A 144,179-nucleotide genomic window follows, 5' to 3' on the forward strand; every position below is an offset into this window, starting at 1 on the left:
TTGTAAGAGCTAGTTTTCTAGCTAGAGTGAAAATTGTGTTACACAGGTAGAGTATAATTACTTCCTTAGTAAACAGGTTAATGGTGTGCACAACCTTGGTATTGGAATAATAGCATCCATATTGGAGGTGTAACCGTCAGAGGAGGAGCCTTCATAGCTTCTACTAGGACACCATTTTTATGTAGACAAGGCTTTAAACAGGGTTTCATCAGGTGCTTTTCTAAAAAAAAACAACAATAAAAAAAAAATCACAATTGGCACCAAACAAATAACCAACCCACCAAAAAGCTCCCCCAGGAAAAAAAAAAAGCAACAACCAAACCCAAAAGCAAATGTCAAATCTCATGCATGAAAAATAGAAGATATAGGCTCTTTTTGCCATATAAGCACGTAACTAGCATCAGCTGGCTGAATGTGGCTATTCAGCTATACTGCCTGCAGGCCCTGCAGCTTTGCTGTAATTCAGCCTCTCTGTTCTCCTAACAGGGACTCAGTGGGAGAGGGAGAGAGATGCCAGATCAGCTCCAGCCTGGCATCGGGAAATCCTGCAATGCATTATTGCAACAGTGGCATTTCAAGCTGGAAATCATGAATAGTCCTCAAAAAGAGTTACCCTGGCATATCCCCCTTACTCATGGGAAAATGGGTATTTTTCATAGAAGATAATGAGGCTCATAAGATAGAAATTAGGTCACCGATTACTGTTGGTTTAGTATTAGCTGAGCTTACTTCTCAGTTAACCGTTACGTTAATTACAGTTCCATGAATTAAATCCCCTGAAATGTCATTATTATTGACTCCCCAAACCTACAAAACTCCATAATATTGGGATCTAATCAAACATGTTACCTAGATACAGATTGCCCCAGATCAGCGGTCTATACTGGGAAAAAGCAGGGCAGCTTCCAGTACACCTTCCACAGCCTGTTGGATTGTGGATGCCTGAACTCGCTCAGGGTTCAGGGTCTCAAGCATATTGGAGAGTTCATTATGGGCTATGTACTAAGCCTAGTTCTCCTGCAGCTATCTCAAAAAGCCGAGGTGATTCCCTCTCTCCTTGACCCTTTAACATTGTTCCTTTTTTGGTTTTTTTTTTTTTTTGCGCTCTGCAGACAATCTTAAAAACATCCACTTTTGCTCTGTAAAGCAAAAGTGAGTATTATCTGATGTGGGCCATGGCAGCTTTCTCTGGGACAGCTCTTCTAGTCTTGAAGAGCACAGCTGTACTTCATGTTCTTTGGGTAAAATTGCATGCCAGGAGATGACTTGGCACAGGGTCTAACTTTCAGATAGCCAGAGACTTTTGCAACATCAAACAGCATTGGGTACCAGGATCAGTGATGCAGGGAGCACACCAGGCACCTGACAACTGAGTGAACCTGGGCCTGTGGAGGTAACTGCTGATTTGCAGGTGTTCTGCAGTATGTACCTGATCTCTTGGGAATCCTGGAGTGTGGGGAAAGAGGTGGGTGACCATGCAGTTTTCAGGACGCATACATTTTGCTATCCAGACACGGATGTCTGTAGAGGCAACAGGACGGAGGATGCGTTGCAGAACAGCCTATGCTCACAGCCACTCTGCAGGTACTTTTGCGTGACCAGGTACGGTGGCACAGCCACTGAGCTCAAACAGGTCCTTTCCATAGACCTTGAGAGCAAGGCCGTAATTCTCTTAGTGGGGAAAAGGAGTCAGCAATAATAATCCTTAGCTTGATTTTCACTCTGTCTAAATTTCTTCACAAGTTAGCTAAAAGAGGGCCATGATTGAAAAAATACTCAAGAGAGTCCTCCCTAAGACCTTCTTAAATATTTGTATTTAAAAAACATCAAACGAAGTAGTGAACAGACCATTGTCTTTCTGGTGAGAGACACAGAAACTTAGCATAAAACGTACAATACCTAAAGAATAACATGAATTTATATTAGGCTATAAAGATAATAATGTTGAGGCGTTTGCAATGCCTCAATCTCCCAATTATTTCTGGTAATAATGTGATCATTTCGCAATGCCTTCTATTTTCATTACTTCCATTGTCACATAAATAAGGCGTCAAAGTTTTAATACTTTGTGAACAGTATTCTCTAAATTACAGTAATGTAGTGTACTACTTTGACCTTTTCAATATTGTGTGATTTGGTTGGCTGGTCTTTCTATTTATAGCTGTGCTGAGTGGTATGGCATGAGTGAGTGGTTATCAGCTAATGAAAATACAGAACACTGGAAAAGTCAAGTGAAGGTACTGTGTTAGAGCATAACATAATAATTCACAAAATGTATAGCATTAAGTATAGACATTCTGATAAGTCATTCTTGTGACAAAAGGTATAATGAGATTAGAAAATGCAACAAAAAAATTAATCCTTTCTAATGACATAGATTGTGCCTAGGCGGGGAAATGGTGTGAATTTAACTTGATCTCATTATACTCCTAAATTTGTAATCTCATTTTCCTCCTCAGATGCTTCACTTAAGAAGGCAGCAGTGTGTGTGTGTGTGATTGGGTATGATACATTCTATATTTGGGAAAAGTTACTTAATCCTTCAACTTCAGTGCACCAGGAAGTGAGTAATCCTTGAAGCAGAGGGAAACTTCCCTCCTCTAAGATTCGGAAGAGTCTTTTGGTTCTTATGCAAGGTTCTGCAGAATGCAACCAGCGTTGACTGGCTCCATAAATCTTCCTTGTTCCAGTGGTCTCAGCCTTTAGAAAGCCTGTTCCAGGCTGTGAGAAGAGACACATGCAGAATAATTAGAGCAGAGAACTCCACAGCCAGGACATATTTTACAAAGATGAGGTTTCGGTCGTCAGCGCTGAGCAAGAGCTATGGTTTGAACCATAGCATGCCTGCAGCGGACCTAGGAGCCTCTCTTAGCCAGCCATTACCCTCTGGATCATCATTTTTTACTTACTTGCTCCATGAAGTGGATGGCTGAGGGAGAGGTGGGAGGGAAATGAAGAATGTTATTTCTTTGGAGCAAGTAATGTCTTTTCTCTTTCCCTATTTACCATATTCTTTCAGATATGCTGTCTAAGTACTAAATGATTGCACTCGAGGCTCTGACAGTTTTTAGCTGTGCTCTTTTGTCCAGAGAGGATAACAACGTAAAGAGAACCTGCTTACTCCTGTGCATCCATAACCAAAAAACGTGAGCACATGCAGGAGCATCTTTCCCAATGTGTGCGTGTATAGTTCAAGTCACAGCCGAAGTAACAGAGCCCCAACTTAAAAATCTCGTATGATCTGCCTCCTCACTGAGAAGGAAAGAAATAATGAAGAATCCAGGTTTTAAGTTGCTGTCAGGGCTGGATATGCAGTGATTTCTTTCTCAACCTTGGACTAGGAATATGCATGAGCAAGTAATGAGACATTTAGGAACTCAAATTAGTCTCTTCTCTTAGCAACTTCCTTCTTCCCACACCTCAAGAGATTCTAACTAGTCCTTCCCTCTTTATAATCCACCTCCAGCATTTGAGCAACACAGAAGCCTCCAAAATGCAAGTGCTTTCAACAGGAATCCATCTAACGTAAGTGTCTGGCCACATGTGGGGAGAACTGGGTGGCAAAACCAAGCTTCCGCCCCTCTATCTCAGACACCAGGGCCAGGAAGCAGCTACTACCAAGAAGCTGTGTGCATTGTACCCCAGCTCCAGCCTCTTGGCCGTATCACCTTCTGTGTAACCAATAGCTGTAGTGTAATTGTAATGCACAATTCAATCCTATTTTTTTTTCTAGTTTTGTCTCTGTCCGTTCGTGGCTTGCACGCAGCTCATTAGAGGATGTCTGTGCTGTGGGAGACCCATCTGAAACTTACTGCAAGTGTGCCCACACCTTCATTCTCAGTCCTACCAAGCAGACCCTCTCTCCTGGGCTCCCTCTTTTTCCTCACTTCCATTTATCCGCCACTCATTTGCTTCCAGCTATCCTGCTCATTCCTGTTTTCCATCTTTCCCAGTTTGTCTCGACGGCCACTTAACAACTTGTTGCACCCCTCCTCCACTCTCCTGGTTTCTCTCTCTTCCCAGTTGTCAGTCGTAAGGCTTCACTTCCCAAACCGTTCCCCGTGTCCCCAGTATCAGCCCCTGCCCATCTATTTTATTACTGCTGACACTGGGATTTCCCTGTTGTCCTCCACTGCCCCAGTCCAGCAAAAATCCAAGCAGAAGAGCACAAGACAAAATCTCCCCTGCCAAATGAGTGCATGCAGGCTAAGTTGCAGTAGCCCTTTTCTGGGACTTGAGGTGCTAAACTGTAAGTATAGTTATTATACTTACAGTTTATATTATTAATATTATATATATATTTTATATATATAAAATATAATAAAAATATTATAATAATAATTTTCCTAAGAATAAGTGTGTTCATAGTATGGTAAGGGAAAACGTACAAAAGCTCTTAAGATGGTTGATGTGGTACAGATTTTTGCAACAACGCAATGAGTACATCTTTAACATGATAACTACCACCTGCCATATTTCAGATGCCCGCATCAAAGCATGACATGGAAAACCGGAATTTTTTCAATTCATCATTTGCAATTTCTTCTAATCTGGGCACAACTCTGTGGGTGCATGGTGTGTCATGTTTATATTCTGTATTCTACAGAGCCAATGAACTTGACGCAGACAATAGCGTAGAACACGGAAGTTTGGCAAAGCCATTAGCAGCTGAAAACGTGTTTAAAATGGAATGTGTCGGGCAAGCTTAGTACCAAGCAGAATTAAGTCAGGCCTGTAGTAAATAGTTTGTTAATAGACAGGGTGGCTGGAAACAGCATTCAAGAAGGTGTATGACTGAGTTATGCAGAGTCAGCAAACTTTTTGCTCACTGAAAATTGCTACCTTGTGCAGTTCTGTGTGTCTGGAAGGTTACCAAATATGGGAGGACTATGTTCTGCTGTTTTAATTACAGGTGCCTTGAAGGTCGATTTTCTTCTTATAGAAAATATTGCAGATTTCCCCTTTCCCCCCAGTTTCTGGAAACTTTGTGATTTTTAGCTGCCAACGAGAAGGAAGTCAGTAACAAAATATTTTTTGGTTACAGCTATATTTGGGTTAAAAAAAAAAGTTGCCACAGTGTCTTGTTATCTCCTTTTCCATGAAGGTAAGGAGAAGAAGTTGCATCATAGGAATCTGCATGCATCAGGGGAAAAAAAGAAACCTCTAGTTTTTTGACTAGCCGCTGGGGAGATAAAGAAGCAAGTGACTCCTGTGAGGAAACTGGAGAAATTAGGGTTTTCTCCCCTTCTCCTTTTGCTACACTTTTGCAAAGCCATTGGGCATGTGTGCTGTCCTTCATGACTGTCTTCCTCTGGAGATGGGTACACATGTTATGCATAAATCTGTTGACAAGTTTGTGTGTTTCACGTCAAGCTCTGCAACACAGAGGAGAGGTCAGTCTTTCTAATACTAGTTTATATTTTTGGTAGAAAAGTTCATAAAACCCAAATGTATTTTTTGTCTTGCCTCTTGTCTGCCAGACAGAAAGCCTGACTGGTTCCCTGGAGCTGTCTGGCCAGTCCCTCATGGCCTTGTTGGGTCTAGGTCTTGGGGGCATCCCACACTGGACACGAGGCCTGGGGACACTGTGAGCTCTCAGCTCTCACCTGGCCCCTCCTTCAGGCTTTATTCAGTTTCCCAAAACAATTTTCTCTCTGGGCTGCCCAGCTCCTACTGCTGACTGAGACAGAAGACTTAAGGTGCCAGCAGAGAGGGATCCTGAGCCAGGGACAGTCCTGAACAGCCAGGGCATTGGGACAGACCTTCTGTTGCCAAAGCATTTTCCCTTCAAGCAAGCATGCTGGAAGCATTTGCATTTCTCAGGTTTTGTATTAGACAAGGCCAAAGGAGAACAAAGCAACTTTAAAAGCAGAGATATTACTTCTGAGAACAGATCTCCTTTTATGTTGCCTTTTATTTTGCTTTTTACGCCACTTCTTGCAAGGTGAATCGTTTTTGCCCATTTTGTAATAAAGTTGGTTGAACAGAGCGCACCTCAGAAAGTCACTGTGACCTGGCACAGGCTATCCAAGTCCTTCGCAGAAGGTACCTCTTTTTTACCTGTGAGAGCTTATCTTTGCAAGAGGCTGTGGCTGAAACAACGAGCCCTGCTTGCCGTGTTCGCAACCTTCGTATCCTCCGTGTTCATTACCTTCTGTATCCTTGAACTCCAGTAATTATCCCTCTGCCAAACCTACCCTTTTCTATCAATCACAGGTGTCAGAAAGTCACCTTTCGGGAAGGGTTTGTGAAGCAACCACATGTATAGCCTGTGTGCGGTCTTCCACCTCTTATCATCACTGCTTATACATGAGGAAATACTGTATACTGTATCTACCATTCTTGATTATAGTATCTTGCCCTTCAGGTGGAGATAACAAGAAGATATCCAGAAAATCCGCAATTACCATGCAGGTGTATCTCACATATTGTGTTACAGGAAGATAAAACTTAAATGTATCTGAAAAAAAAATCGAGTTTCTGTATTGAGGAAAACTGGTGGTGATGGGGGGAACAGGGTTGGTTTTAGTTTGAATTGAATGGAAACTGAATTATACTGTGCTGAAAGTCCACCTCCAGCCGGAAGCATGGCCTCAGTATACCCAGTGTGCATTCACAGTTTTCCCTGAGTTCAAAGAGGAGAAACTTGCTTTCGCAGCAAAATTATCATTTAACATTAAAAAAAATAGAAACATTATGAGTTTTAAGTTAATATCATGCTTGTTATCTTTACTTTTTCTGCATTTATGGGATTGGTGATGCTTTGTGTGACTTTTCTTACTTGCTGCCCAATTTCCCCACCCTCCATTAGACCCATTATGGCAATGTTCATACCTAACAGGATAAATGTACTCACAGCTTTTGTTTCAAACGTACATTTGCCGATTAATTATTTTTCTGGCAGCATTATGTCAGGTTAAATATGTATATTTCTAAATTTACTTCACCAAAATAGAATGCAATTAACGGTGCAAAAAATGACTTTGAACAATTATAATTGTATAAAAATACTAAAGTACAGTTTTGAACTGTCGGCAAAATCCTTAGGAGATGTAAAGGTGTGTTGCTTTGGAGGACTTCTGAAATATTAGACCAAATTCAATACCTGCACTGGTATGCAACAATGATCTGGTGGCCTAAAAGCAATGAGCCTGCTCTGCTCTGAAAACTTGTGCAACAGGAAATTTGTAAATCCCTTTCTTTTGTCATATTGTTTTATTGTCTAAATGATGCTTGAATGTAGCATATACTTAGTGCATTTTTTTTTTTTTTAAAAAGTAGACAAGCTCCTGAACTGAAGTCCTTCCTAATTTGTCGCATGCCCGAGCAATCAAAATGAATGCAGTGACCCAACTCGTTTTGTGGCAGTGACGTCCCAACTTGAGCTGTTGGGAGAAGTCTGAAAGCATCAGTTGATACTCCTCACCCCCAAGACCCATTAAAACAGTGCCCCTCAAACCTTTACCATGTCGTGAAGTTTTTATACAACTTAAGTCAGACATGTTCGCCTCACTTAGTCTGGACAGCTTAGTCCTTCAGCCTCCATTTCAGAAGCGACGATGACCTGCTCAGTTATCCAAGTTCATATTCAATTAGTGGTTAAGAATTCCTAATTTAAATACCTCTAGGGAAAACATAAGCTCTTTACAAGAGATACTTAGACAAGTTAAGCGTGATTCATATTAACAGCAATTTGTAAAAGCTTGGTTTCACTGAAGATTACATCTGTTGTTAAGAAGTGTTAACTTGAATAGGCAGAGACTGCGGTGATTACGCGTATTATCTACACCCTGGGGGAGCTGCTCTGTATTATAATTGGAGGCAAGTTCTTGCTGTACTACTGAATTTGGATGAAAAACTTCCAAAAAATGTGGCAGTGTTTAGATGGAGTGGCAGAGTTGCGACAGTTGCCAAATCGTGTTGGAAGTGGTTTGTATAAAATGCAACGGGACCATTTGTCCACCCTCTTATAGCGGGAGGGTTTATGAGCAATTCAAATAAAAATTGCAAACATACCCTAAATTAAACTTGGTAGCTTCTAGGATTTTCTACGGTGAGGCAAGACAGGGCTTTTTCAAAACGTCTTTTTTTGCAGCTATGTTTGAAAAAGCACATCTTTCAAAACCTGGGAATTGATGTTGATGTAGACCTTTAGGATCTGAGCCAAAGCCAGCTGTCTGTGTAGGTGCCAGGAAGGCAATCCTGCTGCCACAATGCTTCACCTGCCTCAGCGTTCATCTTCCTCCTGGAAACAGATACTGCGGCAGTTGCAGCTGAGTGGACAGGTAAACATTGGGAAACTGCTGATCCGTAACAGATTGGTCTGTGGCAGGCTTTAAGTTTGTAAATTTGTGCATCTTTTCCAGGTACAGATCCTAGCTCCACATCTGTAGTGCAGGGAGCCACACTACCGAAGCAGTAGTAACAGGAAAAAGAAATGACCGGAGATGACTCAGGCTCGGTAAGCCTGGTATGGTGAGAAAATGCTTCTTTTTGTCATTGATCTCTTCTATTTTGGGGGAGGGGGGAGGAGTAAAAAAAAAAAAAAAAAAAAAAGTAGAATTAAGCAAAACTTGAGCCTGAAAAACAGTTATTTCAATCAAAATGTTTTCCATCGTACCCTTGTTTTCACTAGGGATGACATGACTCTGACTGGATCTCCTGCAGCCCAGGGAGCTGCCACAGACTCCCCTGTGCCGTGGGATATAGTGTTCAACTGGGAAGCTCACTGCAGGGGTGTAGGTGGAAAAGGAATATGAGCTATCTGAAATACAACTTTTATGAGGTGTTGCAATAACTTCAATTTTAAAAATCCTTTTTGGTTTTGACTTAATCTTTTTCCATCTCCACACTTTTATATTTTCCAGTTTAAAAAAAGAAAAGGCTCTTTTCCATGGAATGCAAACACTTCTAAGAGAAAGGGTGAGTTTGAAAGTTAATTTTCTTGTGAAGTTTCACAAGAAACTTTTTAAGCATTCACAGTGTTAAAATTTCAAAATTATTTTTTTCTTTTCCTCCCTCTCAAAAAACCTGATTTACCATTTGTTAATAAATAAAAAGGATCAGTGTGGGCAACAAAGTAGTAATAAAATGAAACTAGTTAAAAAGAAAGAAAACTACTTTCCTATTTTTCAATTATTTCCCTTGTTATGTTTATGTTATTCTGTGCTATCTTTTTATCAATGTGGGCCTGTGCTATGAAATTAAATCAATAACCACTGTGCCTACATTGAACTCTGAGGGGTAGAAAAACCTCACCTCACACTATTATTATTTTTCATTTCATTTCTTATTTATTTTGCCTTGTCTTTGTGTTGCAATCTGTGCCTCTTCTGAGTGAGCACCATTGGATATACCACACTATCACCTAATTTATATGATGCTTTACAGCTACTTTGCACTCAGATGATACTGTTGGAAAAGTTGAAACAATTCAAGTGATTGGAAATTTTCAACTTTTTTAACGGAAAACAACTAACTTTGTAACATGACTTGCTGCAAGAAAAAAAGGTGTGGTTGCAGTGAGGTTTAAGAAAAACACATCAGATTTTACTTACTTGTGTCCTATCTTATTTTCCAGCACATGGAAAATTGTTCAAATTTGAAAATAAAAAAAAATAATAATATTGAGACAGAGGACGTTCACACAGCTGGGGCATCACAAGCGAGGTCTGAGGTGAGCAAGCTCTTGTGTGAACATTGTCAACGTAGCAGTTTTGCCCGCAGATTGATGACATGCAGCTGGAATTTGCCAAGGGGTTTCCTGTGCCCTGGGTTTGAAGTCCCCATTTCAGTGCCCAGTCTCAGCAGGCATGAATGCCCAGCAGATTGGATGTGTCCTGACTACAGTATGTCCTGCACATGCCAACTGCCTTGCTCTGCAGTCACATTGTCCTCTTTTGCTACCATGAGGTTTTTGTCTCTCAAAAACTTGAGGCTTGCTTTGACAAAAATTCAGTTGGACAGGAACACATGTTAAATAAAACCAAAGTATGAAAAACCTCATAAAACACCGTGTCTGCTGTATATCATGTTCCAAAACATTAAAGACTCCACAGGAGCGGGAGTTCACAGCACACACGGTGGTGTTCTGGGTTTTGTTTTTTCATGATCTTTTGTTATTTTTTCTGTTGGAAGTTACTCTGAGTAAAATGAATTATTAAGCAACCTTGAGTAACTGCTGTTCATTCGCTGAACTTATATTTTGATCATTGTATTTACTCACATTGTTTATTAACATAGTAAATAAGATAATAATAATAAAAATAGTTATGACTATGAGTTTACACTGTGCAGAAGCTGACTTTTTTCTTTTTTCCTCCTCCACTTTTTGCTTGCATTCCTGACCTGAACTTTATTCCCATGATGTTTTGTTTAAAAGCACTGAAGAATTAGCTGGATGGAAGGGATGGTGCTGTTCCTTTACCCAGCTGCCCCAGCCTAGGATCATGTTGCAGGTGGGACACTGTGCAGACTTCAACGTGCTAGTGCATGTTGCATGGGCCTCCTCGTCTGCTCGCGTGATGACGCTTATCTCTGAATTCTGTCCTTGTTCCACGTGTAGGCACCTGCATATCAGGGCATTTTCATATTGATGTTGTGCTCCCTCTGTGCTAACTGGTGCATGGTGGGTATGGAAGGAGTAAGCAGGTAAGGCTCTTCTCTTGCCTTTAGTGAAGTGAGCTCCTGTTCTGTCTATCTGAAACTATACCTTTTGGGGGGTTTATTTATTGCTAATTGGAAAGAACAATAACAAGATATTAACTACAGCAATGCCTGTCTGTCTCCCTGAATCTAGTTGTTCCCAGACCAGTGTTCGTGCCCTGGAGGTCAGGCATATGATATCATCTTAACCAGGGTGTTAGAAATGTACTTTCCCCAACTTTGTGTTACCCTTTCAACATACACTGAAACATAAAATAGAATAAAACGTGCAAACATTTAACTCAGGTAGCTGGGTTGAGGCTGCGTTTGCAGTTATGCTGATACATCCATGGCACCCTGAAGTGCAGTGAGAAAGAGCAGGGAAGGATAGGGGACAAAAATGTCAGTGGCAGCAGAAAAAAGACACGTCTGCAGCCTTCCTCTGTAAATCATCTCAACTTCAATTTGAGTTTTTAGTTTGACTTATGAGCCTCACAATGGAATAAAAGTTAAGTTTTTTTTAAAATCTCCAAGGACAGAGATCCCCTGGCTTCTCAGGGCAGTGCTCTGGGGGTGGACCACCTGCACAGTGAAGAATTTTTTTTTTGCATCCACTTATAATTGCCCTTACTGAGATGCAGTCATTGCTTCTCATCCTTCAGTGAGAGATACTGAGAAGTCTGGCTCTGTCTTATCTTCAACTCCCTTAAGGCAGCTGAAGACAGCAATTAGGGTCCCTTCAGCCTTTGCTTCTTCAGGCTCAAAAACGCAGCTCCTCCTACGTCACGTTCACATTTAATAAATATGCTCTCAGATCTGGAAAACTATTTTCCTGTAATGTCTCATGTTGAATAATTGGTAAGCGTTTAAAATGCTTTTCTTACTGGATTTGATCACTTCCTTAAGTCCTTTTCTTTCTGAGGCTGAAGAATGGCTTCACCCAGTCAAGCCTATCCTTGTGTCTCTCTGTCTAAGCAAACCTGAAATGTAACCAGCAGAAGAAATGAAAAAGCCCTTTTTCTGTGATTACTTATGTCCTCCTGCTGAGTCTAAGCTCAAAGAGGCTGAGGTTAATGGGCAGAAGTCACAGGCTCCAAGAGCTTCCTTTTTCTCCCCTTTTCCATCTTTTGACAGGCTTTCAAAGAAGACCATTGCTGCCAGCCCCGCTCCCTGCAGCCCTGCCCAGGAGGACTGCCGCCTGGCCGTGAAGAGCTAGGAGCTTTGCTAATGCATCTGCTGCTTCTTGAGGAGCCTGACCTCAGGCCTTGGAGGATGCTCTCCTGGTGAGTCAATGGACAGATTTTAGCTATCCTGCCCTTCTCCTGTTCAGGGTGCACGTTGGCCATAGACATATCAAGCACTGCTCGCAGCTTTCCTTTCCTCCTTGCCGTAATGACAAGATAGGGTTTTACTTTCTCCGTTAGATAAAGGTACTTGAGATCTTTTTGAGGTTGATACCTGTATTTATTATCTTTCGTAACTGGCAGCCTTATGTAGGGACTCAGCTCAAGTAACTCACCTGATCTTACAGTCTAAGTAAAGATGAGTATTTTATTTTCCATGTTGTTATCGCTGTTCAGTGTGATATTCATGGCCACCGTGAGTTGTGAACATGGCTGAACTTCATGGGTGTGCTTTCTGTCATTTCTTCAGGCTAAGTGACAATAAAAAAGGCAGTGTAGACAGTGAGAACTGAAAGAGAAGCTGCTGTACAAGACAGTAATTAGTAGTTAGTCTGGCAACCTTTAGCAACAATTGAATCTTTATGGCCCAGTGATCTCTTTTAGTGACTCAGTGCAAACACAAGAACTAGGTCACAGACTTGATACTGCTGTGTGGGCTTCAGGGGCAGAAAGCAGTCAGGAAGTTGAGAGAGGCAGCAGACCGAGACAGGGCTGGGAGAGCTCAGCTTGGAGAGGAAGCAGCGGCAGCATACCTCCAGAGACGAGGCTCACTAGAAGCGGGTCTGAAAATTGTTGTCATACAACTTGCTTCTGTATTTTTCTCTCAGACAACACGATTTTGTGTACACTTTTTATAAATAAATGTGGTTGTACCAAAGGAATGCTGAACTTCATTAATTTGTTAATAGAATATTCTGGCAATGCATGTAATACTTGCTGTATTTTCCAGACTGAGCCAAACACATCTGTCTTTCTGCAATAATCTTTCAATGTAACTTCCCTGTGAATTGAGCCAAAACTTTACCACAAGTCTCATTACAACCATATAAGAGCCTGGACAACAGAGCTAATTACTTGGCTGCTTTATATGGAGAAGCTGTCAACAGTGGGGCCATGAAGGGCTGAATGCTGCCACGTGGGGCTCCAGCTGGTCCCCAGGATGGATAAGCACTCCTAGAGAGAAAACCTGTGACCTGGTGCTTCATAACCATGCAGCCTGTTGATCGAAGCGGTCAAGTAGGGAGATTTCCAGGGCTCCATTTCTGCTCATAATGCAGTTGTGAGGTGAATCGGGGCTTGAAGTCTGCCCGTAGTGTGTATTGTGAATGTACTCAGGTTTTGTGCTCTGTTGAGCAAAAAATTCCCAGTTTTAGGCATGAAATCGCATCTTTTCCTATTGGTTTTTTTCCAATACAAAGGTATTTATCGCCACTTTTGTCCACTTCTGAAACCTGTCACTTCATTTGGTTATTGTCTTTGATCTGGAGTGTGCACAGTGCCTCTTCTGTGCTTTTCCTGTTTCTTTCTTTCAAGAGGTATTGTGGCTTCAATTGTGTTCACATCAAAGTCTTAGAAGTGTTTCCTCAGTGGGAATTACAAGTCAACAGGACAGCAGTAGCTGGTCTAAGTGTATTATTATTTATTATTTATATCTTGTATAGTGCCAGGAGTATAGAAGATACTCTGAGTCTGGTCTGTAGTGCAGTGAAATCAATAGGAAATGATCCTTAATTAATTGGGCTTCTGTTCCTAAAGTAATTTAGCACTTCCACTGAGAATTAAGTCATCAGCTTCTCTTACTAAGTAAACATCACAATAAATAATATAAACCGCTGCTTTCAGAATGTTTTGTTTTCCTGCAACTCAAAAGAAGCTTTTGTTTAAAGTTTAAAACTTTTATGGAGCTATGCCTCTGGGCATTTTAGACATAAGATGAATAAAAAATGATCTAGGGTTTTATTTAGAAAACCATTCCTGTGCATAGATGGGGTTGTCATTTTGAAATGAAATTTTCATACAAACTTTCAGCCCAAGGGACAAAGTGGGATCTTCAGATTTAAGAATTAATAAGTATTCTGCCACTCAATGGATCCCTGAGCAGTATGTCCACACCAAAATCTATCTTTGTCTACCATCCCTGCGCACTTTGAGTTTTTTGTATTTACTGGGAGTTAGCGCAATGTGTCTTTACATGGTACTATCTGCAGTATGCAATTAATCCAACAAAACTAGGCAACTTCACAGACCGCTAAAAGCTACTAATTAATTCTAACCTCAAACATCCATGAAGACACACTCCATCTGATCGTGATGAAGCTTACATCTAGGATTGTTATTTGTCACAGGAAAAACAACTTCCAACTTGTCAGGTCTCTCCAATAACATGGTTCTTTCCTAAGTTGTCAGTACTGTGCTCTCTCTTCAGGCTGCCGGGTAGAAGAGAACGAGCTGGCTCGCGTACAAGAAAACCGGCCCCAGCTTCATACTTGCATCCCAGCCTTTGAAAGCCAGCGTGGTTGTGTAAGGGTCTGTGCTCATACACTACCTGAGAAGTAATTTCACTTCACCTACCGCCTTCCTCCCCTTCCTCCCGGTCCTGGTTTTTCATCTGTGACAACTTGCTTAGATGGGGTGGGATGCCGGAGGCGGGGGAAGAGGCCCGGAGCGAAATCCCAGTGCTAACTTTGCACATCGGCTGCCACCCCATGAGCACCATCTAGCTGACTCCTGACACAACAGCATGGGAGGCTGAGCGGGTGCAGCCACTGAAATTCAATGAAACAAGCTTTCCGTGCTCCAGCTCGGTGATGTAAGCTAGAAAAATACTGTGAAGCGCCTGGGAGCCTGATACCCATATAAACTGCTTGCCACAAATGCACGTTTGGTTGTCTCAGGGTGCAACGACGTGGCGAAAGTATCTTCTGCTACAGGCTGTCTGCACGAAGCAAGTTCCACAGTCTGAGGATCAGGGTTTTTTACCGTTTGTACTGTATAAAGAGCAAGAGTATTGCATCCCATTTGTTTTCAGATGATCAATTCTCTGTAAAGACAGCACTGTGCTTAGGGAGAAGCACTGAACTGGAGCCTGAAAACCTCCTTTTGCCTGAATACGTTGTGTGATTCCTCATCTGAGAAACGGGATTGAGAATTTATTTATATCATTTTTCTTCAAAAGCATTCTGTAAAGATGACTTAATTACTTCTTGCATAATAGTTTGAAAATGAAAAATTCTGTCATGTTCAGAATTAGAAAGGGTTTTTACTCCTTTTTGAAGGAGAACTATAGTTCCCTGGGTTGAGTTTTTTTAGGTTTCGTGCTTTATTTTTTTTTTTTTTTTTTTTTGTTCTTATGGATTTTACATTTCCAATCCTGATGTATAAAGTCTTGCTGAAGAATTTCCTTGGAATGGTGACAGCCTACCATTATAGAAGCACTGCTTGTTGTTAGTTTAGCATTGCACTGATACATAGGGGGGATGATTTGCATAGTAGGAATGGAGAGACCAGGGATCCACTGTACTGAGCGCAACTGTGAACTATGAAATCGTATCTTCCATATGTCTTCCAGTTTAAGTAGGCATCTGTTCATTCTTTTCTTTATACCCGTAGTTCATGGGTTCATCTTTTCTCAGGCAAAGGCAAAATACTGTCTTTCCTTACACATGTCCCACTTGGCTATATTCAGTGCAGAATGGTGTTGTAAGGAAAGATGCTGGGTGGGAATTGGGGGAACATTGCGAGGCGGTGTGAAAGGATTGTATTTGTTATTTAAAAGATGAAGAGCAGCTTCCAGTCCGACTGCTATTCAGAAAAATTCAGATCCCATTATGCATCTCCCTGTGAAAGCTCATATTCCAAATGAACAAAAAATATTGGGCAGTGTAGCAGACAGTCATAGGGATGTTTGGTGCATAAAATTAAAGAGTTACTTATATGATCTACATTGATGGGCTCTGTGGACAGTGCAGCTTGAAAATGTTTTTGGTTGTTAAACCCAGGAGGTGCTGGAACCACCTGGAGAAGTACACAGTATCAGCTCACACATCCCTCAGGTGCACAAATGTCAGTCTCCAAAGCTAGTTGGGAGCCGAGTGTAAGGAGACAGTGATTGACTACACCACCAGCAGTTAAATTCAGGTCTGTGGTTTTTTTAGGCTGTCTCAATGTTTTCAAAGGAAGGATGATAAAATACCTGAGAAAAATTGATAGCTTTTCAAATGATAAGACCAACTTTCACCTCACAAGGAAGCATGATTGCATCTTCTAGAGCGCAGTGGAAGGTGCTTTGTGCATGATGTTGGCTGTCTCTACAAGCTGCGCTTTGGGTGCCACTGTTTAGGTCACTGATCTGTGCACAGTGCTGATGGTGAATTTACAGCTTGTCTACTGCCTGCAGTCTCCCTAAACTGTTACTGTATTCTCTGCCCTATCAAAATCAATTTGGCTAGTAGTGCTTCATTTGGGGTTTGCTCTAGTTCGTGTAGTAGTGGCTCTCTACCTGCTGATTTGAAATGATTTTGGCAATTGTCTCCTTGCACTGGCTGGTATCATTGAAGCAGTAAGAGTTGGGTGTGAGTCAGTAGACTCATCCACTATGCTAGAGTCCAGCAGACCCTTTATACTGCTGTTGTTTAATTTCATCCAGGCAGAGATTCTTCAGAGATAAGTAGCATGAGGGTTGGCAGCACCAGCAAATACATATAATTTATATTATTTTCACTATCCCAAGAACATGTTAGCAAAGCTTCCTTCTTGACAACTGGCTAGCTCCTGCCATTAGTAAGAACATAGTTCTACAGCCTGCAGGAGAACTGCTACAAGGGTTGCCAAGGCAGGCTAGAAATGAAATATGTATTATTTTTTTAAAGATAATAAATGGTAATTTATAGATATATTCATTGTGGAATTGATGTCTTGTTTCTTTGAGAAAAATGAATTGTTTCCTCCTTCACCACGTTTTCTGAATGCCTAGTTTAAAAATTATTTCCTTCATCTCCAGCCACCCCTTAAGGTTTCTTTTAAACAGGATTGGTTTAAGCATAAAAATTGTGTGGAAGCCTGCAGGTGATCCTCATATCAGAAGACTGATGTGATTTTTATTTTCTGGAATGCACTCCCCAAACACCTCACCTGCAGTGTTGAATTTTTCCATGCAGGGGAAAGAAGCGGTGGTCCTTAATAAATTGTTCTGCTTTCAGTGACTTGAAACAAACCACGAGAAGCCGTGTACACTCAGGTACTGGCGCACCTAAAGATGTAAATGAATGCCTACGTGCTTAAGAGACAACAGCTACTCTGACTTAATTTTTGTGTGTGTTGATCTGGGAGTTAGCATAGACATCTTTCAGCGATCTCCCTATCCTTGCATGATGTTACAGCTCCTAAGAAGTGCTCAGGTTCCACTAAAGGGTGGTGCAGGAGAACCGCGTTTCTCTCCCTGTCTACATCTCACACTCTCGGTCTGGCCTTTGGCCAACCTCATGATTTCTCCTGACTCTGTGTTTGATTAGTGGTTTAGCGGTAATGCTGTCTCTTTTCTTCCCTCAGCTGTTGTGAGGAGAAATTTATTGATGTTTGTAAGGTAGTCAAATACGATGACTGGGGCATCCATATTCTTTGTTCCTAGGGGAGCAGTCAGTTAAATGCACATGGGGCACAAAGACTTTATAAAATATGAGACCTCTGTGAATTTATTCCTTTTAATTGTATTCCATATTGTATTTTTGAGTACCTTCTTGTAAAATGGTGCATAATCTTTAATGAATACAAGACTATAAGGTCTCCTTTGGATTTAAATTCTAAGTATTTGCATAAATCTGGCTCCATAAAATTATTTTATTGGCAAATCAAAATGCACACACAGATGTACCTTTCAGAGCTTAATTTTGTAAACAAGGCAACATATTCGGCTCTCAGCGAAGCTGGCATAACTCTACGGTACCATCAATAGATTTACTTGAGATTTATATTTGGGTAACCGAGAGCAGCATTTGGCCTAAAGACTCCGGAGTGAGAAGCATATAATTAGTCATCTGCCCAGCAAGTGCAATCTACTCAGAAAATTTACAACTAGAGTAAAAATTTTGCACCGATCAATTTTTAGTCTGCTTTAACATCCACATTTTTCATCCCTATCTCATTCTTTTGTTAGTTAAATAAGATATTTTTTTTCTCCTGGTTTGCACATCAGGGAGCTGAGAGTCCTGCTTTTTTCCAGATACAAAGTCTCAGCGCTATTTTTACATGGATAAAGCACCATCAATTTAGTTTAGTTAAGAGATTATGTACAGACCGAGCGACCATCTAATCAGGGTCTCAAGAGCTTTGAAATATTAAGCTTGGTTTTCTGTAGCAAGTTATTCCGGTTATCTACTTTTCTGATGAAAACATGTCCAGCAAAAGGAATACTTTATAAATGGCTTCACTGCTTTAAGATCACTCCAAAAATGCCCAGCTGGTGTATTGTGACTGTCAGTAAACTGCGAGTATATACACATATCCTACCTTACTCTAACCTTAATATATGATGAGTAGTTATTTTCCTTTGTGCATTGCAGAGAGATTTCTGTTCAAGCAGCAGCATGCAGTCACATGTCACAGTCTGGAGCTAGGTTGCCTACCACTCTTTAATCATTTGGTAGCTCTGGCTGTCCAACGTTACCAGACCTTCAATTTTTCTTCCATCAGCGTATGCTGGGACTTATATTTTTAATTTCTTTTAGTCACTAAAACAAATATACTGTCGGGGCCCAAAATGTTAAATTAATCTATAATATATAATAAATATATTAATTTAAAAATGTTTAAGTTAAATTTGTAATAATAATATATATAATTTATTTTTTTATATATATATATAGGCTAAAGGTAAAATCATAAAATAAAACCACCTTGAAAATTCCGAGATTAAATCCTTTGAGCATTCTTAAAAATATATACTGTCTACTATAGGCTAATGAAAACATACTTCAAAAGCCTGCTAAGAATCCTAGGCAGAATAAATATAATGGCCTCATCTTCTGAAATATAATGTTGATACAGAACTATTATAAGTACGGTGCATTAGCACATCCAGAACTAATGGTGACCTTTGCTTTAAGCAACACTTGCTGAATTTGAAATAGCATTTTGCTCTGGAAACAGATTGTGTTTTGCCAAGGAGGAAGCGCATTCAGGCAGAAGAAGGCAGGAGCCAACCTTTGCCATGCCAGGGCAGGTTGTAGAAAAGGCAACAGATCCTGAGGGAATCCAGGGTCATACCTGGAACAGTTGTTCCGTCATGATTTTTTTAGTATTTTTCATCAATCGGGCATTATAAAAGACATTTTAAAAAACCCAAACAACAAAACAACAAACAAACAAACAGGATGGAAGGAGAAAAGTGCTATGCATGGTCAGGCACTCCCTGAATTTAGAGTTGCTATCTTTGACACATTTTGGATTCAATGTTCTTCACAATCCTGTATGAGATCGGGTGGAGGGATTTGAACCTGCGTCGCAGAGTTAGCCTCAAGCATTTCCCATCCTGAGCACTGAGGGTGCACGCTGGAGAATGTTGGTACTAAAAACAGTTTCTCTATGGATTTTTTTTTTTCTTTTTTTTTTTTTAACTTTGCTATGACACCACAGTTCAGGCACCTCCAGGAAAATGCAGCACAGTGAGAGTTTTGGGGTCTGCTGGGATCTCACAGCAAGTCAGAGATTGCTGCCGGGACAAAGAGAAATTGTTGAGGATGAACACTTTGGCACATGAACCGCGTTGTCTCAAAGTAAGCTTCTCTTACCAATCCTTCCAGCTGTCCTGATCTGCGGGCTCCTCGCTTGTCTTAGTCACAGAGCTCTTACCTGGCGCCAAAACTGAACGGCAGACACTGTCTTATTTATGCAGGGGCTGACTCCTTCCCTGCGTCAATTAACCTGTGGCATCAGCAGAGGTCCATGGCAGGGGCTGACTGCTGTGCTGGGGGCTGGCTGAAGCCTGAAAGGGCCACACAGGTTGTGACCTGAGAGCAGAGCAGTACATGCTGTGCTGGGATTAGGCTAAATTTCTTGAGGGATAATATACTTTGGTCACCATTAGTGTCCTGCACACCTTTGGTTTAAAAAAAAAAAAAAAGCGGGGGGCAGGGAGAGGCAGAGAAAAAGGAACATTTTACTGCTACATTTAAGCTCTGGTATGATGGCTCACCTTTCAATCTCTTCTGTGATAATAACCTCAGAAAGAGAGAAAAACACTGTAAAAATGAATTGGACAGTGTGTGTATTACCTGTTACACAAAGGGCTATTATTTCTCACTGCATGTGTACTTACCATTAGAAAAGTTTTAAGGATAATACAAAACCTGAGATGACAGCTGCCAAAGGCATTTTAAGATTAACTAGCATAATTGCACTTCCAGATGGAGGGAAGTTCAGAAACAACTTGATATTTTCTGACCTTAGGGTGGTGAAGGCGATGTGTTCAGTCTCTGGAAGAAGCATTTACTTCTTCGTTCAGTAACTGTACCTTTATTCCTTCCCCGCTTGCCAGTTTATTGCCGCAGCAGTGGCATTGGCACAGCGTCTGGAGGGAGCTGTTTGTCTGTTTTGCAAAGATAAGGTTGCATTGTGGAGGATGCCGAGGAAGGGCAGGGGAATTGCGACAAGGCAATGGGGCAGCAGGCAGCAGGTACAAATGAAGTGAGATGAGGACAAGCACCTGCTTCTCAAATGAATCCCCCTGTTTGCAAACTGATTAAAAGCTGAGCTCTTTTCTTTATTGAGGTGAGGAACAGGGCAAAGTGGGACCCCACTAAAGGTGATAAGGAGAACTGCCTTTTTGGATAGCTAAGAGTTTAGATATGATTATTCTTTTGGGACAAGCTTTTTTTGGTCACTGTGGCAAGGTGAAGGCTGGTTCTCAAAAAACCCTTCTGTATTGCCTGTTTTTTCTTTCAGATAAAAAGCTCCTCTTCGTTTCCAAAGAAAGCCCATCTGCCCCCTTGACATATAGTTACACTTCGTGCTTACAAGTGGCCTGCTTTTAAGGACACAGTACACCAAACTCTTTGACCAGTTCTGTGTCATCAACCCCGAAATTAAATTCTTTCATTGCCACTTAGCATCAGATATTAAGTCATTTTACAAAAGAAGTGGTTACTCTCTGTTGTTCCATGATCATGTCAATGTACACGAGAGAAGCGCAGAGGTGAAGCAGCTCCGGTACCTCGATGTCCTTCCTGCATTTATTTCACCTGGCCTTTTCCCTCCCACTGAGCATGATACTAGCTTCTGTCTTGCAGTTGTTCACCAGCATCATGCATCAGGTACCGTGGGCCAACAGATACAGGCACAAGGAGCGGTGTGAGCTCAGGGCTACTCGTCCAGCAGGAAGGGTCAGGCTGTGCCACCGCTCCCCCAAGGGCCGTGCTTCCCTCAGGATGAGTTGCCAGTGCAGAGCATGTGCTCGCCTAGGAGATGCTGCAGTCCCTCCTTTCAGGTCAGGGCTGCAGCAATCCCTGGCTGTTGCATTTAAAGGTAAACCAGTATTTACCTCCCAGTTATGGTGTACATAACTCCTGCTGAGACCAATATTTCTTCTGCAGTTATAGGTTTAGAAAGAAGTATGATTTGTGGAAATCCTGTTGCATTTTTTAAAAGTTATAATTGGCATATATCAGTGCCCCAGTTCTCTTCAAATATAATTAGTTAGGATTTAAAGGGTTCTGCACTCATTAGGCCTGGACCTCTGGCAGTCAGAGAAATACTGTAGAGAATATACATTCATGTACGTGGCTCCTAAATGGTATACATTTGTCATCAGTAAGAGTACTGTGGAAGCTGCTCTGCTGACAAGACTTCCTGGTCTGTTCTCTGTATCTCACGGTCAAAAGGGAGTGTGTCTTTGGATGTTTTCAGATAACTAGGGAGCAGAAACAGAAAGATCTAATTAGACTACAATAATTAATGATCAAAAATAGAAGACTCCTTAGTATAGCATTGGAAAATTATAAATTTAAAGAATGAAGACAACCCCTCTATCCCTCCATTTTTTGAGTATTGGTTTTGTTTTGTTTTTAAACTATTACGACTGATTATACAGCATTAAGCAATGCTCAAAGCAAAAGGCTTTGACAAAACGCAGGAACTCTTTGAGACTTTGAGCTTCCTGCAGTTGTTGCAGGATATTAGGCTGTAGAAGCATAATGGCAGCCTTTTGAAGGGGTACAAATTTATAAATATTACATTTTTGAATAATATCCTGGTTAAAATTTTAAAGTTTATTGATCATTAATTTAGACTTTGTACGAACATCAATACAATGCAATCACGTTTTGTTCTAATACTTAGGCACCCTGAATATTAAAACACGTAACAGAAACAAACGTTATGAAGGTATAATTTTGAGCTGATACTAACCTCTTCTACTAAGGCAAATCCATTTTGTTCTGAGTTGCATGGTCTTTTTGTGACCTTGCAATTGCAAGGTTTTTGATGAAAGAGGCACGGGCACCCTTGGATTGAAACTTAAACTACAAAATTTTGGGGTGAGTTAGATTCCAGCATCACCTCTGGCTGCTGTAAAGCGTACCACTCCTAAAGACTGTCATTCTGTAAGAAATTTAACAGTATTAGGTGATCTGGTCATCTGAAGGATAGTGCGTAAAGCACTAGTAACAATGGAAATTGTCAATTTAAGAAAAACCTTTGCACTGATCTTGTGCTATATTCCAATTTTGATTTTATGATGCAGATGCGTATCTTTATAGTTATGCTGTGGAGATATTTAATCACAAGCTACAATGTTATTTTCAAAGATTAAAGAGGTTTCTAAATCCTTTACAAAGCACCTTTGAAAAAAGGCATCAATGAATGTTATGAATAGCAATGTGAATCTATAACGCATTTCTAAAAATTACAATACCATTACAGTATTGGTATCTTTTAACAAAGCACAGGAGAAATCTGAAGGCTATTTTAACGTAATTTTATTCTTCAATTAAAATATTCATGATTACCTCTCATTATTTCAACTCCCTGATCATTATGAAAAATGCAAATTATTTCAATTCACTTATTCAAATTTCACATAGAAAGGAAAAAGTATTAAATCCTACTGAGTACCAAGTGACCACAGACAATTTTCATAGGAGTGTAGCCCCAGCCAGGATTCTAAATTTGGCTTCAGCATTTTAATTAAAATGTGCAGACTTTCCTCCACAACAAACTGACAGGGGCCAGAATCCTAGTGTATGGCTCATCATGAAAATGAGAATTGTTATGATGGTGATCCACGTTTTATAGGGCGTGTATTTATTCCATTATTATGCAACCCTCACAAATCTACACCTCATCTTTATGAAGTTTTATGTACTATATCATGTAGGTGAAAAAAAGGAAGACCTTAGATTTCATTCCCTAGGTGTTCTCCTTGCTTTTAGAGAAATGCTAGTAAACGACACTCAAGTATCTCATTAGTAAGTAGGACTGTTAGAGGTTTTTTTTGGACTGCTGATACTCACAGGGCTTGCACACTGCAAATAGCTTCTGCTTTCTGCAGTTGTGACCATTGCTCAGTCACTTATTTTCAATTTTCATTCTTTCCAGCTCTCTTCTACCCAACCCTTTCCTCTACTGCTAAGATTATTCTTTTCCTCTGCCTTTCGAAGAGTTCTCCTTACTAGCACAGTCCTGGCCTTTCTACCTTCCAGACAGACACTCCTGACTCCACGGATCTGCTTCTTCCGGCTTGTTTCTCTTCCTGTGCTTTCTTTTTCTTCTGCAGGAGAAGCAGAATCGTTCCCTGCCTACCCACGGTGCAGCCCTTGGACACCACCAGGAGCTGAGCCTGTGCTGAGCGCTTACTCATGTCCTCAACAGAGCAGTTTGATGAGGTCTTCTGAGGAGGAGAAAGCTTTCAGAGGTGTATCTGCAGGTTTTCTCTCCTACCACTATCTCTCACCACTTATAGTATCTGGACATCTTTAAGTGTTTGCTACACTTGTTTTGTTGGATTTTTTTTTCTTTTTTTTTACTTCTTTGTACAGTCTATTATTTATTTACTGAAAAATTAAGGGGGAAAAACAGTAACAGACTTCAGGTAACATGCTCATCAGTAGGACAAGATTCACAATCTGTTCTCTAATGACCTGCAGTCAGTAAGAGTTTCACATTACAGCCCAGCATGACAGCATGGCATATCACCATATGACTGGCAGTGTCTGCTTTGGGCACCACTGGGCAACATGAATGAATCAGAGGAGCACACCATATACCCTGCAAACTGTTGTGCAAAAATTCAGGGTTTACAGTTTCCTCTCCTGAGAAGAGATGGTTTACTGGCTGAAGCTGTGCTAAATTATGGAAGGGAAAATCAAGTGCTATAATTGTGGGTGTTTATCACAGTTACAGTTTTTTTCTATTCATAGAAATTTGATCTGAACAGGGTAAATCTGTGCCCGCAATACAAATGAGATCATCTGCAAACAAAGTAAGTGGAAGAGACACTTTTTATGGCTTTGTTTTAGAACTCTTCTGTTTGAGGAACTTATCTATAGTTTATGTTTTCTCTCATATACATTTGTGTTAAAGTAAACACAGTGTATAATAGCTCTTCAATTAAAACAGGTTTTGTTTGAGTAGGAAATTAAGATAGCAAAATTTGATTGACCCCTAGTCATGGCAGTAGATTTGTAGAACAGATAGTAAAACCACTAAAGGACGGTGTAACTCCAATTAATGTCTGTGATGGAATTCTGTCAATGATAGCATGAGGAGTTGCTGCAGTTTGTTCAATGTTTTGTCACACTAGAACAACAAAACTTCTTCCCAGCAAGTCCCAACACCTTTACACCACCTGAACAGCATCCCTTTCAAAGAGCTGGACCTTTCCATCAGTATGTTCCCCAGGGAGGGAAGCTCTTAAGTGGCAGAGAGCTGATGCTCAGCCAGCTGTGTACTGATCCATGAAGGAATAAGCGTATATCAAAACCACGAATATTTGGGAAAGAACTATACTAGAGCGTGATGTTCATAAGCTATATGTCACTGAAAGATGAGGCAAGGGTCAGTCAGATGTTTCTGGGAATGGGGAATCTTTAACAAGAGCAACTGAATATTATTAGAGCCCTTGCTCTCTTCCTCAGGTCCTTGGTAGGCAATGGCAACTGGAAAAAGCTGGTGGAAGGCATGTAGAGTCATTTCCTCACCTCTCCAAGCCCCTTACTCTCTCCCATCTTTTCCCCTACCTAGAATGTAAAGTAACATCATTTATAAAGTAATATAATTTATAAAGTAACCCTTACTCTTTCCCCTCTTTTCCCCTACCTAGAATGAAAAGTGACATCATTTATAACCATTTATGCAATCTAGGTCTTCATGGATTGGGAAAACAGATCACAGCTGAGTAGAAACTTGCTAAGCCTTCAAGTGGAATTGCAGCATGTACTCAGTTTTTTAACAAAGCCAATTTCATCAGTTTAGGGTAAAATGAAAGCAAGCAAGAGACTCTTTCAAAACTTTCGTTGTGCGGTAGCCTGAAACCCAAAAGTTGTTGCTGGACTGCCTACGGTTTATTTGTCTGGTCCCTGAACTGGAGCTTGCTAGCCACAATTAACCTACACTAAGGAGGGATAGGTGTTTCACCATGATGCCCAAAACAGTGAGGATGCTGGGAATCAGCAAGAAACTGGGATGGCATCACAAGTCCCATCAGTGCCTGCGGCACGGCTCAATCAAAGCCCTGTGTTCGGTCAAGGCCCTTGAATCCCCTCACAGAGAATCAGCACTTACAAAAACTCTTTGAAACAGCCCAGCAGCACAATTCTCTTTTTAAGAAGATGACTACTCAGAAGAGCAGGAGGTGATGATAGCTGGGCCACAGAGGAGAAAGCAATAAAAGTTTCATGGGACCAGAGACAGATGAAAACAGAGTGTGACTGATCACTAGGCAGCATTGTGAATGGGAGATGGCAGCCCGTGATTTTCTGAACCTTGCTCTCTACCCTGGTTTTGTATGTATGTTGGTAAAGAAATTAGGCGCCATTATCATTTGGGTATGTCACTATTTTGCTGCAGCCTGTAAAACTGACTACACTGTATGTGAAGACAGGTTTATCTGCTGGATTTCACTTGTCTCTGAGATTTCCAAACGAGGCGGTTGCCTGGTTCCTCTCAGTCCATCACAAAAAATTATGCAGCAGTTTGTGCCTTAGGTTTAGGAGAGCAGTCACGGGAAGAGTGCACATGTGCCTCCTCTCTGCCCTTTCCCACCCAAGGAGCTGCTGTCTGGTCTGCTTGGGCTGATTCTCATTGGCATGACTTTAACCTAAGATGACCTCTGCTGTCTATGGGAAACTCCAGTGTTGTGCGTGGTTGGTTTGTTTTCACAGATGGCAAACATCTAAAGTGTTTCATTCTATAATTTTCAAATAACTTGTATCCTTGGTTGTGGGTTAGTCAGTCATATTTTCTTTTTCTCACTTCTGTATTATCTGACACAATGCCTTGTTTAAGAATGTTATAGGAGGAACTGATTAGCAGAAACTGCATTGTAAAATGAGGAAGACTTGCTGCTTAGTCTAGTAGAATGTGAGTTTAAAACACTTTTTAAGTATAAAGAAAAATGCCTTTCATACACATAAGGAAATTTTAACTTATTCAGTTTTCTTTGCTGCAGAACATCCCTCACTGATTGACCCATGCTGCTATGCTTTTGTTATAAATTATAGCCAGAGTGGGAACATCGAACTGTGATATACAGCTCTATTCAAATCACACTCTCTTTTCTACCTCTGAGGAGCTTGCTTGTTATGGAGACTTGCGAGTTATAAATAGGACAACATATAACAAGCTTCATTGCAAAGATATGCCAGAAAATATTTTCTCTGTGGGGAGAGAATCTTTTAAAAGAGCCTTTCAATTTTCCTGCTTCAGTACATCCGTTATTCCCTGTCCTGAATATCCAAAGACTTAACCAGGGTGGTAGGACTCGACTCTTCAGAACTTACTGCTTCTTTCCCCTGCTTTGCCACAGACTTTAATTCAGCATTCCAGTTTGTTCACCTGCAGAATAAGGAATTTCTATTAACCTAGATTATAATTTGAGGACCTGTGCAGAGCCAGCATGAGATAGCATTATGACACAGGATAATGGCTGTCTCTGTCAGTGTAAAACATCTCTGAAGGTGTTTGAAGCTTCATCACGTCAGAAGTACAGGAGAAAACTAGTTGTGACTTGGAGTTAGATTCCTTAACCTATTTTCTCTTTCTTCTTTCTCCAGACATCCCGTGTGAGGATTATGGAAAGCAAAAGCTTCCCCCTGTTTTGCAGTCCTCGTTTTTCCTGCTGCGACTGGTACTGCGATCTGAGCCGCAGAGAGACAGCAGGGAAGGGAAAGATGGTCTTAGTGTCCCTGTGAGGATGAAGGCTGGTTAGGGCTCAGCGATGGAGTATGCGTGCAGTAGTTAATCTGAGATAGTTTAACAGTTACGGTGAACTCGGACACAAACCAGCTCCCCTGCGTATGTAGCCCACCCTAAGGTATGTGGCAATCGTACTGCACAAGAACATCGCGATTAGCTCTCTGGACTGCTTTAATTGTTGATGGATAGTGAGAGGGGCACCGGAGACCTGCATTCTGGCCCTGATGTTGCCAATGCCTGGATGAGCGACCCTGAACTTGTCACTTCATCTCTCTGGGGCAGTTTCCCCCTCACTCTGTGGTCTTTTTATCACTGTGAATCTTCTTGACAGGAAGGACAGCCTCCTGCTGTGTATTGGCACCATGTCAGTCTTAACTCCTGTCTTACCTGTGGTCTCCCAGTGCTGCTATAATCTCATAATTCCTCAGATTTGTAGCAATAGTTCTACTGTTGAATGCAAATCTGTATCATTATATTACCACTAATAGATCATTCACACCACTGTTTTTCCAAGTTCCTGATAATTTTTGTGTGAAGCAGTAAATAGGAGCGGGGAAGTACTGAAAGTACTCTAGATTGTCTGAAGATGTGAAGTAAGTAAACATAAATCATGGAACAAATAAAATCTTAATTTTTAATGCTTTTCCTTTTCCTGCTTTTGTGATGGATTTTATTCCTTCCCCTTAAAGTTCTAGCAGCGGTTGGCTGTTACACGCAGCCTCCATTAGGAGAACATACTTTGTTGCTATAGCAATTCTTTCTCACTCTGATATTTTATTGCACTTACATGCTGCTGGGGAAAAAAAAAAAAAAGCGAAAGCAAAGCTCAACAAAAAAAAAGCATCACTGACCTCCTCACAAATGGTCAGCCTCCCTGATCTCTTATTTCTGAGCAACTTTTAACTATATCTCACAGCAATCTATATTCTGGTAAACACTTTGCACTAGGCACTATCTAGAAAGGTTTATCATTGCTCTATTAAGTGGCACACTGCACACAGCAGGACATGCTGCAGCACAGTGTCTGACATAGCACATATAGATTACTGTTAAGATAAATTCATCCTTTTTGATCTGAACATTTCACCAGCTCCAATTTGAAGTCTTGATATCACCCTGTCAACCAAAGGGGATGTTTTTAAGCAAGGGAAGAGTTATCAAAGGTTTCCTCAAAGTTCCTTTTAGAATGGTTTTCTACAAGAGCAAAGACATATATTTATTGGGGGTGAATGCAGTGCTCATCAAAAGTGCTAGACTAAAATCCCTGTAGACATAAGGCCTCTGTTCAGCATCAGATACTGAACCGAAGCTTCAGGTTTTTTCTACTTTGTCAAAACCAGATGCCTAAACCTTCAACTAATTAGGCAAGAAAAGGTCATTAATTCTGTCTTCTGCTGACTGCAGGCAGCTGTGCTCTCCCACTCAGGATGCCAGCAGCATCTTCCTGGGAGTAACCGTTTGTACGAGGCCAGGGCCTCCTGCGCTCCCCTGGCCGTGTCACCCAGTCTGGGAACCAGCGAGAGGGCAGCTCCGCGGGAGGGAAACGGAGAGAAGCTACATACAGCTCTCCCACCTCCCCGGCTCATGAAGGTAGCATCATTCTCATGGGGAAGGCGCTGCCTAGAAATAGTTGTTTCCATCGTGTTGTGGGGCACATTACCAGCACACCCCCTCTCCCAAGGGAAGGGGTGAACACAAGGTGAGCAGCGGTGGGAGAGATCCTTCCCCTGTCCTTAGCTTCCCAGGTGGGCAAAGCTGGTGGGGGTGAGAGGGAGCAGGAGAGCTGACATGGCGAGCACTGTCCTCAGCCTTGCCAGGTCGTGGGGACTCCTGCCTCCAGGTAGCGGTGTTCAGAGCACCACAAAAGGGTGGCTGCACCCAGCAGTACCTGCATGCCTGTTCCTGGGCCGGGCATGTGGGAGCATGCAGCTTTCTCCTTCTTTCGTGACACACTGTGTTACTCTGAGGCTTGAGCGGGGCTGGCCGCGGCCTGCTCCTTCTGACCCTCTGCGTTGATGCTGGGAAACATTTCCATCAGCAAGGCCGGGAGAGCAAGGGTAGCTCTCACCAACACTGGCGCAGCCCCTCACCTCCTTCTCTGTGCCTGCATCACAGCTCATCAAGGAGACACAAATGAAAAAAGAGCTATTTCACAGTCCAGTGACTGTGAAACTTTGTGTAGCCGGAGGGCAAGGCATGAGGGCATGATGGAGGAAAGCAGCATGGAAGGTCGACTGCTGCAAGACTGAAAGACAAGGAGGAAAGCCCGGAGGGGCAGGCTTTGCTGCCTACCTTGCACCGTGCTCTCGCTGCGCGCAGTTTTGCCTCACCAGGGACCTGCTGTGCATCCCACAGCAGAGTCTGGGTGCAGGCTGACGTGTTTGTGGGGGATCAGGGGCAAAAGCAGTAGGTGTGCACGACAATCAGCGTAGATGGAATTCAGGGGGCTTTGAAATGGAGCCCTTGGTGTTGGCGTTGCCGCTTCAATGGCAGGCATCATCGTGCTTTTGGAAATGGGCTAGGACCTACTGATTTATTGCATGGGGAGCAACTTGTAAACATCAGGCAGCAAACCAAAACTAAACACATGGCTTGCAGCTTGGGTAGATTTGAATCATCTGTCTGCACATGACCAGTTGTCATTAGACAGGTCCATTAAATCAAACTGTTCAAATTCCACATTCCATTTTCAGCCTGAGGTTATAATTGTCTTCATTTTGTCAAATGTACCTGTATATACAAGACTCTCTGTGAACAGTTAGGACTATTTATTTATGAATAGTCCTAACTCAGTTTACTTGCTGTTTACAGCACGGATAGGTGTGTGTTGCATCTTTATCACAACAAAGCCCTTATTATTTAGGTGCTTACAATTTTGGCAGACACATACAGGCTGAAATTTTGCATGCTTGGACTCAGTCCATGGGCAGAGCTTTTGGAAGCTGAAAAGTAAAACGCATTCAATGATCTTTGAATTGTGTGTGGTTCAATGACATATATTCCCCCCAAAACACAGCATGTTGTTGTTTATCCTTGTAGTAACATAAAAATGGGTGAGCTGAGTCATTTAAACTGTCTTGTTTTGGAAATCTTGCGAAGATTTACAAATAGAACTAAAAAAGATGCAATTTTGAAATAAACTGCTTGTCGCACTAAAACAACGCATCTTTTCCCGCTTTTTTCCACCACGCATACACAGGAGTCTGAAGCGTTTGACTCAATGGTTTAAAATATCTGTGTTTTTGTAAGATTCTATAAATTGATTTGAAATTGCAAGAATTATTGCTGTTCCCTTGCTAGAAGCCATACAGCTCGTAAGGACACACTTTCCCCAAGAAAACAACTGTCTTTGGTGTTGAGTTCCCTGTTGTAGGATCTTTTCTTTCCCAGCAGGGTTGTCTGGCATTTACTGTTCAACAGAGGCTGGTTGTTAAAGCCTTGAGGCGAGGGTTTTTTACTAAGCTGTGGCTTGCTCAATCTTTTCCAGCTGGTAAAAGATTTTAACTCCCGTTACTTTATATTATTCATAGGGGTGGAAGATAACGCTCTCCCATCAAACAAGCCCTACTGAAGCTTGGAAACCAGCAGCCAAGGGTGCGCTTTCTGCTCACCAGGACATGGTCGAAGGGAAGGGCAAGTGAGCGGAGCTCTGGAGCAGAGGTCGGCTCCCACCTCCCCCTCCGGTTGGCTTTCACAAACATTTCTGCTTGCATAGCATGGTTCCCCTTGAGCGTTATCCAGTTCCTCATGCAAAGTAAGTAAATATAATTACTCCTGCTTTACAGAGAGGGACTGCAGCTTGCCCAAGATTAAAGAGGAAGGGGGAATGTGAAGAATCAGGACTGAGATTTCAGCCCTCATTCAGGCTATTTGATTTCACAGCAGTAGTGCTGTTTTCCTGATACAAAGAATTGCTGGTATTTTTTGGCTTTATTTTTTGGCAGGCAAATTCTAACTGAAATCTGTAGGGAACATTACCCCTCACCACCACTTTAGATTGTGGCATATTAAATAAGGACACTGTCTATTAGGAAGGGCTGTCTACTATGATCTACTGTGTAAGGATCATGAGAGTTGCATTTCTGTGAGCAGCTGGGAAGTATAGACTTTTAAATTCAATTTTTTTCATTTCCAAGTTTATTTACATACCTCCTTAGAATTGCTGAAAACTTTCTTGTCGTGAATTTCCATGGGGGATTTCACTAAAAAAAAACCCATCAGCATTTGCAAGACCAACCAAAAAGCTCTGCTATTTTCATTTCCTACATTTATTGTCCAGCAGGGCAAGTTTTTTTTCTTCATATGTGCAATCTCATAAAAAACAATGCGACAGCATTTATGGGGCTGATTACAGAATTTTTCACAATAATAAATGGAATCAATCAAAATCTGAAGAAGTAATAAAAATGTCACGATTCAGGACATAACACCTGTAGTTAATAGCTGCCCCAGTGACTATATGTGTGGCTACCTGCCAAAGTGGCTATACAACTTAGTGACGTAAATATCATGGAGTCTATCAGAAACATGTCATTTTGACAAGATCACATTGCTTTCAGTAATTATGCCCAAAATTGAGAACGTAAATAAATCTCATTTTGGTCAAATATAAGGAGCCCTTCTGCCTGAAACTGGGTGTCCAGCCAGCACTGTGGATGTGGATGCCGAACCCATGCAATGAGGCATTTCAGTACGGTGTCCAGTGCAGCTGTGAACAAAATGTCAGCACAAGCTGCCACCATCTGCCTTGCAGAGGGACGCTGCTGTGTCCACAGCTGGGAGTCCTAGCTGCTGTCCCCTGCTTTGCCAACAGCCGCCCAGGTTGACTTTAGACAAGCAATGATATCTCTCTGCTTTAGTTCACAACTTGTAAAATGAATAATTGCCCACCTCCAGATGTGTTAACATCTATGGTGTTTAAGTTCTCTGGTGAGGACCACATGCATCGCTCATCTAACTGGGTTTATTCACTGCTGCGTTCAGAGCAGGGAACCTCTCTAAAGTACACCCTTGCCTCAAGGTCTTTTCACTCTGATTCTGTCAAGTGCAAGGATTTGTTAACAGTCAGGGATGTTATCCCACACGCAAGTCCCCTGGCTTTGTTCACACCAAGAGAAAGTAGGAAACTTTCTGCTCGCAATCTGTCATCAGGTATGCCGTGGAAGGGGACGAAACGCAGTCCAGTGACCTTTGCATGAAAAATACAACTGAAACGAAGTTTACCATTAGTTGGCTAAAAGGGAGAAGTAAGAGTGTTCAAAGGAGCCATATAACTTGCAACAAGCACTAAGACAGAGCTCCTTAATAAATGCCGTGCCACAGCTGCAAAATAGCAACAGCAAGTGCCCAGCTGCCAATGGGTTTCCTGCTAGATAATGTAGAGGTGATAAGCCAATTTTAATGCCTAAGTAATTAACAGTGAAGTATTTTTAACATGACAACTAACATTGAGCTATGGCTACTGCTGTAGCGCTAACAGCTGAGCAGCTATATCATTATCTGCGTCTTTTTCGGTGTAATCTTTTTAGTGTGAAGTGTCTTTAATTTTAGTTTGCTGGAAGAGCTGTGAAGGGGCAAAAGAGCCAGCGGATATAAAATATCCACTAGCTTACAGAAATGCGTGCTTCCATTTATACGTGGTAGTGCAGTATGAACGATGGCCTGATGTCAATTGCTTGAAGTAACTTATATGCTGCAGTTTTTTGTGCTCTATTCCAGAAACAATAACTATATATCTCCAAACCCTAGTGTATCCCTTTGTGGGAAAAGCAAGAAGAAATAACAGAAAGTGTTTCTTCTTATAGCATAGAACAGCCTGGTATAACAGACATGTTGAGAGTGCTTTGAAATGATGCTTACATAATATGAGGCTATGTTTACATCTTAGTACAGTCCCATCAAAAAAAATCTGTCTCTCTGTTCTGAACAGACTATTTTAGCGGGATATTTGGAAGGTAGCTCCTTGAAACCGCATTTGCATTTTTAAGTCGTGTGAAGCAGCAAAGGCAAGTGGAAGGTGTAGTTTCAAGTTTTGAAAGGGTATATTAATTTAAACTGGACCCGCTGCACTCAAATCATTGCGTGTTAAACCTTCAGATGCATCAACATGGGGAAATTCCGTAAATATCAGGCAGTAACACACAGTGAGGCAGTTACTCTAGGCTGCCGTTCATGTTGTTGGGGAGTTGTGTCTATCACACGCTGACATTATGAACCATCAGTTTCCATCAGAACATAAATACTTGGTGCTGCAGTAACACAGGATCCAAATGGATTACGTTTCTCTGTTCCAAAATTTTTCTTGTTTTCTGGGGATTTGGAGCACAGTTTGTCTTACTTTAATTTCTGAGAGAGCTTTGGGGCTTTTGTCTCACTTGGCATACTCGGGTATAGCAAGACTTCATTGATGATTATATACCCTATCTTTTTCCAGAAAATATTGTAGAAATAAAACTATTATTTTACAAAGGACTCCCTTTCTGCAGGTGTGGTGCATAAACTGGGGTTCCCTGGACCCCATGCTCAGGGGCTCAGCTCAATCCCTGTTTGTTCTCTGGAAGCAGCAAAAACTGATGGCCAGTAAATCTGTGATTTGTCTTCTTTGGGACCCTGAATTACTTACCTGCATAGTCACGACTGTGCATGCATAGATATAGGTGTGGGAGGACTCAAATTTCCCATATTCACCAAACGTAAGAGAGTAGGAGCTGGGTGAGATTCTGGGTAGCTGAAAGAAGCTCCAACATGTGAGACTTTTAGAGCCACTGATACAGGACAGTAGGACCTTTGCATCCCCATCCCCCGCAGTTTATCTATGACAGATGCCTGACCCCTCAATATTTTTTAAAACAAAATTACCTCCTTTGTTCTGGCCTGCTAGAAAAACCCCTTTTCCAGTGATACTCACGTGCTCGGTCATTATAATCTTCCCTAGCTTTTGGCCTAAAGAATATGTAAAAGGTGGAAGCAAAAAGGGCTCATCTTCCCTTTACACCTTTTCATACCATGGGACTGAGATGAACATAAAATATATTCTGAATTGGCTCTAACATCTGCTGTGATGTTTTCTCCTATAATAAACTTTTGAGAATTCCTTGTTCTAAACATGCTGCTTAGTTGTACAAAATACATCTTCAAATATAGATGATAAAATCCAGAAGTAATACTAGCGGTACTGAGATTCCTGAAGGCAAAAATAGGAGACAGTGAGAGAAGTGAGAAAGAAAATTCAGAGACGTGATGCCTGTGAACATTTAGCTGGTCTGTAGCTGGGCCATGTATTGGAAAATATGTGGTTTGAGCAATCAGTATTCTACTTCAGGGGATGAAATGAAACTTTTGCTCCAAAACTAATGTGTGAAATTGTTTCCTTATGTCAAATCCCACTTAGCATGTAAATTAAAAAAAAATAAAAATATTAGATCTGCTTGCAGTGGTTTTCCTAGACTCTTGCTGTGATCGCCCCTCATTGCTACCACCAATGGAGAATTATTGTTGTGTCTCTGCTCTAGTTGCCTGTTTTCTCATCCTGAAGACAAGAGGTAGAATATGGCCTTGTACAAATAAACTCGCCTCTGCCCTTCCCTGGATGAGGACTTTCCATAACCGTCTGGGGACAGTCTCTCCCATAGACCAGGTGCAAACTAGCTGACCCCAGATGAAGCTGCCAGGGACGGTGCTCAGAAACGACTGGGTGAAGCCAAGTCTATGGGTGAAGCACTGCTGGTGCATGCCTCTCGGTAGCCCAGCACCAGTCCTGACGGGGCTGCCATGTCCCAGCAAGCCATTTCAGTGCACTTCACCCAGCATAACCCAAAGGGTGCTCTTGGTTGTGCTACTGGCTGCTTGCATCCACCTCAAGAAAGCAAGGTGAGAAAGTAGAGAAGGAAGGTGGCTTTCTGCCACCTTTGTCTCCCTAAATCTTTTATTGATTGACAAACAGATGATTTTTAGGTCAGAGAAGCTAAATTTTCAACAGCAGCAACCCAATTTGGCTACCACAGTTTTCAGGCACTGCCTTGAGATATCAAAGGCTTCATTTCAGTGGGCAGTTGCTGATCGTTGTTGTTGTGATGAAGGTGATCAGTGCTTAGGAATATCAGGGCTAAGCTGTCTCAGATGTGACACCAAAGAGCTGAGACAACAGAATTGAAAAGTAATACTCGAAATCTGGGTCTAATTAATGTTCATGAAAGCAAAGCTTATTGTAGAGGTACAATATACTCTGCATACTCTTGATAATATTTTTGAATGTGACCTACATTTTCTGTTAAGTTTTTGTACCTGGTGCTTCCTCTTTGTTTTGCATTATGAATATGTGCCTGAGAAAAATGTTCCTTATCTTTGTAATTCCTATAGCAGCATGATATGTACAGAGACGGAAGCTGGTTTTAAAAAGGCTAGCCTTGCAGTTAGTCACTGCCAAACAAATCCTGTCTAGAATTGCTGTCTCACATCCTTTGTGTCCGTTGTTTGCAATTCACATGTCACTTTTGTGAAAGCCAGTCCTGCAGTAGAGGACAGCGCTGACAGGTAGGGCTCCTGTCCTGGTAATTTGTTGTCTTGATGCACCGCATGACTAGCTGGAAACAATATCCAATATTCAGTACTAAGATGGGCTCTTGCTGAGCTCACTGCAAACTGCGGGAACTTGAGGGGAAGCTCACCAGGATCACTTAGCTGCTTGCTGGTTCGCAATTTGGGTGGTTTTTTGCTTAAAAGCAAAACAAAAAACACAGGAATCCCAATGACAAATGTTTCCCTAGATTCAGCAGGTTTGCCAGTGCGATGAGCTTAATTAAAATTAACAGAGCATTTTAATTATGTTGTAGTCTTTCTCTCTAATGGGTTGCCCTTGCCACCTGCCTTAAATGAAGCCATGTGGTGCATTTTGGAGACCAATTTGTGCTGGCCTGCAGACGATGGTGCATGTCCATCAAACGTGTGTTTGACCCACTGCTGCGAGCCAGAGAAGGGGGAGAGCTATTGCCTGCTGTTGTTGCCCTTGTAGAGGGTAAGCCATCTCCTAGGAGCAATGCAATACCATCCCTGTACGGGCTCAGCAGAAAGCTGGAGGTACTATTGTGTCTGCCTGCCTTGACCAAGCTGGTGAAGAACCCCAAGCTTCCCTTCTCCATTACTGTGCTCTCCAGGGAGGAACTGCTTTGGTCTTCAGGGGCTGCAGGTTATTGCTCTTCCTTGCAAATGCTCTGTTTAATTCTGGCTCTGTGAAAGGGTTTTGTTTGCGTCTCTGAACACTTTGCTCAGTAAACAACAGGGCTCTTGGTTTTTCCTGCTGGCAGTCAGGACTTGTCACCATGGCTGGGCTGTTTTCTGAGCAGTGTGTGAACACAACAGTGCCCAGATGCCTTTCATCCAGAGCTGCCGTACAGACTTTGAACTGGATGTGCTCACTCTCATTGCCTCACAGTGGTATGTGTTAGCCTAACAACATGGCCATGACAGTGATATATTTATTCCACTTCATGAGCAAGCCAATCACCAAGCCAGTGATGAACCTGATATCCTGGGATGCACCCTGGCTTCTTCATCTCATCTTCTTGAGCATCCCAGCAGGTTCAGCTTTCCATCCTTTCTTTTTCTTGCTTATAGCTTGGCACATGTCTCTAAGTCAGGCTGACTCCCGTGACTGACAAAGAGTTGCAGATGCTTGTTGACATTAGGTGTCATGCTGTGACTGGAGCTGTACAAAATAGGTCCTGCTACAGTCATTTGACAGCCACAGTGAATCTTGCTGTCAGTTTGCTGGGTTGTGTGCCGTGTCCTAGCGTAGGCCTTGGTGCCGAGAAGAGTCCCCTTGCTCTTGATAATCCTGTCACCAGATTTGCAGAGTGTGTGGGTAGATGCCATCGGAGCTGTTATTCAGCTCCCTGGTGAACTAAGGAGTTAATCTGAGGTTTCTGAGGGCAGACTCTACCTCCTGAATGGAGGAAGAGAGTTATTTTATTGACCAGATAAAAAAACTCAAATGATTTGAACTGGTTTCTCACGCCTGCCTTTCACTCAGCCTCCTCCTGTGGCACTGAGAGAGGTGAGCGGTGCCATCGCCAAGGGCTGGAAGTCCTGCCTGGATAACAGCCGTCCTATACCCAGCTCCTGGCATGGGCAGCTGTAGCTTTTCCCCAGGGAGGGGGATACCAAGCTTTTCAAAGAGAAGTGCAAGGTTGTAATCAACCTAACCCCATTAAACAAAGCATTTGTAGAACTGGAGATGTTGTTGATTGCCACCACCTGCGGGATGGCCTTCCCAGGAGGCACCTGGGGGCTCTTTAAATTCTTTGGGGGAGGGCAGGGGGCTGGTTTTCTGGACAAAGGCGTCTTTTCTCTTCGTGTGAATGTTTCCTGGTGCCTGCAGGCTGTTGTGCTTCTGAGGTAGGTGCAAAGTCATAGCTAGTTCTCCTGTTACCAAAATGCAGAGTATTTCTTTGGTGTCCTGGGAGCTGCGATCTGGCAGTTTGCTTAGTAGACTGCAAGCCTGCTGTGTGCTACCGTAGGAGTTACTGTGATTTGTAAGTTCACTTTCAAAGTGTGGTTTCTTTTGTTGTGTTTGACCCCAAGATGCTAATTTACAGTGAAAAGACTTAATTGTGTGTCTGGAGACTGTGTACTTGCTCTTAACAAAAATGCATCGCTGTAACTTTCTACTGCTCCATCCTTAAGGAGCTCAGATTTGTGAGATACTGCTGTGCTTGTCCCAGCATTTCTTCGTGCTTTACCTGCCCTGTTACACTTGTTTTGTGCCTGTGATGGGTTATTAGATACTAGAGACCATAAACACTGTGGGGAAAGTATGGCCTTTTTAAAGGCTATCTGTAGAGCCTCAGCTGTGTACCCCAAAGCCTCAGCTGAAGTACTTATGTTCTCCTAAAATGATAAAATGAGAGGCCAAATGTGTTTGTTGTTTTTTTTTTTTTTTTTTTTTTGGTGAATGGGTTATTGGATTGAGTCTAAAGAGCAGCTTGTTAGCAATCTGTGATGAATGCCGGGCAGAGGGGATTGAAGGCAAGATGTGGAAAAAGGTATGGTGTTGTGGTGGCTTCTCCTGGCAGGAGGTGAGGGGGCGGGGGTTCCTCCTCCCTCCTTCCTTAGTCCCTGCGTTTGTGCTCCTGGGTCTGCACCCAAGTTAGTGGGGATGGGGCCCATCCTGGGAACAGTATCACTGTCCTGGATTAAAAAGGGATGATGTTTGTATTTTAGGGTTTTTTTTTTTTTCCTTTTTCCCCAAGTGAACAGGGTTCTCCTCTGAACCTGCTGCAGTGGCACAGCTGAAGGAATCATATAAACCAGAGGGGGAGGGGAGTGGGGATGTCTTATGTTGTCTCTGCTGCTAGGGAAAAGGTAAAGTTGTGATGTACAGTGAGTGACTTACCAAAGTGGAAATAATATATTGGATTGAGACTCTCCGCAATAGTAGAAGATTGTTTTTTTGGTGGTTGGTTGGTGGGTTTTTTGGCCAGAAAATTGCCCTGATAGGCACTTTATTACAACTACAGTGTAATATGTGTCCCACAGTTAAAATATTGTGGTGTTTACAGCACAGAAAGGTTGACTACAATAATATTATTGCCTGACATAAACCTACAGGAGAACTTCAGGAGACCTATTGAACACGAGGAGGTTGCAGAGCGGGTCACCAGCAATTAATTTTATTCTGCTAGCAAATAACTCTCTTTTCCTAACGAAATGAAGAAAGCTGGTATTATTTAGGATCTGCATAACTTTAATATTAAGGTGTATACCTTACTGAGTAGGAGTTTGAAGAAAAAGTTAATGTCAGCTTCAACTGGCTGTCTGTGCTGCTATTTTGACTTTCTGTGTTCAAAATTAACTCTTACTTATATTCATTAATTTGCAGATAGAACTGTGCTTAAATAGCTCTAATTACGTGATTTTTGAATGAAATTAAGCCCTCAGCAACAGGATATTTTTTTTTTCCTGCCCTTCCCCTGTTTCTTGTTTGTCATTTATTACAAAATTCCCAAAAAGTCTTCAGTAGGTTAGTGAAGCAAAATGGGACAGTAAATTTGGTCTTAAACTACACTGGTAAGAGAATTTCCCTGGAAAAGACTATTATGGGACCTCTTGCTGAAGGCTAGATAGAGGATGGAATTTGAATCTGAAATCTAGATTTCTCCAAAGTCCTATATCCAAAACACAGCTCTGTGATTTGATTTGGATAGTAAGGCATTTGTACGTGCATTGTTTTGGCTGGCGGGTACCTGGTTCGAAGCCTAGTTTATATCACAAAGGTTTCTCAGTATAGTTTTTCTAGCAAGCCCTCCCCCAGTAAACAAAGCCTATACTAATACAAGATTCTTTTTGTTGGGAAAACTTGAAAATGCCGTTGTAAAAATAAATGTCATCTTTGAGTATTATTTTCCTGTTGCTTTTGTGTATATGTACGTGACTATTGTTGAATAGACAACTGACCTTCGAGTTTCAAAGCGGATGCACGGGTAATAGAGTACACGCTTCCACTGGGCAGGTATCCGTAAAAGAAACAGCTTTATGGCAGTGTCTGAGCAGTGTCTACTAAACCCAAGCCTCCACCCTGAGTTTTGGCTTGGAAGTCAGTGAGCAGCTGCTGGTGAGCCAGCAGGCAGATGTGAGTCGCATCTGGAAGCGTCTCTGTGGGGCACAGGGGCTTCACTGCAAAATTGCCCCTCCTGTCCCTGTTTGGCAGAAGCTGCTCGCCCCAGGTGATACTGCAATGTGCCTGCAACAAGCAGAGATGAGGAAAAGGCGACAGGCGCTGGTGCCAGTGGTGGTTTGGGAGCAGTTATTTGATCTCGTGCAATCTTCACAGCAGAGAGCAGGAGAGAGGCTTGGTTTGTTCCCCTTCTAGGGTTTCACTGGGTGTTTTATATCCTGAGCTAAGGGGCCCTACCATACAAAATGAAGATGTATAAAAATGTGGGTGGGGGTGCAAGCAAGATCCTCTGCTTGGGTTTACTCTACATGGTAAACCTAATCTTATTTCTCTTTCATCCAATCTTATCCCTGCTAGCCAGCCAGGCAGCTACCTGCTGCTGCTTCTAGTCAGCTCATGCTGGGATGATTGTTGGTTTAGCAGGATGCACATTAAGTGGCACTAAAAATAAATAGGAAATTGGGTTTTCTGGCTCTCGTTTTGTTTTGTGGTTTGTTTTTTTTTTTTTTCCTCCCTTTAAACGAAAGAATAGATAAGCTCTTAGAATTGTTAAAACCGACAAAACCATGGACCCCCTAGATTGCAGATACCTTCTGAAAGCAGTGTTGCATGAGGAGGAGATGCCATCCTTGGTGGGTGATGCAGTATAGGTGTCTCCCAGATGAGCCATTACGCTCCCAGAAGGAGCTCTGTAGAGTGATTCTGCTTCTGGATGCAGAACCCGCGATGAAGTCACTCTGAACCATTGCATAAGTGCTTTCAGAAATAACGTCTTTTGACTAAGGCTCCCCAAAGCCTAGGGTGGGGTTAACGCAGAATTTAATTTTAAATGACCCATTTGCAGGAGACAAATGAGACCATCCTGACTCCCTCTTTTTTTTTTTCCCCCCCCCAAATGTTGTAGCTGTATAGCAGTTGTGCCAGGCTGAATGTTGACAGTCTTTAACATAATTTGTCTGTACTAAAATTAATACTGTACTTTATGCGCTATATTTATATCTATCTATCCCCTTTCATGTCAGATAAGTTCTAGTGTGTGGGATGCATAACAAGATTGTCTGAAAAATAATATTTAACTCTGTGAAGTCTAGTGCTTCCTGCAGGTAGAGATTTAGGTTGTTTAGATACCAGCCTGTTGTTATGTGGTTTACTTTTTTGCCTGGCTTTTTATTGGGTTGCCTTATTCTAAAACTATAGCGTGGAAGTTGACAAAAACCTACACTGTGAGGTTTATAAGCAGTGCAGCAATGCAAAGCTTGTAATATTGTGAGGGCTGTCTAGAGCTTTGCTTAAGAAGTGTCTCTGGAAACAAGCTCAGCTGTAATTATAATCCTTAGAAGAAAACTAAAAATATAAAAGCAATATTTTGAGAGTTGGAACTATTCTTCTGTTATTAATTAATGGACCCATGGAAACCTGTGGAAAAAATGTTGAGTCTGTTTCATACCTTTCAGCAATTACTTGCTAATTGGTATAGAGGGAAGGATAAAGAAAGATTTCAAAGGGACACAGGGGAATGTATCCAGATTAAACTTTTTAAGTACCAGTTATCAAAGGCACCTGTAGCATGTCTGCAGTCAAGAAGGTGGGTCAGGGGTTAACGGGATGGTTAATGTCCCTCTTGTGCACCTGCACCCATCACCCAGCTGTGCAGGAGGTTGACCCTTGGTCTGCAGCACTCAGCTTAGCTGTGGTTCTCCTCCTCATATTAAACCTTTCCTGAGGGGAGGAAAGAAGAGGCCTGGAGTCTCATTGTGGTTACAGTCCAGGAGGTATTCCTGTCATTCTTGGGAGGCAGGAGCTGGCTGAAGTTTCCCCCCTCAGGTAGGGTGAGTTACAGAGTGGAGGTGCCTCTTCAGTGCTCTCTTTCCTGACTGCGTAGGGAAGCTGGTGAAATGATTCAGCATTGTCCTAGCTGCTCCTGCTAAAAAGTGGTTGTCATCTTCTCTTTCAGGATGGCAAGACAAACGGTAAACACCTTTAAAGATATTTATTTATATGTGTGCGTATGTATTCATGTTATTGTCAGAGATGTTTCTTTAGGTTTGTGCTGGGTAAGGTAAAGGGCAGAAAGAGTGGTGGGCAGGAGAGGGTCAAGGCTAACTGTTTGATATCTAGGGATCTACTCTTGGAAAGTTCGAACAGATAAGGGCTAGATTTGAGTGACTGTCTGGCTTTACTTTCTCAAGACCAAGTTCTGCTTTAAAGTTGTCTTAAATGTAAAGCAACACCGCGTCTCATTTGCTTACCTTTGTAAGTGCTGAGCACAGCAGGAAGGATGCTCAAGTGCTGTAAATAATCTTGGCTCTGACGTCAAGGCTGCTACAACAATTGACATCAGCTGAAGACATGTCTGTAGCTAAGTATAACCCATAGGTATTACAGCATGATTTACAAAGGCTCTTAGCATCATAAACTCCATATGTTTTATAGCTGTTGAAAAGGAGAGGAAACTGACAACAAGCAGAGGCATATTTAGTAGTGTTTTTATATGGATAAAATTGCCCAGTTAGAGGTTTTAGGAAATAGATTTGCTGTGATACACACCACCACATAGTTCAAGCACGTAGTACTCCAAGCATTCGATTTATCACAATCTATCATGTTAACTTGGCTAATTTGACACTAACTGTTTCCTGCCAACATGCTTTCAGACAATTCTGCATTGTTTGCTAGTCTCGGCAATGTGCGAGCCTGTGGGAAGGACTCTAAAGAAAAGCAGCTCTCAGTGCGATGGATTTGAGGGAAGGGGAGGTGGTGGGAAAGAAGACCAGAACTCAGTTACATTAGTGTTTCTTGTAATTCACTTAATTTTTGAAAGCGGCAGTAGTGAAATACTGTTGTTCCCATGGTGTGATTAAATGACAGCAAATTTCTACTAAATATGCCTTGAAGGAAGGGTGATTCTCCAATGTCTCGCTGTTGAAGTGCTGGGTAATGAGCTGAAATGCGAGTGAAGAGGCAGCAAGGACATGGAGCGTGTTTCTCCTGGAGAGGTAGGATTTTGCTTAAAGGTCCTGTAGCCATCTGAAGCCTCCCTCCAGGCAGTTCCTTGCTGAGCAGAAACAGGCAGCTGAAGAGATACTGCCGAGTCTCTTGCAGCGCTTCAGCGTTTCCCGGCGTCAGTACTTGAGAGCTGATATGGAGACTGTTACTGCAAGAGCTGCTAGGAAGGTGGTAATGGTGATAGCCCAGGGAAAACACTGCCTGCCCAAACTGCTAACCCTGCGTGCTCACCAGGCTGACCTCAGGTGCACCATCTGGATTCCTCCATCACCTCGAGCTGCAGTTCCTCACAGTTTGGGTAAGAGGTAGTGCTACGCAGGCCTGACCGTGCAGAACAGGGGTAGAAGGGAAAAGAGAAAACAAGAAAATAGAGAGAGGTGCCTTGAGAGCTGGTGGCATTTCTGTGGTGCCGCAGCCACAAGTCGATGTATAGATGCTGATCGAGAAGCAGCAAATCACCCCTTTAGCACCATGAGGGCTGCATGTCCTCGTCACCCCCTGAACTGGAGATGGCTTTGCCATTTGTTAGACAGTGACAACATATTGTGACAGTGCGGAAGTGAAGGGGAAGGTGTAGTTAGGTTGTACCTTTGTAGGTATAAATATTTAATCTATCTATATAATCTAAATATTTAAGAACAGAAAGGTACATGAGGAGAAGTTGTTCCTTTAATTAAGCTCATTTAACTTGGATGTTTTCATCGTTAAACACTTGTAAAGACAGCTGAAGAGCCAAAGGTGATTATTTTGTCTATTATTAGCTAGTTGCTGAACACTTCCTAATTGATGCTGTATTGTCTCTTCCTTTAATGAACATTTCTAGTGTTTATGCAAAATTAGGACTTGCAGATATTACCTGTTTAAATGTACCCTAGTAAGTTTTTAGTGTTCCCAGATTCCTAAGTACAGAGTAGTGCCAATTTGCTTTTGTAAGTTTAAGAAAAATACCAAAGTACTGAACTTGGAGTGTGTTGCAGCCACTGACTCCTCCTGGCAGACACTGATGCTGCCACCAGCTGGCTTATCTGCAACAAAATCCAACCTTTGTGCGATATGGAAGGGTGTCCATTCCGTATATTAAAACATCAGTGGGTGTACAGAGAAAATGAAAACTGCTGACAGCATCGGGGGTGTAGCATCCAGATCTCTGCTTTGATGGGCGTCTTTGAGGCAAAGTTTATGGTACCTTTTAGTCCTGAATTTTTGATTGTAAATGTGCACAAAGCTCCACCAATAACTGAGCTGGAAAAAAAATAAAATCATCTTTTTAATTATAAAAGAGCCGGTATTTCGTGGCTGGGTGTGGGCTCTGAGCAGAGGGGAGTGAAAGGAGCCAGGGGAAGACTGTTAGCACTGAAGCAGTAATTCCGGAGGCACGTGTCCCTGTAAAGCAATCCTTCTCTGCACTGGACATATGTGAGGAAGTTGTGTGGTGCCCTGGATTTATATTGCCTGCAATAATGGAGCAAACGAGATTTCTGTCATAAACAGCAGGTAACTCATACTTGTTGTTTTCGTATCGGCTTGCTCACAATTTACCTTGTCAAAAGCAGAGGTTCACTGACTCATCCCTTCTTTCTATTTTTAGAGTCAGACTAAAAAGTCCAGGGTCCACAGCCTGTGGTTTAGGGCAGTTTCTGTCCCTGCTTCTGGTGGTGTCAGTGAGGAAAGGAGAACAAGCACTCGGAGCACAGCAGAACTGCTCCTCTGTTGACAGTAGAGCAAGTTACTTGGCTGGGGGTCTGTTCACAGAGCCTCGAGTGAGGGGCAGTGCCAAGAAAATCAGCGTGTGCCTTCTGGAATATATTTTCAGTCTGTAAAGTAGTGGGTTTGCTTACATAGTTGAAATACAAGGTTCTCAAATACGCATCTTCTGGCATATAGGTGCACAATTTGTAGTATGTATACATCGTAGAAAGGCTGCATGCCATTGTGTGTTTAAAAAACAAACAAAAAAAACCCCACAAAACCAACAACAATGAAAAAACCACAACCCGAACCCACCAAAACAGATTCCAGATGCATGTCATAACTTTAGGTATTTTAATAATATGTGTTTAATGTTTTCTCCTATATTTAAAGAGAATGTATATATCATGACAAAAGGAGACCAAATTAAGGTTGTACTGATGGAGTAAATTCTGGCATTTCCTTGCTTCTGAGACTTCTGGCTGCATGTAGGTTGGGGAGTGTGTTTTGTGGTTGTGGGGTTTTTTTATTTTGCAAGGTTTCAGAGGTTTTTGAAGACACAAACACCATCTTGTAGAAACTGTTCTGCTTCCTGTAGGGTTCATTAGTGTGGAAGATTTACAGCATGAAACTGTTGAGTGAGCTACCAAAGTAGAAGGCACCTGTGGCAGGATGCTGTAGATGTCAGCCGGCCCCTGGATCAGGATGATGCATTGACTTTACTATTTCTCTGTTGACAGAAAATAACAGTCCCTGTTGTGAGCTCAGGCTCCTGTTGTACTCTACAGCTGTAGACTTTTCTGCTTTCACCTGTCTGCTTATTCTTGTTCTTTCTGTATCTGCAGTCAGCTCCTGGTACCTGCCGAAGTCCCTGAAGACACTTATTTCCTGTTTCTAACTTTCCCAAATCTGTATGGACACCACTGGGGGATGCACATAGAATATTGTCCCTGCTCTGCATCATGACCACCACCACCTCCCAACAGGTGGGAGCAGCGTTGGGAGTGTACGTTGTGCTTGTCCTGCAGGCTGGTCTCAGGGAAGGTGGTGCGTACACAGCAGGGTTACCACAGGGGAGCAACGATCAAGGGGAGCAGGGTCAGTACAGCCGGCGGATCCCTTCCACGGCTGAACTCCTTCGTCAGACTTCAAGCTCTCACCCAAAGCCTACCAGTTTCTCAGTAGATAACTTAAATTCACTTTGTTTTTCTTTGTGTGGGTAACACATGCTTTCTATAAACTCACATTAAAGAATCATTGTGTGATTTTTTTTTTTTCTTTTTCATGAAGTCTTCAAGAAAGAAATTCAGAGCAAGCCAGAATAGCTGACAATATTCTTTCACACTGCTAGGCAGTCTGACCAGACCCAACTTGAATCCTGTGTCCCATCATCTCGCTACGCACTCAGTCAGCTTTCTCTCACCCTTGAAGTAACTTCAAATTGGGAAGTGGCATCTGAGTTCCTTCCACTTCAGAGGGTGGGCAGCATTTAATTTTGAAGCAAGACAGTTAAGGGGTATTACATAGTCGGTTAGGATGAAACTAGCTGAGAAAGAAAGGAGGCAAAAGAAGCGTTAAGAAGCGGGGAGAGTTGTGCAGGCTTTCTCAAGGGCCAGTAGCTAATTGGAGTGGCTTTTGTATTTAAGATATCGTCTGGCAGTTGTAGTTTGGCCTTACAACTGATAAAGCATTATTTATTTTTTTTTTTAGTATCACAAATAAAGGTAAAACCTATATGGAAACCTTGTAAATATAAATTTGGAATAAAGCACTTCTGTTTTAGCGCCAAATGAAATCTTTTGTGGATTGAATTTCTTCTTTGCAGAATGCATTTCTCCATGGTAATTTGAGTCTGTTAGCAGCCAATTTTGGCAGCTGTTATCTAATAAGTAAATTTATTGGCTGTTGTTCTATTTTGAGGCTTATTAATTTAAAAATGTGGAAAAGAAAGATGTGGGGGATGCTCTTTTCCTCTAAGACACAAATACACATGGCTAAATTGAAGACAAGGAGTTCATGTGAAATGCCTCTGTTATCCAAATGCCGCTTTTTAGGTTGTTATACTTTTACAAATATGGCAGTGGCAGAACAGATGCAAGAAAGGTGATAGAGGCAGAATGCTAAAGAAGAGAAATTACGCCTGTACTCTGCAGCTGCTGCATGTTGGGAAGGGGCTGGGTATGTGGCGGGGGAGTACCCAGGAGCTGGGGGTAGCTTGGAGGAAAGGCTGGCCCAATGGAGAGACCAAATTTACTGGTGGGTGTTATAGTTCCTGTGAGGACTTTGGAGATTTCTTAAATGTATATTGCAGGTACGGGTAAAATCTAGACTCCACGCAGTTCAGCTGTGGAGCTCGCGTTAGCATCAGTGGCACCAAAAAGGAAAGGAAGTAGGTTCTTCCTCGGCTTGACTCTGCCAGCGGTAGCCTGATAGGATTTTAAAATAGAAATAAAGGAATTAAAGGTGCGCTTTCAAGGATCAAGGGAGCTCTCCGGTTTGCAAATAGTAGCTGCTGGAGGAACAGGAGCAGGAATCAATAGAAGAAAAGAGCAGAGCAGCTTCATTAGCATCAGTGAGAAAATAACAGCTTCTGAATTCAAGCCCTGAGGACTGAAGATCAAAGTCCTGGGGTTCGTCCCCTTGGCCAGACAATGTATTGAAATAAAATAATAGCTCTGACTGCAGATGCTACAAGTTAAGCAACGTTTCTGTGCCAGCAATCTATGTAAAGAGCGGGAGAAGAGTGAAAAGAAAATTAAATAGTGGGAGATTGAGTATTCAGAGAGTACCAAGGATGCAGAACAGCTAAAGATAATTAAATTACATACAAATAAATTAGATGCCGTAATGGTCAGATTAGGAAATAAAACACAGAAGTATAATCCTGCCAAATATTTGAGTAGAGCAGCAGAACTGGAACTTAACTGAACTGACAAATGAGAGAAAGAGATTTATAGCTCTTGCCTAAATTTACAAACAGCTATGAGTATTTAAATTTTGCTGTCATGTCTGAAAACAAACACAACTCATCCTGCCTGAACCGTGTTAAAATCCTAAATTTAGCTCTTTTCTGTAAAGTTTTGAGGCAATCTTAGTTGATGGCTTTGACTGAAATTGTTAGACCTGATGGTTTCCGAGTCCACTTTGCATCTGGGGTAAATTTACACTCAAAAAAGTTAGTGACAGGAATGTATGAGAAATAAAACCTTGCTTAGCGAGTCACCCATTCTGGTTCACAGGTGTCACTTGCATGGCTTGAGTAATAACAAACTCATACAACGTGTGCCATGGCGGTGACCTAGTTTGACTGCTTTGTGCTTGAAAACAAACAGTGAACAAAGAGAAACTGCAGAGAGATTATCTTCTTTTAGCACTTACAGAAATCAGTAGGATGAATTAGCTGCTGCAATTTCATCTGCCCGTAGTGATTTGTCAGTGCCCCTGGACTGGGGGAGTTTTTAACGTGTTCGGAGGGAATGGCTGTGTCTACTGAAGGGCAGCTAGGCTGCGAGCGGGGCTGAAGCCAGCTAGCAGGTGGCCAGACCTCCTCTGTGAACACTGTACGTTGCTGCTACCAAGGCTTGGACCAGCAGCCAAAGGCAGCGGCTGTACAGTCTTGGTTCCTCATCCCGTGGTGCTGGGGAGAGGCAAGGTTCTCTGTTTGGTGGAGCAAGCAACGTGCCCTTGTTGCCAAGAAGGCCAATGGAATTCTGGTCTGCACAGGGAAGAGTGTGGCCGGCAGGTCAAGGGAGGTCATTCTCCCCCTCTACTCTGCCCTGGTGAGGCCACAACTGGAGTACTGTGTCCAGTTCCGGGCTCCCCAGTTCAAGAGGGACAGGGAACTGCTGGAGAAAGTCCAGCGTAGGGCAACAAAGATGTCTGAGGGACTGGAGCATCTCCCTTATGAGGAAAGGCTGAGAGAGCTGGGACTCTTTAGCCTGGAGAAGAGAAGGCTGAGGGGAGACCTTATTAATGTTTACAAGTATCTAAAGGGTGGGTTTAGGGAGGACGGAGCCAGACTCTTTTCAGTGGTTCCCAGTCACAGGATGAGGGTTAATGGGCACAAGCTGGAACATAGGAAGTTCCGATCAAACATGAGAAAAAACTTCTTTACGGTGGGGGTGACGGAGCACTGGAACAGGTTGCCCAGGGAGGTTGTGGAGTGCCCTTCTCTGGAGACTTTCAAGACCCCTCTGGATGCAGCCCTGAGTAATGTGCTCTAGGCAATCTTGCTTTAGCAGGGGAGTTGGACTAGATGATCTCTAGACGTCCCTTCCAACTCTGAAAATTCCATGATTCTGTGAGTCCGTGGAGCTGGAGGGATCCCTGTTTCCCAGGCATAGCCCTGGGGAGGCGGGGTGAGGGCTGGGACCGCCCTTCTTGCTTTGGGTTGAGGATAAGCTATGGTGATCCCAGGCTTTGCTTAGCCTGGAGCGCTACCCTAGGCTGTCCTCACAGGGAGCGAGTGGCTCTGGGAGAGCTCCCATGGTGTGGCCTGCAGTGGAGCTATTGGCATCTCCAGCCTTTCGTAGATAGCAGTACTGACTTGCTTGCAAGACAAACTTACAGGGGGCTGAGTTACCAGGGTGCACAGCAGGAGGGGAATAGGGTCCTGAGGTACCCTGCCCACCTCCTGCAGCAGCATCCCAGGCTAGGACGTGCCACGTGGCCCAGGAGCTGCAGAGCAGCGCACCTATTGCGGGTGTGTGGGTATCACTGCTGAGCTGCGGCTGCGCTCCTCACGCAAACGTGAGCATCCAAGAAAGGGCAGAGCAGGTTCTGATTGATTATTATTTTTTTTTTTTAAGATTTAATTTCAAAACCGTGTTGACCTTTCAGCGTGGCTCTGTTAGCATCCCTGCTCTTACCATTTGGAGCCCCTTCTAGGTTGCTATGTGTGCGCATAGGTCTGTCATTCACGGTGACTTTGAGCTGACTGGGAAACACAGCTTTTTGGTTTTTTATTTTTTATGCTAAGTCTCCATGGGCTAAATTTTGCCCTTGTAGGGGAGAAAGTATGAAATAGTAGTAGCAATTGATGTATGGGAAAAATCCAGATATTAATAAACACAGCGATCCCAATGAGGCTAGGGCAACGTAAAAGAGATTGATGTTTTTTCTTAGGTCACAGTTTTGCCTCTGGCAGTATCAGCATGGATGCCATTTAATCATCAGTGTGATTTGTTTACAAAGGCAGATGCATTCCTACCTTCGTTATTATGTTTTGAGCTTTTTTTTTGTTAGCTTAGAACTTGAGGGCTGATAATCATGTGCTGAGGCTGTTGGTACTTTATTTTTCAGGGATGATCAAGAAACGAAAAACCAGGTGTGCCTTTGATTCATGGAGTAACTAAGTAGGATGGTCCAAAATGGTGGAGATACAGAAGTGATTATCTTGGCCTTTCTGGCCATTCGTACTCTGTGTGCATCACAGAAACGCTGCACTACCATTCATGATTTCCTGCCTGCTTTGTATTTTCCTGTTCTCTTGTAATGAATTGAATGAGAACGCATGTGCTGCCCTGCATTCGCTATGAAAATAATTTTGATGACTAGGGTAATAGGGATGCTTAATGTTATGGGGGAACAGTATTTTTAAGAATACTTTAAATAACATATTCGAGCAAACCGTTGGACAGTCGGTGCCTCCCACAGATATGAAATTATCTACAGCTTCCAAGAGGGGAGAAAGTTTAATTTTTCACTTCTTTCATGGTTTGTATCTATTCAAGTAGTTAACGCTCCTCTTCTCATTAAAATTGCGAAGTTGTTAAAGGCTCTGGCTTTAAAAAAAGAATTAAAGGAAAAAAAAAAACCAACAAGCAAACTCTGAAATATGTTCTGCTGACAGAAAAACAGTGTGAAAATAAATCTTTTAAATTACATCTCAATAAATGCAAAATAAAGGCAAATATTACCATGATTTTACTACGCTAGGAAATAAATGGCAACTTAAGCAAGCTGAGAAATTGGCTGTAATGGCATCTACGCTGCAGCTGGCCCGTCACCACAAATGGTTTTAGCGGGTTGTGTGTGCAGCCTCGGGGCTCTGAATTCAGCCAAGCTGATGCTGCCTGCAAGCATGTTAAGGAGACGGGGTGGTGTTTTAGTACACACCCTTCAGAAAGGCTTGTTGTTATCCAACTCTGCAAGAGGCTGGTCCTTTCTAAGCAGCTTCCAGGTCCTCCTCTCGTGTGCGCGCTGCTTCCAGGTTAGTTTTGCAGCCTCTGCCTCTGTGGTGGTGTTCTCCTCTCCCGGCCGTGCCGTCCTCGGGTGATAAGAGGCAGGATGCACCCACTGCCCCGCTCTGTGCCGCAGCGGTGCGGCTGCCGGGAGCGGGAGCAGGAGGCGTCCCGGCAGATGGGTTGCATCGAGTGAGTCAGAGCTGTTGCATAAGCTGCAAGGTGGTAAACTTTGCCTACCAGAATTGTTCCCAAATCAGAAGTCTTCCCCTCTTCCCCTCCCCAAAAGTCATGAGCAGCATGTGAAAAGATCCCAAGATTACATGCATCTTGGGTTGGTTTTGATATTTTAGGATGCACGTAGTTCCAGGCCAATCCGTAATCTCTAGGGCTAGAAATGTAATTAAAAGGAAAGACGTGTTTGTATGTGTGGGTGGGCGTGTAATATTCTCAAGCTTACAGCCTTAAAGAGGAAACAGTAAATAGCATATGAAACTCCATAAAATGGGAAGCCTTGGCAGTTTTGTTCCTTGAGGTTTATGTACCAGCCTAAAGAAGTAAAACTGTGTTACTTAATAGGATAGACAGTATCTTGGCAAAAGTGAGACTGGTAGGTATTACGTATGGGCCAAGTATGGTCAACCTTGTGTTCAGTATGGTTAAAGTTTTTTTTGCTAGAAAATGTGTGAAGAGAAATTTTCAGCAGTGAATTCTGTTTGTTATTTGCAGAGGTCATAAAAACAGAAGGTTTTTCCAAAACGAGCAAGGAGCAAATACTACTTTTCTTCAATTGCACGAGCTATGTCCCCTTACCCCTCCCGCAGGGCATTAGATAAATTGGAGTTGAATATACATGTGGCTGAACTACTCTATTTAAGAACCTGCTATGCCAATAAATCAATATTTACTTGCTATGTATGTAATATATAAATGGCACATTCACAGATGTTGAATAAGTTTCCCTGACTAAGAAACTGCTCAATACACTTAAGATCTTAGTAGCAATGATTAAAGTACAACCCTAATAGCATCGGTTGAGTAAAAGAGTTTAACAGAATAGCTGATATTTTTAGTCTTCAGACTTCAGTTACTCCTGCTGAATTAACAGAATCTTCCAGAACATCTATTTTATTTGAAACGTACAAGCTTGACATTAGCTCTTCAGCTAGTCCTCTGCCCTATTGCAAACCTTACCTGTTTCCTTCATCCGGTAAATATAGAAGGAAGATAAAGCATACAGGATTTGGCCACGCTCTCGTAAATTTATGGAATATGGGATTTCTTGCTGTGAGAAAAACAGCTAAATGATTGCTGCTTTATCTAGTAAAACAAATGTGTCCTTCCCAACAGAGATGATAATTCTTACTGAACTGAATGCTTATAGATTTTGCCACTAAATATTTGATTTTTCAAAAAAAGCTCAGATCATCCTTCAGCATCTAAATGAAGCTCTCGTAATACTTGGCTTCCAGCTGCTCTTCCCAAGGACTAGATGCTCAAATGAGAACTCTTCCCCCTGCCTTGGTGTCAAAATTGGGGTCTTTAGGTGCTGGGCTCATTCAAAGTTTGAAGATATTTGAGAGAATAATGGTAAGTTGCACTTGGAGAATTGCTAAAAACCTGGTGCTAATTACAATGTGAAACAGCAGATTTTTAATGCTGCCATTTTAGAACATAAGTATCCACAATTAGTCCCCTAAATCCTTATTTAGACACCCTTCTTTAAATCACATGCATATAGATGCAGATGGAGATACAGCACTCATACCGTACCCATTTTAGATTATCATTGCATAAAAGCTAACATGACTAATACCAGCTATCACTCAGTAATAAGCTATTTCCACTAAATTGCTGCAAAACTGCTGCATTGAGAGGTGGACGTTAGGAGAAGCACTGGGAGCCTGTGCACTGATTCTCTTGCACTATTAAGTAAATGACAAAGAAATAATTTGAAAAACTAAACGCTAGTACACTAGCTTTTTGGTGCAGAGAGTCTTCTCTTTACAAAAATGACTATACCTTCCTGAGCGGTAAAGACAGCCAGTGATCAAATCTGGGCTAGCAAAAGGGACCAGAGATGAAGGGTTGCAGCAGAAACTGAGGATGTGCCAAGGCAGACGACAAGGATATTTGGTCTTGTGGAAAATCTCTTGTGTGTATAATTGGGACTCTTTACTGAAGAGGAAAAGGTGAAAATGAGAGGACATTAGGTTAGCACACGGCCGTTCTCCCTGATGTTTTTGGTGCTGTTTTGTTTACTGTCTTCCACGGTACAGAAACAAGAGGGAAATCTGTGAAACTAAAATAATATGAGTAAAAAGGGGTCTGGGGGAAAGCGTGCACAGCCTGTGGAGCTTATCCCACTGGTGTTTCGAGAGGAGAAACCACACCTGCGTAGTTCAGGGCAGCAAGGATTTCCTAACTGAAAACTAGCAGGCAGTAGAAGTAAGCGGCGAGGACAGGGATGTACATCTTCTGACCTGGGACCTTTTGGCATAAATGGGGAGATCTTAAGAGACCTCATGTTCTTGTGTAGCTGCCTCACCAGGGATTTTTCTCTGAAGAAGCCCGTTTTGGTCAGCGTTGAGGACAAGGTGGCTGACTGCATGGATCACTGCTCCCAGCTGCGTTGGCAGCTTGTGCGTTCGTTCTGTGGCACTGACTCTTGAGAGCTTTGCCATTAGTTTTATTTCTTTGTTCTTTCCAGGATAAATATAGTAAGGAGCACTGAGTTTCTTTTAGGACCCTCCCAATCTACAGCAGGGTTCTGCCGTGCTCTGATAAATTTCCCCCTGTGTGCGTTGTGACTTGTGATTGCTGGGGGCAGGAGAGGTTACTAACGGCATTGAGGATAAAAAAATAATAATAAATTCATTAATTTTTTGAAGTCTTTGATATAATCTGTGACCTCATCTGAGCATCCTGGGCTGCATCCTGCAGTAGATTAGAGATGGAGAGAGCCATGCTTGGAGCCAGGCAGGCTCCCAAGAGCTTGTGTTATCCATGCTGCTCCCACCGCCCTGTGTTTGATTTAGAAGGGACCTCTAGGACCTGTAAGGTTTGTCCATTTTAAAGCAAACGTTTGCAACAATATGTGAAAATGCCTTGAGAGGCCCATCCTATTTAAGTCAAATAATCGGTACTCGCGTTGACATCTCTTCAGCTTAGCCCTCCTCTTCTGCTTCTCTGAAAAGAGCTGAGCTCCAGGACAGCACTGCAAAAAGTCTGAAGTAGATGAAAGTTGGAGAGAAGGAGGAGGAAAAAAGAAAGAGAAAACGGCTATTTAAAATCGCCTAATAGCCTGGTTGATTTCTGGGGTATTCCCATGGTATTTAGTGACAGGAGATGTGCTTAGCTTGGAGAAGGGGCCAATTACATCAGGAGAAAAACTCACCAGAGCATATATGTCTGGTATGATCTGCATAATAACATAAATCTGGTGTATGCGAAGACGATTTCAGCTGTGTCTCATACAGAAAGGCAGCTGGATTTTGGGACTAGGCCACCCACTGCCAGGAGAAAAATGCTTGAATCTTCAATACCTTTGATTCACGGGCTTTAGGAGGTGAGAATCGTACTGTCACAGCATGTGCCTGGGAAGCATGTTAAATTTCCTACGTCTCGTCCTCTCCCCCTCTCCCACAGCCTGCTGCTAAATGTAAGTCTCTACAGATGAAACTTTGTTTCTGATACCTCTGCATAAATCGCCTGTTTTCCCTTTTGATAGGAGTTTCACTGGGGGGAGAAAAAAAAAAAGTTCTTTTTTCCCCTTGTCTCTGCAGCGCCGATGATTTTGCACTTGTCCTTTCCTGAAATATCTAAGTTAATTTTGTAGTTATCGAAGAGCGCTGTGTAAATGCAGCTTTATAACCTTTAACCACAACGCAGCACCCTCCTCTCTGTAATCCCCGCCTCCTGTACTTATTCTTGAAAACTGCCGGGAGCAATGTTTCTGCCTCATAAATCTGAGCCTTTAAGATAGGTAGTGTTCTGTGCTGTTATAGCTGAAGTAGTCTGTCTGTCTGACTGATTTTTCTGATAATGCCTTTTTGACGCGTTGCTGGTAAATAGCTATTTGTAAGAGACTACGGTCATAGTAAAAATCCGAATAGTGACAAAATAACTATTATGGGCGATGCTGGAGTTCCACTCATTTGGAGTTTACCTTTAACCTTCAGTTAAGCTTGCCACCAATTATTTTTCTCTACCTCCTACATACGGACCGCGAAGAGTTTTGCTCTTGATCCATCTAAAGTCCCACACCATCAATTAGTACAGGAAGATGGGTTCCTTGGCGGTATTTGAGCCCAAGCAAACCTAAAACGAGCAATGTTTTGCTCGTGTTCACATGTGAATTCTCTGCCTGCGGAGAAACCAAGTCTGCACCTGTGTGGAAAACAACCAGTGGCTTTTCATGTGGGAAACTCGTAAATGTAGCAATTACATAAGCCGAATTGTGAGGGGGTGTGGTTTATTGGTGGCCGCGTTTATTGTACCTTATCATCTGCGGAAAATGAATCATCTGATACAAAAATGGCTCTTCAGGGACCAACATGCAGCTGAGCTCAGATTTGCAGAAGAGAGCGCTGATCATCTGAAAGATAGGGAAGAGTTCCCTTAGAACGTAGCTGGAGCAGATACACATTATTTTCTGGCGGGTGATTAAGACAAAAATATTCATATTTAGACACTTAGATGTTAGGCATCTAGGAAGAGTCCTGATTTTTCCATACGGTAACTCTGAGAGCTGTATGTTTTTTAACACATCCAAAAATCAGGCCCCTCAGATTGATGCCTACGTTTATTTCCAGAGTGAACGTGTAGTTGGCTGAATCGTAGGATAGTGGTGGAAGCCCCCTCTCTTTCGAGAATGAAGCAGGGCAGCTGTAATGATAATGTCCATTTTATTTCTTATTGGGAAAAATTGGATTTGTTTTTCTAAACAGTACCTTTAGAAGGAATATTGACATTGCTGTCAGCTTATTTCTCCCTTTTCAAGCTTTGTATCCTGGTTCAGGTGGTTCATAACTCTTTTTGTCCTTTAGCTCACCATGGGCCTGAATAACTTGCTGCTCATAATCATAACATGTCCTTCCCTAAATGCCAGATGCTCTGCCTTGGGTCAGTCTGGGCACAGTGCAGACGCTTTCAGTGCAAGTGTAGCTCTGCAGTTAGCTCAGAAGTTTCAGCAATGGATTCTAACAAGCAGCACGATGCTCACAACAAAAGGGATGTTGTTTACCTTGGATATCTGCAGCTCATTTTGAAGCAAGAAAGGTGGCTATCTGCCCACATAGAGCTGACCAAGTTGCTGATGACACCCTTGAATGCCAGGGTGAGGGCCTATTCTGTGTTGTTTGAACAACTAGAAGGCACCACTTGGAGAGTGCTTTGCTGAAATGTTTTCACCTGGTTCAGTCAAGGTTCTCATTTGTTAAGTTTTGCAACATTGATCTATACCTGCTCTGTTAACTCTCATACAGTTTCCCTTCATTGCAGTGAATGTAGTTGTGAACTCACACGTTGACCTTCATCCCCAACCAAGTCAAACAGAAAGAACAGGACTTGAAAATGCTTTATGCCCGTGCCACCAGACTTTATTAAGAGAATGAGGTTAGGATAAGTTTCTGCTCCATTCTTGGCCACCTGTCTCCTTAAGATATCTCTAGACTTCCAACTGAGGTGTATGTTTTCATTTCATTTCTTCTTACTCTGTGTTGTGCTTTATCTCCATGATTAATGGCTCCATTCCTGCTGCATTTCACAGTGTTTGAACAGAGGTGGCATACAAGCTTCTTACTCCCATGTTTGCTAGAAGATGACAGGAGATTTCCGGTAAACTTGTGATGTGAGATGAGAAAGAAGTGTAGTTAAGGGCGGGTGGGGGGGAGATCCCAAATGACACTCCCGTTCATAGCGTACTGGAGTGCGAGAAGGAAAGGCAGAGAATTCAGCACAGCGATCTACAAATCATTTTGTCACTTAGACAATGAATTACTTAATGACAAAGTTCTTCCTGCCAAATTCTGATGGCTTTTTGCCTTCACAATGTCTGTACTAATCAGCAACTTCACTTGGAAGTCGCTTACGCAAAGCATTGTTCTCGTGTCACTCCTCAGGCAGCGATACCTTGCTAGATGAGAGAGAAAGAGCCGCCTCTTACGCAGTTTGTTCAGTGATCTAGTTAAATGTGCGTCTATGGTACTTAAACGTCACTGGAACCGAGGGCACGTGTGTCCGTTACGAGTCCATTAGGTGGTCACAGGATCATCAGTGATCATACACTAAAAACACTTAGCAAGAGCAAAAAGGATGAATGTGATTGGAAGATGTGTCAGGAGAAAGATTTCCAGCTTGGAGAAATTTCAGTATCTGGAGTATCCTGTGAAGCTTGTCATGAGCGTTCATTAGAGATGCATTCACGAGGAGAAGTGCGTGTAGGAACAGAGGACCTACATTAGGAGAGGGAAAGTGCTTTCCTTGTTTCGCCCAGCAAAACAATACCTGGGAGGGGCACGAATGGGAGAAAGGTGAATTATTTAAGGAAAACCATGCTGGACAGCCTGCAGCTGGAGTAGTAGAGCCAAGAAAAAGCTGAACTATCTGTGAGAAGATCAGTGAATTCATCCAAGTGTTTGTTTGACATGGTGCCTGCAATGATATAAGCTTGATCTCAGTAACCCGGGAGACTCTTTCCAGTACCATCTTCTTCTGACTGTCCACAAGGAAGCGGAGCGGTCACTGGTGCGATGGTATAATCCGATACTTTTTTCCAACTAACATCTAGATGAAAAAAGAGAGGTGTTACTTAAGTGTTTTGTTTGAGGGTTGTTTTTTCTTCCCCCCCCCCCCCCCCCCCTTCTGTCCTTCATAACTTCCCTGTTCACTGCTGTTGTTTGTCCTCGCTTACCTTTTATGGTCTGGACTAGCCATAACATCTTGCTGGACTACTTTCGCCATCCAAAATTTTGAACAGCTGTTGTACCATGTTATAGGTTGTCTTAAATTGTCATTGCTGCCTGATTTGATAATTCTGATTAGTTGTTTTTTTTTCTCACCGCTGCTTCTATACTTTCTTGGGACATTTAAAACGAACAAAACAACAATCCCCCAAAAATGCCACCAACCCTTTTCCCCCAAAAGTACACATCTTAAAAACACAAAGAGGGTAATCATTGTTCGTTTTTTCTTCTTTTCATTGTTTTATTGTTCTGCTTTAAAAAGCAATTATGATAAAGAAAAGTATGAGAGGAAAAGAAACAATCTGGCCCCATTTTAAACTTAATCGTGCCTGTTAGTTTCCTGTGACAAAATGCAGTTTGTGGCAGCCTTCCTCCTGTTAGCGTTACTGCACTTGGGCAACCATGGGGGTGTTCCCGGGAAATTAGACGCGGTCATGGAGCTGCTAAATAGAAAAGAAACTGGCATCCAGCAAAGGAAGTCCCCTGAGGGGGAGCTGGGGCGAGTGTTCCAGGGAAGAATCACACATCGGTACACTGAAGCATTGCTCTGACTCCTAGGCACCCGTTTATGGCTGCAGCTGGACGCAAGGCATTGAGCTAGACGGGACGTGTGTCCGCCCCAGCGTGGCGGCTCCCCTGCAGGCCGGGCAGGAGGCTGTCTCTGTAGTGAGCTGGGTCACAGAACACGTTCAGCCAGCAGCGGCTGGTGAGTTGGAAACTGGCCTGGTTCTGTTATAAAGCAAAAAAAAAAAAAATCAGGAAGGGCTATACTATTGGTGATGGAATAGGCACTTGGGGGGGGCGGCGGGGATCAAAACCAAAAAACCCCAACCACAGAAAACCCTGCCTTTTTGGTTTTAATTCTAGTATTTGGTTTCTGATCTACTTAGATTCCAGTATTGATCACAAGAACCTATGTTTTCACCTGTAAACTGAGCGTTGTGCTTCAAAGTGAGATAGAATAATTCCAAAGTCTTCCTTTTAGAGTCACATTTCCATCACATAACTTGCAGAATGATACCCAGGAATGATATTTACATTTTACTGTAAAATATGTAAATTTCTTGCTGTGCTTTCCTTTCACATCTTCCTGTTCTGAACGTAACTTGTTCGCATGTCTTCTCTAGAGTTTCCACAACCACCTTCTTTCTGCAAAGTGATCAGTGGTGATGAAATATCTTATGACAACTTGCCTAATTTATCCAAGTTCAGAGTTCTTTTAGAAATTCACCAGAATTTGTGGGTGAGGGGGTAAAGAAAGAAGAAAATCTGGCAAAGGAGTCTAATTGAATGAGCCTGGGCATCAGGGACGTTCCAGTCTGGTTTTACTCTGTTGTCCTTCACCTGTTTGGTCAGCTTAGGGAAGCTGAGAACTGATTTAGAGCACGTAGTGTGTCGAAGGTAAGGTTCTGCTGAAGGTTATCAGTACATCATTGCAGACAAATTTTGGGTTGAAGGGGACAAATCTCTTTACCGATTAGTGTGAAACCAAAGACTTAGTTGCCGCCTACCAGCTGAGTGCTGTCTTTGTTAATATTGACAATGTCTTCGACGCCGACTTTCTTAGGACACTCTTTTCTTATTTAATGTATTTGTAAATTCTAGAATATTTACTCAGGTCTGGATACTGTCTAATATTTAGATAACCAAGTGAACTAAAGCAGCTCATGTCACTGACTAATCCAGATGCTCTGTGTCTAAGATTTTTTTGGTAACAATTATCTTGGAGTCTATATTCTCATTTTCTCCTTTAATTTTATGCTCTCTGAACCTCATTTTTTACTATTTTGTCATGTGTCGCTAATTCTAGCATATAATTCACAAATCCTTTTTTAATAAAAGAATACTAATGATCAGCTAATAGATCAAAGAACGCTGATATAAATATTTTTTCCATAATTGCCACCATACCACTGGCAAGTGTGGTGAATCAACTATTTTGTTTCTTCCTCTTTAATATTATACATAGTGAATTTTATAGGCAAACTGAAACAAAAGTAAATGACAAGGAAAACCCCTCTATGTCACTGAAAATGTGTACTGAGTGGATTTCAGAAGTTTATGTGTTAATTCACGACTTCATGTGCAGAGCAGCAAAGTAATGGTGCATTGCAAGTAGAGGGAAAGGAATGATTCCAATGATATTCAAAAATCATAGTTGATCTTGGTTATATACCTATAACAGTAATTCTCGGGGACTTACAATTAAGCACAAAACTTCAGATTCAGGCCTTGGTCTTTATTTTCTTATATAGAGTTATCTCATGTAGAGTGAGCTGAGTAATTCACAGCATAATTTGAGGAGAAATTCAGTTTTTGCAGGAAGTATATACAGTGTTGTCAACACGTGTAGTAGTTACATGTGTGTATGTATGTGAAGACCCAATATAGCAAAGAAATTGAGTTTGCCATGTTATCAGTATTTTATCAGAATTCTTATATACTCCATGAAATAAGTTGCTTTTTTGCGTTCCAATTGTACACAGTTTAACTAAATTTACCTACTGAAATATTTTACTTAAAGAGAGATTGCCAGATTGTGTTCACACATCAGTTGCCTAACACGTGGGGTTTACAGTTCAATAGCTTTGAAAACAATGACAGTGAAATTGCATTAGTGGACCTTTTTCTTTTATACGTGTTTAAAGATCCTTCAGAGAGCTTAAGCAGGGTATTTCTGGAGAAGGAAAAACATTATGGACCCAGGCTGTAACAAAAGACTCAGAGGCAAGAACTACAGTAAATGTATTTTTAATGTGTTGATAAGCTGTCGAATGCTCTCATGTTTGAGCATCGGTCGATGAGCAAGGCTCGGTTATTCCCGCAAAACCTACCCAGACCCTTTCTTTCGCTTGCGCTTAATTTTTTTTTATTCTCTCATGCTTTAGTTACAAGTATCCCAGATGGACAGAAAAGAGGGAAGTGAGTGCTCAAAAGTGACAGTTGAAAGTATTTGCACGGAATGAAGAAAGGGAACTAAAATACGTGGACTGGTTATTTTGGAGCGCAACCAATACACTGATTTTACTGTTACCCTTTGACAAGCTGTGCCCACTAATTTTCCGCTCCTCAAAGTGAGGGTGAATATGACATTAAAATAATAGAGTTGTGACTTCAGTCTGCTTCATGCTGTTTATATTCCAGACATCGCTATCTTCTTCCTTGTCCAAGCTTCCTTTTGTAGTTTTTAAGCCTTTCTGTTAGATGGAGTCCTCCAGCTGGTCAGAAGACCAGACTTTCTGAATACTGGTGAGCTAAAACCAAGTTCTACTCCTCCTTTGAGATCAAACCCAAATATTGGTCAGGCCTTCCCTTTTCCTTTTGTAATACCAGCAGAATGATCTCCTTTTTCTCAGGAGAAGGTCACGCAGATGCCTTTCTGTGCATGTGTTGTGCATGTCAAGAAAATGCAGAGCTATACCCCCGACTTGACCAACCTTTCCAGAACAACTATGGGCTTGAGTCCCTCTTGTCTTTCTGCTGCTCTTGGTGGTCTTGGGTAACATTCCATGGAGACGCAGTTTGTCCAGCGCAAAATTCAGGGACTGTACTTCAAGTCACTTAGGCAGCTTATGCTGTGAAAAGATGCTGATACGAGTGAGGCAGACTGCCAGAAATATTTTTTCAAAAATAATATGTGTTGCTGGGGTTGAGTCTTAGATTATTAAAGTGTCTTGCAAGTGGCATAAATGAGAGAATCTGAGTGAGAATACTTGAGCACTGCTGCACAGGACTCGCTTCTAAAGATACATATTAATGTTGAACAACATTTCGTTAATTTTAGGCATGGTTAGTAATCTCTGCATTGCCTCTTGCTTGTCTCTACATTTTAAAAAAGACAGGAACAACACGGCTGTCACAATGGGATATTTCTCAGCAAGAAAACTAATCTCCTGGTAGCCAAACTCCCTCAGCAACTTGAGAGCTATACAAGGCCACTTCTTAGTGACAAAAGGGACGTTTTTGTCCTTGGATGTGTACAGATGGTATTGAGTGAAGTGCACGGAAGCCAAGGCACATCTTAGTAGCAGGAATAGTTGAGATTTGTGAAAGATTAGGGTTAGAGAAGAAAAAGCAGTCTCTTTCTTTCATCCCTTGATAATTGGTGTGACTGTTGGGCAGTGGGGAAGCACAAGTAAATACACAACTTACACTATGCAGGAGGATTACAATTGAAAAAGGAGATGAGGAAGCAGAGGGAGGGAGAGCTAGGTGTTGTTTGCCTGCTTGGTTAAGAAAAGACCAAGCCCTTCCCTCCCCTTAAAAAGTAGTCCTGCTTCTATCAGCACATTGCTTTCTGGGTGGTAGCATAGGGAGGAGAAGGGGAAGAGGAATTTCCCTCTGCTGTGTCAGACCGTCCTGATTTTTCCGCATTGCTGAAGCCATCTATTTTTGTAAATGAAATCCAAAAAAGATGCCGTCTCTCTGAGAAAGAGCCGGGTCTCCGAGTTCCCTCTGGAGCAAGCAGCACTAAGCTAAACCCCGAATGGCTGGTGCCCCTGCCACCATTGACGGCACTGCTCGGTCGTTAAGAAAACAGTGTGCACAGACCAAAACCATGGCACTTGTGGAGCTGACCACTTTCTATGGATAACTATCACCTGGAATATTTAATGTTTCCTCCCGAGGGGAAAAAAATGGGATTTTTGTGAGATTTAGCATGACGGTTTGTACCCTAAATAAGACATCTGTGTATTTCTAGGTGCTTGTCATAAACTGACCTGTAGGACTAAAGGAAATTTTTTTTTCCTCAATTAAGAAAGAAATAAAATGATGTTAGTTGAAAATGGGGTGTTTGCAAGAATGCATTACTTAGGATAATGGTTTTGTGCACGTGTATGTATGTCCTAAGTAGTCAGAGCTGCAGTTTTCTAAAGAGCCTTGAACACTAATATCTTACAGCATGACAGTGTGTCTTACTGGTTACCAAGGGTAACGTGAAGTGTGCGTTTAAAGGTATTTCTGTTGGTATTGCATACACTTTACATTTTCTTTCAGTTGATAGTAGATGGCATAATGTTTACACTACCTCAGTTTTTGAGACGTTCCCTTTAAAGGGGTGAATGAGTTAATTGGGCATCTTTGAAAATCAGGAACTGTTCATAAGAAATTTATACCCGCATGTTTCCTGTGCTCTCCTAATGTTAAGATAAGTTTAAAATAAATATAAAGTAAGCCTATATTAAGGCCAATAGCTTCTGATATGCTTGTACCTGTGTTAATATGATAACTGCAGAGCTTGAATTAGGATGTCTCTAAGGAAAAGCTAAAAGATTGCCTAATCTTAATATTGCTGAAAGCAAGTCACTGATGTTTCTAAAGCTTTGTGTTGAGAGCTGCCTGTATCCCAGTGCAGGGCAATATCTTTATTCCAGCTTTAGCACATTCAGGATGAATTTTTATGTAGATGGTATATTATGGCTATTATATATAAATTACTGTGTACAAAACTGGTTATACGTATTTGTGTAACGTAGGTACCACTGGTGCAAGCTGTTCTTTATGGAATATTACTACTTTGGGTGAATTGAGGTTATCTTCTGTGGAAAGTCAGTGATTTCACTGTCTTTCTCGGAATAGGAGCTAGACAGTATTATCAGTAGCTTTTAATGAGCTCACCATGGCAAGGTGTAAGGATAGCAGGAATTTAATTTGGCACGTGATCCTACACAGTCAATGGCCTTTTAAATGTTTTTCTCTGAAAACTAGAATTTGTGACATATGAAGTATACGTTTTAAATACATACAATAGTGGTATGATCATCAGCATTTACTGAGTATCTCATTTACTCCATGGAGTTCCTGACCACTTGCATTTTTTTAAATTTTTTTTTTTTAGCCTTCAGTCCTCATAGATGATGTTTGCACTTGAGTGACTTATCCTGTCTACCTAGATGTTTTCCTACAGTTTTGACTGGATACTGTAATTTTCAGTTCACAAATTAAACTGCTGCACCACATAACATGTTGCAGTTGATTCCACTGTAGGTAGCTGAAGTTTTGTTAGGTGAAGTCTGAGCTTTTTTAATTTTTTGTTTGTTTTTGGAAGGTTGCAAAGTGCACGTACATTTGCTTAACTTCAGATGCTGGGTTTACAAGGCAGAGAAGGCTGCTCAACTAAATGTAGTTTAAAACCATTTTTTAGTTTAAAGCCATTACCCTTTGTCCTATTGCAACAGGCCCTGCTAAAAAGTTTGTCCTCATCTTTCTTTTAAGCCCTCCTGTAAGTACCGAAAAACTGCAATAAAGTATCCCCGGAGTCCTCTCTTCTCCAGGTCTAACAATCGCAGGTCTCTCAGCCTGTCCTCATGAGAGAGGTGTTCTAGCTTTCTGATCATTTCTGTGGCCCTCCTCTGGACACACTCCAACAGGTCCATGTCTTTCCTGTGTTGAGGGCTGGACGCAGTACTCCAGGTGGGGTCTCACCAGAGTGCAGTAGAGGGGTACAGCTACCTCCCTTGGCCTGCTGGCCACTCTTTTGATGCAGCCCAGGATACAGTTGTCCTTCTGAGCTGCGAGGACACACTGCTAGGTTATGTCCAGCTTTTCATCTACCAGTATGCCAAGCCCTTCTCAGGGCTGCTCTCAATCCCTTCATCCCCAGCCTGTATTGATACCAGGGGTTGCCCCAACCCAGGCGCAGGTCCCTGCACTTGGCCTTGTTGAACCTCATGAGGTTGACACCGGTCCACTTCTTGAGCTTGTCTCACTCCCTGAGGCCTGGGCTGTCAGCTGTGTCACCTCCTTAATTCCTTTGAGGTATTTCCCTGTTGGGTCCTAATAGCTCAAGAGCCCCTGGCCTGTGTCTGTAAGACTTCAAGTGTGCCGCAGTGTAGCCAGCATGTCTCAGAGCGACAGGCTGTGGGCCCTCATAGCACCCTGTCCCTCTAACCTTGGTGTGTCATCCCACAGCTTGTCATGAGCAAACCTGATATTGCCCCCTCTTCCCCCTTCAAGCCTAGTTTAAAGGGCTGTCAGTGACCCCACTAGCTTGTGAGCAAAGACTCTCTTCTCCCTTTCAGAGAGGCGAATCCCATCTGATGCCAGCAAGCCTGGTGGATGTTTCTGTGTACTTCCCTGTGTGGTGCAAAAGGATTTTTTGGATTTGCCACCTGCTGAGGTTCTGACTTTATTTCCTATATTTGCAGTCATTCAATATCTGCCTCAGGGTTGTGATATTGGAGCCAAGTATCATCATAAAGCATCCAGGCCAAAGATGCATCCTTGGAACTGAAGTGAGATAACTATAAGAAATTAAAGTCCTCTTCTACCTACTATATAAAACTCGAGCGTTTGACTGTGTCTGCCAGTATGCAATCTGGTGAAAGCTTTCATGAGTCTAAACCAGAGATTTTTACGCAGAACAAAGTGGCAGATACAGTGCACACATCTTGGGGCATCAAGAATGAGAACTTTGCCACTCCCCCTGTGAACACTGATGTCCCCAAAATGCAAGAGAGTAGGGTATCTCAGAGGCTATCAGTAAGAAGAAAGTCACCTGAGCACTTCTATTATATTTACTGTAGCTCCGGCTGGGTCCTGTGACTGTTCATAAATACCAAGTGAGCTTTAATGCTGCCTGTTTATCAACTGCAGATGGCAATCATTGTTCTATTCCTTCATTAGTTCATAGAAAGCCAGTTAGTCAAATTATAAGAGTTTTCAACAACAAGGTGAGCATTGCTTGTGACCTCTCTTGCCTCTTGGACTATGCTGCAAAACCTGGATCCACAGCGATGTGGGCTTCTGACGCTGTCATCTGCACTCATTGTCAGTGAACACAGGAGCAGAAAGTAAGAGAAAAATGAATGTTCAGAGAGCAGAGTGTCAGTGTGGGATCAAATGCAAGAAATAATGCATGGGCAGCAAGACAAGCTTGCTGTGGCTTCTGGTAGGAAAAAAAAAAAGTTCTTCAGCTGTAATGAAGGTCCACAGGCCAGCAAGTAAAGGGCACGTCACCAGTGTTAATTTCCTTGAATGTCCCAGCAGAAGACCAATACGAAATACTAATCCCTGTGAGAGAGAAATGACTGATGTGACCTTCGACCATGTCAGAAGTGTGTCCACATGTACAATTTCTCTGATGGTTTGTTGACAATTTGCAGTAAGGGCAGTACAGTTCCTATGACTGTGAAGTCAGTCTGCATCTTTGTCAGAGAAGCTCACTTCTCTTTTTTTTTTTTTTTTCCTCCCCCACAATGGTATTATTGCTCTGGGGCTTTTTTCAGTTTCACAATGGTAGCTGGTCAGGCAGAGAGCATGCAGGAGAGCTACATTTTGAACTAGGCGAGTTCAGAAGTTTGCTGTAAATGTGATTTGTATCAATGAATATATGGAGAGAAAGGACGAACAAAGAGAGGCCGCTGACGCGCAAGCGGGATGTAGTGTTCCTGACAAAGTCCGATATGCGGGAGGAATGACATAAAGGCAACAAACGGCAATGCTTAGGAACTATCATTCACCTGTTCGGGGTGCCGTATGATTTATATGACACCCAAGACAACAAGCAGCGTGGATAATTAATGGTTTGCCAATGATTTATGGATCAAGGACTACTTGCCATAAGCGTAGCCTCATAATTCTAAATAATGAATAAACCAATAACTTATTTGTTTTGGGAGCAATTCTTCATCAGAAAAAAAGGGAAGAGAATTCTTCTCCTTGGTTATTTCATGCAAATTCCTCACTCGGTTGTGTTTTGTTGCTTATACACTAGCCTGGCAAGGGGAAGAAGAGACCTGGTGTATGTGTCAGCGAAAATAACATTTCTGTTGGTCGGTCTGAACACTTCAAGATTAATGAAGTCTTTCATGTGCATTAATGCAGCTATGGGTGTTCCTGCAACCACTGTTTCCCTGGCTAGTTTCCAAAACATGGAGTTTAAGATGAGTAAGAAGTAGAAGAAAAATCCTGTCACATTTTACACAGATTTCCTGGTCAAAGTAGGTGCAATCCCGTTGCTGACTATGCAACTAGCACCAGGTCACTTCACCATGTCCCAGAAATCTGAGGCAAAGCCAAGGGAGGGGAAAAAAAAAAAAACAAACCCCAACGACAGATGCTACCTTCATTGTCCTTTTAATCACTGCCGAATTTGCTACTTGTGGGCTTCAGTTGCACCATGGGCTCTATGAATTGGCGTGACTGAAAGATAAAAGTTTTCATAAATTGTAGATAACCAGGAATATGGCAGCAACTGCTGCTTGCATCGCCGCCACCTGAACCCCTCTGCAAGTCTGTAAGCTCTGGGAGGGCAGAGGCTGCCAAGTATTGTGCTCGCCTGTACAGTTCCTGGTACAATGGGACTTTGACCCCAGACTGGGATTTTGAAGTGTGACTAAATACTACATAAAAATTAATACCAAGGCTTAAAATATGCAAATGTACGCATCTGTGGAGTGTGCTTTCATGTTAGTCAAGCGAATTAGGAGAGGCCGATGCGGCAGGAGCGGAGTGGTGCAGTTCATCCAACCGTTGCCCAAACAAGGAAGCTGCAGGTTTTCTTTTCTTTTCTAGATTTTTTTTTTTTAATTCTTGCTTATGCTTCTCTGTCATTATCTGTTAGCGTTGCTGAATGCAGATGGTCCACTTGTATAGTCCGCTCTTCACCTGCGCTTCTCTGGGTAGTACAGATGGTGGTCAAGCTGCACCTTCCTTCCCATCACCTGTGGGTATTTTAGGTCCTTGATAAATGGTGTTTTTACTGTCGTCCATCTGCAACAGACACTAAAAATATTTCGGGAGTTAGATCCCTTTAGTGGTGACATCATGCCAGCACTGTCACCTAGGTAATGGAACTAATTGCCATAGCAACAAGGCTTTATCATTCAGCAGCCCGAACATTTTTGACAGATGGGAGAGCCTAAAGATTTGAAGTAGGACACAAATGAAACATATCTGATTGGGCTAAGTCATATTAATAGTTCATGAATAGGAATCTTCTGTGCAGGGTAAATCAAATCAGGGTAAATGATATATCTTTTAGGGGCCCATTTACTTCATATTAAACAGTTTAACGTTAAAAATTTTTCTTCCTCTAGGGAAAAAATAGCAGCATTTAATTAAAACAAGCAGATAATAAACCTGATTGTTTAAATATTATTGTACACCCTCTGGGTATTGCTCCTGTTCTCGGCGTCATATGAGACTAACTAAATGACACAGTACTTCTAAAAATTTTATCTGAGCATTAGCTCACTTCAGGACGAGTAATTTACCTTGCCAAAATGTGATTTTTGCGGGAGTGCTGGTGTTGAGGGTGCCTCGAGCCCTGCCTTGGGGAGCTCTGGCAAGGTTGCCTATTTCCAGGGGTGCTGGCTGTGCCTCAGCCTTTTTTGGGAAGGGCGTAACCTCAGGCTACACCTAGCAGAGTCAAAGCCAATGGGGATTAGGCCCAAAAACTACAAACGGTTCGGGTGAAGTTTTCCCTTGCTCTAATCAATGCAATTTTTGCTATTCATTCAGTAGACCCATATTTCACCCTGCTTGTACTGCTCTCAGCTTCGTTGGACGTGAAAAGATGAAAGTACCTTTTTATTTTAAGTGCTCCGGTCTTTGGGCTATTATCCGGTCACCCATGGGCAGCAATGATGCTGCTGTTGGTGGTGTGGAATAAGCCCAGAATGACTGCAAAGCTTTAGGGACAAAAGTGAAGGCCATGGTTAGCCCTCCTTGATCCAACAGCTGAGGGGAAAAGTTTGGATAGGAGCGGACATGTCCTGCAAGGTAACAACTGGCTGCATAGTCAGCTGAGGTGGGTAAAAAGACATCTTTACCAGCAGGCTTGGCAGTCTGGTGAGGAGGGCTTTAAACTAAATGCGTGAGGTTTGGTGATCGCAGCTTGCAATTAAATGAAGAAACAAGTTGGGATGGCAAGTATACAGGGCAGGATGAAGTCCTCTTTGAGCACTCTGAGGAATTCTGCAGATCACAGACCCTGGTGTTTACGGGAAACTTTAACCTCCTTGCCTGGAAGGGCAGCACGTTGGGAGGCAAGCAATGTGAGGAGTGTCTGGAGCGTGTTGGGTAATTTCTTAAGGCAGATGCTACCTAAGATAGCTAGATGTGATGTTGTTCCGGTTCTGCTGCTCACAAACCGGATCTGGTTGAGGATGTGGCAATCAATGGCAGCCTTGACTGCGGTGGTTGTAAAATGGTGGAGATCAAGATGCTGACAAGAGTGAGGAAGGCAAGTAGCAGTGTAGACCCTGGAGCTGAGGGGAGCAGGCTTTAATATATTTAGGAAACTGGTTGGTAAGACACAGTGGGAGACAGCTATGTCTCACCAGTTTTTAAAAATGGCAAGAAGGATGATCAGGGAAACTACAGATCGATTGGCCTTCCTTTGTTTCTAGGAACAAATGCTCTCAGAAGACGTTTTTGGACATATGAAGGAGAAAGTGGTTGGAAGTAACCACTCATTAGACACCATCTAGAGTACCCCATCCGAGTTGGGGACCCCCAGTACAAGAAAGGCATCAGTGAAGTGGAGGGAGTTCAGGGGAGGTCACTGAGATGGTTGTGGCAGGATCACTTGCCCTGTAAAGGCAGGCAAATGCTGCAAGAGGCTGCGCAGAGAGGTCATGGTGTCTTCATCCTTGGAGGTTTTCAAGCCCTGCCTGGACAAAGCCCTGAGCAACCTGGTCTGAATTCAGTGTTGATCCTGCTTTGAGCAAGAGGTTGGACTAGAAACCTTTCCAGGTCCCTTCCACTTGGAATTATTCTGTGACTTTGTGATTTATTTTTTTTTTTTTTTTACTGGAAGATACAATTCCTCTTTATTCCTCCTAATCTTCCTACCTATATCTAATCTCTTAAAGCTGCATCCCTACGGTGTCTTGTGAAGAAACAACAACAAAGATATTAGACTTTCTTTTCTATAATAAAGGGGAATGTATCATATTTAGATGGAATGTAACTGATCACAGAACATAGTGTTTAAACTTAAAGTGCATGTTATACTTGCCAGTACTGAGGTATGCATTACCATTTTAATCAAAATGGCTTATATTGGTTCAGGCAGCATCAGCGAACAAAGTCACAGATAAAGAACAGTGGCTCACTCTTTCTTTCTGTCTTCAACATAAATATCAGCTGCCCCCTAGTAAATGCAATCATCTGTGCTTAGAAATGCAGTACACAGCAGATAAAATGCCATTTCTTCCAATTACTTACCCATATTATACAGGCTCAGTATTAACCTAAGCTTTTCACTCTGATGGAATGAGACGTAATAATTATTTTTAACATATTGTCTGATTGCTTTCCTTATCAGGAGGTCAGGTTTGCATTCCCACCTTTAGTATCAACCCCTTTCTAATGGAAGGAGAGACTTTGGGCAATGAGGCTTGAGGGTTAAAATAATCCTGGCAATTACTTTTCATTCTAATTGAGGTTGTGAAGACATAACACTAAGAATTTCTCTATGCTTCTTGTAAGTTTTTCTCATCATCACCCTTCTAGGCAAACACAGAAATAGACACTTTGTGGTTTATGTTCTATAACCTCAATGGCTTTGGGTCTTGAAAGCCAATTTTAAAGGTTCTGAAAAATCACAGCAAAACAGCTGCTTGGTTTTATGAAATATAAATGATATAGTTGAAAATGCACAGATGGCTTCTCGGTGATGCGTTTCACAAACATGCTTAGATGTTGTTCAAAATACGAATTTGAATAAATCTGTGATTGATTAATAATTTTCTAGTTGGTGACAGCAGCTATTAGTAGGAATATCATGGTCTTATTTTTCAAAATTGCATGTAACTCCCTGTTTTTTGTAGGGGTTTTTTAGGGGTTTGGTGGTGGGGTTTTTTTGGGTTGTGTGTTTTGTGTGTGGGTTTTAGGTTTTTTTACATTTGGTGAGATTAAAACCACTTTTTAGCTTTTATTTGAAATTCAGTTTCAGCCATGGCTTTGCTATGGCTTTGAATAGTCATAGAATGAGTTGTAGAATGACTTGTGTTAGAAGGGACCTTAAAGATCTAGTTCCCACCCCCCTGCCCTGGGCAGGGACACCTCCCACTAGACCAGGTTGCCCAAAGCCCCATCCAGCCTGGCCTTGAACACCTCCAGGGATGGGGCAGCCACAGCTTCTCTGGGCAACCTGGGCCAGTGTCTCACCACCCTCACAGTAAAGAATTTCTTCCTAAAATCTAATCTAAATCTACCCTCTTTCAATTTAAAGCCATTGCCCCTCATCCTGTTGCTATGCTCCCTGATAAAGAGTCCCTCCCCATCTCTCCTGCAGGCCCCCTTCAGGTGCTGGAAGGCTGCTATAAGGTCACCCCTGAGCTTTCTCTTTTCTAGGCTGAACAACCCCAACTCTCTCAGCCTGTCCCCATAGGGAGAGGTGCTCCAGCCCTCTGATCATCTTCTTGACTCTCCTCTGGACTTGTTCCAACAGTGTGGTAACATAAGATGGAGAATTACTAATGCTAGAAGAAAAAAAGGTCTAGACTCATTTCAGCTTGAACCACTGCTTTCTTTTTCTGAAGAGTATGGGTCTCTTGTCTCGCTGCACTGTACCGCACTCATGTGAAAGCAATATAGAGGAAGGGATGCTACCACCTTCACAACATGTGCAGAATAATTTTGAGTCACGGACATATGAGTGAAAAATACCCAGTATTTCATAAAATGCTTCAACAATTATTGCTTTAAGGGGGGGGGGGGGGGGGGGGGAAAGACCCTTCATTTAGAGCTGGTAGGGATTTCTTCCATAATTTAAGCAGTCACCGAAAGGAGGTTGTTTATTTTGGTTACACTCCATGATAAGAACGGTTTGAAAGAAGCAATCGAAGGCTTTTCCTTGCATACTGATCATTCATTATATAGCTATCGATAACTGCCTAATAAAACTAGTCCAAAATAAATCATGCTTTCTTAACTACTTGGTAAAGATTGGATGACACTTCAGTATACTTCTCAATACAGTAGCACTTTACAAAAGCAATCTATACTCTAAGCGTCCATTACTGTTACCAATTCATTAAAATGTTAAATTAATGTATTCAGGTTCCTTATTGGAAAGTGAAAGCCAGTAACAAAGCCAACAAAGATGCATGTGTCTGATTATACCGCGCTAGAAGTAAATAATAGAGCATTATGCAATTCATGGCACAAGTAATGGATTTCGGATAGCAGCATACATCCAATTGAAAAATGATGGACACGTCAAAATGAAGTATGCCATAGTCAAAAAGTACAAGCTTCTAAAATAGATGGTGATAAGTTCAAGACCTGTGCCTGTAATTTTCAGGCTCAAATAAGACTTATTGGTTCCTTTTAAGAAAAATATTGACTTGGCAATCACACTTTATTTAATTAAAATGTACAGCTTCAGTGAAATGTTCACAGGGTTTTCCAGCATGTGCCTTATATTTGCAAAGGTTGGAGTAACTGGAAGCATGTATTGGATGTGAGGCAGTACTAATATGCATTTTAAATATTTCATATTAATCATAAGTGATCGACTTGTCACTGAAGCTTCAGACACGTTTGGGATGATTTCATTGAAAATGACTCATAGTTACTAAAATCCAGTGCTTCTAAAAATTGAGGCCTGGCAATTCTGGTGCAGACACCTGAAATCAATGAGTGAAAACTCTGTATGGAAATGTTGGTCCTCAAATCCAACATAGCAGTCCGTATTCACTTAATAGCAGTTTAGCTGTAGTAAAACCTGTACGTTAAGCCTGCCATACATTAGCTGGCTAATTTGCTTGGTGAAGAAGGTGTATTGAGTCTGTCCTGTTCATTTGCAGGAACAAGGATAGGATAAATCTGCATTTGAGTATCACAAGCAGGTCTGGCCATTTGCTCATCGGAGGACCTGCATTTATCAGGCTGGTCCACAATAGCTTCAGCCGGTGCTGGAGAGTTAAAGGCTTTTGCTGTTCCTTTTATGGGTAGTAATGGACTTCGCTTTGCAAAGGATGTTTTCTCATGATTTGGTCAAGCAAGCCTGCTCTAACTCATTTGCCTGCTGCCTCACCACCAGGTCTACCCTATTCCTCTTCACCAAGATTGCAGAAGGAAAAGAAAGTGGGATTGGATCTACTGGAATAGAGTTTTGCCTGCATGAAAGGAAGCCACGTGAAGTAGTGACAGGAAGCTCAGGAAGTCAGGTAGTCCATCTCCTTAGCAGCCAGGGCCAATCACACCTCTGTTACTTAGAGTAGGTCTTCTAATCTAGCCTGTGGGGAATTTTCTGTGGACTGCTGACAATTCAGAGATGCCACGTGTTGCTTGGCTTGGCTGGAGGAATACATACGTGCCTGTCTCCCACCAGAAAGGTGAGGAAACAGTGCATCAAGCTATGGCTTTTAACTGGCAGGAGGAACGCATGTTCCAGTTAGTCAAACATGTGTCCCAGTGACTGTATCATCCCTTGCCAAGTAGATGACAAGCACATACAGCTTTCATCCCAGAAGGATGAAAGAAGAGGTGAAGGCCTGCTAAGGTAAGGGGGTTAACATGGCAGAAGGAAAAATGTGATATGTTAAATATCTGATGAAGGGGATAGAATAGAAGGAGGAAGGAGGGGATGCTGATGTGAATTGCTGTGGGAAGGAGCTACGGAAGCATGGCAGAACCTTGGTCAGGGGAGATGAACTGCAGATTGGGGAATGTAACAGGTACTGAGGGAAGAGGAGGAGTCTGGAGTTAGAAAGGACAAGAAGAGGAAAAGTGTTTTTCACCTTTTAAGGGTAAATTTGAGTTTTTTAACAGACTACTTACCTGAATTTGTTATTAAAGATCTTCAGAGATGGGATTCCTGCAAATTCCAGAGGTAATTAACTATCATTACTGCTGAAATTTTTGAATACCCAACTATCCTCCATTTTTTTCAGAAAACTGAGACCTTTTTTGTCACTCCCTTGAGTGGTCCATATCTGCTGAGAAGCATGCTGGCCAAAACTGAAACATTGTTCTCACAGAGGCCTTACCAGCCCTGAGGAGAAGGGAAGGATGACTTCGTGTTCCTCTTTCTTTCTTGGCGTGATGACTGCCTTTTTGGTAGGAGCATAGCCCTTTCAGCTCTTGTTCACCTTGTATTTCTTCGCAGCCTCCTGGCTGGTGCTCTGTGAGACTACTGGCAAGCCAGTACCACGTCCTCTAGCTGTGGAGCCTGTGGTTCTAACCTAAATGTAAAACATTCCGTTTGTCTCTTACCTAATGTGTTTGCAGACCTGCCAATTTAACACACGTATTTAATCATCTGGGTCATAAATGAAACACTGAGAGGATATAACTCTGTGGAGGTGTATATTGCATGGGATTGCACTCTGGCAGCATGCACTCTCTGGATGCGTAGACTCTCTGGATATGTCTTTCTGGACATCTTGTTTTCCATCCTCTGGCCTCATTTAGACTGTGTTTATTAGGTTGCTTGTGAGGATGTTGTAGGAAATAAGGTCTGAAATCTTACTAAAGTCAATATATGGTATCTACTGCAACTTCTCACTAAATATAAGCCTTTTACACTGCCAAGGAAAGAAACTAGATTGGTTTTATATCATTTGTTCCTAATGAATCCTTGTTGACTATTTCTGATCTTCCTTCTTATTCTTTTAATTGCTTATACATTCTTTCCTTATTTCACTATTTCTCCAAGAGCTGAAATTGTGTGGTCTATAATATTCTATTTTCTGCCTTATATGCAGTCTTTTGGGTCTCCACGCATTTTCCTGAAATTCTCACAGGTAACTGCGAGGCAGTCTGAGACTGCTTCAGCCAGTTCTGTAAAGGTATTTTAGGACAAATTTAATTAGACCCCGCTATTTGGGAAAACATCTAGCTTATCTTTATCTAAGTATTCATGGTGCTTCTCTGTGAGATCATTTGTCCTTATCTACAGGTGTTTAAATAAGTAAGCACCTTAATTACAGCTGACCTTTTTAATAAAGAATGAAATGAAAAAGGCATTGATATTGAGATTAAGTTTGCAATCTGAGCTTTCTCTGTTTCTTGTCGTATTAGAGCCTACATTATGCGACTAACTGCATAATCCATAAAACAAAAAGAGGAATAAAGGACCTCAGAAACTTTTCAGACTCTGAAAATCCATCCTATCAACATTTGGATCAAATTTTGCTGGAAGCATAACAAGTGTAGCTGGGATGTGTTCAGGGACTTTGTATTACTTTGAGTCATCCTAGCCAGGAAGGGTAAAAGGGGAACATGGAGATATGGAACAGGAAAATATTGTTGTTTGTAGTTTGTAAGAAGTTTGGGGTTTTTTTTGCCACTTACTGGCAAAATGTCGGTTGTGTCCCTAGTGGTACAGGTAAAATGAGATTGTCCCCAGTCACGTCTCAACTGTAATGGCTGCAAAGGAGCTGATAGTCTACCTTGAACAAAAACACTATTTTTTTTATGCTGTCTTTTCAAAATTTTTCCATGTTATGCATAAGAGAACGTCAGCTGCAATAAAGAGTACCAGTAAGCTTGAGTCATAGATGGGTGTATGATAGAAGCATAAAACGAGACTCCATAAATTCTAAATGTTTTGACAAATGAAAATTAGCAGTCACATACTCTCTAGTTCCCTGGATGTGCAATACACAACAAGGGCTTACTCTGTTGCATTTGCATACAACAAACCCATTCTCTTTCCCTTGAACATCCACATTACTCTCCCAATATAGATTTTGATAAAAAGCTTAAATGAGCGTGCACTCCACCATTAAGAGAAAGGCCAAGAAATACAACAGTTATGTTTCTGACTCATGCACAGATGTGCCTTTTATTGCCGGGGTAAGGTGCCTGGTCATCAGGTCTAATAAGAAAATCTCACAGATTTGTGTAATACCAGAGGAAAACATCACAAAGGGCAGGTCTTAGCTGTGACATTTCTTTAAAAAAAAAAAAAAGAAAAAAAGCTTTGCAAAGGCTTTTAATATCACTTGAATAACTCCTACAGTCTTAAAATAGGCTAGAACATAAGTTTGAACTTCTTGGGAGGCTGCAAGAAAGCTGACAAGCACCGGAGGAACTGACAGCAATGCAGCACCTGGGACTTTATTTACTGCATTAGCACCGAATGAACAATTTTCAAGAATGATGTTTCAGGAAGCACTACTGTGCACAAGAAGAAAGATGCTTTAAAAACACATATATGTGTATGCATGGGAAGAAATCTTGTTCCGGCTGAACTCCCTTAATCTCTTGCCCTTTCTGGACAAATTGATTTTTAGGGACGAAATATTCAAAGGCATCTTCTTGTAGAGATGTCTGTTGTCATCCCATCAGGGAGGAGGAAAAAAGGACAAGCCTTCCCTCCCAACCTCACGGTGTAGGATGCTGAGAAGGCTGAATTACGAACCTGGTTGATGCCCTGAGCCTGCTGAGAGGCAGAGCCGATGGCAGGGAGGGCAATGATGTTTTGGTCTTCTCAGCTCCCTGCCCTCTGAGCGGCTGCATCTTTCTGGTAGCATAGCTCCAACACATCTGTAGCATTGCAGGCTACTCAGACCTGGCTCAGTCCTCCCTGTTTCTAACGTATGGAAAAGCTGAGGGGGGAAAAAAAGTACATGTATAAGCAGTATTCTAGGCTTCTGTAAAATATCTACTGTTGTGCCAGATGGGAAAATATTAGTTAAACTTATAGTAACTTAATTAAGTTAAGATGGAAATTGATGTGTAAGAATTATAAAGTGATGGTGGAAGGTGGCCCAGAGGAAGCTGGCAAAAAAACATGCTGAAAGGGTAACTGTTAAAAAGTGTCTAGCAAAGTACAATTATCGGATTAGGGCATAATCTGATTTAATATTTTCATTAACGACCTAAAAACCAAAAGTAGGGGTGAATTAATGATTTTTTTTTTTCTGGTGGTGTAAATGTGGGACATATTAGCAATAAAAATGTGAATTACCATATTATATAGAAATAATTAGATGACCTTGAGATCAGGAATGATATAAATGTGATGGTACTTTATAGTACAAAATGTAAAGTGATGCACTTTGGGACCATGAACAAGAATTTTGGGCATTAACTGGTGCTTGAGCTGGGAGCAGAGGAGAAGCCAGGTCGTGTGTTCTAGTTGGCTACAGGCGTAGCTGCAAAAAAGCTCACAGGGGTCGTAAGCTATTATGTTCTAGTTTTAGTGGAGTGATTTCTATGCTGTGCACAAGGCTCAAGTATGACCTTATCTGAAATACTGCGTGGATCTCTGTGTATAATCTCTCAAAAATTAATTTAAGATCGAATGAGTGAGAAGAAGGGTGCAATGGTCTTAGCAGCCTACCTTATAAAAGGAAATTGAAAGTGCAGCTGCTTTGGGCAAGAAAAAACAAAGGTTGGGAGAGGATATGACTGTCATCTATAGATTTACCAGAGGAGAAGACTCTAAGGAAGGTGGGAAGAGGGGAGAAGAGCTCTTTGAGCAGAAATGGCAGGGTTGATACAACAGCATTTTCATATTAGAAAAGAGGCAGAGCGTTTATGAGAGATTTCCTGTAGTAAAGGTAGCATAACTGCTGTAACTTGTTTTTAGGATAGGAATTGATGTGTTAATGAAGAATTTATTAAGCCTTATTGCCTAGGACAGCACGAGGCTGCAGGCAGAGGATTGCAGATGTCCCTCTTGCTCCTGTGCTCCAAGCTTCGTTCTGGAGATCCTCATTCCTTCCACTCCACTACTCCCCTTCTCTGCTTGCTTCCTCCCATCTTCAGAGCTGCACAGAGATATTTTATTTATTTGCATCACTTATTCTGCACATGATTGGGCTGAGTGTTTTTCTGGGCTAAACTTGCCTCAGAAAGGGGATGAAGATTCCTGCACTTCACTCAGCCCTGTAGAGTCACGCACAGGAGCTATACTCGCCTCCTGCTATGTCACCTCCTTTTCTAATAGAAAAGAAATTTTACTTCACGCTGGGTCTGGCTTTTCAGTTCACGGACAGGAGGAGGGAGATTCACTGAAGCTTTGAAGCAGAATTTAGAAATCATACTATTCAGTAACTAGAAACTCTGATGTTCTTGTGTAATATCAGAGAAAAGCTCCTTGCATTAACATTCAAATAGGTGCATAAAGTAGTTATTGTTTTCCTGGCCATACAGAGTATGCTGCCATATGCTCACAGTCAGAAATGGCATGAGGTACTATTCATAATGGCTTTTATTTATGACAGTTTCTGGGATCTGGGGTTCTAGCTATGATGGCTCAGCAGGTTTCCTCAGCTCAGCTGTGACTAGACCTAATTCTGATTCATTCAGGCTGCTTCTGCAGTTGAGAGCAGTAGCAAACAGAAAAGATACTGCTGACAAATTGCAGATAGAAAAATATAAAATCAATATAACAATTATAGCTGATCCAATCAGAAACACAAAGAGAAATTAAGGGAAGTTCACAATAGAACAAGGGAATAAAATCCACTGTGATTAGTACGAAGTGTGTAGTGCTTATTGCAAAAGAGTCAGGTACTTAGATATGACTCAGTAGGACAAAAGAATGCAGAAAAAATGCTGCTGGGGAAGAAACTATGCACACGTAAGGCAAAGTGTCTGGCAGGGGCAGGAGTGGCTTACAAATATACCACCTATGGCATCACACTCAGCTCTGTCTTGCACCTCTTTTCCCTTCTCTGCTTTTGCTCCTGTGTTTCTTCCAGTCAGTTGTCATCTCAGTAGTCAAAAAGGTAGACACTACAAGAGGTTTTGCTCTTCCCAGGCAGTGTCTGCTGTATGCTTGCTAGGTTACAGAATGCAAAGTGATCTGTTCAGGGCTGTGTTTGAATGGACGTCAGCACTTACTACTTTGCAGGAGAACTGCAGCTTCTGAAGAGTTTTAGCCAGGGGAAAGGAGGAGCTCTGTTGCCCCAAGCGATGGCATCCCTGTCAGCAGGACAAAGACTAAGGCATACAGGGAGAAAATTATGCTAAAGGAAAGCATACGTTACCTCTTGAATACTTTCTTGGCTCTTTTGAAAGATTTAAAAAAAAAAAAAAAACCAAAACCACCCCAACTTTGCATTGGTAATGTGTTTAGCATGATCTTACCTATGCTCAACTATGGCTGTATGGTTGTGTTTAGTTGAGTAATTACTTATTTGAGGGATGAGGAATCACAGTTCATCAGTAGCAACTTGCTCAGAAGCCTCCTGAGCTTGCTTGGTTCTACAGGAAATGAGAAGTTTAAACTATTCCCCAAAATGTCTGTCCCTCCACTTTCCCTGCATGGCCGGTTCCTGCCTGTCAGAAGGAAGGACAAGTCCCTGCCCAGCACTAGCCTGAGGCCTTTCAGGAAAATCACAGGTTACTTCTGGGCTGAACCCCAAATGCCCATGGTTTGTTATAAACTACTCTTTAGTTCCCTAGGTTCCCTTATCTAAGGAGGTGAAGCCATGGTGTGTGTTTCACTCAGAGCAGCTAAACTCAAATAGCAATGGTGTTATCTTAGCATTCAAGTGGACACCGACCTTTCTCCTCCCACTTCAGCCTAAAGGAAAACACTAAGTGTTTGACGTGTTCTCCATCATGGCAGGACTCAGACCCAGAGGAAATCATGGACCTAGTGTAAGTCACAGGATCTCACTTGCTCGCTACATTGGATATACATAAACTGGGATCCAAATGCCTGCCCCGGCTGTAGCTTGGCTCCATGCTGGGGTGTACAATATGCCTTCCCCACAGTGACTTCCAAGGACCGGGGGAAAAAAAACCCTATGTACAAGTGCAGTAAGAGAGTCTCTGTGCACCCTACAGGTCCAAAAGATCTCCCTGTGGGTTAGGGGTGGCTGTTGACAGCCCTTGGCTATTGGACACTGGTCATCAATACTGTGAGCGTTTGTTTGCGGCAGGGGGTAAACTGAAAGTAGGTCTTCACTTCCATTCTCAGGTAGATATTTGAGCAGAAGTAGGAAGCAGGTAGACGTTTGTCCCTCTTTTCTCCCTCACATGTGTAACATAGGTGGTTTGGTACTGACGTTTTTTTCTGCTGTCACCCTTGAAGCTGTAGGGTAATTAATAACCGTGATCTCAGTTTGACTCCTGATCTACTGCAGTACTTGCTTTAATAATAAGTTATTGCTTCCTTGGAGCTTGTAATAATAAGTCCGGAATTTAACAGTTGCTCTTGAAAGGTGAAATACTGCATCTTTTCAATGGACACTTGAATGTAGCTGAGCTCAGCCTGATATGGCACTTCTCTGCAATACAATCATGATAGCCAAGAATTACATTTTTATTTTATTTTTTTTTTTAAATCTGTGTGGCCTGCCATGAAAAGTAAACTTTGACAAGTGACAGGTGCCTCATTCCATAAATTCATCACTGAATTTGTGGGCAACCTGAAGTGATGGAAAAAAATTAGAAACGTTTATGGGTGTCTGGAATCTGCATGATCGACTGTGATCTGCAGAGTCATCACTTCACCTGCAGTAAATGTCCTGTTCCTGATATCGACAACCAAGTGCAGTTGAACGTGATTTGTAGAATGAAAGCACACATGAGAGAATGAAAGAATTTGTAGAATGAAAGCATGTAGAATGTAGCACACATGCAGATATTTTGGCTCAACTCTGAGGAAATGTCACTTTTTTTTTTTTTCCCGCGGGGGTGCTGCAAAGAGGCTTATACCCCCTGATTTTATGAGCGGAACTAGGTCTCTTGGGGGCTTGCAGATTTATTGCCACATAACTCATTGTTGTGGGATCTCCTGCCAGAGTCAGTCTACCAACACAAAAAATAAGATTATCAAATGTAGTGTGTGTTTTGCTGCTGCTTGAAAATAGTTGAAATAAAGGATAGCATTATTAGCTCGCTCTTTTGCTATTGGGTTTGCATGGCAAGGTTTTGGTATCAGGGGAGCTACAGGGGTGGCTGCTGTGAGAAGCTGCTAGAAGCTTCCCCTATGTCTGATAGAGCCAATGCTATCTGGCTGCAAGACTGACCCACCGCCAGCCAAGGCCAAGCTCATCAACAATGGTGGTAGCACCTCTGTGATAACATATTTAAGAACGGGGGGGAAAAGCCTGTATAGCACTGGCAGCAGCCAGAAGAGAGGAGTTGAGAATATGTGAGAGCAGCAACCCTGCAGACACCAAGGTGATTGAAGAAGGAGGAGGCGCTCCAGGTGCCGCAGCAGATTCCCCTGCAGCCCGTGGTGAAGACCATGGTGAGGCCGGATCCCTGCAGCACATGGGGGTTCATGGTGGAGCAGATATCCACCTGCAGCCCGTGGAGGACCCCACGCTGAAGCAGGCGGATGTGCCCAAAGAAGGCTGTGACCCCACGGGAAGCCCATACTGGAGCAGGCCCCTGGCAGGACCTGTGGCCCCATGGAGAGAGGAGACCACACTGGAGCAGGTTTGCCATCAGGACTCGTGACCCCATGGGGGACCCACGTTGAAGCAATCTGTTCCTGAAGGACTGCGCCCCATGGAAGGGACCCCCACTGGAGGAATTTGTGAAGAACTGAAGCCCCTGGGAGGGAGTCATGTTGGAGAAATTCACGGAGAACTGTCTCCTTTGGGAGGAACCCCACACTGGAGCAGGGGAAGAGTGTGAGGAGTCTACCCCCTGAGGAGGAAGGAGTGGCAGAGACAACATGTGATGAACTGACCACGACCCCCGTTCCCGGTCCCTCTGTGCTGCTGCAGGGGAGGAGGTAGAGAAGTTGGGAGTGAAGTTGAGCCCCGGAGGGTGGGTTAGGGGTGGGAGGAAGTTGTTTTAAGACTTAGTTTTTATGTTTCCTTACCTTATGCCAATTGGATTGGTAATAAATTAAACTGATTTCCCCAAGTTGAGTCTGTTTTGCCCATGATGATAATTGGTGAGCGATGCCTGCCTGTCCTTATCTCAACCCATGAGCTTTTCGTTAGATTTTCTCTCCCCTGTCCAGCTGGGGAGGGGAAAGATAAAGCGGCTTTGGTGGGCGCCTGGTACCCAGCCAGGGTCAACCCACCACACTGGTAAAATGGAGGAAAAAAGTGACTAATAGCTAAAACTCTAGTAGTCCATAGTTGGTGCCCAAATTCACAGAACTAAGTGACAAAGTCCCTGGACTAGATTCTTCCTCACATGAAGGCAGCAGGTGCCATTTCCATATACTCCTCTGGAGACAACACTCCTTGAATTTTGGATGAGTCAAACAACAGATTCCTCTTCACCTGCCTCCAAGTGTCAGCTCCTCTGACAGGGAAGAAGTAGAAAAGCAGCTGTGGGGCCACCCTGCATCCTTCACCTTGGCTCCTGATGCTTGCCAAGCACAGAGAAATGAAATCTGGGTGTTCCCCCTTTGCTTCAGACAAACCTGGCTAGCAGGGCTGCCTTCAGACAAGAGTTGTGCCAGGACTCCCCCAGGACCAGAGTGAATTTTTTTTTTTTGTCCCAAACTGCATACTAGAAGTTATACCCTGGGCTCAATCTGCATACTTCAAACATCCAATATCCCCACTGCTTTGCCAGGGAGGATTATACATTTTTCACGAAGTGAGCAAGTATGCTTTCAGAGAAAAAAATATTTCCATGGCTACAGATCCTTCTCACGCAGTGGAATGGCTTATGCAACTCAGCTAGCAGAGAGCTAATAAAATGAGAGGAGGTAATTAGATGAAAGGATGGCTGGGTGTTTGATGTCAAATTTGTTTTTCACCTGAGACCCTTGGGAACCGTCTCAGGTGGCCAGAGATGCTGTCAAAGTTTGTATTTTGCATGAAGATGACACTCTATTTTTGGTCCTGTAGGTTTTTGCTGCTGCATTGTGCACAGAAAGCGGTCCTTGTGCAGTTTTATAATTGCAGTTAGTCCATATGCTGTTGTGCGTTCATACCTCACATGTGAGAAATCATACCTGTTATGCAAACAAAAGTTTGACTTACATTGCTGGTATGGGCATGAAACTATAAAATCGCGGAGAATCTGAGCAGCACTAAATACCAAAAGATGTTTATCTCCATGTGTGATGCTTTTGCAATGTGAAGTACTGGAGTTAAGATCTCCCTGATATTAAACAGAAGATGATGGTGCAGGGAATATCTGGCAGATAGCTTTTGTCTGTAGGGCGCATCCTCTTGATGCCTAGACTTTCATATTTTTTCTGAGATCATGAGTGTGACATAAAATTTTCTCTTCTCTACCTAAGCTAAAATGTACTTTATTGTAGTTTCTTGGCTGCCCATGGCTTGGACGGGAGTACTCTTTGCTGGGTAAAAAAACTGGCTGGAGGGCTGGGCCTAGGGAGTGGCAGTGAATGGAGTTAAATCCAGTTGGTGGCCGGTTACAAGTGGTGTTCCCCAGGGCTTGGTATTTGGGCCAGTTCTCTTTAATATCTTTATCGATGATCTCAATGGAGGCGATTGAGTGCACCCTCAGATGACACCAAGTTGGGTGGCAGTGTTGACCTGCTTGAGGGTAGGAAGGCTTTGCAGAGGGAATCTGGACAGGCTGGATCAATGGCCTGAGGCCAATGGTATGAAGTTCAACAAGGCCAAGTGCCATGTCCTGCACTTGAGTCACAACAGCCCCATGCAGCGCTACAGGCTTGGGAAAGAGTGGCTGGAGAGCCGCCTGGCAGAAAAGGACCTGGGGGTGTTGGTCGACTGACAACTGAATATGAGCCAGCAGTGTGGCCAAGAAGGCAACAGCATCCTGGCCTATATCAGGAATAGTGTGGCCAGCAGGACTAGGGAAGTGATTGTCCCCCTATACTCTTGTCCTGGTTCCGGCGGAGACAGGGTTAACTTTCCCCAGGCTCCAGCAGGGACAAAGGTATTCTGTCCCTTGGGAGCCATGCCCACTGGGAGCTGCCGCTTGGAGTGCGTGGGGGCGCCCCGGGTCCGGTTGGTGAGCAGTGGTTCTGTAACCGCGTTTGTATATTCCTCTGTCCGTGTTACTGTTGTTTTCTTGTTCCCTTTGCTGTACTGTTAAACTGCCTTTGTCTCAACCCACAAGTTTTTTGCCTTTTTTTCCTTCCAATTCTTCCTGTATTGGGCAATCCTGAGAGAGTGGCACCTGGTTCTTTGTTGCCATCTGAGGCCAAACCGCGACAACTCGGCGCTGGTGAGGCCCCGCCTCGAGTGCTGTGTCCAGTTTTGGGCACTTCACTACAAAAAAAGACATTGAGGTGCTGGAGCGGGTCCAGAGAAGGGCAATGAAGCTAGTGAGGGGTCTGGAGAGCGTGTCTTATGAGGAGCTGCTGAGGGAATTGTTTAGTCTGGAGAAAAGGAGGCTGAGGGGAGACCTTATCGCTCCCTACAACTATCTGAAAGGAGGGTGTAGAGAGGTGGGGGGTCAGTCTCTTCTCCCAAGTAACAAGTGATAGGCAAGAGGAAACAGCCTCAATTTGCACCAGGGGAGGTTTAGATTGGGTATTAGGAAACCCGATATTAGGATAACCCGAAAGGGTTATCAAGCATTGGAACAGGCTGCCCAGGAAGTGGTGGAATCGTCATCCCTGGAGGTATTAGAAGATGGGTAGATGTGGTGCTTAGGGACATGGTTGAGTGGTGGGTTTTGTCAGAGTTATGTTGATGGTTGGACGTGATGATCTTAAAGGTCCCTTCTTAACCTAGGTGATTCTATGATAAGTTAAGTATACCAGTTCAATATAAAGGACTATGAGACTGCAAGTGGGCTCTCATTTTTTTTTTTAAGTGACAAATTCTTATTCTTCTTGGTTTATCTTTAATCATTTACATAGCCACATGGACTATGTGAATATGAGGAAGCGCTCAGAATTTCTGTTCATCCCTAAAACCCTGTCAAATATTTTTAAATAGTTTTGATCATTTCCCTTCGAATTCTGCTTCTAGTTTTAAAATAAAATCCTCCTGTTGCAATGAACCTAGGATGTGTCCCCATTTAATTTAATGAGGTAAAGGCATTTCTTAAGGATTGGACATTAGTGTGACACATATTTGTAACTTTAAAAATATTTGGCAAGCTAGAAAGAAATTCAGTGTTAATTGAAGGACACCTTCAGTAAAGATAAAATGAAAGAATCCTCCTAATGATGTATGTATGAACCAAAACAGATGGTAAAGACATTTCACCAACATACTCTAAGTACTAGTAAGTAAATGTGACAATATTAATTTGGGTGAAAGGACATGATTAGTACCCTTTGACTTTTTTTGTAACAGCTGAATTTAATGTACCCTATTTATATGACTGTGAAGAGCTTCCAGTCATATTGTAATGATTTCTAAGGGCCAATTTGAAAGAGATTGCACTATGAGTGTCAAGTTGACAAGCTCACATCCTCTCCTTGATGTGAAGTGCTAAGTTCATGAAGATGTCAATGTGTTGCCTTGCCAAGTCTCCCAGCTGGAGAGTAATACTGCATAATAGTCATGAGATTTCAGATCCAGCCTTATCAGTTCAAGCATCAAGCAGCATTTCCCAGGGAAAACTATGGCACAAGCAAGTAATTTTCAGATAAGTTACTTTCAATGGAATTGTCAGAATTGATTTAACATTGAGATACATCGCTGGGTGGAGGTACAAAATTCACACTTGCTCTTTCAAGTCAAATGATGTTCCCAGCTACATCCAGTGGAAGCTTTGCCTGGGTTGGTAAAAAATCATGAACTCAAGGCAACTTCAGGCTGTTTCAGGAGATGTAGATACATTATCACGTATGAATAGTATACCTATCCACGTCTCAGTACTACCGTTTTGCTGGTTTTCTTAGCTATGATCAGCAGAGGTTATCTGAATTGGAGCCTCCTTGGTTAAAATGAGTGAAGAAAGATGGGCCAAGCGCTGATGTACTTCAAAAGTTCTTGCCACTTGGTCTGAAAATGCCTCCTCTCTTCTCAGTCTGAATAAAACAGAGTCTGAGTCAGGGCACACTGTGAAGTCAAGGAGCATCGCAGAATTCAGCCTTTCCCCCCACTGACAGCCCCTGAAATTAGTAAGACAGTAGATAAGAGACAGTTGAAAGGGTATGGAGCTGATGTGATTGGGTTTACTTGTGATAGGATATGTTCAATTTGTATGGTTGCTTTTGAGATGCATTCTGAAGTTGTGTTGAGAGTGCCTATCCATCTGGATAGGAGCCCTCGCTCTCTTAATAGCACTTCTATACATCTAATGAATCAGTCAGTCAATACCAGCTTAAAGAGCTGTGCTTCTGAATGCTAGCCAGTTTTTTTGATGTCACGGTGTTGGGGTTTTTTTGTATAAAATTGTTGCCCACATTTTAATTCGTACTTGGTAAAATATATATTCCTTTGAAGTGCGTACCTTACAACAGACAGCTTGAAAGCTGCCACCAGGCTTACCTCTCACTGCGATCCTGCATGCTAAGTGGAGGAAATTGTCCAGCTTGTCAATCCTAAACTAATAAGGCGATGCCCCTTTTTTTTTTTTCTATACCTGCAGATGTAGGTAACTTAAGTCCTGAGTGAGACTCTTATCTCCCTTTGGTGGTGGCCATAAAATGTTTGAGCTTTCCACGTCATATTCGCCATGTCCAGAAAAGAGGCTTTGACTAGCGCAGTGTAGTTATATCTCATCCCTTCTCCAAAAGAGAACCTATTGGTGGCTTTTTCCATGCTAATTAGGCCAACATGAGTCATCCTCACATCTTCCAGGGCTAGCCTGTCATCCAAAGGCTCTTGCCTCTCAATGAGAGCGAAGAGTAGAGAAGTGAAGGAGAGAGCTCGGCACCCACTGACATCCTTGTGCTCCTTGTGAGAACTCATTAAAAACCTTCTACCCAGCTACCAGTCCTGTCTTTGGGAACTTTGAGGGTGAAAGATGGGGATTCTTCTGGTTAGACAGTGAGCCAGTGAATACTCTCTTACTCTTCTCTTGAATTCCCATGTTTCAGCTTCTTGCTTTCCCAGGTGCATTCAGCACAAACAAGCTGCAGCGACGAAGTGACCCTTGGAAACCACAATACCTGATTGCGCTTCAGTCTTGAGTGTATGCATCTTCGCAATGTGTCTGGGAAGTAAAAACGTGCTAGTCACACCACAAGGGTCTAAAGTGTGACACTGAGGCTTCGATGCCTAAAGAATTGGTGTCCAGAGTCTTCCATGTAACAGTACTCCTTGTGTATTGGAAAGACATTTGATTAGTAAAAGATCCTTATGCTAATATTGTAGGTTAACTATGAATACCAAAATACTTGAGCAGTTGGCTGAGGGCTTTGCTCATTACCTTGTAGCTCTGAGATGCCTGGGGCGTTCATATGTAAAGCTTCATACTTGTACTTTAACCAACAGACCATCCAGCCTCTCCTGGATATAGCAAGGAACTCATTCTGGTTAAGGCCTTTGCATACTCCTGTAGTAGGAATGTCTATTCTTAACTTTGATAATGCACCATGAGGTTTCCTTTCATAAGCTTTTTCCCCTCACTCTGGTCCAGTCTGTCTCTGTGTAGCTTCTGGACTTTGCTGGAGCATACAGAGCGGGTAATATATGCTCTTTGACACAACTCCAGTAACACATTGCAGATTCTTGTCTAATTTGCTGGAGAGGTGTTAAAAACAGGAATAAGTGTGAAGCAATTAACCAAAATGCATGATTACTTGTCCTCACATAGACCTCGAATTAAAATACTGAACATTATTTCACTTGAATGTGTTTCCCTTCGTTTATTTGTTAAACACTCCATGAGAATAAATTTGATAAGCTGTACTTGGGGTTGGTGAGTTATGAAAATGTAAGTTTCATTGCTGTCTTGGTCCCAGAAGACAGTATCTTTATTACCTTTTTAGTTCAGATTCTGGGCATAATATTATGTTTAAAACCATAGATCAAGCAGGAAGGCAATAGGTTTTATGTAAAGCATGCTACTTCTTTTAAAAGATGTAGGAAGCTGAACTGCTTTTCTTCATAGGGGTATGAAAGCCCATTAGAAAAATTGGAATGATTCCCTTTCTGTAAATTAAACCCTTGCTGCACCTTGTTACGATACTTCATGCTAGAAGACTCAACGTTTATGCTACCTATAAGTTTTCTAAACCACCTGCATTAAAGTAGTTACGCTAACCAACATATACACAGTCTCGATCTTTATGGAGTTGTTATGAGCAGCACCCAGGGTGGCGGGGAGAAGCCTATTAGCTATCATGTAAGCAAGAATGATGAATGCTCTCCTCCCTGAAATCACCCTGCAACCCCACCGTGGAGCCATTTGAGAGAGCGCCAGATGAATACACACACGCTAAATCCATCTGCACCTTATGAGGCATTGACTTCCTAATGGAAACTGTTTTTAACACGAGCAAAGGCTAATCCGTAACTTATATACTTGGGAAAATCAATCAATAAACATGCCTGTGACAATGGGATTTTTGACAAGAAGCACTGCAAAATCTTATTTACCTCCTCTGCACAGCCAGCAAATATGCACCAGGGAAGCTGTTACTTTTGATGTAGACATATAACTTAAATAATGCTCAAATGACTGGTGCAGGCATTGGCTACAGAGGATAAAAAGAAAAGCTGGATTAGCTAAAAATAGTTGTATTAAAAATCAACGTATTTTCTTCCTTGAGGAGGAGGGAAAAAAAAAAAAAAAGACCAACTCTAATCTTGGACTAGAAGACTACAGGTAGAAAAGTTCAGGTCTTGCCCTTCTCATTTTTGAAAGACACTTTTCTAGTTCAAAGGGGCTTTGGTTTAGCTTCAGGGGAAATATCAAGGATTATAATTGGAAGACTTTTCTAGGTTTTCCTAGCTGGATTTCAGAAATGTGGTATGTACTTAACAAAACCACACACACAAAAAAGAACAGAGCAACTTTGAAATAAACCTTTCATTCCTTCTGCTGCCATGCGGTCTCTACTGTCACCCTGCATTTTCCCTGAGAGGGAGGAGTGTGGAACGAGGGATGAAAGGTATCGGAAAAAAGGAGAAGTGCAAGATTAAAAATAAATCAAAAAAGAGAAGGCATATCGAGAGAGGTGGATTTATGCCAGCTCCTAAATTTTTGTCCTAAATGGATACATCTGGAAAGATTTGACTGTATGTAATGGGGTATTTCAGAAAGTAATTCCAACGCAGTTGATTAGGAAGGTTTGCGGAGATCGTAAGAGAGTGGACACCAGGAACGGCTAATTTTAACGATCTGCCTCTCTGTGCTGTGCTCTGACCCTCTCCTCGCTGCAAGTCACAGGAAACGAAATGCTGGCCCTACTGAAATCAGGGGAGCAGTGTGGCTGACTTTGGGGTGGTGGTGGTGGGAGCAGTTCACCTTGAGTAATACAGTTTTGACATTAATGACTGTATAAACATTTGTGCCCATGTTTTCAGTTAGAGGTGGGGGGGATGCTGACTTGTTTTCCCTGTTTCTTAAGAAAATAGTACATTTTCCTGCTCTTTCCTTTTCTTGGTACATGCTTTGTATTACATACGTTCTGATTAAGTAGAGTCTTCTGGGTACAGGTGCATTAAATATTGAGAAGGAAACATTTCAGCAATTATGTATTTAAGGTATATTAAAACAATAAAGAACACACCCTCTTTGTATAACTCCCTAAGCCAGAAGCTTTTGTTTTGTAAACAAAATAAGCATCTTAAATGCTTTAGCTTTTAGTAAATTAACTCCTTTGCAATTATTATATTTAGAATATGAAATGTTTGCGTTTAGATATTTTAAGAACTCTAACCAAGAAGAGTCTTGCTATTATTCTAAACTGTTTCTGGATTACAATATAATTAAAGACACACGAGTCACTTCAGTCTTTCAATAATGCCTGAAAATGTTGATAACTGTTACAAACTATCAGCCAGAACCACTTAGTCACACTTTATTGGGCTCTAGGAAACTTTTGACTATATTTTTATCGTGTCTACTGTTCACGGTTAGAAAACAACTTTGTAGGATCCAAGGCTTAAAGCCTTTCTGAGCCCTCAGGAAGGAGGGGAGTGATCAGCCAGGTTAACTGTGGAAGGGTACAGCAGCCAGTGCTCTCAAGTTATTTGACAGCTAGTGATTTCTGTGAAAACACCTAGCTCACGTAGCGTTCCTTCCACTGAAAAATGGGTTGGCCTTTTAATGTTTTAATGATAAAAATCTTAGTTTTGATGTTGAAGCCTGGACCATCTGACAGTTTGATTCCAACTTTATGTTCTTCTGTGGGATCACTTAATGTCAAAGGCTTGTGTAATGTTGGGTTCCCATAGTTCAACAGAGTTTTGGCGATGACATCCATAAGCAAGCAGCTTTCATATTTGAGAAGCAGTTTGCCCAATGTTTAAAAAGGCTAGTGGGAGTTGGGACTTGTGGGTTTTATTCCCTGCTCTACCACTGATTTGCTATTTGCTTAAGATGTAGAGTGCCTTGTTGACAAGGCTCGTGATATTTGATGTTTTATTCTGAAAGCGCCGGTTCCCACAATCGCTTCATAGGGCATCTCAGCTTGCCATTGTTAACGAGAGAAGAAGAAAGAAAACAGCCAGTTTCTATTCAACTTGCTGAGAAGAGTTGGAAAAGTAACTTATGAAATTTTTTTTTAAAGATTATTTTAAAACATTAAAATACTTGTTTCTATGGCCAAAACCAATACTGTATCCAAATGTGACTACTGCATGCTGTCAAAAACTGGATTCTGGTTTATGCTCAGATCTTTCTGTACTAACTAGATCCAAGGCAGTGTTTGGTTTTAATCTTCCTTTGCTCTTGGAAGTGTTCTCTTACAGACTCTTGGCAGTGTTCTGAACATTAAAGCTTTAGTAATGATAGCAGTCTTCATGTTGACGATGCTGATGTTCCTCAGAGGAAACTACCTTCATTCTCCTTTTCCAAGACCATGGAGAAGGATCTCAAGGTCAGCCTGTGCTACCAGTTTCCCAGTGAGAACGTCAAGAAGTCAGTGTTGCTGTTCTTCACGTTACAACATGCAATGGTCCCTTGGATGGTGTGGCCAGTGTCTATAATTACGGGATTCTGGTTTGGAGGGAAAAGCCTGGTCAGAACTGGTAGACACAAAATAGTAAAAACAACAGAAGGATGCTTTGTAATATGATTTTACTGGAAGTCATTATGGGACTGTGACTCACCATCACTGGCCTCTGTACCGTATATACCTTCCAGAAACAAGTAGCCAATGACCGTAGTGGTTTTTCTTCCCCTTTGGGTTTTGTGGACTAAAATCTTTCTCTTCTATGCCTGTTCTAAACAGTTGGTAAAGCCTATAGTGAAATTTGAGACTGTAACTGCTTGCTCTTTATTCTCATCACCCTCATATCAGAAACTCCTGATGAGAGGAGAATGATGGACAGGTGCTCTCTCACTAATTCATGTGAGATGTAACTGTTGGTGTCGTGGTTATCTCATACTGTCTGTAATGGAAGAAATGGCCCATTAGGAAAGAATGCATCACAAATCTAGGTAAAAGTTATATGGTTTTTAGTAAAAAAGCAAAACAAAATGCCAAAAAGACCCCAAGCCCATCAGCTGTTCATCTATATGTGTCTTTCTAACAGTGACCAATGCTTAGCTCTGATTGTCTCCCAGGAGAACATCCCAAATCCTGAATTATGTTCCACCTTTACATCAGTAAGTGGCGACTCTAGGGGAAAAGGGCTGATTCAACCCCACAACAGTGAGAAAAATGCATCCTTGTGGGAGAGGTAGCTTTAAATCCCCCTCGGACCGAGGAGGGGACCAAGCTGAAGTATCCACAGGATGTACTTTAGCTATTTCATACAGCCTGGGATGGAGGCAATGTCTTCTCTGCAGCTGGCTGTGTATTTGAAGAGAACTGTTAGGTCTACTTTTTGCAAAGCCCAAGAGAGCAGTCACGCAGCAAGCCTGGCAGTTCCTGGGCCTCGGGGTACAGATGCAGGATACCTCTTATTTCATGAAGCCCTGCAAAACTAAGAGTGAAAGCTGAGCTACTCATTTCATTTTCAGACTGAGGTTTTGCTGGGTACGTGCCTGGAGATGCTGAATGCAAAAACCTATAGTTACTGATATTTATAGGTTTATGTAGGATCTGGTGAGGGTTCAGGCCATTCTCAAAATTATTATATTGTGTGAAAAAGTTAGGTGGAATCTGCCACACTATTTTTAGCTGTTGTCATCAATTATGCTGCAGAGCCTGATTCTCATTCACGTTACACGCCCTGCCATGTCCCAGGTAAATGCAGGCTATCTTCAGGGCTGGAGTTGTACAGAGACCTCTATTGGCTCTTCGAGTTCAGATTGTGATTATAGATATGTCTGAGTCCAAGTCTTTGAGTTATTCTTCATCTTTGCATGAGGAGGTAGGGAAGATCAGAGACAGGGAGTGCACTTGATAGAATTAAGGGGGACAAAAGGGCAGCTTTGATATCATGGCTTTTGACAAGGAGAGGAACTAAAGAGAATTATGGTGACCTGAAGTTGCTATACAGTCTGCTTTAACTCAGACTTTGTTTGGCAGGCTGGAAGGGGAAAAAAAATCAATATTCTATTCTAGATGGCAAATATTATATGGTTTTGTCTTACCCATTATTTCTAAGGCATGAAATCAGCATCTAACAGTGCAACCTTTGTCTTGAAATCAGACATTTTTTGAGGAAAGTTCATCTCTTGTGAAGAAAAAGAGGAAAATGTAATTTCCCTTCTGGTTTCCTATTATTGCTTGCCTTTCCCTTCCCTTCCAGGATCTGAAAGATTCCACTCCTTTAAGAATCGCATTTACTGCTTCGCTTAATTTGCCTGGTGATTGTAATCTTTTCTGACTTTTTCCATAATCATTCCATCAGAGAGGATGCCTCTTGTGCCCTCCCAGGACTTTACTGGGGAAGGAAGATGGGAGGAACAGCAAAGGTTGAGCTGACTTCAGGAGTGATGTGATCTTGCAGTTGACGGTGGGAGGCTTTTTTCCTCCTTTGCAATAACATTTGCTGCTATTGGAACTGTCAGCAAAGTGGGAAAAAGCAATTAATATTTTTGCCTCTGTCTTTCACAAAATCCTTACTTTCTGCAAGCAAGCCTCTTGAAAGAAATCATAGTTCACCTTGAGGAATGATAAGAGAGAAAAGAATTCTAAGAACTTTCTATGTGTCCTTTGCTCATTAGCAGTGACAGACTGTGGAGGAAAGATATCCCACAGTACAAGTTTTGTAAATACAATTGCAATAAGATCTAATTTCAGAACAAATAAAAATCAGAAGGGGGAGCTAATTGGACGTTTCTTTCAAAAGCTACTTTATCTTCAACTTTGTCTTAACATGTTCAGCCAAAAATTTTGGTAGCCTGAAATTGTAACACAAAGAAGAATTATTAGACTCTGTGTCAATTAGGTGGAATGCTTTTTAACTAAATATACCTGCCCTTTTTGCAGATTTTTGCTTAGGAAGGTGGAAATCTGCCCCTGTGAGTGACTCTCCAAAGTCCCATTACCGGTACATTTATTCTGTTATGTGCAGCACTAACGCGTCCCGAGACAAAAGGGAAGCAGCAGGAAGCCGCGACCTCTGCTCTGGGCAGTCAGATCAAATCAGGTGGTTTGATTTTTCACAAGGTGATGAGCTGCCTTGTCTCCCATTGCAGTCCCGAGTTGCCTTTCTCTAGGGCGTTAGGCATCCGAGTAGACAGGAGACTGCTGCCCTCAGCACACCCCCTCGCTGCGTGTCCTGAGAAACGGACGTTTCTCTAAGTACCTGCTGGTCCTCAGTCTCCACTTGGAGCTCATATTGTGTTCGTTGGGTGATCCTGGTGTCTCCCAGACCCCGGAGAAAATCACTCCATATGTGCAATACAAGACGAGTCCATGTAAATTACTGGAGACCATATCAAGCATACCAGAAAAAATGGCCTCTACCCTAGAGAGTGTGCAATAGGAAGACTTCCATTTGCAGTCTGACCATCATTTGCATTCTCACCGTGAGCGTAGCACATCTCCCACTCCACTATTCACAGGTGAGTTGCCCACCTATGCCCCATTGCAGTTTATAGGAATTATGTATCTAAATACCTCTGAGGTGAAAAGCTTTTAGAAAGTTACCAAGCTATTTGGGGGGATTTGTTTTTAATTTTCCTCTGCCATGGAATTGCAAAGGGCAAAACTCACACTGGTGTAAGCAGAATTAGGACTTCGTTCTTGTTCCTTAAAATCTTGATCTCTGCTGCATTAAATCTACTTTAAACTTGAAATATTTTTCAATGTAAATAATTCAAGAACATAAAGGGAGTGCCTGGAAAGCCAAGTCATGTTCATGATCCCATTTTCCTCAGCAATAAGTAGGTACCTAATGAAAATCAACCCCTCCTTGGACTGCACAGGTGTTCGCTAAGGCTCTCTGGACTACTTTCATTACAGATGATGCACAATTCCTGATTCATTTACAAGGGTGTTAATGTTTCTGTGTAAATTTCTTTGAAATGAGAGTGTGCCTTAAAAATATCTTAAGTCTTCAGGACAGTTCATAAGCAGCAAATGTCTTTGAGATGGAAATATTTCCTTTTTTTTAGTGAAAGGCCAGCTATGCCTACGAAGTGTGTGCGTGGGATGGATAATGGTGCTTAAAAGCTTCAGCAGAGCGTTAATAAAGGGAAAGAATTTTCTGTGGCTCGCTAGGTTTTGTACAGTGTCTGTAACCACGTCCAGCCTGTGCAAACACCAGCCTTAGTAATGAATCTTCAGTCACGCCTGGCGAGAATGGATGGGGTGACAAGGTTCAGAGGAGCCGGAGGTTTTATATTCTATTCCCAGCCCCTCCTCAAACATCAGCTTTCTTCCTCTTGACTAATTCTGGCTACTCCTGCAAGAAGAAGTGGGAACACGTGAATCTCTGCAGCTTTCACTGTAGCTGGGTAAGACGGAAGTGTTCATCTGGATGTCTCTTGGTGCGATGGTGTTCAGCAGGCTCATGGCCTGATGTCAGGCTCGGTATATGACCTAATGTATGCCTGCACTTATATCACTGTCCCGCACATCCGATGAGCATCCTTCTGTCCATGGCTACTCCTGCAGCAGCTCGTGCCTAGTGATTCCAACAAGTCGAGAGCTCTCCGGTTTCCCGGCGGGCTGCTTCTGAATAAAGCATGTAATCCACGTAATTTACAAAAGAAAAACTAAGTGCTGAACACTCAAAGTTATGACTGAATCTAAAGGAAACAGAAAGGTTTCAGAGTGCATCTTTTAAAGTCCATTGGATGTGGCTTCTTTCTATGCTAAATGGAGAGCTCATAGGGACCATATTGAGCTTAATTTCTTTAAAAGTAAAGTTCATTGAGATCCTGGGGAAAATTCTGTAGGAATTTGGAGTCTCTGTAAGTCTTGGACCAGATAGTCTCATCTCTTCATGGACATAGGAGAGATGAGAATCCTGGAGGTAGGTAGGTTTCTTCAGTTGTGAGATTCTCTCTGGACTTGCTGGACTATGTATCGGAAACAGACTTTAGATGGAGTCTGCAGGAGCTGAGGGTTACAAAGTGCTTTGTAGGCTGGGGATCGTATTTTACAGTAATCTTTTTTTTTAATTTTTTTTTACCGCAGTAAATATTAATGTTTAGCTGAGTAACAGCTATAATTAAAATATTTTTCTCAAGAACACCTTTTTAAACAAACTAAAAGATTAATAGAACAACATCTTTCATAGGATCATAGGGTTGGAGGGGACCTCTGGAGATCATCTAGTCCAAACCCCTGCCAGAGCAGGGTCACCTAGAGCAGGTGTCACAGGAACGTGTCCAGGCGGGTTTGGAATGTCTCCAGAGACGGAGACTCCACCACCTCTCTGGGCAGCCTGTGCCAGTGCTCTGCCACCCTCAGGGTAAAGAAGTTCCTCCTCATGTTTAGGTGGAACTTCCTATGCTCAAGTTTGTGCCCATTACCTCTTGTCCTGTCCCTGGGCACCACTGAAAAGAGCCTGGCCCCGTCCTCCTGACACCCACCCTTTAAGTATTTATAAGCGCTGATAAGATCCCCCCTCAGTCTTCTCTTTTCCAGACTGAAGAGACCCAAATCCCTCAGCCTTTCTTCATAAGAGAGGTGCTCCAGTCCCCTCATCATCTTGGTAGCCCTTTGCTGCGCCCTCTCCAGCAGTTCCCTGTCCCTCTTGAACTGGGGAGCCCAGAACTGGACACAGTACTCCAGGTGCGGCCTCACCAGGGCAGAGTAGAGGGGGAGGATGACCTCCCTTGACCTGCTGGCCACACTCCTCTTGATGCAGCCCAGGATGCCATTGGCCTTCTTGGCCACAAGGGCACATTGCTGGCTCATGGTCATCCTGTTGTCCACCAGGACTCCCAGGTCTCTTTCCACTGAGCTGCTCTCCAGCAGGTCAGCCCCCAACCTGTACTGGTCCATGGGGTTATTCCTCCCCAGGTGCAGCACCCTACACTTGCCCTTATTGAATTTCATAAGGTTCCTCTTTGCCCAAATCTCCAACCTGTCCAGGTCTCTCTGTATGGTGGCACAGCCTTCCGGTGTGTCAGCCACACCCCCCCCAGCTTTGTGTCATCGTCAAACTTGCTGAGGGTGCCCTCTATCCCCTCATCCAGGTCATTGATGAATACACTGAAGAGGACTGGACCCAGTACTGACCCCTGGGGAACACCACTCGTCACTGACCTCCAACTAGACTCTGTGCCCCTAATCACGACCCTCTGAGCTCTGTCTTTCAACCAGTTATCTACCCACCTTACTGTTCATTCATCAAGCCCACTTTTCTTAAGCTTCCCTATGAGGATGCTGTGGGAGACTGTGTTGACCTTGCTTAAGTCAAGGTAGACCACATCTACCACCCTCCCCTCCTCTATCCATCCAGTCATGCCATCGTAGAAGGCTATCAGATTAGTCAGACATGATTTCCCCTTGGTGAATCCATGTTGAGTACTTCTGATAGATTTCTAATAAGAATTCTTATTAGAGAAAGACAAAAAAAGGATAATTATTTAAAAGCAGGAAAAGCTTTCTGAAAACCCAGTTGCCTGCTTGTTGCTGAGAAATTCCTTGAAAATTTGTAGGGAATAGAGATATGATAAAGAATTGAGGAAAGACAGCTTGCCTTTTTCATCTGGCTCTAATCAAGACTCTGATCAGCTTTTTTACATGAGTTCCTCAGGCTGTGGAACTTGCGAATTTTGAAGAAGAGAGCAGCACTGCAGGAGGGTTTAATTTGTTTTGCGTTTTCCCATTGAATTATTTCCAGTCTAACTGTTCTTTGCGGTGCCTGCTATCTGTTTCGTGCCGTTTGATCACAAACCTGCATGCAGGTGAAGCCACTCACCCCATCCGATCCCTCCAGCTTCCTCAGGGCTGGGCCATGCAGCTCCCTTGGGTCACTGCACAGTAGTGGGGCTTGGTGGGGCTCCTGTTCCCCCTCCTCAAGCCCCCCACAGGACCCGGTGCAGGGGGATGCTGCCACGTGCCAGTGGTAAATTCCAGAGCTGTAGTGCTATGGAGAAGAGCCAGGAGGAAGCATGGAAATAAGTTGTAATTTGGAGAGATTTGCTGGCAGCACAGATTAGACCTCTGCTCGGGGCTGTGCTTAAGAAGTTGCTATCTAGTCTTTCCATTAGATAGCAAAGCTTTTGTATAATACCTGCTTTAATTGAATTATGGATCTCTTCCTTGCTGCGCTCCCTGCTATAAAATCTATGACCATACTGGTACACATAGAAACATTGAAAGAGGGTTGTTTTACTCAATATTCTGTAGCGTTTTTGGTTACAGATAGGGTTTTTATAGCTATAGCTCAAAAGAAGCTACTGAATTCACTGAATTTTCCTTGTCTGAGAAAGCAAGCTGAGGATGTCTCTGTATGAGTTGTGCAGAGTGGTTGTGAGTTGCAGATGCGTTTTCTTCTACTTCCCCATTGTGTAAATTTGAACCTGAGACCTTCTATGCACAAGGTGAGAATTTGCCTTATTTGTCACTACACAATACAGCTCTGTCATTTTCACCACTAATGGGATTTTGTGACTGAGTGACCTTGTTAATACAGCAATATGTTGCCTGCCATATCATCGGTAACGATGCTCCAAATAATAAAAGAGGAGGGAAGATGCTGGCTGAAAAAATAGTGGGGGAAAAAAAAAAAACCGCTAGTTTCTTTCTATTATTTCCCAGGAAAGGAAAAAAGCTTCCATTATCTTAAAAAATTATATTACTTTAGAATCCTACTTAATGTGATGAAATAGTTAAAGCACTGCTCTTCCCTAGCACAATTCGATGAAATAGCTCTTTAAAGATCTTCTTGGGGGAAAAAGGGACATAAATATGGAGTGGATGCTTTCAACATAGTAAAGCCCATCATTAGACTGGGAGGATATTATAACACCAGTGACCACGAGAAAAATTTCTGTGAATGGACTTTATGATAAAATCATTGTTTTTTCAGATATTTGTTATTTCCTTATGTTATGTAGTTTAGCATCTTTTACTATCTTAATGATAAATTATTGTTGTTATTGAAGTAATATTAAGCCTCACTATTTTATGTATGTCAAGCCAATATGCATAGTAGATAGTTAGGAGTGACCTGATAACTCTATGAACTGAATAAATAAGAAAAGGGAGAAGAGGTATAGGGAAATGAAGTGACAACCAAGACTCCCGGGTCCCCGTCCAGTGCTACACTTAGCAGACCACCCTGCCTCTTGATTTATCACTAAAATCTCCAAGGAAAGTTTATATTGCCGCCTGTTGGAAGGATGTATGAAATGAGATTGGTATCACAGTCATCACAGCTCCGTGCCTGGCACAGTGAAGAAGGAACCGAGGATCTGTGGATCTGGGCAGGATTGTATAGGCAGGACTGCAAAGAGGGACCTGAAAATTCCTCTAATTATCATTCTCTCACAACAAGCCAAGAGTAATGTCTTCAGAAACCAACAGATTAATTCAAAGGCAGACTTTTCAGGAAAGGAGGCAAGAGGTTTTATGGGATTAGTGGTCTGTGGGGAAATGCCGGTGTCAATGAGCAAGTCTCCACTGCTCAGTGAAGCATCATGGTGGAGCTGGAGCTTTCCTCTGCTAAGCCGGCCGGATGGCACGGTGCAATGTCGTGCCGAGGTGTTAGCTTTGATCAAAAAGCAGGATAGCTGCACTGATAGCTAGCAATGTGCTAGCAAAGGTGGTGCTAGCGCAAGAGGCTGTGCTGTGCTGCCTCTGACACTGTGGACGTGTCCACGGAAAATTTTTTTAACCCACGAGGTAGTACTTTCTATTGGATTTGAAACCCTGTGTAAGTGCCAGAGCCTTCCTTTTTTTTTTCTCATGGAGGCATTGTGTATTTTATGAGACAAGAAGGTGATGTACTGAGGATTTTTACGTTTCCAGGCATTTCCAAAAGTGAGCGAGTTCGAACATTTGAATCCTAGCTAAATTCCTGCCTGGTGTGAAAAGATCCTGCCCAGTTTGTTCACCTGTAATTTTTTACTGGATGCAGTACTTAGAGCTGTTTACACATAACTAGCAACAATTCAAGGAAGGAAGAAGCATGCGTAGTATTTATTACTGGACCATCTTTTACATATGCTTGCAATTTTTATTTAGGAATTCATAAAAAACCGTAACCAACTGGTCAGTATCCATGAAGCTCCCAGACAACCATTAAAAATAATAGCTAAACAAGTAATGGTCAACTAGCTTTTGATATGTCCTCATTAGGTTATGTGTCCATTGCCTGGAAGAGCAAATGATCTATAAAGAAGCCCTAGAGCACGATGCCTAGAGAGGCTGTGGAGTCTCCATCCTTGGAGATGTTCAAAAGCCAAGAGCCCTGAGCTTTAGCTGGCCTTGCTCTGAGCAAGAAGGTGGAGTAGATGATTTCCAGAAGTGGAAATTTCCTCAATCATTAACTGTGATTTTGTGATTCTGAGTATTCTTCAATAAACCATCCTCCATGGAAACTTGCATTAGGAAAAGAAAAATTACTCAACATATAGGCTGCTTCCTAGGGCAAGCCCCAATCCAATGAAATTTGTTTAAATTTAGGCATACAAGCTGTGTAGCCCATAAAGCAGTCTTGGCACTTTACCTAAATACGGTACTATTATGCTTGAATCAAACATCCTTAATTACTTTGCTGAAACCCAAGAAAGAAAATAAGGACTCCTTCATGGAAAACATACAAAATTTCACCAAGTTAAATATCTGTGTTAAACATTGCTTGAATATATATTTAAGCAAGCCTTAGATTAAATTTATGCAGAAGCTACTATAACATTACTAATCTTTTGGGTTTTTACTAAAAAGAAAAAAAAATGGTGAAGAGAAATCTAGTTAGCCTTTAGTTGTCAGTTTTCATTGAATTGCTGGGTTCCTGTAAACAGGATTTAAGAATCAGTCTCTACAGGCTAAGTCTTAACTAAAATCTGGACTCTATGGGGTCTTGTTAGGGGGTGATTTGCTATTTCTTTTTCTTTCCTTTTATTTTTTTTAAGTCAAAATAGTTCGCAATAAACAACTTAGTTTGTCAGTCATCGTTTGGGCCAAGGATTGGTGTCAAACGGGGTTGTTTAATGCACAGGGCCTGCCAAGTGTTCATCTGTCTTAGCAGACAGCTCTAATCCTTCATGGTCCACTGACTTTAACTTTATGAGTTCTTTTGATTGGTAATTGAGAGAATAAATCTTTGAAGAACTTACATAAATGCAAAAAAGAAACCCCATTAAGATTCAAACAGTAAAGTGCCTACTGGCATATTTTGTATGGTACCTTTTCAGTCCTCCTACCATTTACATTCATTTTGCCAGACAAAGATTCGAGATTGGCATTCAGTTATAGATTTTGTTTTCTTCTGCGTTGTCAGCTGCACCCTCTATATTTTAACTTTTAATACCAGCACAGTAAGTGAACTGTTCTGAGAGATGGGTTGCTCTGAAGCACTTTGCAGTACTGCAGATGCAGAGCAGAATAAAAAATTCAGTGTATTGAGACACTTTATCCTCCCTGCCCTTATTGAAGTTATACAGATGAGGCACTCTTTTTGGTAAATGTATACTGAGTATAGGATTAGGGAGTGGTAGACTAATAGCTCTCTTGCTAATGATGAACCAGGAGGAGTGAGCTCTCACTTGGGGTAGAGGCGGCAGCTCTGGGCAAGACTTTTTATAAAGCAAGAAATCAAACTGGGAGCATGTGCATCGGCTACCTACCTGCTAGGTTAGCCCGATAAACATGGCCTTCCTCCTTTTCATTTGCTTTTCAGTCCAGTCACCACTAGATCCTGGGGGAAAAGTATCTCAACAAAGAGGAAAGCGCCACTGAAAGCCCTAAAAATTATTTTGACGATTTTCAAGGACAAACTTTTCTCCGAGGTCCGTAGTATACAGCTCAGCCCCCATAGATTTGCTTACCAGTAGGAAGAATTCTTTCAACATGACTTGTTAGCTTAAACGTAACCTCATGCAGAGAGTGATTGTTGCGTGGAAAGGGGCAAAGCAGTTTTGGCAGAAAATAAACCCCCTTGCGTTCTAACACTCCTCACCGAGGTGGGAGGCCAGGTGCGGCTAGGTTTAAATTCTGAGTGATGCCCAATTCAGCACTATCAGTCCAATCGCGTTTAATATGTATTAAACTATTACGATTTGGATACACTAATAGTGGACTGCACCTTCAGTCTAGTCGTGCTCATGAACTAGCACGGCCACTCTTGAGTCTTTGGTCGCGTTCAGTGAGAAACCAAAACGACTAGCTACTTAAAAAAAAAAGTGCAGTTTATTTAAACAACAGATATATAGGTTCTTAGGATTGCCGGTGATAAATACACTGTCTGCAAAGCACGTGCAAATGAAAGTATTGTTACATATACGAAATGCGCGACAAAGTTATAAACGATACAGCCTGGCTCTAAATGTAGAAAAGAGAGTCTCTAGAGAAATTTCTAAGTTTCGCGAGGAAGCACGCGGTGTAAGTCTTACCCAAAGGCATCCCTATGGAGGGAAGAGAGGCTCAGCCCGTCGACTGATGCCAGAAGTCAGTGATGTAATTCTTTGTGATGGTGTCTTCCCTGGGTATCCCCCCTCTCTCGGGCTATTTTTATACTATTTGTTATCTTCAAAGTGGAGTTTGAGTGACTTTAGTCATACATACTTTTATCCTGATTGGTGTAAATTTCTCTCACTTCACAATTAAAGGTATAGTTTACGAGAAATTCAGGGCGCAGACTCAAGAAGGAGTGGTCACACCTTGGAGGCGGGTAGCCTTTGGGAGGGAGGTGTGTTTTGGTATTATAATGACATTATAATGAGCAAAGTTCACATAAAGGACAGCATTTCATCAAAATTTGACAAAATGTTGGCTCTGAGCATCTAGCGGGCAGCTAATTGGCAGCTTATCTGTTTCATGGTATCATCCCATTCCCGTATCCGCTATACATCATAAGGTAAAGCTGCGGAATAACTGCATCCTGTCCCGTACCTCATGTAGCTTATCAGGGAACCACAGATGTTGTGTCCTTCATGCCAGCTGCGGCTATTTTCTACCTCAGAAGCCTCTTGATTTTATACTTTTCCTTAATGTGTGAACAATGCTGTACTTTTGTATTTTTTAGCCAATTTAGTATTTATTCCACAGGTGATAAAGATTTGACCTCAGTAAATTTGGAGACCTCTTGGCTTTGTGATGCTCCTCCTCTTACATGTGCCTGTTATAAGATGAATACAATCACATACAAAAGGGGGAAAGGGAGAATTTTTAGTGAAATAATTTTGATGGATTTCTCAAAAAACTCTGTACCGTTGCATTGTTTATGTGTTAGTGTAACAGTTATAAAAGTAGTACTGTAGCAGCGTACCCATGATAGCGCACTATTCAAACTTCTGTGTCACAGGGGTTACTACATGGGGTAGACAAAAGTATAATTTTCCAACGGATACCCTGCTCACCCTGTGGGCTTGTGGCTGTAAAACTTGCAAAACCTGCATATTCACTTTGCAAAAAGACAATTTCTGTTTATCCAAGCTAATTTACTCCGTGACTGTTCTCCAACATACAAGGTTAGATACAACTAGTGTAGAAACAGCCATGTTTGTGCCATGAAATTCATCGTGCCCTGTCTTTGATATTGAATAGGTCATAACCTGTTTGTAGGGTAGGTGAAATATGAATGTCAGGCCTTATTTTTATCTGCTGACACTGTAGGTAGCATTAGACAATATTCAAATGCAGTCCCTGTAGCAAGATTGTCGTATTTGAAACCTAACCTCTTTAAAAAAAATTTCTGAGCTGAAACTTGAAAGGGTAAATACTGTCCTATTTCAGCGCACTAAATCGGGGCGTGGACCAGAGAGAAGTTGTCATGATGAATACTTCAGTAACTGGATAAACAATAATTGGGTAGGAATTCTTAAATTCTTGTTGCAAGAACCTGTGATGAGTTCGTGGATCTTGTGTGTTCAATGCTTCATAAATCAAAACCCAGGAGAGGAAAGTCCTGGCTTAAATTAACCCATAGAACTCTGTGATACCAAAACAGAGGTATCTTTCCATTGCTATAGGCTGGGGAGAAAGAAGGACATGGAAGTACTTTTATTTGAGTTTTTAACGGAATTTAATACTTATGAAGGTATCAAGTTGGTAGTCGCAAAGACCAAAAGGTTTTGTCTGACCAAATATAGCTTACGTAGCAGTAGTGCAAATTTTGCTGTCCTGCCACGTCAATGTCTGCTGCTCTGCACAAGGAGAGAGATCATCAGGGGGTGTTTGTAGGATGCGACCTGGCTGTCAGGCTGATAACGGCGTGTCCTCTTATTGACAAAAGCTGCAGCCAGTAGGGCTTTGGTGAAATGGAATTGACTTTAAGGAGAAGGTCATCCTAAATCCTAAATATTGCAAGAATGTGTGAACACATAATGTAAATAAGTCAAAGCTTTGATCCAGTCCTCTATGTCAGTAACTTTCACTCCAAATGAATGCTACATTTAGCTTATTTAAACTTTCCCGTCTTTTCTTATGTTGGAGTCCTCGTCTGCCTCCTGTCATACTTCTTCCAAGCAATAAGAGATGTTTGAGGTCTTCTAGTAAGGAACAATCAGACCAGGTCTGGGGTATATCCCTTCTGTAAATTGCTTTATCTGCCCATACTGACAGCAGTCATAAGATGAGATGACCCAGCACAGCTCCTTCTTCCAGTAGTCTCAGCTCATCTCCAGTGCTTTGTGCTCAGAGAGTGGCTCTGAATCCAGAACTGTCCCAGAGCCCAGAGAAAGGCACACAGCCCCTACTGAAAACCTTACCCCATGCAACCCTCCACTCTACTATCTCGTCAATGCCTATTTCACTGTGTCCACAGCAAGAATTTGGAGACAGTAATGATACCATGAGATGAAACTCATTGCAAAGCTATGGTGGCAATTCTTCGTGGGAGCTTTAGTGCAGTCTTGAAGACCTTTCTGTCAAACTTCCCAGTACTCTATGACACTTGCAAAAAACATTTGCCTGAAGAAGGTCTTTTTGGAAAGCACTAGTTTTAGCAATATTTAACATGATATATCACTTTTTTAAATAATTAGTACTATTATTTCACTTTGTTTAATCTCTGTATCTGTCTTGATCTCATGTTCCCATCATCTTTTACTTTTTTCTTCCTCTCCAGCCTGAACTGTTCCCTGTTCTTCCGTCTCTACCGTATGACTTCTCTTTCCTGTCATTCCTGTTTCCCCTGGAAATGCTGTGCTGCGGCTTCACTATCTTTTTCTTCTCCATTAGACATAATGTACTGCCTTACTGTCTGCCAAGCTGAGCATTCCCCATGTGCTACTGTCTAGAAGTGACATGGGTGATTCAGGGTGCTTTTTTTTCTTAATTTGTAGCAGCAGTCCCTAACAGAGGCAGCTGTAATGGCTCTTCCATTTTGTATTCAATTCCTTTTTAATAAGGGCAGTTGCGCTGGCAAGCTTTGTTCTCCACAGACATGTACGCACGGTTAATGCAATACATTTCATATATGTCTTCAGGTTGTCGTTAGAGACATGACAGCTTCACAGTACCTGTTCCCACTGTCTCTAAGCAGGGAATGAAAAGAGCTGCAGCTTTTTAAGAAATTCTGGCTACCGTAGGGCAATATTAATTTCTGTGTCTATCTAAGATAAGGGCAGGGGGGGCAGATATTGCCAGCTTCAGGTGCCTTTGCCATTTAAAGTGTAAGAGTAAAACTAGTCAGAGTAAAGTTAAATCTCAACATTATTTCAGCCCACCCATTCTTAAACCCTATGATGTTGGCCAAGTTTGCCTTCTGCCATGCTCAGAATTCAGTAATTTGGATGATTCTGGGGCAGAAGGGAGGAAAAGCCAGGTAGGTCTTTCAGGTATGTGTGTCCCTACCCCACTTGAGAGGTGGTGATGGCTGGAGCGCAGCTCCCGGTATTTTTCTGAGCAGAGAAGTGGTTAACTATGAGGGCTGGAAATTCAGATCGGATCTGCTCTTCCCTGCCTGCTGCACACAGTCTGTCACATATGCCCTACCTGTCCGCCAGCGTAATTCATCTTAGAATTAACACCCCGTCCCCAGTGACACACCAGGAGCACTTTGGGCACTGTGGCTTCAGGCACATGCAGATCTGGACAGGTGTCACTGCAGTGATTATACTTGGGCAACGTGTTGAGCTTTCTTTAATTTAATTTAATTTTTAATAGAGCTTGACATGTTGCCAAAGTATAATCAATGCAGTGACATCTGCCTGAGCCCTGGCGCCACAGGTCCTGTCTAGCTCTAGGTCTTATTCCCAACCTTCATTTAACTAACTAATGTGCATATTTAATGATGCGCACACAATTTCTTGATCTTGGAATGCAGTATCATGTCTGGCTAGAATGATTTCAAGTTGTTATTGCCTTGTTTCTGTCTCAGGCATGGTCCAAGACTCACTACTGCTGCATGTTAACTTTCCTCTGGCCCACCTAGTCTCAGAAAAAAACATTAATATTTTTATTTACAAGTGTAAATGAAACATTTCCAGAAGAAATAAAATAACAGATTAAAGCTGTCATATTCTATAACCTTCTCCGTGTCAGGTACATATTTTCCCTTTCCTTTAAGATCACCAATTATGCTGTCTGGGAGGTGAGAATGGATTTTGTCTTGTTGTTAATGTTATTTTTTTGTCTTTCATATTAAATCTGATATTAGGTCCAGCAGATATATATTAAGTGTTGTGTGGAATTTTCCAGATGCCTTTTTCCCCATCCCCCAATAACAGCTACAGCAGCGGAGACCATGGGAACAATTTCCCTGAAGTGCATTTAACAATCCTAACAGACACTGCCTGCTTGGTTCGCTGACAATTTCTTTTATTCTTTAATAATGATTTCTTTTCATTTAACACCTTAATGAAAACTAATGTAGGAGATAAAACTTTAAATTGAAGTAAAAGTACTGCTAAGCTATAATTGGCATTGACCTTACCAATTAAATGTAATAAGAATTAAAATTTTATGTATTTTTAATTGTACATTTAATAAGTGAAGAATATAGCTTGTCTGTTAAATATACAAAGATTTGTTTAGTTATTGGATTAAGCCCTTAATTTTATGAAATTCAATTACCAGCATGGGGAGAGAGACCATATTATATCCAAAAAAAAAAAAAATTACAAAGATTATTTCTTAACCGTTTTCCCTTTAATAATGAAAACTCCAATCATAAAAATATTTGTCAACTCAAAACTTTTAGTTATCCCCTTCTGTTAAAAGCATGTGAAGGAATTATATACCTTCCAGGCAGCATGTGTAGGTGACCCATTTTAATTCTCTCTGGCATTCAGCATATAAACCCATTGCACATAACTGGAAAGAGTTCATTTCTGATGGTCCTGATGGAGGTTGAGCATAACCCTTGAATAACGCTTGGTATCAGAAGCTTCATTTTTCTCTCTGGGGTGTTCTTGAATCTCACTGGTTATTTCATACGCTTATAAAAAGGAAGTGCTGATGCGGGACACCAGTCAATCTTTGGACAAGAGACAGGTCGTGCACCCAGTCTGATGGTATCTGAACGGTGATTCCTTTATAAAGGAGAAGTCTGTTCTTGCGTATTTAGGAAAAAACATCGTGCTCGGCTTTGAAGTGCACGTCTGGAAACCCCTGTTCTCCCTCCTGCTGTTCTGGCAGCTGCAAGTGCCAGATGTGCACAAACACCTGACTTCCTCTCTGGGCTTGGAGCTCCGGACTTGGCCGATTGCCTTTCTCGTAGAGCTCATGAAAGGCTGTGGCGCCCTTGCTGCCAAATGCTTTCATCACTTTGTGCTCCCAAAACACAGAAACCAGTTGTGTTGGGACCGTACTGTAGGAGGGAACCCAAGGAACCAGCAAGCAGGAAGAAGTTTTTTAAAAGGAAGAAGGGTTGTACCAAGTATGGATAGGTGAAGTGGTTACCTCTGCAATTTTATGTCACCTGCCAGCTTGCCTAGAGGAAAAAAAAAAAACAAACCAAAAAAACAACGAAAACAGACAGTGGCTGTGCTTCCAATTAACAATTCCCGCAGCAAATTTTGACCTGACATAAATAACATGGTATAATGTGCAATCTATGTCAGGCAACTTCATTTGCTATTAGCAAATGGATACTAGGATACTGAATGATGATTCATGATCAGGACACTGGGGAAAAATTCTGTCAAATGCAATATAGCAAGTCCCGCTCTCTTATGTGGGTAATGCTGAAAAAGTCTGCAGAAATGAAGTTGGCAAGTTTGGAGTACAAAACGTGTGGAAAACCAGAGGGGAAACCTTGGCCCTGGGGACATTAGTAAGAGTTTTGGTTTGGTTTCCATGGGACCAGGTTTTCACTCTGAATTTTACAGGCAAAAGATAGAAGTAATAATAATAATAATCAGAGAACTCATCCATGGAAAAGGGAATTTGGCTTTTCCTGGACCAGCAGACGCACATTGTAAGAGTCTCCTCTCCAAATTTGCACTATAGATGGGCCAAAGGAATCCTGCCAAAATGATGCTATGAAAGCAAGCCAAACACAGCTCCAGCGAGGGCAGAATGGTCCCAGTTCTGCCTAATGGATGCCTCCACAGACGACAGTCGGATAGATGAACCAGAAGAGTGCCTGTGTGCATTAAGGGCTCATGGGTGAATGAATGTTTCTGTGACGCTTTCCAAGCCCCCCCAGGTTAGTCCAATCAGCTGCACCAAACACAGGATGGAATTGGGCTTGCCATAAAAAATCCTGTGAATTGTGTTTGAATATTTCAGTCTTTGGAGTTAGATGCTGGGTTTCATGGAGGTTAGCCCTGCCAGAAGAACCAGACTGGTCACATCCGGAGAACCGAGAAGGTGTAATGCCTAAGAGCAGTTGTAACCCCTCTGAGGACTGCATTCTTTCCAGGACATGTTTGAGTTTAGACATCTGCTGGATAACCTGTACTTCTGGAAGGCTCCCTGGCTCTGCAGGGGTTCTCTCTCTAACTCTGAACCAAACCCAGTGCTGTGCTCATCCTCCTCCTAACTTGAAATGCAATTACCGTTGTATGATGGATCCATGCTACACATTTTTAGCGTCATACTTACCACCCTTTTTTTATCCATGTCCTTTATGATTGCACAACATTCTTTATCTCATCCTTGAGTAGATCTGCAGGACTCACAAGACTTGTTATTCTTTGGCTGTGACTGAACCAAAATGTGTGTCTACTCGCTAGTGCATGGTGCAATCCTGCTACTCTGTTGTTCAGGGACTTGCTAGAACGCAGTCATCTCCTGCGCTTGGTCTCACTTTTCCACCTGCTGTATGGAAAGAGTATGCAATATACCCAGATCTGGACATTTGAAAATATTTCCAGGCCAGTTTAAATGGACACTCTGTTTCTTGATTTCTGTCACACCCACTCTTGGTCTTGATTTCACCTGTATTCACGGGTAATGAAAGCCTTGTTCAGTGACTAGCCTTCACACTCTCCCTCTCCTGCCCATAGGTGCAGTCACCTTCAAGAGTGTTTAGTGGACTTCTCTTCCGAGACGCTCAAGGACCATAATGTACTTAACCCTGCTGGGGTTAAGATGCGAGTGCTGAGTATAATTCTTCCTGTCTGACGTCCAAGAGCCAGTCATCGCACAGAAAAATATTGTTCCTTTTGCTTCTTGCAGCCTCTAGCTGCAGCTGTACAATTGTGCGGTGCCACTTCGCAACCTGGGGCCACTGACATTTAAACAGCTCCCAGAGTGTTACAGACACAGCCTAAAAAGGTGAAGGGTGGGGGGAAGCCTCTGAAAACAGTACGGTTTGGTAATCCTTATAATATTAAGGTGGATATTAAGACTGTTTTATCATAGGGTTTCTGCACTGCTACATCAATCCCTTCAATAACAGTAGATCCTTGTCATAACTCCACAGGATATTTTTATTATTTAGGTTGGGAGATGTGCAATGACATCTGTAAGGATTTAAAAGACAATTGGCAGCTCAGCCAATGACTAGATATTATCTTGCAAGGTGGAAACAAAATATGCACGGGGCTTTAAATGAGGAGGGAGAGTGGCAATCTACACTCGGGATTTTCTTTCTGCAGAAAAGTTTGCAATCTACCTCTGTATCTTCGCTGTTATAACGCTCTCCTGGCTTTTGAAAGCAGGAGCTATCCCACCATTTATTTTTTTATGTCTCTCTCTGTTGACTCCGTAATAGTGGAAAGATGGCAGATGACGCAGAAAGAAAACAGGTAGATTTTTTTGTGTGTGTGTGTCAAGACTCATGTAAAAAGAATTAGGAAAGGAGCACCGGATGGACATGAGTGTATAGTTATAAAATGCTTCTATTGTATGTATTGTCCTATAAACTCATCTCATCTCCTTGCTTATGCTCTCGAGGGCAATGGCCTCACTTTTTCTTGCGCCACCTTTCCTAGTGGTTTAAAATTTAAGACACTTCTAAAAGGAGCCCGCCCTTTTTTTCCCCTCCCACCATTAATTCCCATCTTGACCTCTGCCACGCATGGACTGCTGGTCTTCCTCACCCCTCTAATGCACAAACTGGGTAGACTGGCTGGACAAGTGGGAAATGGCCCCTGCAGCTTTACAGGGCAGTCCCTGACCCCCACCCCTGTGGGCGAGTACATAAGGGTGGGCGAGTACATAAGGGTGGGCTTGGGGAGAGGTCTTCTTAGTGTGGTGGGAACACCTGGGTGGTGCAGGAAGTCTGAGGTGGAGGTCCAGGCAGCTGGGGAGTGTGCTTTGGGGGTTTGCAAGTGGGGTGAAGGCATCAGCTGGGCAGTGCCTGGTGCCTCCCGCCATCACATCTGACTTTCGTGGTCCTGCAGACCCAGCTGAGCTACCCTGTCGCCTTCAGCTGCACCACCCTGGGTATTTCTAACTCACGTTCGCCTCTCCCTCTTTGCTCAGCCCAAGACAAGAGTGAAGTTTTGCTTTGGTGCGTGGGCACGAGGCAGGTTTCAGGAGCACGTTGCTGCTGTGGCCACCCCACCCGGATGGTGAGACTGAGGTGGGTCAAGGGATGCTTTGCTGCTGCGTATATTAAAAAAAAAAGAAAAAAAGCCTGTGCATATTTATCATGACGTACTTGCCTCCTCTCTGGCTGAAGTTGTGCATTCACTTTGAATTTAGGCCTCTGATCAAAATAACCATTGGAAAGAAATTGCATAATAGGTGAAATGTGCTCAACCCTTGGTTTCTTTGGCAGCCATTTGCCTATGCAGTTTTATTTATAGTGTTTATTTCAAAGATTGATGGTAGCTGACAGGAGGTACTGAAACAATTGATAAAGGCAACTGACATTTTGTCAGCTGTCTGGGTGACAGGAATATATTGCTTGTGTTTAAATTGTTTTGCACGAATAAATCATCGTTGATGCCAAAATTCACCTTTGGCCCTTTCCAACTGGTTCTTGAAAAGTGGCTGGGAAAGGTGTTTGCTTAAGCAGTGAGCAATTTACCGTAAGGAGCAGATGCCTACCCTCAGTAAAATTTTCCTTAGCGATACTATTTAAATATTTAAAGCATTATATGAAGCATACTTGAATCTGTTCATGACAAAAATATTATTTTTCCCTTTGAATGCTCTATAAAAAAGTAACTACATGGTGAAGACCAGTGGGGCAGCTTTTGATATGGATGAGGAGGAAGGCTCCGTGTGGTGTATTTTAGTTATCCTTTTGAAAAGGTGCTAACAGTCGTTGAAAGGACTGAAGACTTGTACCTGCCAAGGCTTTCCACCTGTCTGTGATTCTCCAAGTGACGCATACTCTAGTCCCACAATGTTATGCAAAAGCGATCGGTTTGATGACTTTTGATCTCTTTGTTTCTTCACTGCACCTCGAAGTCAACGCGAATGCCTAAATGGTAGAGAGTTCTGATGTATAAATACTGCGTAGGCAAACTGCATGAAGGGTGTGCCTTCTGTAGGTATGTGAAAACCGAGGGCGGGGGGGGGGGGGGTGAGTCTCTGAGCTACAGAGAATTTGTACTACCCTTCAGAGAATTACCTTCTGCTTTTACAAATGTGCTGTCTTCATAGCTTCTAATTGCCAACCTGTTTTCCAAAGGAGGCAGTGGTTGAGCCAGGGACAGGCATGACGGAGCGTCCCTCACCTGTCCGTGTACAGCTCCATACATATCTCTCTGTAAGGCATTCAGGATGTGATTGAAAGCGATGGGACATAGCTGAGCCCTTTATCAAACCATTCAAACAAGGAGTGGGGGAAATCTTTTCCAAGAGTTGACAGTTCAGTTGCGTGTGTTGGATTTTTTTCTTTTTTTTTTTTTTTTGCACGATGAAAAGAACATCAACGTTACTATAATTGCCTGTACATGCACTGACAGGGCCAGTGAACCCAGATGCTTCTCAGGTTGATATGTTGTGGAGCTATCTTCCTCCCCTGGCATGCTTTTCACTTCTTGGTACTCTTGTTTCCATCTGAATCTGATGCTGTCATGTAACAATAAGAAGGCACCTCTCAGAAAGGTAAATGCAGAAAGAGACTGAATCGGTTCAGTTCCTCAGGCTAGATTTTTGAGTAGGCTGCACGAGAGTAGACCAAGTTGAAAGGTCATACCCAAACACAGTCTATATCTCTGCAGATTGGGTGTCACTAGTATTCACCCAAACAAACCCTTGGTGCTAATGGAGCAACAGCAATGAGTAACAGAAACCGGGATGGGGGAGACGAGAAACTTCATCTTGAGCTTAAATAGAGCTGATTGTCTGTTTCTATTACCACGTTTATTGTAGAGCTGCATGGGATTATTTTAACAGTCTTGGAAATAAATTCAACCAAGATAATTAAGATTTTTTTTTTTTAATTCATAGGGTCTGTACGTCATGCTTAATAGCTCTGGACATGAATATCAATAGATATCTGTTTCTGCAGAATGTGTTTTATGAATTTTTTTTTTTCTGGCTCTCTGAAACTCCACAGCTTTCCCTGACTGATATTTTTGCAGAGCTGCAGGATAAAGTCCCATTGGGGTCTTGCTGTGCACCAGCACATGGGGTGTATTTATTGAAAATGGCTTGGCATTTAGGCTATTTCCATTGGCACTAACATGCACCACGTCAGGTTACATCAGGCTGTGTTCCATCATATGACTTGATGGGACTTGACGTGACCTGACATAGCACAATGTATGCGTCTCCTTACATCAGAGATTAACAGAACTACAGCTTAATAAGGAGTAATAATGCACAAAACACACGATTTTATTGCTGCATCTGATCAGAGGCAGGTAGCATGTGTTAGGTTTCTGGCAGACATTTATTTGTGAGTTTTTCGCACTGAACTTCCATCTTGCTGTTTGTAGCCTTATGTAACTACAGATCTGTTGCTAGGTCAAAGACCACTTTTTATCATTCCCTCTTGCAAATGTATTGAGAATGCAATAATGTAATAGATCAGGCATTTTGCCAACTCAGTGATTCAGTTTACCATTCTGGCCCGTAATGTTCTCATTTTCCCCTTCCCTGATCTCTTAATTTGTAGTATTGGAAAAAGTGTTGTATTTAGCGTGGCTTTCAACTTCTATTTTCAAAGTTTCTCTCTGTATCTCTAATGCTACTCTCTATCTGCTCTGCCATCTTCATGTAATCTACCCACTGTTCAATACTTAATTAAAAAAGTTACTTAGGTATGGTTGAGTGACCTCTTTTGAAACTCTATCAGTAACTCCATTCTGATTTCTGTAGTTTTAGTGAATGCTTGCATAAGCATTGGTTAGAAAAGTGAAGGTCTTAAAGAGACCTATGCTGATGTCTTGCAGGGAAACTCTCCATTGCTTTTGTGGAAGAAAGCACTACCAAGATGTAGTTCATAAAGGGGTTTGGGGGACAAAGGAAGGCAAGTCCTTCACCTCTACAAATGAAACAGGAGTGCAGTAGGTTTTTGTCTCTGGGGGTGGAGCTGCTTTTGATCCTGAAGGCCTATTTGTCTTCTTCAGCTCTAGTCATCTGTTGATGTTAATACATTTTCACCACTACCAGGCACACATCAGAGACTGGGGAGCATATAAGAGGAAAAAAATGGGCATTAAATAGTCCAGAGATCCTCAAGGTTGCACGTGGAGCCCGCAAGGTGAGCGTTGCAGCAGCCCCTCTGAACGCTGTGCTGAGTTGATTGAGCTGACTCTTAGGAAAAAAAGAAAAAAGATTTTGCTAAAGCAAGACCCTTTACACGAGGCCTGCTCCTGACCTGTCCATACATCCGCCCCTCTTGTATGGCTGGATAGTGTGTTCGTGAGTGATTGTATTTCTGTATGGACTTATTTTGTTAAAACTCAAGACTCTGAGTGTACTAGAAAATAAGGCAGGTATCAAGAGATGCCTGGGATGCCCAAGGGCAGGCTGTGATCAGCTCTTGTCTGCTGAATAACAAGGCATGCTAGACCAAACATTGCTCTATAGCAGTGTGGCTAGACAGCCACAAGTCGCAGAGGAAGCCAATTCAAAGTTGGCTTGTGCGGTTTTTTGTTTGTTTGGTGGTTTGGATTTTTTTTTTTAAATATATATGAAATTCCTTAAGAAAATTTCAGCTGGATCTGTTCCTCTCACGTTGAGCTTTTGAAATGTCTACCTGGTGTTGTAGCTGTTTTGGTAATAAGCTCATCACTTAAAATCTATATCCAAGTGTAACTGTGCCCTATGGCTTTGCCCGCTCTGCGGTTAGGTACATTTGAGTAAGGAGCAGGGCATATTGCATGCATGGCTTTTCTGTCCCCAAATTAGTTTCTTTCTGGAAGAAGCCATGGCCTGCAGGAATAGGGTATCCACCAAGGTCTTGTTACAGCCTGGGATCAGGATGCCACCAGAGTGCTCACTAGAAGACCAGGACTGTGGAGAGGGGAGTCTCACAGGGATCACTTACCCCACCAAGTGAAGCAAGCCCAAGGTAGCATGGAGTATTTCTTGAATTTCAGGCTCCTTGACCAAACTGACTGCATTGCAACCAGGTATGCAGGCTGGATCATCAGTTGTAGTCAACCTCAAATGCTTCAGAGAAGGTGCAAGATTGCATTAATCAAATGTAAGATAACAGTCTGGTGGGGTCAATCCCTGAATATTTATCCACATTCCAGATCTTAGCATTGACTGGGTCTTGTTAGTTATATATACGTGTAATGTCTGTTTAAATCCTCTTCGAATCTCTTCGTTTGAATAAAAAAATATATGAGAGCAAATATATTTCAAGAAATGATAATAAAAGGCACAAAACCATCATTGCTGCCTAGTATTTGGAGGAAAACATAACCACGAAAAGTTGAGTGATGACTGTAGGTGTGGCAATGACGGAGTGAGTGTGGTGTCTACAAGTATTGATAGTGAATGAATGAATAAAAATGCTAGCTGCATCTCGTGAATAAAGTCTGTGACTGTCTGAACTGCTTAAGAAATATCTTACTCTTGTATGAGTGTACAAACCAAAAATATTTCCATTTTCAGGTTTATGAATTTTAAATGAACCCTAAAATTAACACTTGTATCACAGGGAAAAAAAATCCATATTTCAAAGAATCAAAGGAGGAAAACATGAAGCTGATCTTATTGACTGCTTCATAAAGAAATTGAGAAACTCACTTTACATAGATTCACTTTTTGACATCTTTAAATGGTAATTTCATCTTTTAAATGTCTTTTCATTCTGTGTCTTCATCTTTCTTCTTCAAAACTCCCTTTCAAGCTTCTGAAGATATGTGATTTTTCTTTAGTATCAGGCAAAATGGTTTGGAGTATTATCAGTTAAATATATGGAAGTCAGGCTTCCTCTCTTGAGTTGGGGGGGTCCAAGGGGGAAAAAACATTCAAAGTCGGCTACAGAAAGATGATTTTAATCTGGCATTTTGGCGATCTGAAATTCTTTATTTTTACACATATGATTCTTTTAGTCCTCTTATGCTAGCATATTCCTTATCCTATAAATATGGCATAGCATAATCCGAATGATTCCTCATTTTAAAAAAATTAACAGTTTCTGCCCGCTGGCTATTTATGGCAGCTTCTTCTAAAATTCATTTCAAAGGGGAGTTGTAATCTGACTTTTCACTCCAAATAGATTGTGAGGTTTCTAACAGTGGTCCATTCCTCCAGAAGGTCTGGTATCCAGAATGACAGGAACCAGCTATAGGAAACTGTTGACTCCTGAAGCCTGTGGTAACTATGCAAAAGGATTTCCGTTCCTCAAAATACATATGTTGGATTTCAGTTTATATTCCTTCAAGTGCTTGTAGCCCTCTGCATGAGAAAACGGTTGTTTCCTCATGCTCTACTCTTCAGCGTTTCATCCAGGAAAGCTGTACAAGTATGGTGTGGAGCACGTAACTTAGTAGTAATTTTCCTTTCAGAATTATTCGGATGCAACCGACCACCCTCTGCGCTTCAAAGGTCTGCTGTGGGTATTACCCCTCCTCATCTGCTTCTCTAGGGTCATCCTTCTGTGGTAACCCATGGAGCAAAAAATGACTTTTTTTTCCTCTGTGAAGTTAGGGCAGCTGTGGCAATAAGGTCTGAGCTATTTGGTGGCAATGGAGTGTTTTGGGTAATTGCAGTGCCAGCTGATAGACTCTACTGTACCAGCTGTGGAACACAGCAGTATAGGATCTGGACTTAGGAAATTTCGAGGCATCTGAAATCCGGACAGCTGCAATTATGTTATGACAAGTGATAAGAATTTTCTATTTCAGGAAACATTTGTTTACACTTTGGATGTGTTGATCAAAAGCTCTGGGGTGACTCACAGTCCTCCTTCAGGAAGAAGTTTTGTCTAGACAGATGGGTATTCCTTGTGCCCAGCAGTGAGTACAGCATATTCAACATTATCTGATTTTGGTTCAAGTCATGAATGGTTCAAGTCATAATTATTGATGCACTGTTCCTTCTTGTTTGAATAAACATTACGTTATTGCCTGTCTAGCGTATACCTTAATTGTAGAAACTCTAGATTCTATTAATCTTACTTACCTCTGCTTCAATATTTAAAGGCCGGGGATGGAGGTAGAATAGGAGCCTTTGAGAAATCCTTTGTCTGTAATTGTCAAATGGCCAGTGGCTTCAGTGGAGGTACACAGCTGCCCTGTGGAGCATATACAATTGAGGAGTAAAGAGCTTGTGGAGGTTTTAGTGCTTTTTTTCTCCAAAGTTATCTAAAATAGTGCCTTTCCTTTACCCAGCGTTGATGAAATGGGCTGTTCAGATCTTCTGATTGTATGTAGCTTGGTCAATGTGTGTGGGGGTTGTGTGTGTGAGGAGAAGGACAAATCATAATTATCATTTTACAATAGTTCTTTTTAAAAAACAACCCTCAAGTATCATTGAGTACATGTTAATTTAAAGTAAACCTTATATTGACTGTCAGCATCCAATAAGCAAGTGGTCCTCTAACAAAATAAGTATCTTCCTCTACTCTGACTTGACCCATTGCAAATTGTATTGCTATCCATCAGCATCTCCCAAAACTATGTTTTCTCTGTTGCCATCACGTCTGCATCTCTGGTGCAAGCCTGACTGTCTTAACGTGCCTGTCATAGCATATGGCTTCCCAAGAACACTTCTACCCATTCAGCCCGTGCAAAACACCTCTGTTAAACAGAAATCATATGGGGGAAATAAATTCATCTTTCTGTTGGCTTTCATCAACTGCAAGAAGTCATGCTCTTGTTGCTTTCAAACTTCTCCAGATTCTCTACGCCTCCCTGCTCTGTCTGTGTCTCTAATATGATACACTGATGTATATTATCAACATTCAGAATAAGCCACATTACATCCTTATGTGGTGATTTAATTTTAAGTGATATTATGAAGCTGTATTGTGCCATGCCTTCAGTCAGAACCCTGCCTGTTCACTGTTTTTTTCCTGTACGTGTATAGTGAAGGGCTTTGTGGAGTTGTGGTGTAAAGAGTGCCATAATTGATTCCAGTCAAATTAAACTGTTTTGCTCAGATATTTCTTTTTTTTTTTTTTAAATCCTCTGCTTTTTGAAAAAAAAAGACTGCTGTTGTAGTCAGCAATTTCACCTGCTTGAAGTATAAAGCTACTGTGTTTCATAGATTATTAGGTCTCCTGTTGCCGGATAGGAGCACATTCACATAGCACTATTGTTTTCTGGGCAGTGCTAATGATGGACACCAAAAAAAAAAAAAAAAGTGGTCTTGCACATGCACAAAGCTTGAAGAATAGTGGCATGTGGCATTTCAGCTAGGAAAGAACATCTATTTATTTTCACTGGTGATAGCAGATGTACGGTCTGCTTCCCAGGATAGTAGCTGTAAAGGAAGAAGCACATTCGTAAATGCTATGAAATGTTTTTTTGCTCTTTCCTGTCAACTGTAGTGGAAATGAAGGCACAAGTTTGTGACTCTGCTGCTCTGAGGACATGCCAGAGAAGGGCATGAAGCAAAATCCAACGAATTTATCAGGAGTTGTTTCATGGGTTTCATCAGTGACCTTTGGGTCAGCCCCTAAAACTGAGTTTTCTTTTCCTGGAGAAAACCAAAGTTTTTAACACCCCAACATGTGGATAAGATTGGCTTTTCATTAGCATTAGTTATTCTGGATTTAAAGTTTAAGGAAGTGAAGTAGATTGGTGATTATCTATGTGTCTGCTCAATCTACTTCATGATGAATTTTAAAATAATTTGGAGCGCTACAATGACAAATACCCTATCCCTTCAGAGTAGATCTACCTAATGTACTTTTCAGGATTGGTAAATAGAACTTGCGCTTTTTGACATCAGCCTATTCCCTTGAGTGAATTTTAAGTTGCATTGTATTCACTGTGGGGCCATCTCCTGGTCAGTTTGCTGTTGTAAATAAGCACGCTATTTATAATGGCATGTACTAGAAAGTGTGCATTAGAAACATTTATGGTATCTACCATGAGTGCTAATTAAATTACATGGTGAATGTGTGCCTCACTGATTTAAATATGTTGAACACTTTGCAATATTGTTATAAATAAATGAACATATGCTCTCTTCTCCCTTGCTACCACTCTATCTCATTATCCTGTTAAGCACCTTAATTTTCTTTGACTCCTCTGCAAGGGAAAAAAAAAATCAAAATTTAAAGGTTCAACCAGAATCTGAGGCATCCTGGCAACAAAGATTATCTTGTGTAATCTTTCCTTTTTTTTCTGATCAATTTGACCCATTGCAAAAAAACCCGCATGTTGCATAAAAAGCAGTGATAGATCACATGTGCAAAAGTTTCAATGAGACCTTGTAGTTAAATCACTGTTGTTTTTTTTTCTCCCCTTGTCTAGCTAGTTGTTTTCTCTCTCTTACTTCTCATGAAAGGAGAGCTAGTTAACAAAATTAAGTTATTTCTATGATGCTGTACAGAGAAGAATGTTCCCTTGGTCTTAAAAGCTACTTGCAAGCTTTTAGAAGGTCACAGACATGTCAGTCGCAACCCATTACTCCTCTTTATAATCCATGGTAAATATCTAAGTGGAAAGCTATTTTCAGTCTTGTAATATGTCCTATGCTATATTCTGTCTGATTTCTAGCCCACAACAATCATTTTCTTTTTGTAAAAACAACAGTGAATGATCTTGCAAAACTCAGGAGCCAGGCTACAGATTGAGATTTTCATACTTATTGAAGGCACAACTTTTTTTTTTTTTTTTTCCCAAGCACGTGCAATAGTTATAACCTATTCTTTCTTTTTCTGTATTGTCATCTGTGCAGTTTCAGCAGCATAACCAATTATTCTGCATGACAACTGTCTACAGGTTAAGATGTTTATTCCCTGTAGCTTGTACTAGAGCCAAAGCATAACAAACTTGATGGAGTGATTCCTGTCCACTCTGTGCTTTGGGTTCAGCCACGATTGCCAAGAGTAACTGAAAGAATTTTAAGACTGAGGATAATTATATAGGCAAATTGCTTCAAGGTTATTATTATTACTTTATTATTAGCTGTAATTACAATTGTTAATTCAGTAATGATATTACAGGCGATATGCTCTGCCCTTGGTCCAAGAAAATACTAGTAGAGCGCAAATAGTAAATTCCTGTAAGTCATTGTTCAAAGAAAGGCATCAGAATGAGGTTGATTCTGAACGTTCAGCCCTACTCACTAGGGATTGTTTGCTGCCATTAAATCCTAGAGGAAATCCCTAATGGATTGGTTTGTATCTTGGCTGCAGACAACTTTGAGTGCAACGGCAGATTGACTGCAGGAGGCAGAAGGTGGCAAAACCCTACACAACTGGACAAGGACCATCTAGGTTTGAACCTTTCTGCTTTTCTGTCCCTTTCATCATCCATTTTCCTTTGCAGTTCTCTTGAGTACTGCTCCTTCTCTCCTTGTGCATTCCTTATGTCAGAGCTCTGTTTTCTTGGCCTTGTTTCTCTACCCTTTCACATCATGTTCTCTGTCTCTGCCTTATGGCTAAGAAGCTACAATCGAGACTGCTGCCCCAACCTGTCATCTCTAGAAGAGCTTTGCTTATATTTCAGATGTCTTCCCCATTATGTCTGAGGTCAACTGTCTTGGTTATTCTTTCTTTCCATCACTCACTCTGCGCTCTCTTGTGCGTTTGGAATGTCTGCAAGTGACTGCCTATTAGCATCATCTGACCCGCCATCTGATTGTATTCCTAAGCAATATTGAAAGGAGATCCCCCAGTGGGAAGATCTGATGTGTGCTGCGTTACCTGGGCAGGAGTCAAGTCCTGAAGGGTCCAATCTCTTGGTTGCTTAGGTATCAGCGTATCCTAGTGTATCCATGCCTCCAAGTATCAGTAGCACGGATTTACTTTATGGGAAGGAGAAACGTGCTGTGGTCTGAAGGCAGCTGCTCTCAGCAGATTTGGTTGCTGTTGCAGGAACAACAGGAGCCAAGGTGACTGCTCAGTGACTACAGGCGAGGGAGCACAGATCTCTGGCAGTGCATTTAGAGTCCTACTTATCAGGTATGAAGTGTTGGAAAAGAGGGGGCAACAGAGTGAGGTGCCGGTCTCTTCTACCTTCCAAATGGCCTGAATGGCCCAAACCAAGGAAATATAGATGCACTCCGGATTTTTGAGTGAACTTTCTTGGTCAGAATTTGATTTTCCTGACTGATCAGGTGAAAACCTTGCTTTGTCATTAACTATGAACTACAGAACTACAAAGAGTCAAGAAGTACAAAGCCATGCAGAAGGAACTCGAGATTTTAGCGTGAAGATTCGTGTTCCTTTTGTCCTCAGTTCCATACTTCCTTATAAAAGGTGAAAACTCTGCTCTTGTCTCCTTACAGGGTGGTCCTGCTGTAAAGGGAAGACCCACTATTCTAAAGCTTATAGCAATCATTTTGCAGCTTTAAAAAAAATAAATTATACCACCCCAGCTTTCATATACCCACTGTGTTCTGTAGCTAGGGCCTAGGAAGCACCAGCAATCACATTATCTGTTAGGCTCAATTAAAACACAGCTGTGTTCCAAAATAATAGGAAACTGGTGTACTTGATAATGCATTAGTGGAATAATACTGTAGAGGTGCAGATTATAATAATTGGGACTGTTGGAAAATTATGGGGATTATGGGTTTTTCCAGTGTCTGTATGTTTTTTACAGTTCACCTCATCACTTTTTGTGCTCTGTCAGTACTTTGGGTTTGTTTGAGTTTTACCATTTAATGGAGTTCTGGGTTTGGGATTTCTTTCAGATTCGAAGTCCTTCATTCTTGCTCATTGCCTCCTAATTTTTCAGTGCTGTTGCTGAATCGTGTTGCTAGAAAGGTGTTTTACCTGTTGCAAAGGCAGATCTTCCCAAGGAACCAATTGCCAACATAAGCATAAAGTGAGCTTTTGGGCATTTAGTGAACAAAACATGGTGAGGCTTTTTTATCCCACAAAGCAGAGGAGAGAAAAATTTGCTTACAGGTAAAACATTTGCAGAATATCTGAGGAATAGTTGAAGTTCTGAAGACGTTTGTTACAGGGTGCCTGGAAGCAAATGAGAAGATGAGGCAAGGAAAGAGAATCGAACCTCTCAAAGCAGCGACAGTTCTGATTTTTTTAGCTAGCACATATCTTAATAAAAACTTAGTAGTATGTTTGTAAGCGTACATGCACACATGGATATAATGCAGTGGAGATTTAAGCAAACAGTATTATACAAAGCAATATTACAGGTTATTCATTGCTAGATACTACTATGCAGAGAAGCATCTTTACTTTTTAAATGCTGAAAAACAGAAGAAAAAGCGGTCATTGCTTTGTAAAGGAATTTGTAATTCTCCTCTGCAAGTTGCTTTTTGTGTTCAGCTAAATGTCAGTTCCTGCAATTCTGGGAATAGCCAGGGGAAATCTCCACGGTGGGCTGTTGTACAGCAGCAGTATGCGTCCTCTTCTGGTATCTTCTGGCATCAGGTTTGGCGCTGTTAGCACAAGAGGGGGGAAAATGGTTATAAAGCCCTGGGGGGTTAGGGTGGACCCAAAATCTTGTGGACCTACTGTCCTCAAGGTGAGAGCCGCCCGTCTCTCTGAGAAGAAAGTAATCTGGGTGGTGTAAAAGTTTGCCTGAGTACAGCTAAGAGCAGTAAGGAGCGATAATCAGATAAGCAGCAGTAGCAAAGAATAAAACCGAATGAGCATCAAACAAGTAGTTGCAGAATGAAACTGATCTGTGCATTGATGCCAATGATCCTTTTATATTATTTCTGTTATTCCCACAAATACTTTGGAGCAAACAAAACAGCAAGAGCGAGGTAGAAGTTTTTCACATGTACCTACGCAGCTTACAGTAGACGTGACAAAAGCAGGGAGTTAGTAAGATAGAAACATCTGAACAGGTAGTTTGTTTCCAAGGCAAAACATTTTATTATTCTGTTGGGTTTTTTTCTGGATAGAATCATAAAATGGCATGAAAGGCATTAAAAAAAAAAAAAATTGTTTATGAATTTCATGCTCTTACATCAAGAGGGCCCTGAAGTGTGATACTAATGTGCTGCACTGGGACGCTCTCAAACACCGCGGTTGAATTGTTCTTTGTTTCCCGCTGGAGCAGAGGCTGGGATCCAGAGGCCCCTCAGTGTTGTTCTATAAATCGTTGTCCATGACCCAGTGGAAAAATCCTGGTTTACACCAATTCGTGCCCTGATGAATGCAGTTTAGGGGCACTTGCCCAGAAGTGCTTAGGGGCTGAATCTGCTAAAGAAGTAAACAAGTGCGAATCATAAAGAATTCAGATCTTCAGTTGAACAAATCATATAGAGTTCCAGAAGTGGGGAAAAAAGATGAGATTACAGTATTCACGGTTTAATTTACAGTCTGGCTTCAATCGGCCAGTGTTGTCTTCATCCTTCTTACCTGCCTGGAAGCAAGAAAGGTTGAAAACAATAGAAGAACGTTGTTGCAGAATGGTTTCCCTGCTGGTATCTCTATTTTCCCCCCCTCGCCCTGGCTGAGGAGATATGGATAAGTGCTGTTACATTTTTCATTTCCTCCAAGGCAGAGAAATACTGGGGTCCTCTCGTGTCTCAGACTTCTGGCTCTGACACAGTGCCCACTGCTGTGGTGTCTGAGCTTTTCAGCAGTGCGCTGAGAGGTGTCACTGGTGCCTGTGACATGTGCTTCTCCCTCTCCTCATTTCTCTCCTTGCCTGGGTTTTATTAGATTTCTGTATGGTATACATATGTCCAATTAATTAAGGCAGGTTGAAATATGTTTTTCTCTTGGAAGTCTGCAGAAAGTGTTGAAGCCTGTGATAGAGTGGAAAATGTTGATGCTGCAGGGTTGTACTTCACAGCCTTGTAAAGTCCCTCAAGGAAGTCTGTCTCCTGCAAAAATGAGATTTACCCTTTCCAAAGACAGTTCCTCTGTGCTCGAGGAGTGGCACGGCCTGTGATCCTCCTCTCAAGTTTTACATGCTACCACCACTCCTGAATAGCTTCCTACGTGAACCTCTATTTGCATCCATGGCCTAATGAATCTCAAATCTTCATATTGTACCTGGCAAGTGCTGAGACGGTGGAGGATGACTGCTGCAGGGTATAATTTCCTCTGCATATGTAAAACAGGTGAGCAGCCCCCAGCCAGGCTGAAAATTTACAGCAAAAAAATCTTCAACGGTGAGAGCACTTACTTGTTCCTAGCGCCGGAGACACCTGGCGTCATCATCAGTTACTTCTTGTTTCTAGAAATAACGCACCTCTTTTGGTAACAATTGTGAAAAAGGCCTTTTTAACGTGTTGTGTGCAGAAACAATATTCTTTCTAGTTTCAGCAACGTGACGAAGAACAGTTGAGCACTATTTTCATGTTTTACAGTCTATATAAACTTGGTATAGCCCAAGTGTCTCTAGCTTAGCATGTTAAAATTATAGCTGTAACGTATATGGAAACATTTGTTCATTTGTTTGAATGTACTTTTCTGTTTCCCAAGAGAAAGGATTTTGGAGCAGGCTTCACAGATCACCTTGCTTCAGCCCTAACTACGTTCATTTAAAAATGTTTGCTGTGCTGGACATTTCAGCTTCTTACAGCCTGGGGTTGCCTGCTGTGGATATTGCGCCGGTTGCACAGATCATTGAACAGAGAACAGATATACCCTTCCTTGCTCTCCACTAATAATCAGGAGGGAAGTTGCAACTTATGTTTCCCTGTAATGAGGTTCTCAAAAAACAAACAAGCAAACAAAAAAACCTCTTTGTAGCTCGTGGGAATAGATGGTCTCTGAATTGTCTTGCTGACCCTTTCTCATTGTAAGCGCTTATGATTTGAGTCCCCTGGTGTTTGATCATGGAATGGGTTCACATTTAAAATTTGCATCGCTGCTGTTTTCACTTGCTTATCACAGGGTGTTTACTTTCATCCACTTGAAACCCGCAGACTCCAATTTTCATGCCTAAGAAAAGAAAACACATGGAAAAGCAAGGCTAGTACTCATGCATGCTTAAACTTATGAATGTCAAAGACCTCTTATACTTCTTTTTTGTATCCAGTAATATACCTCTCCCTCGAGACCTTCATATAGGCACGGTAGCTCTGATGATACTATCTCAAACAGCAAACGTTACTTAATAGCTCTAATGAAATCTCATCAAGCAACTGATGCCTAAAAGGTATCTTCTTTGGTAAGTGCATGTAAAAATAATCGAGTTTTATAAATCAAACAAATTAGTTGCTATTTATTCCTTTGATGTTATTGTGCTACTGATAAACAGAAAATCCTCAAGAACTGGCATGCCATTTTAAGTCTGCGTTTCCCATTCAAAAGAGAACTACACCTGGCTTATTTCAAATAATGAAGAAATGTTGCTTCTATGGGCATCTTTGTGGTGTTCTGCACCATTGTATGAGTGACTTAAGGCACCGTGTTTCTCATTCAGATCCATACAGAATATATCCCTGGCCTCTTCTGAAACTAATGTCTTTAATACTAAAGGTATCTCCTCCAAAAAAAAAAATGAACTCAGACAGGACAAATGAAACCTTAATATGAGATCACTTGAGGAATCAGTGGTGCAACCATCAGTAGGCAGCCTACGTTTCTACCCCTCCTTTCTCTTTCCTGTTAACAGGACAATTCAGCTCTGGCTGTCCATACAAAACAGCAGTGGACTCTGTCAGTGTTTCTGTAACTTCTGAGAGGCATTTTTGGTAGCTGTAGAACGAGGAGCTCTAAGATGATGTTGGAATCGCTCTGGATGGGTGAGTGCAGAATTCACCCTCCCACAGTGAAGTTAGGTTGCTGGTAGCTTGCGCTTTTGAGGTCACTCTCAAAGCTTTTTCTCCTTCAGGGGTATATGCTTTGGTCTTGCTTAGCTTTAGCAACAGTCTCTAAAACCACATTGGTTTGAGCTATATAAACCACTTCTTACAGCAGCAGCTACAACCTTTTTGCGCTTGAAGACTGAAAGAGCTCTTCTTTTATAACCGTTTCAATGGCTTTTTATATGGTTACCAGTGGGAATTTTATACCACTGGACTTTAAGGTGTCATTCCAGACTCAAGTTACTAAATGAGATAAGTAGACCTGGCTTAGCTCTCTCTGGAAAGACCCATTTCTGGGGTCACCATTAGATGTAAGCACACCCATGCTTCATGTTTGTACTAAAGAGCAGTGACATCTCTGATTCTTTCTTTCTGAGGGAGACTGAAAAACCCTTCTGGTCTAGGAAGCTCTAGCTTTCCTATACTTCAGGGTCAAATAAATAGAATAAGGTATAATCCTGGACCCAAAAATGGTTTCCAGAGGAGCTATGGTATTGGTCTCTGGAATCAGTGATAATGAGCGTGCTAGCTCCAATACTGAAGTAAACTTTGGTTTATGGAGATGTTTGCCTGCAAGTGCAGAGTGCAAGTACTATACAGAAGGGGTTACTACTAGATAGTTTTCTGCTGAGCCTCAAAGCCCTCTCTGCTCTGGAGCCTTAACCTCTAAAAGACAGTAGATGGCCTTTTTTTTTTTTTTTCCCTCCTTTTTTTCAGTAATCAAGACCCTTACCTGGACTACGGCATATGTAGAAGGGCCGTAGCCATGTCCACAGTGTATCCTATGAGGAGATGAAACAGCATCTCATCTCCTGGAGAAAGTAGAAGAACACAAGACGTGTAACGTGAGACCTGAATGTCCCTTTCTGTGAGGGTGGTAGCCAAGTTCACCACGGAGCAATCCCAGTTCGCACTGAAGACTGCAGTGCTCCCGTGCCAATAGAAATTGTGCAAGAAATGAGGGTATAATCTGCTCTGAAAACGTGTAACTACCTTACCATGTCTAACAGTAGTTAGCATTGCAGCGGGGCTGCTGCAAACTTACTGATTAGGATAGTTCGGAGCCTGTTGTTGATGCATGGAGATTTATCCACCATTTCCATTAGGAGTAATCCCCTGCCCGTTGATCCTTAGGTACCCTCCTCCTGCTCCACTAGGAAAACCCGATTTAACTTTCATTCAGTTCAGATAAATAGTACTGCTGGCTGAAACAGGATTTGCTTTCCTGCTCACCTTTCCAGAAAGCCATCCTCAACTGCATTTCCTGAACAAACCTTCTCTCTTCCAACTTCACATAAAGGAATATAAAATGTTTTGCTACTTTTTCCAGAGACTTAGTACATAATTTCAGTGCTGTTTCAATACTACAGGGTCCAACATTTAGACGTGAGTTATCTTTTTGCAGCAACTGCCACAAATGTAAGCATGCGGTGTGTTTTCTGAACACCACCTCGTGATGGTTAAGGATCTTGAGGTGGGGTGATTTTACTTGCTATGGAATGAATCCGCTATGCAGGCATATTTATGTACAGGGAAAAACTTTTGTGTAAGGGCCACCTTTTCTGTGGCTGTGCATACAGGGGTGTTCCAACAAACCTGAACTTTTTGCAGAGTCCTTTAATATACCCAGCCAGGGCTGCAGTAATGAGGGGGCCACCCCTGTCTTGGGAGGTAGCAAATGCCGCTCTGGGCTCAATATGTCCCTGTATGAACTAGCTCATTTTTCATAGTGCCCCTTGCAGCAGTGGAGCACAGGTAGTAAATGTCACGCAGGCTGTCACTGCAGCCCTTCCATACCCTGCAAGCCTGGTGACAGCAAGATGTTAACCAGAACATTTGGTTGCTAGAGGAAAGGAGGCCAGTAAAAGCAGCTTCACACGGTGCTGTACCTGGGGAGCAGAGTGGGACAATGCTGTTTGCAAAGACAGTCTTCTGGTTTGGAAACAGGAGGAGGAAGAAAACTGGGAAGACAGAGGAAAAAGTCAGGCATAAAGCTGAAGGATAACTGCAGTAAGAAATCGAATGTTGCAGTCAAATATCCCCTACAGCGCTCTTGTGCCATGGTGGCTCACAAGCTGAGCTGGACTTTTCCCCCCCACTCCAAGTTCTTGTGTTAGAGCCTCCAGAGTCCACATACACACAGCACTTCAGGGGTACTTGGTGATTGGTGCTCCCAATTTGATTTCCAGATGCGGCAGGGGGTTGCAGTGTAGCAATGGATTTGATCTCAGGCCTGTTCCGTTGCCCTTGCCTTGCAAAGACGTGGTCTTTAGTTGACAGCTACAACTCACGCACAAATGGTGCAAGTGGGGCCAGTGCTCTGACTGCCTCCTGTAGAGATGTGCAAGAACACGTCCTCCCTCCCCTGCTACTCCCTGCCTCCTGATGGGATCTGTAATCTTGACCCTGATTTCGCCTGGATTATTGTATGCGTCCTTTAAATAACACCAACAAGTAGGGAAGTGGTGGCAGATTTTAATCACGGTAGGCTCAATAATAAGATTCTCCTCCAATTGACATCGCTCTAAAATTTTAATAAGGTGCGATGTAATTATCCAGCTGGCCTTTATCCAAATTTAATGCCTGTGTTCTGGCAAAGAGAGTTTGCGTAATACCGCTAGCGGTAAGGATCCTCTGGCTGTCTGAGCACAGTGCCCCCAGCAGTAAACCTGAGCACTGGCTGTCGCTTGTTGCTCAGCTCCCCTTCCGAATCTGCTCCCACCGGTGACTGACAGGGACAAGCTGAAGCCTGAGAACATGAGAAGCAGTGAGGGTGCGTATCAAACGATGCGGCCAGCTACAGCTCACCCCATGGCTTTTGGATCCATCGTGGCATTTGCTGTGCAGAACGCTGTGGGGTCAGGGAGAACCAGGGCTGGTTTTGCCCTGAAAATGTTACGGCTGATGACATAATGGTGGACCTTCCTAGGAAAAAGCTTAATTTTGTTTGGTTTTTTTTTTTTAATTTTATTTTTTTCTCCTCTCTCCCCAGCCTGCTGCACTTTCTTCACTAATGGTAAAACAGAAAGAGAGAACAAACAAAGCAAAACCCAAAAGGGCTAAGCTTTTGTGGTTCTCTTACTGAAGCAATTAAATTACTACAGTACTGTATCAGGCCAAATGATGTCGACGCTGAGGCTGTGGTGTGCCAGTTTCTTTTGGGAGTGAAAACTAGAAACCTAATTCTTGTTGAGGGAAGAGTTCAAGACATCATTATCTGTCCCTTTTCACAGAGCAAATGGTCTCAGCAAAGCAATGTTGATATACGTTTAAGCTTAACATCTTCCTAGTTTAAGGGATCCTGGCTTTTGCTACTTAAAATGTTCTCTGAAAACAATAAAACAAAAGAATAAAAAACCCCAACAATTTCTAAGCAAACCACAGGACTTTATGAAAGGAATTTTTTCCATTTATGCTTTAAGTCCACTTCTCACTGCAATTAATTCTATTAGAATTCTATTAAAAAATTTCCAAGAAATCAAGGAGTCTTCACTGCAGCTCTTTCGTTGAACAAATATTTTTCCACATGCATATATATGTATATTGGAAATCCTGGCAAGAATGAAATAGCACTGAATAATTCACACAGGGACACTAGCAGTCAGATCCTCATGCCAGCTGGAGCTTTTGCGTCCTAATTCAATACAAATAAAAAACGAAAACAAGGAATGCTGTTTTCTACCATCTGCGTATCAGTTTTTCCATCAACCATCAAATTCAGTGTTTGTGTACTGAATTATAGCCCACAGGTAGGGAATTGACTTAAGCATGACCTGCGATGAAAAATAAGAGAAATTCAATTTAAATCATCACGTACCAAATATACCTGCCAGACTCAGGGCACAGTCTAGACCAATTAGGGCCTGGTTTCTGCAGCTCTGGCACCCATCACACCAGTATATAGTCTAACGCTTGTGATTGCCTGGAGCTGCAAAACCTGAGGTGTCTTCACGCTTAAACACTCCTCTTTCAAGTCATGTCCTCCTGACATCAGGAGGATTTGGAATGGAATATGCGAAATCAAAAATATTTGTCCCCTATGCATACCGTTCTTGTCAGGTTTTGAAATTGCCTAAGCATTTGCTAGATCTCAAGGTTTGGTCATAAAAATCTGGGTGAGAATAAGTGTTCTGCTGCCTCTTTGCTTTTTTTTTTTTCATGAGGTTCTCTTTATTACTTGCTTTTCACCTGGGAAAATGATATGATTTAAGTTTCTTTTCATTTCTGAGGCAGCTTACTTGGTGTTTTTGTTTTTCTTCCTTCATCTTTAAAAATATTTATGTTACAAGCATTGTTGGACATATGCCTCAATTGCGTTGTATAAATAACAAGAGGAAATTTCCCCCGTAGAGGAGAACATAATGCGCGGAGTAAACGTAATTGCGTATTTTCACCTAAGGGCTACATTTGATCCACACTGTTGTGACAACCACGCTGGCCTTACCAGCTAAATGAATCTCTTCCTCCTAAAACGCTAAATTCTTGCTAGTCGTTTCAAGATATAGCAAATACCAGCCACGATTGTGCAAGAAATATACGTATATATATACATACACACATGCTTGGTGTGCAATGCATAGTCATAACACTCAGTGCAAGCTTTGAGGAGTGTAATATCAAGGAAGCGTCAAGACCAGAGAATCAGCAAAGGAGCGAGTGGTAGCCGAGGGCATTCACGATTTCCACTGAGGGACTTGCGCATGGGGAGAGGGGGGAGCGCAGCTCAGAGGAACGTGACTGGGGAAGAGCAGAAATAGGGAGGGCAGCTCCGAGATCGCCTGTGCTCATCCAGGCTGAAAAGTGGACGTCCGTCATGAAGGAAGCGCTTGGTCCTACTGAACGTGAGGACGGCAGAGAGCAGGTCAGCCTTAGCACCTGTCAAGCCAGATGCACCTAGGAGGCTTGGGAGGGACTTGAATCTTCAGTAGCATTTCTGAGAGTCACATCTTCTGGGAAAAACCCAACTCCTCTGTTTCAGTACAGGGTTTTTTGTTTCATTTTTCTTTTTTTTTTTTTTTTTTTTTTAACACCACTAGTTGGTTCCTGGTGCTGAGGGGACGCTGGCTGTGCAATGAACCCTAGTCCCAGGGAGGATGACAGGACAGGGGACAGACTCCAGGGAGAGCCCAGCACAGCCCTTAGCACATGTGATTCTCTTGTGCCTTTTTCTTTTTCCTCCCTCCCACCACAAACATTGCTCCTGTATTGTTGTTTTGGGGAAGTGTTTGATATACAGGTGTTTCTTGGGGCATTTTTTTTTTTTTTTAATCAAGTCTCTGCAGGCTCAGGGCAGGTAGTAGCTTTAGACCTTTCCAGTTCATGTTTTCAAGCTTATTCGCAATGATGATGGCCAAAACTTTTCTTTTTTTTTGTAATGGTATCTTTTTGAAAGTGGAGATTCTGCTCTGGTTGTGCCGTTGGGCCAGCGGGCGCCCCGTGGAGCCAGTGCCTGTCTGCCACCCCACGGAGATGTTTCCCTTCAACCGGGAGGGACCTGGAGCACGTCAGGCCCTCAGAAGATTTTTCTATCAATCTCACCGGGGTGGTTTCCTCGCTGCGGCACACCTGCTCCCTAGCCTGGGGGAAGCTCGACATCAGTAGAGACTCACAGTTGCTCACAGGATTTCTTTAGAAAGCAGGAAAGAAAAGCGCTCCTTTCAAATGCGGCACTTCTTTAAGTTTGAAACTGTGTTCAGCTGCTGTAACTTTCCCCGTTCCCTGCTTGTTTGATGTCAGGTGTTTCACTTGCGCTTTCTGATCTGTGGGAAACGCTGTATTAAATTAAGGTTTTTGAATAGCGCCCGTCTTCAGATTCCCCTCAAGATGTCTCATCTGTCTCTGTTTCTCTCTGCACCTCTGAAAGCATAAATGTGTTGTTAAAAGCCACGCTAACGCAAGGTTCATCGGTGCGGTATGCGTTTCTAGTAACTTCTTTATCGCAAATTAGGGTCGGTTTGGGAAGGGGAATGAATGAAGTACAACACGGGAAAGATTTTTAGTTCCAGTTTGTATGCCGCATAGGCTTGCAGACGGTACAAGGTTTAAAAAGATCAAGAGCATCGATCTTTATTCTAGGCCTCTGAAAAAATGAATCTGATTTATGTCTCACGGAAATCTCCCGAGTCGAACGACACACAAATAAAGGCAGAATTGCTACATTTCTGCAACCTTACTTTGCTGAAAGCAAGCACGGGAAGCATTTTGCAGGGTTCTTTCTTGGCTGGTTTGTTTTTCTTAACTTTGTCTTGTATTTAGAAAACTGTTGGGACAGATAGCTGTAATTTGTTTTATCTTCTCATCTACATGAGGAATGTCATGCAAGTCAGACTCAGATAACAGAAAAGTGATAGGCGATTAGACCTGCTTATTAGGTTCTGCTTGACTCTAGTGACTGAGAAACGCTTGGGAAAAATGGGTTAAGATTACTTGCCTTTGCATTTAAAGTAAATATCATTACCCCCTACTGAAAATGTTAGCATCTTCCAACAACGCTGGGAAGGGCGGTGTCAGTGTTGCGGGAAGGAACACAAAGACCTTTATTCCTTAACCCTGCTGCCCCTTTTCTCAAGGATGCTCTTTTCTATTATTTCTCAGTTAAATCAAATCTAATAGAGTGCCAATTAAGTGGATGCTTCTGCACGCAGGCGTGATGTTACAGGGCGTTTCTGCTTTGCCGTCAAACTTAGGTTTGCACTGCTGGTAGACCATCTTTTTCTGTACCTGTGCATAGCCCAGATTTGTTTTCCAACCCCGGCGAGGGGAAAAGCCTGCGCTGTGCCTGTGCATGGGCCCTTCTGCTTCGGCATTGCTGAACTCCAGGCACCTCGCTGGGGACTTGGAACACAAAGGAAAAAACAAAATCTGTATTTTAAACTGTAGCAAAGATGCAATCTATCTCAAAGCCAGGACTTGAATGCTTTCTAATTGATGTCCACCTTTCTTGGGTTTTGTTTAGGGTATTATTTTGTTATTTAAATGAAATTAAATTTTATTGTTGAGGGAGAGCTAGTGGGGAAAAACCCTTGTTAAAATGGCATTGAAGAAAGCAGTGCTGAACGTAACATTTTATTTCCGCGTAGCTAGGGGGGATTAATGTATTTGCCTTGAGCTCTTGCATTAGTATTCCTAGCTACTGAAAAACAAAAATCATAGGGTTTGGTTTCCTTTTTCTTTCGAGCGGTTTGTCTAGCTCTGGGTGATATGCTTACTACTTAGAATTAAAAAAGCCATTATTTTTTACCTAATTTATTTCTACTCCTGCAGGCTCTTACTTTGTCATAGGAAATAAGGAGGGCTCTTAGTGGCCTTTATTTGGCTGTATTATATGTATTTTCTTTTTTTGTTCCCCAAACTTGTCGTAGCGGCTGGGCACAGAACCTGACTGTGTACCTAGACTGACCCATTTGTCACCACAAACCCACATAGGTCTCCAAAAGCTTATTTTTTGGTAGGATGCGTGCAGAAATGCAGAGATTTGTGGATTTTTTTTTTTAAAGGGTGAAACCAGGTGAAGAAACACTTTTTTCTGGTAAGCTATCCGACCTAAGGAAAATGAAAATCAAGTCCCTTCTGAACACTTTCCCCGCCCCCCCCCCCCCCCCCCCCACCCTTTTGCGATTGCAGCATTAAGTCCCTAAACTAGGTTAACTGCTGTGGGGACCTCTTATAAACTGCTGCTCTTTCCCAACAGCAAAACGTGAGTAGCTCTGAGAATGCTGAAGGCAAAATATACAAAATATTTCATACACGATATACAAACTACTAGAAATTTGGTGGTAGCCCAATATTTGGATGCCCGCTTGAGGCAAAGTACAGAGGCTTTTAGTTAATGGGGAAAAAAACGCGCTAGTTGTCTCCACGTATGCTTGTGTCTGTCATACTGTACATAAAGCCTACTAGGTTTGTCCTTGCTTGGCTAGGAAAATGTGATTTTTTTAATTTTTCCTCCCAAACAGAAGCGGGTATAATAGTGGTGAAGGCTCGCAAAAGGGTGTCGATCCGTGTCTGTTACAGCAATCTTGCATCTGCCGTTGGCCTTATGTGACCCTAGTGGGCGTGACGGTGGGCGACTTGCCCTCGTCAGGCATGAGTGCATGGGGAGGACAGGGAGAGAAGGCGGTAGACTTTGCTCTCAGAGTCTTTAACGTTGATGTTTGTATGTGGCGAGGAAACATGCCACGACACCCAGTGTCTGCGCTTCTGGGGAGCACTGAGGAGATCAGTTTGGTCAAATAGCTCAGAGAAACAAGACTAGAGCTGGAGAACTGCTCCAGTTTTGCTGCTTCAGCACCTCTGCAAAGAGGTGTGAAAACATCCCTAACGCGTATCCTGGCCTGCTTAGCAATGCCAGCAAAAGCTCTCGTTGCAGGTGCTGTAACATCAGTGCAACGTTGCTTGTGTCGGCAGGGTTTGGTGCTGGGAGCGTGGCGGTGTTGCTGGTGGCGTGGGCTGTGCCCTTGGTGAGCACCTCTGCCAGTGCCACGCTGGAGGCCACGCTGGCACTGCTGTGAACAGCATTTTCCACAGATTTGCACGAGCATCTAGGCTTTGGTTAGAGACTCCGTACTATGTTTTATTCTGCTCTTGGAAATTAAGAGGCGGCCTACCTGGGGTAATTTGGGGTAACGCGTAAACGTGGATGAGACAAATTCATGGTTAGATTTTTCCCTCTAATATTTTCTTCAAGAAGGCTATTGATCAATACATCACTGATCACTGGAGTTTAGAAGCATTTGCGCTTTTTCTCAAAACCCAGACGAGCCTCACTTGCAATACAGGGTTGGTTGGTCCCCAAAATGGTCTTGTCTGAAAGGGAGGTGATCCCAGCAGTCATGCTGGGACAGGTACAGGCAGAAAAGCTCGTGAATCCAAGGCAGACATAATAGAAGTACGGGTTAGCAAGCTTTGTCATCGCAACTTGATAATATGCAACTGATGTTATTTGAGACAGGTGACTTATTTTCAGTGTCTGTAACGGGTGAGGAGTGACTGGCAAATCAGCTGAGTTCTCTGCGTGGATCAGCATCTCCCACTCAGTGGGGCTGATGGGAGGCCAGCTCCCCCACTTCATCTCTGCCTGATTCCAGTGGCGTTCCTAAATGGCTTAACTTAGTAGAGGTGGTTTTGGGAGTATGAGTTACCAGAAGCTCTTGATCGTACTGGGCAAAATCCACCCAACGCTTTTTGAAGCCATGATGTTCACGGTTGTCTGAGCCTGAATCGCTCTTGTAGGCAGCTATGAGAAATGCATACTGGCAAATGCAATAGCTGGTTGATTGCTGCTTGGCAGGCACAGTGTGTTGATACTCAAGAATATGTGAAGAACAGCTTTCAAAGCTAAAATGGTATCATTAATAAAAATAAGTTGCTCATCCCCCTGTGGTGTCTTACATGTGTGACATCAAGTGCTTGGATGTCAGGCATTACAGGCACTTCTTATGCCTGGGAGACAATTATTGTACAAGATCCTGAAGGATGTTAATCTGCTAAGAAAAATCTTGCCTTTAACATAGGGATTAAATGGAAAGAGAGGAATCTCTAAATTCATGTAAAGTAGCTGACAATGTAATTGTGGCAGTTTATTTGCATTTCTTAAGATGAAGCAGGTACATCAGATACCTTTTACTTCAGAACATGATGCATATAAACTCCGAGTACATTTGTGCTATTAATTTTAATTAACATTCAATTTATTTTGCTTTTAATGAACAACGCAACTAATAAGGATGCAAGCAAGTTAAACAATGAGAAATACTTATTTATATATTCTACCAGGCCTGCTCAGACCTTCTCACGTTCCCTTAGGTGCTACCCTGATATTCTCCCACCTTCATCAAAACCCACCAGAAGAAAACTTTAGCCAGGCTCTGATCTTGAGCGTTATCGTCCATGGGGAAGTAGCTTATGCTACAAGTAGACTAAAATGTGCCTTTTGCTGTAAGTGCTTCCAATCAGGGAGTGAAAGGAGCCCAGCTGGAGATCTGTGTGTATGAGGCAGCTGGTGATGAATGGCATACACCTGGTGGTCTCTCAGGTACTTTACTGCTTGACCAAATCAACCCACTGTACTAAATCAAAGCCAAAGAATTACCAATCACTTTCCTACCTAGGACTGTCATATACAAATAATGCTATAATTAAGCACAGCGGTCTAATCAAAATTCATTTGTATTTATTTTCTAGAAGCCGAGCTTCCACATGCAGTTGGATTTACTCTCACTAAATGTTCTCAGCTGCCTCCGAGTAGCCAGCAAGGAAAAAGGTCTCTACTAGAAAATGAGGGGTTTTGTTTGAGAAACTACTCGTTGAGAGTTTGGTCAAAAAGGGCTGATGTTTGACACTCTTGTAGCATATTGCATTATTCATAGCATCATTTTAATCTAGTAAAACCTTTATTTTTTTCTTTTTTGTTGTTATTGTAGCTATTCCATTTCCCTGGTAAATGATTAAGCATGTACTTGTTCTAATTTTCAATGCCTGCAGGTGGTAGTGAGCAGAGCTGTCTCTAGCCCTGCTCTGTAAACAATACAGGTATTATTCTTCACGAAAATCACAGTGTAGCTTTCTATAGCACAGAAAGTAGCTCTCGGCACTAAGCTTTGAATTGTGAAATAACTTTATAATTTAATAGTGGGCTCACATTAACAAAAAGAAGCACCACAGTCAGACTGGCTACTATAGCACGGATATGTTCATTTTGGGGAAGAAGGCATCTGTAAGTTGTTGTATTCTCCTGGGCTGATAAATTCAGACCACAGGTGGTTAATACCTGAAAATGTATCAGCAACTTTTTTTTTTCTTTTTCCTGCATGTCTCCTATGAACCTCTGTTTCTGGGGTTGCAGGGAATGGCCCTTTGTTGCTGTGTTGGTTCTGCTGACCGACTTTCATGCAAAGAAAAAGGCTTCACAGCAATACCACGATGTACACTCCAGGGTTGCGCGGCTGTACTTCGTGTTGGAAACAAAGGAAGAAAATGCATTTGAGCCTGGGCCTGTCTTTTAAATGCTTGGTGAGCTTGCATGGCTGGTTATAATTAAACTGTCTCAGAAGTTCAGTAATTAAATATGACGTTGGTAAGAAGAGCTTAATCCAAGATGTATTTGTTGTCTTCACAAATGGTTTTGAAAGCTGCTGCTTCAGAGTTGGGACACCAGCCTTCCAGAGGTTGGAATGCAAATATAAAACACAGCCCCAGACGATGAATAAAACTAAACCAGGGTAGTTTGCTGGGCAACAAGCCGATGAGGAGATAAGTGATATCTTGCATATAACAGCACTTCTGTATTTTCTAGCCAAGGCCTGATAAGTGCTTAAAGGTGACATTTGTTTTGATGAGACAGCTAGAATTACAATTTTATCTGTAGCATAGCAAGTAACGGTAGGAAATGAAACTCAGTAAAACATATGCATCGATTCTGCTCAAATTGAGATGTGTGCGGTCCAAATTCTCTTTTTATTGTCGTGTCTGTGATCAGGGGTAGCAAGTACAGTGTCATCAGCATGCAGGAGTGGATGTCTGAGAGACAGGACAGGGTAGAGGTCTGCGCTGTTGGTGCTGTGTGTTCGGTAGCTGGGGGTACTCCGTGGCTGTCAGTCTAACGATGCACGTGGACATTCATTCCTTGGGGTTAAGGGATTTCTGTGCAATGCTTTTACAACACGCGTTTCTTTATGACCACAGAAATGGTGCCCATTTTTTCTATGCAAAAAATCAAAGCCGCAGATGACAAAATATTAGGCATCGCTAGGGAAATTCTCCTGTTGTAAAATAATTGAAGTATGAATCTCCTTTTTACATTTCAAGGGACTGTGGGAGGGAGGAAAATGAAACCAAAACTTGAAAATGCCTGTGCAAACTTCTTGTTAATAGAAGAGAAGCTTGTCCTTGTATTCAGCGTAATAACTTTAGACTCTTGGTCGTTGCTTCTGTTAATGTTCGTTAATCCATACGTGAGTTACTTAGTCTGACAGTGGAGAAATATGAATGCAAATTTTGGACAGATCAAAGTGGAGTTATTAGTGGTGTATTTTCAGGTGAGTAATAAATGCTTATGAGCTTTTCACAGCGTGTCAAAAATGGTGCCAAAGTGATTCTTATCATGATGTGTTAAAGAGACAAACTGATGTATAGCAAATTTCCACTTCCAAGAGGATTTGCTGTGACATCGAGACAATAGATCAGCAAATTATTGGAAGCAAGCAGTGCAAATTCATTGACAAATTTGCCATTCATTGCAAAGTCAACAGTATCTTTAGAGAACAAAGTTATCTCCCCACGTCTCTTCGATATTGTTAAGTATCTCTAATGACAAAAACAAAGAAAACACGCTCTGTAAATCAATTTTTTTTTTTTTGCGTTAGTGCAGAATGCGGCAATGCATTTTCCACCCACTCCTATGTTAAGTACTTGCCTGCTTTATATATATATATAAAAAATATTACTGTTACAAATAGCAGAGGTTTTTCTTATGATATTTACTCGTATCATTCTACATTGAGTATTAAGAGTGGAAGACTTTAATACGTTTTGTTGCTGTATTCAACTGGAAAAGGAGATTGAAATGAGAAAGGGTACGTTGTTGTTATTATTATTAGCACATTGCCTCCTCTCGCTCATGCACACTGGCTCTACAGGAGCGCTGCCTCTCCAGCCTTGGGGTAATAGCAGAAAAAAGCTCATCTGTCATCTTCATCTCTTTAATCTCTTCATTACAGAAATAAGATTTTTAAACCTTACTTTTTATTTTAAAAGCCATAACATATCTAACAACTAATGCAGGTCAGGGATATTTTGTGATCAAGAAAGTAGGAACACCTTGTAATTCAAAGGGATGAAAACTGTGAGGAAGCTGAGGTTTGTAAATACCCCCGCTCACCAAACTTCTTGCTTGGGATGGGATGAAGTGTTAAATTTCTGTATGAGTGAATAAGATTGTCCCATCTTTTCTCGGCTAATCCCAAAATGCATGAAAATCTTACGTCCCGTAAGGTGGGGCGGGGAGAAGAGGCTTGACGCTATCAGAAAATTGTGGGCAGCATGAAGTCAGGTTAGAATGGAAATTTTGAAGGTACTGTAAAATGCAAGTAAGAAATACCATTCATCGATTAAGTCTAAAAAGATATATTATTTTTTTTTTACTGAAATACATCGGTGTTTTCCTTTATAAAGCCCCCTAGTTACCTGGAATGGCAACACTTCGCTCCCCTCCCCGGCCCACCAGGCAGTCACTGAAGTGCAATGTTTTCTGAGATGCGTTGCAGTCATTCCTTTGAGAAATTAAATGCTACTTAAGAAACTCTGAGTAAAGTTAAGGCCTCTCACCAGACTTCAGGAGTCTTTTGAGTATCTTTATTTGACATAACATGCTACTACATAGAAAACACGATTCCAGCTTACAAGGTGTGGGAATGAGGATTACAAAAATGACAAGAGGGATTAGCCCACAGAGAGAGAAGAGATGAAAGTCAATAGTTGTATCATGGGACTAAAATAATGATTTTTTTTTTTCAAAATCTGCTGCTACTAATGGTGTGTTGCTGTATGGCTCCTGAAAGTCCTGGCGGTTCAGCAGAGGTATTGACTATGTTCAGTTTGGTTTGCATTGAAGTAGTCACTCTCAAAGTACTTCCTTTCCCTTTATCCCTTTCTTTTTTTTTTTTTTTCTTTTTCTTTTTGCATTAGTGAGTGGCAGTTTATTGAGATCTTTCTTTTCTTCTGACACTTACTAGATCTAGGAATATTGATAGAAGAAAGAGCCATTATGAAGGTTCACAGCGGTGAGCCGTCTCCAGCTGCTGCACCTTTACGGTAATGAGCAGATTGTTAATAACTTGCTGCCCCTGCGTAGCTTCGGCAGGCTGTACCATTTGGCTTTGTGCTGCACTTTGCTGGACCATATCAGAACTCGCTGCCTTTTTCCTAAGGGCCAAATCACGCCGAACAGATGAATACGTTCACATTCCTGAGGCAACTTGAGGGAAGTAGTGGTAAATAGCCTGTTCTGTGTGTACGGTACCAAAAATGTAGGCTGTGCCTCATTCATTATCTGTTGTAAGCACTTATTGCTGTATATAAATACAGAATATTTGTCATAGCCGTATGACCAGACTCCTCGCTCTTTCCCATTATGCACTTGCAATGTGTGGACAGATAGCAGTTACACTCCGGCTCTATCGGACAGATATCAGCCGGGTCAAGGCTGGATTGCTGTGGCATGACCTTTGGACAACCGTACTGCCTCACAGCAGATGCATTCATCTGCTTGTGCCTCTCTGTAATCACACTATTTATGACTAAATATCCGTAGGAAAGCTCTCTACGCTGTGTAACTCCCTGAGCTAGGTAACTCGCATTCGTTCGTGAGTATAATACTGTCTCGCTTGTAAGAGAGGCACGGAAGATGAAAGCGAGTCTTTATCGAGTTGAGCGTAGCCCGCTCCTCGTGATAAGGTATACACAGTGAAATAAATGGCTGTCTTGGAGAAACTGTTTGTGCACCTAGGCTGCAATGGTAGCCCCCAGCGTATATTTTTAGCATTAATGTAGCATTTTTACAGGTCTGTTCTCTCTGAAGCAACTTTTCCTTAGCCTAGACACAGGTTGGGTGGGGTTTTTTTTATGTCAAACCCTTATTCCCTACAGTGCAAGCTCTTCGATACAGCAATACATATGTTACAATAACTGAAATTTTCTGACCTCTGAAAGTCCCGCTTGTGAAATGTAATATCGTGAACTTGTTGTGATATTTTCATTATTTGGATAGAAATCCCACTGGTCCAGTAAGAGTTCTGCCTCAGTAAGAACCGAAGAAGTGCCCATTAGTTCCCACCAGTGCACCGTATATCTGAAGGAGGAGTAAGGGCACAGTCGGTGCCTGTACTAATGCTATAACTTTTTGTAAAGAGCACCTCCAGGGTCGCGGCTGGCCTCATCTCCCCTCTTTCTTCTAGACCAGAATAAGAAGGGAATGCATTCACAGGAAAGCAGGAAAAAAATCTGAAGGGAAAGGAGAGGAGGGAAAAGGATCCTGCAAAAGACTGATCCCATGGGAGGTAGCTTTGTGGATCACATCTTGCTCGCCAAATTGAGCCTTCCTGAGAAGGTCAGCAGCTGGTGCCCTGCGTTGTACGTGGCCCCGCTGCTAGTCGCACCTGTGCTTGTCTGTATGTTGCTGCTCAGGTGTCCAAGGCATGTTGTTCTTTGGGAAGCAAAGGCGCTTTAGAAACTTCTTGGTGCTTTCTGGGAAGAGGTGTTTGAGCAGTAGAATGCTTGATTGTGAGAAGGCACTCAAGTAAGCATGCTCACTGCAAAATGGTTAGGTTAGCCAATTGATATGTTAAAAGCTGGTTTGGATGAAACATAGTTCTACCTAGTGCATGAAGAGCACTACTTAGTGACATTATTTACATTTAAAGAGGGGTGGATGAGGCTAAGTCTGTATTGGAAGGTTTGCATTGGTTGTCACCTTACCAGATATTACAAAAGTAGATTCCTGCGCGAGTCATCTCCTCCATTTTCTGTTGCACATAACCTACCATGACTCCCTGAATTTGCTGAACCTTGAAGTTTCCAGAGCCACTGAAATCTCTTTCATTTCACCAGGGCATCTGTGCCAGAAGAACATCAGGCTTTTAGTAAAACAGTGCTTACACTCTATTATTAAAATATCCTCTGAAGTGGATAATTCAGGAGACCTCTACATCGCTTGATAGAAAAGCAGCAACGTAAGTGTCTCTTGAATGATGTTCTTGCGGGTTTAGTAATACAGAAACTGGCCTAGGAGGGAGGATGGAAAAGAGGGAATGCTGCTGCAGTTTCTATGCAGGCCTCCGAGTTTCATTATCAGCATCAATTTCAAACAAAGCTTGTAGAATTACATCCTGAAAATTTACCAACTCTCTGTGAGCAGTTTCACTGAAACCCCAACTGTAGATGCAGTTTTGGTTTGAAGTTTTGCATTCATACACACTTCAGACAGATTAAAACTTACCCGTGTCAAACACGAGCAGACTATGACAACAAAGTCTTGCATTTTTTAGAAATAGAGGCAGGCTCCTTTCAGCTGTACTTTGAACATCTCAGTATAAATGCAGAAGACTGTTGAAAACATCATAATAAACCTGGCACAGAAGGACAGGTTTTAACACCCTAGACACTCTTTTTGAAAGGTCTTCGTCTAAAGTTATGTGGCTTAAGGAAGCAAATATAATGATCTATGATAGAATATATGGATATCTGTGCTATTTATTTGCTCTTGGCTGTTAAGACGAAGGAGTAGTTAAATCAGTCTGTGGGTCAAGTCATCTGGTGAAAGCTATTCCTTTAGGAGAAAACTGCATGTATTAGTTTGCTCAGTTCAAGAGAACAGACAAGCAAACAAGAAAAGGGTATAAAGAGCCTGTTGTGGTGTGTGACGAGTGAAGGCTAACAAGGAGGTGCAGGCTGGAATGCAGAGAGCGAGCTGAATTTGTATGTGTGTCTATCAGGATACCTAAAGGATGATGGATGATGATAGCTGGTAAATGTAGAATTTATGTGGATTCGTTGTTTTTTGTGATGTATTTTTTCTTTTAACTCTTTGCCTGCAACAGACAATAATAGAGCTTTCTGAAAGCAAATGGGCGTCCAGTTTCCCCCCATTGTTGCCCCTAAGAGAGAGACTATGAAGGCAAGTACTCCTGCTAAGGTTATGTCCTTGGGGGCAATCACAGCAAATCACCGTGGACTTGGAAGTCCAAAATCCATAGTCCTTGGAGGAAAGGAGAGAGGTGATCCTGGAAAGAGAGGGGAGGGCTTATATCTGGAGGCACTAATAGGAGGGAGGCAAAGATTTTAACTATAAATTAGGGCACTGAGGTTTTCTTTTAAAACCATAGTGAGAGGCAGTTTTACTCTGAATTCAAAGATTACGAAAGGAAGCCTATAATAATAATTAGTTTGACTCAAAGCATAGTAATTTATGCAAAGTGAGCATAAAACGTAGACATTGAATCACACCTCCAATTCAGTAGGAGAGGATGTTTCATTAAGTCAGGGCAACTCCATACGTAAGTTGATAGGGCCCAAAATATTCCTCTTGAAAGGGCGTATCTCATTCTTTTCAATGGCACAACGGCGCGCATTTATCGAAGAGCAAAAGTTGGTCTCGGAGGTGGAGCATCTTCGCCTGATACTTCAGAGGCTACTAGATCCCTATATATAATTAACACTTCTCTGGTGTATAAAACATAGCAACACAAGTGTAGGGCCAAGCGTTTAGCTTCTTGCAGCTAATCTTATTATCACTCTCGTGGAGCATCTAAGCAGCGTAAAAAGCAAGACCACATTGCCTCTGGCTAAGTGCTTTACTGCCGATGGACTTCACAGCCCCTGGACTCACACTGTCAGAAACAGAGCAGCATGAAATTGCCTTAACCTCTTCACTTCCTGAAACTCAGGGGATGAACAGACTAAACCAGCTCTCGCTAGTTTGGTAAGCCGAATTCCTATATAAACAGGCCTCTAAGCTAAACGTTTCACTAAATGTTCTAAGCTAAATTTTGGTGCCTGATTCATTAAGTGTGATCCTTCACTGAAAGCTGTACACAGATCAGAACAAGCATCATCAAATCAGCATGCCACATTTTCAGTTTAAATTAAAACATGTAACATTCAGATTATCTTTGATTATGAGATTTTTTTTTATTTTTTTTAAAATTATGTGATCAGCTGCCACTTTAAATATCGTTATCAGCTAAGGACTACTATAAAAATCCTCTTATTCTTTCTTCAGCATCCTTGTTTTGAATCAGCTGCAAGGACACAAAGAAATGAAGAACAAAACATGAATAGAAATGTAGTGCCCTCTGTTAGGGAACGCACAGTACAAAACCGAAACAGACTTAAGAACAGAATAAATACTGGAAGGCAAATTCCTTCCCACACCTTAATAAAGCAAAAATAGATTAAATATACGGAATGTTTATGCAGTATATGCAAATATATGTTAAGAAGACACTTATTTATCTACTGAAAAGCACGTGTTTAAATGAAAGGTATGTTAGATTACTTCTACAATACTCCTCCTGTAAAGTGTCTTGGTTTTTGTTTGGCCAACTTAGAGCCATCCTGACTTCCATTGCTTTCCACCAGATAAGGTTCTGATATGTTATGCATAATTCTTTATTAATTCCTCAAATGAATTACTCTCTTTTTAAAGTAAAATGCAAAAAAGGCATCAGGAAAATGTGTGAAAACAGCCAAATTTATCTAGCCAAAATGTGTCAGCAGAGGGACCCAGTGTCAGCTGTTGACTGGAAACATGGGTGATGCTTTTTTGTTGTTGTTGTATACTTGAACTTAGAAAAATGGTATGGTGGAAAAGAATGGCTTGTTCTGAAAATCAAAGGTAATTAGGAAAATGGCAGATTTTCCCCTCACACCTGAGAAAGTGATGCGTTGAAGCACCTGAAACACTAAGCAGTGTAAAAGTTTAGGAATGTCAGGACCTCCATTAATGCTATCATTTCTTCATTTCTCTGCAGATAGCAAATCGTGATTGGCCATTTGTGTTTTGCTAATTTGAATCTGATTCTGTTCACTTCTGGCTATGGGCTCTGGCTGCCAATCTCTTATAAAAATGCTTTGCCTAATTTGAGGTTTCAGTACAAGGATATTGCTAACTAGTCTGGTCTAATTAGCCCTTTCTAAAAGCCTAATCAGAATAAGGCAGGTACCTTTTCGTGTATTAAACTACTTGATTTAAAGCCTTCTAAGGAGGAGGGCACAGTTGTCTTCAACCAACTCTACTATATGGTAAAATCATACATTTTCCTTAGTGAAAGAAGCAAATCTTCTCATCAGACATCCAAGCTGAGAGCTCTCTCTTCAGACCATCTTTGTTGGCTAGAGTGCGTTTGTCTTGGGGCATGGGGAGATGTGATATAGTTAGTACGTCTCACGTAACTTACTGCCAAGTCCTAGAGGGTACGAGTCACTATAATTTTTAATGCGGAGACAGCCAGATGAGATAAGCCACAAGTACACTTCATCTGCTGATCTCCAGGTAAGATCCACAAGATACTCCATCACCATTAGGGTTTTACAGAGACCGTTAAGATGCGCTTGTGTTGGTGAGAGCAAGCTGCCTCCTTTGCAGTGAAGCCCAAAGCATCACTGTGTCTCTCTGGTAAGGGAGGACTGCATACAACTCAGCCTTGCCCTTCAGATCTGGTCTCTCGTATCTGTGAGCAGACAGCTGATCCTGTTTTCCCAGTAAGATGGTGCTGTCTGCTTGAAGAGCCACGACAGATGAGCACAAACCTACTGCGACACTCCCGAAGGAAAGGAGGAGAAGCAGCATTGACACTCATACTTCTCTACCAGTTCTGCAAAATAGGGAGACAAAGTCAAAGTCTCAGTTTTGTATCTTCCCTATTCTGGAGGACAGCTGTGAGGGTCTGACCT

Source organism: Rissa tridactyla, chromosome 3 (assembly GCF_028500815.1).
Source record: "Rissa tridactyla isolate bRisTri1 chromosome 3, bRisTri1.patW.cur.20221130, whole genome shotgun sequence".
Classification (NCBI taxonomy): domain Eukaryota; kingdom Metazoa; phylum Chordata; class Aves; order Charadriiformes; family Laridae; genus Rissa; species Rissa tridactyla.